Here is a 144,179-nt window from a genome sequence, read left to right as displayed (position 1 = left end):
TTTACCGCTGAGAAGCAGCATTTTTATCCTTTTATTTGTATTTATTTTTTTTATCATTTTATTGTTTTATTAGTATTTATTCACATTTGTAGATTATTTTTGGTGGTACCACCCTTGACTTTTTTATTGTAATAAATCTAGTTTTAATTGGATGTATCGTCTCTGTGTTGGCTTTTAACTCTGCTCCCCTGATTTTAAGAACCTGTGAGTCCTTTTTTATAGAGTCCTAGGGCTCTTTTAATCATCCCTAGGTGGCGTTGTCGGTTTTTAGTAATTGTTCTTATTTATTTATTAGTAATTTAAAGTGCGGCCTTTTGGGCCCGGCCACATTTTTGGTGCTGTCGGCAGGATCAGGGTTAACGAGCAGAGTTGAAACCCACAGGACTTTTTTTTTAGTTTGCAAAAATGATGATGCCTATTTATCCGGGTGCACCGTGGGTACCTAAGTTTGGGGGGCCAGACTCAGAGCTCAAATATGGGGAGTGGAAAGAACAACTCCAGGGACTGCTTGAATATGCTGGTCTAACAGAACCACGTAAAGTGAGCATTTTAATGGGGGCACTGACTGGGCTAGCTAAAAGGCAGGTTCAAGTGTTGGCTGAGGGTGACCGTGATACAACAGCTAAAATTTTCTCTGTGCTTGATGGACTTTACAGAGGGAGGGCTCCCATTGCACTAGTTAGGTCACAGTTTTTTAATTGCCAACAGAACCCAGAGGAACCTGTGCAGTCATATATTCTTAGGCTCAGGGAGCTTCACCGCAGGCTGCAGCAACATGACCCAGACGAGGCCCCTACAGACGATCATCTGAAGGAGCAGTTCCTGCTTGGTCTGGAAGAGGGCTCCCTACTACAAGCTCTGAGGAGGCATGCCCGCCAGAACCCAAATGGGACGTTCGACGCCCTGCAGCAGGCAGCCCGGCTTCTGGAGGAGGACCAACGAGGCCACAGGACAGAGGTAACCTGCATGGCGGTGGGGGGCACTAATAGCTATAGATCTCGTTCCCAGAATGTTGACTGGAAGCAGGGGCTGAAACAAGAAATCATGACTGAGCTGAAAGACCAGCTGAGGGATTGGACCCAGGAACTAATCAGGGAGCTGAAACCCAGGAGCCCCCCACGAGGAGCTGCCTACCAAGGTCAGCCAGAACGCGTGTATGTTCCTGCACCCACCTCTAATTCCTGGGACACAGATGGCAAGCCCATTTGCAGACGCTGTAAAAAATCAGGCCACATTGCTAGATTCTGCAAAAACCGCTCAGTCCCTACACCAGCTTTAAACTAGTTGCCCCTGCTGCTGAGGTCCAAGCAGTGGGGATAAGCCAGGAAACTGAATTGCAAGGGGCCACCTCAGCCTTGATTGGCGAATGCCCACATGTGGAAGTTGTAATCGGAGGGGTTAAGATGACTGGCCTGCTGGACACTGGCTCCCAAGCCACCCTGATGAGGCAGAGTGTGCTGGCCAGCCAATTCCCTGATTATGGTGTCAAAGAGCTTCCCTCCTTTGTAAGGCTGAGGGCAGCCAATGGCTTAAAGATCCCCTGCCTGGGCTATGCTATGATGGACTTTGAAATTGAGGGACATAAAATTGCAGAGCGGGGTGTTTTCATTGTGGAGGATGAATTTTCTTCAAACCCCCTCATCATAGGCATGAATGTGGTGCAAGCATGTTGGGATACTGTGTTTAAGGGCGCAGAGGGCCCAGTGTCTTTTTCTTGCCAGAACCCCAAATTTCAGCATGTCTGGAGAGAGGCCTTTGCAGTGTGCCGGAGGACAACAGTGACCGCTGAGGACGGGTTCTTGGGCTACATCTGGCCAGCACGACGACGAGGAGTTGTGGTCCCAGCCAGAAGTGAAGTTGTGGTCTGGGGGCGCGCACGGTCCGGCCCACAGGGACAGAACTACTGTGGTCTGGTGGAGGCTCTCCCTGAGCCCAGCTCTGTGGCAGTAGCAAGAACCCTGGTGACAGTTAGCCAAGGTAGGGTCCCTGTCCGACTACGTAACCTCAATGAATTCCCAGTCTCCATAGGGCGCTATCAGAAGCTGGGCAGGCTGTTCCAGGTGGAAGAAGCAGATGTCCATGGCACCAGAGATGTCAGCCTGACGCCCGGGGAGGATGGAGTGGTGGAGGTTGGTTTTGTAGAGGCCAGTGCAGGGGAGGAAAAGGACCCCGTGTTCGACCTGTTGGGGATGGCTGACCGACCAGACCTTACTGCAGAAGAACAGGGTAAGCTTGCAGCTCTCCTAAAAAAGTGGGAAAAGGTTTTCTCTGCCAACGAGGAAGATTTTGGGAGGACTAACATTGTTCAGCACCAGATTCCGACAGGGGATGCTAATCCAATAAGGGAGCGCTTCCGGCCTTTACCCCCACTCCTGTACAAAGAGATGAGAGCCCTGCTGTCAGGTATGTTACAGGGGGGTATTATAACCGAGAGCTCTAGCCCTTGGGCCGCCCCAATCGTCATGGTCAGGAAAAAGGATGGAAGTTGGCGATTTTGTGTAGATTACAGGAAGTTGAACTCTGTTACACACAAGGATGCCTTCCCCCTGCCCAGAATTGAAGAGACACTTACCTCAATGACCAAAGCAGAGTGGTTCTCGACCTTAGACCTTGCTAGCGGCTACTGGCAGGTACAGGTAGACCCACGAGATAGAGAGAAAACTGCCTTTACCACCCCATTAGGGTTATTTGAGTTCCAGCGCATGCCATTTGGCCTCTGCAATGCACCGGTGACCTTTCAACGCCTGATGCAGCAATGCCTCAGCGGCCAAATAACTGAATCCTTGTTGGTTTATCTTGATGATATTATTGTCTACTCCCCAGACTTTGCCACACACTTGAGACACCTGGATGAAGTTTTTGAACGACTTTGGAAGCACGGCCTGAAGCTGAGACCTGATAAATGCAAGCTACTCCACCGTGAGGTAAAGTTTTTAGGCCATGTAGTTAATCAGAAAGGAGTGCTGCCAGACCCAGAGAAAATGTCCGCTGTCACTGATTGGCCAGTCCCCACAACTGCAAAACAGCTGAAAGCATTCCTGGGGCTAGCTGGTTACTACAGACGCTTTGTTCCAGAATTTGCCAAGGTTGCACGCCCCTTGAACACATTGATGGTGGGTATCCCTAATGACAAGAAATTAGGCTCCCGGCTGATTACTTGGTCAGCAGAGTGTCAAGCAGCATTTGAGGCCTTGAAAAAAGCACTGACCCAGACTCCCATTCTGGCCTATGCAGACTTTAACCAGCCGTTTGTCCTGTACACAGATGCGAGCAACCAGGGGCTGGGAGCTGTATTGGCACAAGTTCAAGAGGGGAAGGAGCGTGTCATTGCATATGCGAGTCGGAGCCTGCACCCCACTGAACGCAATGATGCAAACTATAGCTCCTTTAAACTGGAACTTTTGGCTTTGAAGTGGGCCATTACAGAGAAGTTTAAAGACTATTTGACAGGAGCTAAGTTTGTAGTGTTTACTGACAATAACCCTGTAGCCCATCTACAGTCTGCCAGGCTGGGAGCAGTGGAGTAGCGGTGGGTGGCCCAGCTGGCCTCCTTTGACTTCGAAGTCAAGTACAGAGCAGGAAGGGAGAACACCAATGCAGATGCTCTCTCCAGGTTCCCCACAGCTTCAGAGCCCCCAGTGAGGACTGACAATGACGGGATTGGTGTCTCTGCAGTAGCCATTGCAGCAGCTGAACCAGACAACATGCCTGAGGACCTGTGTGAGGGGTGGGAAGTGGCACAGATAGCCGATCCAGACCTCCGGACTGTACGAAGGTATGTGGAACAGCGCATAATGCCAAGTGGGCATGAAAGGAAAACGCTGTCTGATGGAGTGACCAGGCTGCTTCGCCAGCACAAGCGATTGTATATCCAGGGAGGAGTCCTGTGCCGTAAGGTAATTGACCCTAATACACATGAGTTGAACTGTCAGATTGTCTGTCCAGCTGCTAGGCATCTGGAGGTGTGGAGACGGCATCACGAGGCCACTGCCCATGCGGGAGCAGAGAGGACACTTAGCAGCCTGAGACGACATTTCTTCTGGACTGACATGGACAAGGAGGTACGGGGGTTTCAGTCTGGGTGTACCACCTGTAGCATTCAGAAGGATCGAACTGAGCCCAGAGCCCCTCTGTGTCCCATCGAGGTTACATATCCTTTGGAGGTAGTGGCACTAGACTTCCTTTCTCTTAGTAGGCCAAGTGACACTTACCAGAACATCCTCGTTATGACAGACATGTTCACCCGCTATGCCTGGGCTGTGCCAACACGTGACCAAACTGCAAAGACTACTGTGCGCACAATTTGGTCCCACATTATTCAAACCTTTGGTTGTCCGGCCCGATTTCACTCAGACCAAGGTCCAAATTTTGAATCTGATTTGATGAAACAACTTTGTGACTTGTATGGCATCTCAAAAAGCCGCACTACCCCATACCACCCAGCAGGTAATGGCAGAGTAGAGCGCATGAATCAGACCCTGCTGAACATGTTGCGCACCTTGGAAGCAGAAAAACAGAATAAGTGGCCCGAACACCTCTCCGAGTTGTTACAAGCCTATAATAGCACTGTTCACAGCTCTACAGAATTTGCACCTTCCTACCTGATGTTTGGACGGCATTTGAGACTCCCTGTCGACATTGGACTGGGGGCAATGGACGCCAGGCAGACAGGTGATCTTGGTAGCTGGGTTCGCAACCACCATCAGAAACTAACCTATGCTTATGATCTTGCCCGTAGGAAGATGGGGAAAGCAGCGGAACGGACAAAACAGCGTTACGACCGCAGGGCTGATGCAGCACCATTGCTTGTGGGCGAAAGAGTGTGGGTGCGCAACAGGAACAGGCAAGGCCAAGGCAAGCTTGGCAAGATAATACTTGAGAAAGTTGGAGAAACAGGTCTTCTCTACAAGGTTAGGCCAGAACGGGGAGGCAAGGAGAAAGTTTTACACAGGAATGCCCTTAAACTTTGCACAGCCCCTCAGGTCCAGACCCCAGTAGCTAAGCCAAAGGAAGAGAATCGAACCTCAGTACCCACATTCTACTATATCCCTGACATAGAGCAGACAGCAGCAGACAGGGATGAGGGTGAGGTACAGCCAAGGCGGTCAGCTAGGCAAAATATAGGTCAACCCCCAGCTCGCTATAGAACTTGAATTGTCGCAGAGACTGCTAACCTTTAGCCATGGGAGGGGTGTGACAGGGTCAGAATTATGGCATGTTGTGTTTTATTGCATGTTTTATTTTATCTGAGTGCTGTGTTTTTTTATTATGCATGTTGTGTGTGTGTTATTTTACTTCATTTGCTGTGGTTTTATCGTATTTTAACTATTGGGTTGTTTTGAGTGTATTTATTTGTTAAGTATGCATGCTGCTTTTACTCTGACCCCTGGGAAGCCCCACCCCCAATCAAGAACTAATCAGCAAACAAGCGACAGGTGTGGGACGCTGGGAACAAAGGCACGGACACTCTTTTATTGAGGAGTGAGCTGCGGGAAGACAGCAACGACAGAGCGACGACGGAAGATCCACGGAGCGGTTCGGCCGAGAGAGGGAACACGCAGCGGCAGTCCACAACCTGACGGAGCGGTCCCCCAACGTGAGGACGACGGAGTAGTGCCGGGAAAGGCGTGCGGTAGCCCAAAGTCCGCCACCGCTAATCTACTCAGGCCTGGGCCGGCAGTTCACTAGCTGTTGCCCGGGACAACCGTGAGTATAGCCGACTTATTTTGTGGCGGACACGGGGGGCTATAAGAGGGTCGTCAGTGGAGTAGCTAAGTTGCAGTTGAGCACCACACTCGCCAGGTTTCCTGTGTTTCCGCAGGGACGGACGGAGTGAGGGAGACCGGCAGCTGGTGCGGAGAGGCTACAAGGACGTGGAGGAGCCGCAGGGATACGGGACAGGAGTCGTGGAGTGGACTGGCCGCGGACTGAGTTTTTTTACCGCTGAGAAGCAGCATTTTTATCCTTTTATTTGTATTTATTTTTTTATCATTTTATTGTTTTATTAGTATTTATTCACATATGTAGATTAGTTTTGGTGGTACCACCCTTGACTTTTTTATTGTAATAAATCTAGTTTTAATTGGATGTATCGTCTCTGTGTTGGCTTTTAACTCTAGGTCATCATCCCTAGGTGGCGTTGTCGGTTTTTAGTAATTGTTCTTATTTATTTATTAGTAATTTAAAGTGCGGCCTTTTGGGCCCGGCCACACATTCATTTATGATGGTTATTGTGATTCTGAGCGAGCGTCTCGCGCACCCACGTCATCACGTTTTCCGATGACGTCATGACGTGGCTCTGACTTGGCTCCACTTGGCTCTTGGCTGGTGGAAAAGCAAACCGGTTCTTCGTTGGCACCAGTTAAACACCGGCTCTAGCACCAGCTCCGAACTAGCACCAGGTTCTTTCTGGTGGAAAAGGGCAACAGAGAATGAACCCTTAACCCTACTAGTTTTAGTGCTGTGCTCTACCCATTGAGCTACATAGGAACGCATTCAAGAGTGTTGTTTTTTGTGCAGTGCCAAAGAAATTAAAACGATACAAACAATATTTAAGTATGTGTGACTGTGAAGATTAGAAGGTTGTGCAGTTATTCATTTTTAAAGGGATGGTAACCTAAAATATATATGTTTTCATTTATTTCATTATTTGCTGTGGAAAACATCATGAAACTATGGGAAACTACGGGAACTACGGGAAGCTTAAGTCCCTTCTATGTATTTATTTCTCAAATGAGCAGTTTGCTGAGCTTCTTTCACATGCAAGAGTGTAGGGCAATCCAATCAGAACACAACCTCATTTTTTTTCCTCCTGAACCCATTTGATTGACTCTACAACTGCACCTGTTATCATATATATATATATATATATATATATATATATATATATATATATATATATATATATACAGTACAGGCCAAAAGTTTGGACACACCTTCTCATTCAATGCGTTTTCTTTATTTTCATGACTATTTACATTGTAGATTCTCACTGAAGGCATCAAAACTATGAATGAACACATGTGGAGTTATGTACTTAACAAAAAAAGGTGAAATAACTGAAAACATGTTTTATATTCTAGTTTCTTCAAAATAGCCACCCTTTGCTCTGATTACTGCTTTGCACACTCTTGGCATTCTCTCGATGAGCTTCAAGAGGTAGTCACCTGAAATGGTTTTCCAACAGTCTTGAAGGAGTCCCCAGAGGTGTTTAGCACTTGTTGGCCCCTTTGCCTTCACTCTGCGGTCCAGCTCACCCCAAACCATCTTGATTGGGTTCAGGTCCAGTGACTGTGGAGGCCAGGTCATCTGCCGCAGCACTCCATCACTCTCCTTCTTGGTCAAACAACCCTTACACAGCCTGGAGGTGTGTTTGGGGTTGTTGTCCTGTTGAAAAATAAATGATCGTCCAACTAAACGCAAACCGGATGGGATGGCATGTCGCTGCAGGATGCTGTGGTAGCCATGCTGGTTCAGTGTGCCTTCAATTTTGAATAAATCCCCAACAGTGTCACCAGCAAAACACCCCCACACCATCACACCTCCTCCTCCATGCTTCACAGTGGGAACCAGGCATGTGGAATCCATCCGTTCACCTTTTCTGCGTCTCACAAAGACACGGCGGTTGGAACCAAAGATCTCAAATTTGGACTCATCAGACCAAAGCACAGATTTTCACTGGTCTAATGTCCATTCCTTGTGTTTCTTGGCCCAAACAAATCTCTTCTGCTTGTTGCCTCTCCTTAGCAGTGGTTTCCTAGCAGCTATTTGACCATGAAGGCCTGATTGGTGCAGTCTCCACTTAACAGTTGTTCTAGAGATGGGTCTGCTGCTAGAACTCTGTGTGGCATTTATCTGGTCTCTGATCTGAGCTGCTGTTAACTTGCGATTTCTGAGGCTGGTGACTCGGATGAACTTGTCCTCAGAAGCAGAGGTGACTCTTGGTCTTCCTTTCCTGGGTCGGTCCTCATGTGTGCCATTTTCGTTGTAGCGCTTGATGGTTTTTGCGACTCCACTTGGGGACACATTTAAAGTTTTTGCAATTTTCCAGACTGACTGACCTTGATTTCTTAAAGTAATGATGGCCACTCGTTTTTCTTTAGTTAGCTGATTGGTTCTTGCCATAATATGAATTTTAACAGTTGTCCAATAGGGCTGTCAGCTGTGTAGTAACCTGACTTCTGCACAACACAACTGATGGTCCCAACCCCATTGATAAAGCAAGAAATTCCACTAATTAACCCTGATAAGGCACACCTGTGAAGTGAAAACCATTTCAGGTGACTACCTCTTGAAGCTCATCGAGAGAATGCCAAGAGTGTGCAAAGCAGTAATCAGAGCAAAGGGTGGCTATTTTGAAGAAACTAGAATATAAAACATGTTTTCAGTTATTTCACCTTTTTTTGTTAAGTACATAACTCCACATGTGTTCATTCATAGTTTTGATGCCTTCAGTGAGAATCTATAATGTAAATAGTCATGAAAATAAAGAAAACGCATTGAATGAGAAGGTGTGTCCAAACTTTTGGCCTGTACTGTATATATATACACACTCCTGATCAAAATTTTAAGACCAGTTGAGAAATTGCAAGAATTTACATTTTGCACTGTTGGATCTTAAGAAGGTTCTAAGTAGAGTTACAAAATGCAAAAAGAAGAAATGGGAGTGAGACAAAAAAAAAAAAAAAAATTGAGTAAGCAATTTATTGCAAACAACCATTAAACTGAAATAGACTGTTCATCAGCTGATCAAAAGTTTAAGACCACAGCCTTTAAAAGCCCAAATCTTCGCAAAAATGTGGATTCAGTGTCATTTTCTGTCAGGTACATATATACGTGTGTGTGTGTATGTGTGTGTGTGTGTGTATCTATATGTATATATATGCATTAATTACATTGGTTCGGTGTGCTTTATTTTCCTTTTGTGTAAATTGCCCATATTTGGGAAGAAAAAAAAAACACGGTGCACGAAAGGACAAATTTTCAAAGCTGGCTTCCTCAATATGCCTCGTGCATACATCAACAGCATGTGGCAACTGGCACTGAAAGCAATATGCAGAAATAGGAGCGTAGCAATTAGAGGCGTAGAAGAGTGCTGAACCAATATAGACCGATAAAGAGCTCCTTTACCCACAGTTTTCAAGCTGTAATTATGTGTAATTGTGATTCCTTGTGTGGTTTCTGAGCTGGTCTCAGTACCACATTCTTCACAAATGAGTGCTGTGGGGCTCACCTTCAGTTTCCCTACTCAGCACTTTCATACACCCACTGATGGCTGGCTCCAGCTCATTATAGAGGGTCCATATATGCTGGGTCTTCACCCTATCCTGAATCCCACCCAAACCCACCACTGCTGCTGCCCTGATCAACTCTTCCTATTTATTTATATTAAACTCAGAATCAGCATCAAAATCTCTTTAACTAGTAAACACAATACATGTTAAGAAATACAGTGTGTCTCAGTGACAATGGTGCAGTGACATTCTGACAGCACACCCAACACTGAAACACATGAGGACAAGAAATCCTCCTGTGTAATTCAAAGTGACAGTGCTCAAAAAGCACCTTCTACATTACCCTGAAAATAAAAACAGGATCCTTCAATATGATACAGTTGTTAGCTCAATTTAAAAAATAATGAACATTTCAAGACAAATTAGTCATTTCTATTTTTGCTGTTTGCTGCCTGGTCATACATTTAGACACGGTAAATATTCCTGTGGACATTTATTCAAACAAATGTGCCTTTCTTTGTACATTTGTTTTGAATACAAATTATTAGTCACTCAATTTCAGACGTTAATTAAAGCTCTCTCTCTCCTTCTCTTTCTCTTTCTCTTCCCTATTCTGACGAGAATTTTGTTTAGAAGACTGCAGAGACTTGATATTCTCTGCTCAAAATGCAAGCTAGGCTAAGTCTCTCAGAAAAACTCATCCCTAGAGCAATGTTTTCCTCAAGAGGAATCATCTTCCTGTAGGATCAATATTGCCCTCATACACCAGTGCTCTGCTGCTAATTTGGGACATCACTACACGCTTCATGTGAGAGTTAATCAATTAGGTTGACTGGTTTGAACCTACATGCAAGTGATTTATTAAATGTAGTAAATCATGAAGCCTAGTTTGTATATATTGAGTGCAGTGCTAGGGTGACATATATCATCCTTCACCTACATTTTGTCAAAGTCTGATTGGTGTTGTTGAAGATATTGCACATGATGGATGAATGATTAAACAAACAAATGGAAGCAGACTAATCCACACCTCCCAAGTTTCACTATATATTAAAATACTGGACAGTAACTGTAAGCTTATAGGTATCACTATGCATATGTTTTGCTACTCACATAAACTTGTGTGGCAAAATTGACATTACATTTTCAGCTGTCAATAAAATCTGCCTTTATACTCTTAAATAAACCCCTGAATTAACATAAACCTGACTTACAAGTGATGCCTCCATTAGTGATGCAGATGGTTGCTCTCATGCAAATCTACATATATCTGCAAAAGTCTTGCAAATCTAGGTTTGAGTGCAGTTAGGGTTAAGGTTTGGATTATGTTAAGGTTGAATTAAGATTAAGATTAAGGTTAGTGCAGAGTCAAATGTTCCTGTGCTAAATCAAGGGTCTGTACGTGTGACGTATAATGGTGTATAATGTATGACCTGCAAACTGTGTGCTAAAGCATTTCTTAGCTAACTTTCGGTAAATCTACTGATCTGCTTGAAACTGAGGAGCTGCAATACTTTAAGATGCCAGAACATGGCTACTCCATATAGCTCCAGTTATCCAGGACCCATTGTTTAGAACTATCAGAGCCCTCCATAATCCACCGTTGCTGTGAAATATCTGGTCAATTAGAGTCAATTAGAGTTGTCTTCTTCTTAATAATAATGATAGAAGTAGTAGTGGTTAGTAGCATCATAAAAATATGAGCAATTTTGGAAGAGTCCAAAATGCACCATTGTGTTAGTTCAGGCAGAGATCTTAAATCTGCAAGACCCACAGCTTATCAGCTATCAGCTGTTTACACATTCAACTGACAGCATCAATGGCTTATTGACAAACAGCTGATCAGCATCAGCTATCTCATTTACTCTCTGCTAACTGCATCAGCAGTTTGTTGTCAACGAGCTGATCAGTCCTGCTGACTAGTTGTCCAGTTTCATTCTAACATGTGCTCAAAGCGGTATTCAAATGCTCTCAGTTTTTACATTTCCTCAACTCACTTCACCACCCTAACATCCTCACGCTACTTATCCATGCTATATCAGCTTAGCTAGCTATGGTTTCATCTGTGCCTATTGCTATATTGTGATTATTATGGATTACCATGAAGGAGAATTATTGCTTTAGCCGATTATTCATGCTGTGAGGAATCCCACAGCTCCCCCAAGCAGAGCCTGTCTGCCAAATATACAGTAACTGCATTACTGTTTTCGATAAATGGTAAATTCCTTGATGTAAGTGTGTCTGACTGAAATAAATGAATGGTACAGCCATGCATCAAACAGCCATATCAAACTATAGTGTGTGTGATATGCTCCTTTTGACTGGTGAGAGCTGTGCCCTTACATTAACAAATCAATGTGGTATGATAATTTTTTAGGGAAAAAAATACTATGGTAACTCCAGGAGCCTACCAAGATTAAGATGAGCTGAAGAAACACCCTTAGATCAACTCATCTAACACTGCTTTAACATTCATCTGAAATGTCAATTCTAAACAGTAAAACACTTTGACATGTTCCAAGGGCATTACAAGATGTCAGAGGAGCAGGACAAAGCTAAATTTAGCCCAGCTGGTTTGGAACCAGCCCTGACCATCTCCATACACAACTTTTTTTTTTCTTTCTTTCTTTCTTTTTTTTTTTTTTTTTTTATAGATTGCAGCAGATACTTTTATAGAGGGCAAGAAAGCCCTTACTACATACATCCTTGAAGGTCCATGACAGTTTTTCTTTGATTTCTTTGCTTTACTACACCATACTCATACTTACTACCCACCATTTTCCAAAGCATGTCATACTTGTTTAGCTTTTTCAAAGTGATTTTCCTACCTCCTAGGCAGCCATTCTTTTGCATTCATTTTTTTTTTTTTTTTTTTACATCTCTGCAAGTTCATCAACTTGCAGAGACTTGAAAGTTAGATAGATAATCTGTCACTTTTCAGATCAATTTCAGATCAGTGTGTGCAACAGCAGAATTACTTTGACAAAAATAAATCTGGCAGTATATTCACATTTATGAATTACCATCCTCAAGCAAGTCTAAAGTCACTACAAGTTGATCTTATACCACTACAAAATGAATGTTAACAAATGGCTGTCTGGGAGGTTGAAAAAGGCCTTCAAATTATCTAAAAAAGTGTGGTATATTTTGGAAAATGGCTGTTTTGAATGTCCACATTTCACATATTTTGCAATAAATTATTATATTGCTCCACTCTTGCATATGAATGGTGCAGTATTTGAGTTACTTCAGCCTCATTGTCAGCGTTTTGTGGCTGCTCAGGAAACCTCTTCACAATCAGACACTAGGGAGAAGCCTCCACCTAACGAGAGTGATATGCCACCTGAGACTTGTAGCAAGTTGCTGAGTAAATGCTTTGCAAAATTAACTGTTCTTTGCTCCTTTCTCCATTTTTCCTCCCTTTGGTGATTTCTCTCATGCAGAGAATTGGAATTTCAAATTTTCCCTTTTGATGACATTTGTGCTAAGGGCTCTGACATAATGTTCTCACAGTTGAATAAATATGTAAATATAGACCACCGTGTCATGTCTGATTAAACAAATGAATGACTTCATTAATTAAAACTTTTTTGCCAACTTTGTGTACTGTTTTCTTCATGGCTTTAAAAGAAAATATTCTGATCATTCTGAATGTCAGCCGACCATTCCTTCATTGTACCTGTGAGTGCTGTGGGGAGAAACTCAAATCGGCAGTAAGCAGTGAAATTATGGAATTTCACACATGCTGATTCATGCCCATCATGTCCTCTATGATCTTAAAATTTGCAGCAGTAGGAAAGGAAAATAAAGCATAGAGTATTATAAAGCAAGAACTCAAAAAGCCCCACAATAAGTTGTAGCAGTGCTGGGTGCTGGTGGTGTGAACATTGAGTTTGTTCCACCATGATGCCACCCAGTAGGCCTCCAGGTGGATGCCTTGGGTTTTTCTCCACAGTTCAGGGTTTCTTTCATGCCATCTGTGCTGAGCTCCGGGGCATGGCATTCAAGCAGGGCGCAGAACAGGCATGGCTCCTATAGCCTCTTTCCAATGAGGCTTAAAGCTCTCATGGCTTTGAGTGAAAAAAAAAAAAAAAAAAAAAAAAAACCTCAGGTCAGATGGCTACCACAGCGAGCAGACATGGCATTAATAGCACCAACAATGAGCACCTCATCCTCTACCCAGTCATGGCATATGCTGTTTATTTTCATGGCTGTGAGCAACACCATTGAAGCTATTTGTAAGGGCGCCTGTGTGAGCAGATTGCAAATACCAAGTATGCAGGCTAAGTGCCAGCACACTGGAGCTTTTTGTGAATATTGTGAACCTGTAAAACACAGTTGCTAACTGTGGAATTACTGTATAGAATGCACAGTGCGGCCTCTCTTTTGTCCTTATCTGCTGCTGTAAGCTGTAAATATCAGATGCCACTTCAACTGGATTTTAAAGTATTTATAGACATGGACATCAGCTATAAGGAAATACTGGTGATACAGCATGCTGTGAAAAAGTGAAAAAGAGCCAGATGCAGCATCAGGTTTCAGTTTTATGGGAAGCTTAGGAGACAAGACAAGGGTGGCCCCCAGCTTCTTGTGTTTCTGCTTCCCCAGCTTGAGCTCCACTAATCAGGCGGAAATCAAAGATTAGCATTTTTGAGAGGTTTGCATTTGCCTCCAACACTGCTGATTCAGATGTTCCCCAGCCCTCCACAGCACTTTAAAGACAAATCTGTCTACCATATTCCATATTCCTCACTACAAATAACTTACATTTTCTCATCCGATGTGGGCTCAATGCTGACATATGCCAAAGTTGAATTGATGGGGACGCCACCTATTTCATAACAGGGGTGTGACAGATGGAACGATTGGCTGTGCAGTGAAAATTTCAATGTAATGAAAATCATTCTCCACAACAGAACATTTCAGCAGTACTTCATCATGCGAAACAAATTGCCCAGTCTTCTATTTCTGAGGCAAAACAAGATTAATCACTGTGTACTCTAAACATGCAGAAAATCAAAAGACGAGTGAAATGTATTTGCCAGCACTGCCTTGATAGGTTCAGCTCACCGCTTTCTGTAGCTTTGCCGCTTAGATCAAGCTGACCTAGATTCCATTATTTCTCAATTCTGCTGATTTTCCAACAGCAGGTAATTAAATGTGGTTCCTCCACCTTGTTCAACGGGGCCCTAGATGTTTCAGAGCTGGTTGCTGAGTCAGATGGGGTGGCGCTGTGTGGCTAACTGAGATCTAGGGGCACATCTCAGCACCGTTGCCTTTAGTGTGTGTGCCAGCTGCCTGCCAGGGGCCCAGCCTCATTAGCTGAATTACAGAGATCAAACAGAGCGGCCGAGCAGCAGAAGAAAGAGAATCCGCTCTCCCTCTCCAAGAGGATTGGATGAAAGGCACACAGACAGTGAAGTGGGGGCAGGAGAAGACATTGTGTAACTGGCTTAGAGTTCGAAGGGAGGGTGCTTTGATTCCCTGTCTATTATAGATGAAAAACGTGTAGCACTTTGATGGGCCTGCAAAGGTCTGTTGACATTCCAGTCTGCTTACTGATGTAGTCAGGTGAAGGAATATGAGCCCTGAGGTGCAGGCCATGGATATGTCTTTCTTAAAGATCACAACCATGATCATTAACGTCTGATTTAAATCAGGAGTGTTAAAGGTACAATCAGTAATTTTTATGCTGCCCAGGGCACAAAATGACCATAATATATCAGCTTGGCTTTGCAAGTGGTATTGATCAGTGTTAGTCACTCAGCTCTTATCCAACTGGCTTTGAAAAAACAAATGTTCGGCCCTTACTTTTTGCTTTTGGTAGAAGTTCTCCATCCCCAGCAATTACGAACAAGCAGGTCATAAAGCAGTAATTCTGTTTTGTTTTTTTTTTGGTTTTTTTGAAGTGCTTTAGTTATTACAAATTATGTTTCTTTTTTTTTCTTTTTTTTTTTATGTCTGTGATTGTAAAAACAGGAAAGCTTACATCTTTTCTTCATGTAGTCTGTTAAATACTTGTCATAAGACAAGTGAGGCACACGAGATGTCCTAAGTGTACTATGCAAATCTATAGTCAGTGGCGGTTCTGCCCATGTTGCCGCCCTGGGCGAAATTACTGCCTTGCGCCCTACTGTTCTAGCGCGCGCGCAGCGAGAACTTCCAAGCGATAACTGCCGCTACCGGTGCCCCTCTGGCGGCTACACGCGCCCCTCCCAGAGCAGGGGCGCCAACACCTGCACAAATACCTTTTTTGGAAAAATACTTTTTATATGGACAAAATCTTGTTTGTATAAAAAAAAGCCACCGGTCGGCATCAGGCGGGCCGGCCGCGGCACCGGCTTGATGCTTACAGGTGCCGCGCCCACCCGGTCAGGTCTGCCGGATCTGACAGGTGAGCGGCGCACACATACTGCCATCCTCTCATTATAAATCAACTTTTGTTCATACGCGGCTGCAGCAGCACAACGGACAATGACACAGACAACATGGTTGATTATTGACTGCGCAATGCGGCCATTCGCCGGTAATTGCGGCATCAGGCGAGCCTACCTACTGGTTTATATGCAAGCACAATACATGTATATTTGCTTAGACCCCAATATTAGACGAGGGCGTTTTTTCAGGGCATTTTCAATGGAAAAAAATATTGTCTTATATTCAGATGAATACGGTAATAGAAAACTGCTTTGCAGCGAGGATGATTTTTTTTTTTTTTTTTTTTTTTTGCGCTCATGCCGCCCCCCACGTGACATGAAAATATGCCGCCCCGGGCGGCTGCCCGCTTCGCCCGTGCCTAAAACCGCTACTGTCTATAGTGACACAGGAATGTTAATGTTGGACTGTGATACTGATTTGAGCACTGTCTTTCAGCACCAATGGGCAATCCCACTGAAGTTTAGCAGTTAAATTTGATTTACTGTTATTCTAAGAGCATTTTTGCTGTCTTGCTGGACATTTCCTGCTGTCTTCAATCTAAACCTAAGATAACATAAATTATTGTCCCAACCTTAAATATTAAGTGTATCACCTCCTTAATTATTTTGAATATGTCTGTTTGCATGGGGTTCAAAATTGTTTTGTTTTATAGCTCATATCTGGTGCGATAGGTCTCAAAAATGTCACCTGAATGTGTTCAGTTTATTGCAGCTGTCTGCTAATAGCATACAGTATGTGCATAGTTACTTGTGTTAATCGAAGCATTGCAGGAAACGGTGGAATTTGCTGACTGTACATGACTATACTATACTGTATATGCCTCTGGCAAGTTTCTCTACCATTCGTGAGCTAATTACTTTAAAACTCTTTGCCCCCTCTATCATGTTCAGCACATTACAGAGTTCACAAACCCCTGAGATCCAACAACAGAAGCCTTGTGAAAATTGAAGTGATTTCCAGTGCTTTCCTAGTATTGGTAGTTGAGTCCCAGTGAGGCTTACTGGAGCAGCAGAGGGGACAGCAGTGGATTTAGAGAGAGAGATTTCATTAGGGGGAGAGAGAGGAGATGGTGGCCCAGGCCTCAGGGGATGGGGCAAAAAGCCCACTGGACTGCATCACCACTTGTGGGGTAGACAGCAGTGGGTCAGAACATCTCACTAACGCAGACACTTCCCTAATTAAGTCCTCACTTGCTTTTAGAAACTTAATTGATGAGATAATTGGGTAGTGGTGGGGTTTCTGGCTAATTACCTCTTTGGAGGGTTTTTTAGACGTGGGAGGTGAAATTGCTTTTATAAGAATAGTGATGTAGAGTCTCCAATGCAGTGAAACCATAAAATCAATTGATTGATTGTTGAAGAAAAAGTGCAAGCACATCAGAATAAAAAGTGAGCAACAAAAGTGGTGCATTCAAGATCTCACTTCAGTTAAGAGAAAGTGACTTTCTCAGAGGCTTTTTTGGGCCATATGCATAAATGGTCTCAGTGATTCTATAAAAACGGCTAACGTGCTTTGTGAACAGTGCATTTGAAGTACTTTTAAAAGAAGATATGTCATTGGTAAAAACTGCTTATTTACTGTGCTTCAAAGACTTCTTTTACTGCCTCATCTGAAATTTTGAAAAAAAAAAAAAAAAAAAAAACATTCAACTGCAACACTGAATAATTGATAAAAATTACACTATGTAAATGCAATAATTGCTGTGTGGCTGTTTAGGCCAAAGCACACAAAATGAACAAGTACTCAAAGTCTGTTCAGTAGTAGTACAAGCCAAGTGATCTTCCAAAGCTCAGCAGCGTGTGCAAGGCAGATGTAAGAAGTTTCTAGCCCATGTGATTCTGAGCACAGAAATACTTTAATGAAGAGCCTTTGAAATAAGCTTTTAATTGTGTTCAGTCCTTGAAACAGAAATGTTAATCGTTTACCTTTTCATGTATTTTTCAGACAAACAAGTTTTATCAAAAGAAGTCTAAATTAAAACGAAGATGAGAATATGTTAGATTCAGGCGAAGAATGGAGATGAAGCTATTCTGAACGCTTCAATTTTATTCAAAGGGAGCTCCAGACAAGTAGGCTCCACATGGATTTACTGTCCCTGGAGAAAAGGACAGACTCCATTGCAATCTCCTTTCTCATTTTCCCCCCGAAAGGTGTTGGTGGTACTTTGCATTTAAAGTGCCTGAAAAATTATCAGTGTTACAAGGCTTGACATGAAGTGACACAACTTAAAAACAAAGATTGCTTGAATGACTGCTGAAGACAAGAGAAAAAAAATCAAGAAAAATAAAGACAGAACTGAAACGGACATTTTGTGTAGAGCAAACATCAGGTTAGCCGTCTATAATATCTTACTGTGCTCCATTTTGTTGATGCATTAAACCACTGTAAAACCAGAAAAAAAATGTCCTTCATAACTAGGTCAAACCTAAGAGATCTGCAAACTAAGCATACTTTAGAAGCCTCTAAAAACCCTTGATACTCCCAAACCAATCACACTGTAGCCAGCCAAGGCAAAGCATGTGAGTATATTCTAACTTCCTCTACTTATAATACATCAAAGAAGCACAAAACCGTCCAGACCCACAGTGCACCTGTGCACGTTCTACTAAAACATCCCTGCTAATGTTGTTTTTTCCACTATGTGGTCCTTGCTCGGCTTGACTTTACTCAGCTTTATTTTTCTGGTTTTCATGTTCCACTGTAGATAGTACACTGTCATGGTGAGGTGCTTTACCATTACTTTTTGCAATCCCAAAATCAACAGGACAAACTTGATATGGCTGCTTCTTTTGAACAATATTAGTGTAATTGACAGCTGATCTTTTTTCTTTTTTTACATAGATTATCAATTACGATACGAGTCTGACAAGTGTCACTTTGGCATTTCCTGGTTGTACGCAGACAGCATCAACATTGACGGACTGCTGCCACAATAACAGCGCCACACCTTTGTTACAGGTACAGCACATGTATCCTACTAAATATCCCTCATTAAACACTCCTAACAGGTCGAGTGAATGTCTAAAATCAGTGCATCTGTGAGTGAGTGAATGAGTGAATGAGTCACCACAATTTGCCGTGCATAGCCCACGGTGCTGTGGGAAAAACAATTTGCTCTTCATGTTGGAAGCCCAGAACAGTATGCTGATTAGAGAAATATGTCACAGCATTATGATAAAACCAATGTGCTGCCTTATTTGCTGAGAGGAAATATGAAAGTATGCACCTGTGTTTTGTTTTCCTGAAGGGTGGGAGCATGTCATGAAACTCTTTTACTGATCAACCTTAAGGTGTTATGAAGTGGTGTCTCAACATTAAGAACAGGTACCAGACAATTGCCAACCCTCTTAACACATTTTCTCCTTCTCTGAATTTCTCCACTCCCTTAGAGCCCTCATTCGAACAAAATCTCCTTCAAGTGCTTTCCCAGCTCTCTAGTTATACTGTTCTTGAAAGGAAATGCTAATGCACCCGTATGGTTTGTTACCCAAGGCCATTCAGCCTGTTCTGGTTCAACACAGCAGCCAAAACGAAATCACTTGCTATCCAACCTGCTACCTCTGCAGTCCATAGAGGTCACATGGATCTGGCTCAAGAGTGAGCCCAATGGCAAATGGAGATATAGTGACTACAAAACTCTCAACAAAACCAATGTTCATTGCTCAGCAATGTCCAGAATGAGCTTAGCATGGATTCATCTGGTTAAAAACAAATTCTTATTACAAAAATGCGCACAGGCTCATTATTCCCAGTGTTAATAAATTAAAGATCGATATTCTTCTCCAAAAACATTACTCATGCTTTGAAAAGGAAGAAATTGTCACACTGGAAAATATAGTCTTGGCCAGTGGATTTATTTCCTCCATTTTCTTTCAATTATATTTTCTCTTCATTAAAGGGGCAACTTGGTATGCTAGCATTGGTGTCTTTTTTACCAAGTCGATCAGTTTCATCAGCCTCCACAGTGCCAGCCCACTGGGGTGCTGCAAGGAAGTGTCACTCATTAATACTTATTCTTAAGCCACACTGACAACAGCAGAGAGGTCACATGGCCCTATCACTGGGGCCATATTTTCCACAGCCATTCATGCATATTTGCATAACCTTCTTATTCACCATGGCATTACTTACATCAAAGGTCTCTAAGAACACTTTTGCTCCAACATCTCTGCATTTGTGAGAGTGTGAGGGAGGGTGGAAGAAAGAGAGTAAAGGAAAATAGGGCCAGTGATTGAGTCTGTACTCAATCACAGCAGCATTTCTATCTCTGTAGCCTAACAGTGCACATTTTCAATTCTTAGCAGCAACATGTAATTGGGGTGAAATTTTATCAGTTTTGTTGACATCATGTACTCAACTAAATTTTTTTACATCTTAGTTAAACATCAAACATCGTTTTCCTTTCATGCATTTGGTGTGTCGTCGATTAGTGACTGTAATTCTTTGATTATATAATCAGATCACACAAATAAAGGGTCATGAGCCCAAGATACTTCAGTAATAAAGTGTCATGTGGTTGCGATGCCTTTGTCACCATCTGACCACCCTAATCCCCCATCTATTTCCTCTGTTGCAACAGGCCCAGCAGGATTTAATGGAGACCTTTTAGTAGGTTGAGTTAGTGTGAAAAGTCTTCAAGCAGCTATAGTATGTTCGACAAAACTGAACATTTAACCTCTTAACTTCTTTGGTGTCATTACCTTTTCTTGAAGCTATAAAACAGCCATAATTAAAGGAAACATATTTCTATAAATAATCTAAAAAATAAACAACCAATGGCATGTTCATTTCAATTTTCTTTAACTAATATATGAGAATGCAATCAATAATTAGCGAAGAAACCATTTAATTTGACATAATACTGTGTACAATACACATATTTAAATGACAAGCTGTATACACTATTGAGATCTGATCAAAAGAAGAAATTAATTTGATCTCATGTTTGAAAGAGGCAAAAAGAAGGTTCTAATATGCAGCATTTTCATGCCACAATACAAGTGCGGTGCTGTCAAGCCCTCCCCGCTCTGTATAGCCTATCATAATGAATTGCTGTAGTTCCTGCTCCGCACCAACAAAAGACCCGATTTAAATATCAGCTGCTATTTAAAGCTTTTGCAGTCCAGCAAAAAGTCCAAACTCTCAGTTCAAACCTCCATCATTGAATCTTTAATCTACTGTACTCTGTCACAAGAAATTTCCCTTTTCCATGTCTGTCAAGCCCTTTGCTGAGCAGTCACTATTCACACAATCAGTCACTCTCATCACTGCACACAAATGTTGCCATTCACAGGCAAAATGAAGCGGTGTTTCAGACTAAAAAATGATAGAAAGCTGACTTTGCAAAGATTTCTATGAGGTTCCAATCACTGAAAATTTGCTCCTTTTTACATTTTAAATTACACTGAGATCACTGTAAGAGGCAGCAACTCACCAGCAGAAACAGCAATAATGAAGCATGTATCAAATAACATATGTAGATGAATTCACACACACACACACACACACACACACACACACACACAGACCTTCTTTCCTCAGATATAGGCAAAAGAGAGAGATGGGAACAAGAAGCAGGAAAGCAGTCTTGTACTGGACAATGCGTACTTGAATTGTGCATTAGCATTGTCTGCTATGTTAGTGCTTCTGTGGCCATTCAGTGGAGTAAACACAGCTGTGCAGGGAAATATGTGTCCAATTGAGCAGAGCATGTCACTCAGGTTGTTGCCTCGACACTCCCTCAAGCTTTGTGCACCACGGTAAGAGTATCATCAAGGCTGGTGTTGAACAGAGATCCCGGGCAAAGAACACTGGCAAATGAGTGCAATTCTACCTTGTGTTCGACAGCACATCCCCTGTTCCTCATGCCCGCCAAAAAAAAAAAAAAAAAAAAAAAAAAGAAAGAAAGAAAGAAAGAAAAAAGAAAAGCAAAAACAGAAAGGTTAAAATAAGGCCAAACAAATGCATCAAAACAAATGTTTGTCTCCTTGTTTGTCCAGAGACCATGCCTCACAAACTGATTTCCGCATCACAGTGCAGTCACAGTGCTGATTTGTGCTTGAAAAAAACAAATACTATCACATTTTGCTGTCTGTACTCACAAACCGTTACTTACAAGTCCCAAATGAGGCCAGCAGATTAATAATTCAGTATCTTCTGCTTGCTACGAGCAACTAGTTAAAGTCATGGCATTTTATATCAGCACAAAAACAGTGGAGGCTACAAACAGAGGGCTTGTTTTTGAAAAACAGGTTGAGGGGTCCTGTGCAAGGTCTTGGTAAATTGTACCATGCATGTCTTGATCCCGTTGCACAGTTAAAAACATGTACACAGTGGTTACTTTTCATCTGTGGCTGACAACATGCTGAGCCTCAGATCCTTAAGGATGTGCTGTCTCGCTTACATGGATGTGGAAGTTGAAGATTTGATTTACAGCATTTAATGAGACCTTTCTGTAATGTGCAACTACAGTTCCCTACTTGGTGAAGGTTTTTGACAGTCAGAACAGAAGCATGGTATGAAAATCATTCATGCTACAGTCCATCTCCAACAAAGGAAACTGGCTTATGGTAACACTTTATAGAGCGGTATTAAATGGGGAATTAGACACTATCAGATGGTTATCTAATGTAAGTTTGTGATTACAGTCAATAGTTGTTTAATAAGATAAATGCTAAAATTATGCAAATATTACAATATGTTGGACTTTTGGGTTGTTTTTGTGTTAATAGTCAAAACAATCACACATTTTTTAAAGAGGTATATGGTATATGGTAAGGAGTTTTTTTTTTTTTTTTTTTTTTTTCAAATTTGCATGTTAATATAAATTTTAAAAAAATTATAAGCAGAGCATCATGCTTTGTCACTCCACTGTGATTTGCTTGTAGCCAGTTTCCAGCCTTGCTGAAAAAGCCGAAAGGCTTAGACTGAGAGGACTCTCAGACTAGCTGAAAAGAGCATATCTCACTTACACTGACCAGTGAAGTGACCTTCATTCTCTGTGTAGTACTATTACTCACAACACAGCCTTTGATGATGCCTTCCTGTGTGTGTGTGTGTGTGTGTGTGTGTGTGTGTGTGTGTGTGTCTGTCCCACACCATATATAAGCCTGTACTCGACCTGTACCACAGCTACAAGTGACTCCTCACTGGCCAGTGTGTGAGTGGCAAGGAAACCCCATTAGAGGGCACTCCCTATCCTCATAGAACAAAGGTTACAATATCATAATCTTTGTTTGATGTCACACAGGCTCTCACCCTCTAACTAGGCTTCATGGATACAGTGGGCAGTCCCAGACTGTGGAGATATGGGATTGCCACTGGTTGCAGAATCTCATCTCGATATCTGTCTGCATTGAGATTGCCTCCAATGATGACAAGCCTCGTTTTTCCAGTGAGGGAGATGCTGCCCCACACCATCACACTGCCTCCACCAAGAGATGTTACTCTATCAGCGCAGCAATCAGCATAGTGTTCTCTGCGTCTTCTCCACACTTAGACCCTACGACCCAAATGCTGTAGGCAGAATCTGGAGTCATCGCTGAACATAACGTTCCTCCACATGTTCAGTTTCCAGTGCACGTGTTGCTGACACCAGCAGCCATGGCAGGCCTCCTGGCAGCCCTATGAGACCGGAGATTGGCTGCGTGCAGTCTGTTCCGGATTGTCTGGTCAGAGAGCCGTCAGCCATATCGTCCTGCAAACCTTGACTGTAAATCTGTAGAAGACAGCCTATGGTACCTAAGTGCTGACTGCGTGAGGAAACGGTCTTCTTGGGGTGTCGTCTTCTTGGGATGCGCACTTTGTGGCCTGTCTCTGACATCCCTCGTTATATGGAACTTGGCCTTCACTTTGGAGATGGTACTAGGGCTCACTCCAAATAATGCCGCAACTTGGTTTTGCGGAACACCAGCTTGAAGTTGCCCTATCGCACAGGCCCTATCCAGATCAGTCAAACATGGCATGCCGATTCTTGGAGCAGACACCTACTGACCACTGTAGCAGGGCCCATGCTCACAGGCGCTGCCAATCAGCACCTGAGGGTACCAGAAGCTCAAAACAAGAGTCAATAGCAACAGCAAAATAACCTGTTAGGCATTGGCAGAATAGATTTGGCAAATTTTTCATGGGCGCAGCCCACATACTCAGCTCTGCTCCTCATTCCACAAATGCATGTTCCTTACAAATGTGGCACCATTTAAAAGGGAAATAAACAGGCTTTCCAACTGTATAAGATTTAGGGCCCTATCTTGTGCCACCTGCTACCCGCTGCCACTACCCGCTACCCGCAAATTGCGGATTTAGGAACTTCCGCTATCCCTAAACGGTATCTTGCGCCCACGCTACCCGCTATCCGTTATGCCGACTCCGTCATTTGCGCCTGGAGGTGTGTCCGTGGGCGTGTTTCATGCGCTATCCCTAAAATTGCTATCTTGCGCACACATTTTAGCGGGTGGTCAGGACCACCCGCTATCCGCTTTCCCTAAAGTTTGGGCTGTTACGAGAGCGCGCCCAGGCGGCTTCAATGCGTGCCCCGACGGAGCTTCGCCATGCACACTGTCGGACTGATACCGGGACGCCGCCGGAATGGACTGAGTATATTACTCATATAGACTGTTTAGAGGAAAGACTGTTTTAATTGGAAACTTACGCCAGCACGTTTTATTGTTTTATCATAAGCCAGCAGCTGTGCTATATTTTTATTTTTAATATTTTATTTGCCCAATCTACCTTGTCAATAAATTAGTTTACACATAGTTCCACCTCTGCCTCTTGTGTGTGTGTGGTGTGGCCCGGGGATTTTACTCAATCAGTACAACCTTGTGACACGTCCACTTGGACACATGTGGCTCCACCTCCCGAATTAACTCGCCTATAATATAATATATAATATGTATATATATAAAGCCAACTTGCTTTAGCCTCAGTAGAACCCCTGAGAAAATCTACCTCCCTCTCTCCATCGCGGGTTTAGGATTTAGGATTTAGGATAGCGCAGCCTGCCCTTAAAGGCAATGGCACCTGGCACACTGATTGGTTTAACTGGCGTAATGCCCAAAACATGCCTATGCATAATATAGTGGGTAGCGCAGGTGTTTTGCGGATAGTGGGAGGTGCACAAGATAGCAACTTTTACGGGGGAACGCCTCTTGCGCAACCCTAAATCCGCAAATAATGGGTTTAGGGAGTCTGGCGCAAGATAGGGCCCATAGTGCCAAGAAGCATTGTTACAACAAAGAAATAATCTACCAAACACAAATTTCCTTACTTTTTGTGCGATGTTTAGAAGGAGATGGTGGATCCAGCTCTGCCCCCTGGGATAGTCTGGATGACCTCTGCAAACAAGCCAGCATGCATGAGTCTGTCCCTCTCAGGAGCCAAGGTTGGAGAAGTCTGCCTTGCGTGGTCATAGTTCTAATCACTCCTGCCTTCTAAGACAGAGCTCTAAAAATGATATGTACAGTTCAGTTCCCCAGCATATCAAGTGGCCCATCAGGCAGAAAGTGCAACGACTGATGTACACAGGTAGTCCAATTTTAGTTCAGTCCAGTGCATTCGGAGCATCCAGGTCATTATATGGGATCTTGTGGCAAGGGAGTGTAGCTAGGGGTGTTAAGTGTTCTGACTGCTGTAGGAAAAAAGGCATTTTTGAATTGAGTGGTTTTGATTGATATGAACCTGTAGTGCCTTCCAGAGGGGAGAAGCTGGAAGAGGTTTTGGGCTGTGTGGGAGTTCAATGGTTAATCTGGTCGTCTGGTTGAAGGCGCGCTTTTTATATAGTGAATTGACAGGGGGAAGGCCACAACCAATTATCTTGGAGGCTTTAGTGACAATCCACTGTAGTTTCCTTCTGATGTGACTATCTGAGTTCCCATACCAGACAGTGAGAGTTGATGTGAGGGTGCTGTCTGTGATGGCTGTATAGAAGTAGACCAACAGGTGTTTTTCTGACATGATACCTCTTTAGTTGCCAGAGGAAGTACAGTCCTTGTTGAGCCTTTTTGATGATGTAGTTGGTGTTGATGTTCCATTTTAGTGTTACTGATATAGGTGCCAAAGAATTTGAAGGAGTCTTTTAGGGTTTATGAACTGGGGCTTTAATATTTGTCCTCCTCCTGATGTCTCCATCTACTTCCGTTGTTTTTGAGGTATTGAGTAAGAGGTTGTTGTTGCTGCAACAATGTACAGCCCAATTTACCCTTTGGCAGTGCTTAATCTCATCATTGTTATTGGTAAGTCCAACGGTGGTGGTGTTGTCTGCGTACATGAATATTTTAACTGAGCTGTGGTGAAATGTAAGCTCATTGGTGTAAATGGAGAAAAGTAAAGGAGATAACACACAGCCTTGTGGTACACCACCACTGAGGGTCAAAGGGTGTTATTGTTAACCTTAAAGGCAGAATGAGTGGAATTGTCTTAAAAAACAATGTACAGACTCATACAAAAATAATCCCTCTCAATCATCCCTTATGACCCACTAGAAGTGTGCGTTGGTGTGTGTATGCACAGAGACCCTGTTGGACAGATAGGTATTTTACATGAATGATTTACATTCTGTCGCCATCCTAGGGAATGAAAAATTGCTGCTGGTGTTAAACTTAGCCAGGGAGGACGGACCAACTTTGAATGTTATGTTTACAAACTGCAACGACAAATCCTACTCATTCTGCCTTTAATAAACCTTGATAAAAATCATTGAGCCTGTCAGGGAGATTAGGGCCCTCGTTTGGTGGTGAGCCCCTTTTTGTACTTTGTCATCCCCTTCAGGCTTTTGCAGACTGCTCTGGGGTTATTGGTAGTGAGTTATTGTTCCAGGTTTTTTGTGTAATCCGACTTGGCTTTCCTGATTGCAAAGCACAGTTCATATTTGGCAGACTTATATTTCTCCCTGTCTCCCCTGTTAAAGGCAGAATTCTTTTTCCTTTTTCCGAATATAATAATGTGAAATACCAAACATAAGAAACAAAGTAGGGAGAAGCTTATTTATGTTCAATAGTCAAAACAAATGGAATAACATCCCAAATTAAGTTAAAGTTACAATTAGTCTGAGGTAAATTCATGTCAATCAAAGAGCAGGATCTAACCCACACTTCCACAATGAAGGTGACAGGCCCTGATGCAGGGATACAAAGGGGAGCCACAGCTTGAGAACATAATGGTAGACAGTGACCCTGGGAGATAAAACAGTCTGTGCAGGTGCTTATAAATATGCCATCCCTCAAAAAAGTACAAAATGCAGCCTGTGTGGCACCTGACACAAAAAGCTAATTGCTCATAGAATTAAACAAAACCTAATCTGAGCATGTGGGTCCCCTGTAACCACAGCTCTAAGTGTGACCAGTGAACAAAACTGAGAGCTGCTCTGTTGGGACAAAGAATTAACTTTTGGATACAGCACAAAAACTCTTAAGTATTATTAGGACAACAGTGAACTGCATTTTTTTTTTTAACAGAATAGCCATGGATTGCACTTCGAACTTAGTAGTACACTGGCAGTAGTACACTGAGATGTACTTTTTTTCACCACTTTTTAGCAAGTGGTTTTAAGAGCAGGAGACAGGTTTTATTTATTAATTAATTTATTTATTTACTTACTTACTTATTTTCCCAGATGGTCTTTATCCTTTGGAGCAACTGCATCTGTATTTGTATACACTCACTTTCCACCATCTGAATCATTCTAATGTTGTAACCCCTACCAATGTTTTCCTCAGTGCAGGTTAACATAAATGCTGAAAATTGTTTGCAAATATTTGTTTTACCTCAGGTCTGGACCACACTCTGCCACTTCTCTCCACCTCTATTCGTTATCAAGACATCGTCCATCTCCTTTCCCTCCTTTTCACACCTTGGATTGATGTATCTTTAATGGCCAATGTTCACTTCAGAAGGATTGATGCGAAGCCTGCCAGCTGTTGACTGTTTTGCAAGGTTCATTGCAGACCAGCTCATCCTGCTGTGTCAGGGCTAGACCACAATATCATTAATAATGCAAGAGTGGGGGGAAAAAAGTCAGTGACCATCTTAGGACCCTTGGCCCCTACCTCAGAAATCCAAATTATTGCACCTCCTTAAAGGATAGGTAGCTCCAGTCCTCATGATTATACTATCCTCACAGTGCCTGTGAATTTCAGTAAGGAGTAATCCACGAATAATCTATCAACAAATAATGACCTCTGTCTCTGTGTCAGTCATTATTTTTTGATAGAAGACTGCCTCAGAGTGGATTATCCTGCTTATTACATGGCTTGGTGGCACTCACCTGCTGTTGCCTGGAATGGCAGAAAATATCGTGCTCCACTTTTCCCTGTCAGCAGTGGTTGCACTCCACTAATATAGTTAATAGAGGTTAATGATTCATAACATCTTTTCAATTCACCAGTCAACTATCAAAATGACCTCTTTCTGTTTAGGTAGCTACACTACAATGCAGCAACAAGACTTTCTTTGGTGAAGCACATTCATTTGGAATCAACAGGTACAGTAATGAGATCGCAGCTTGAGAATAGATTTTGTTTTACAGAAATAACCACAGAATGCTGTAAACAACCAGACAGAATCACCATAACTGTGCAATAAGGAGGACTTTATCTCTGCTGCATATTGTACAATATGTGTGACTAATGTAATATTAAACTTGTGTTGTGTGATGAAGCATGGCACAGGGGAAAGGCTGAGGCAATGCATATTGCTCCAAGTTAATATTATTAACGTGTAGGTTTACCTGAGCTTATATTCCAGGATACTAATTGACAAAAGCCGTTGCCCCCAGCCAATGATTACTCGTGCAGCTGAATTAAATGTTTATCAGCATTTCATATTCTTATCACTGTTGGTGATGTCATATGCTGCATAAATGCTTTATTTATTTATTTATTTTTAGTTATTTGGAGTGATGGGGAGACATGCACCATGGTGGACTGAGACTCTATAGGTTTTCATTTCAACCAAACACAACACCAGGTGATTTTGCCGATTAGTTCCTCCTAGAATGCAGGTGCATTTAATCCACACCCTTATATTAATGGGATGGTCACACCAACGCTAAAGAAATATTTGTGTCTGATTCAAACACACTTTGAAATAAATAGTTAAATAGTTAATTGTCCTCTGTGTGTCTTTATTATATAGGTGCAGGTATAGCTTGTGTCCACCACTGACATACAAGTTTTCTGGGACATAAACTTGTCAACAGAACCAAATTTTTTGTTGGAAACGAAACAAGGATTAAAGATTGTGGAACATTTCAGTGGTTGAAAGGCTTGATACAACAAGTTGTTCAAGCAAGTATTTTAAGAGATGAATCAAGCTGGAATCCATAGAAGCACACATTTGAAGTTTATTATTCCTCTTTTGCTGTAAAGTTTCTCTTGCATCCAGTGACTGCGGGAGTAGTGTGTTCCACTTAGACTGCCTTGGAACTATAAAGAATAACAGAAAAGTGAATATTGTTCCCAGCACATGATGTGTGTCCATCTCTGAGAAGATTATTAGATGGCAAAAAAGCTTATATTCCACTTAACTGCTCTGGAGTATGGAAATGTACATCTGATTAGATCAATTTATTTAATGTCCATGTAAACAATTCAACTGAAATCTTCAACTGGAATAATTTCAGCTGGGTTGAAAAAAAATATTCTGCATTTAAATACACCTACTGATGTCCCTTTGATGGAATTAGAATGCATCATCACCACAGATTCGACAATTATACTGTAATTGCAAGATAATGAGACAGCACAAAAAGTAAGCACATTATGACTTCATGTTCAAAACATCTCAAAAGCTAAATATCTCTTGTACAGGCCTTGATTTACTAGACATTTGCACAAACAAAAAAACGCACTGCAAGATGCATCTAAATGGAGGCCATTCACATGGTCATTTTGCATTATATGCTAATAGTTTGTAGTCCTTTTAAATTAATAGATCCAGGCCACAGTAATCTCCTCTCTCCAATCAGTTCACGATTTCTGCACATATGATGCAACCTGTGGTGATCAATCATGGCTCCAACCACCATACCTCTCTGATGAGGGAACAAGTGAACACAGCCCGGGTGTTAGGCCCACTCAGGGAGTGAGACCGGAGGCCATGGCCTGATGAATACAAGCAAACTCTGATGTAGTTCAGCTTGGCCTCACTCTCTCACCTCTTCCCCCTTGCTGGGAGAGCTATTTCCTGTGGGTTTGAGATTACTTGCTATGACAGAATTGCTGCCCTTTCTCAATGATGGGTGGCACATCCCCCTCTGATTTCACAGTGATTCCATCTCTGAGACATTTCCTCTACTCAAGAATTTTTGTTTCTTTGTCTTCAAGGTCAATGTTGAACAAGAATATACAGTGGGAAAGGCTCAGCACACTCTGCATTCAAAGCACATTCCATATCAGTCAACACATTTCATATTATACATGATTTGTCACAGGGCCAAGGGAATTTAAAGGTCGGACGGAATAATAAACAAATAGTGTATGAATAGAGTATGGCAGTTTGGGCCATAAGCTTGAGACACGTCACATTTTCAATCTCCACCAGTGGGAGGACAAATCGCCTGAGAGGAGGGATTAGGGTTGTGAATCACTGATGGAATAAAAGCCTCTTGTTGTTGCTTTGTAATTGTCTCTGCCATATTTACATGTTAAAAAATGGAAATCTTTTGTTAGGTACTGGCATGAAAATCGTTCTCCTATGAGTCAGCAACGATGTTAAATATTCATGACTTTATGTGCAAAGCAGCATTTAGGTCCAGGATGCCAACAAGAGGTAAGCGAAGGCGCGGATTAGCAGAGGTGACAGGGTTGATGAATACAAACATTTAGGAGATTATGTTTTTGATTGGAATAATGCTTTGCGGGCAGATTTATTCAAAGCATTGGGGAGAACGATTAGATCCCTCCCCCCATCCATATGGAATTTTGACATGCAGTGTGTGCTGGTTCCCTGGGGGTGGGGTGGTTTTCTACTGTGGGGAGGGAATTGATCCACAAGGTGACACCCAGTATAAGAACTGTCAATAGAAGGTCAGGAGCTCTCTGCCGCCAAGCATACAGAGTGTGTACTAAGCCTCGAGTGCAGCCATGCAGTGTCGATCAATGTTATATGAGAAGGTTGTAAACATCCAACTGAGTCACCCCGCAGCTTTGCATTGGACTGCAGTATGGGCCAAGACTTAGAGTTTGGTGTGAAAGGGAAGTGGTTTTAAAACAGAATTTTTAATTTCTCCACAATCATATAAAACAACATACAGAAAGTAACTTTATATTTTTTGTGATTTATTGCAGAGGATGAATAGGTGTTGTGATTGCTTTCATGTGACATCTCACATGATTATATCTTCAAGCAGCACTTCTTTTTGACATGCCTTTGCTAGTGTTTTTTTTTAATAACAAAAGAAATGCACATGCACTAGTACAGACACATATAGCTACACAGAGACACTCACACAAACACATACACTTACAGTGGGAGAAAAACTTCAGAGAAGTGATTCATTTCTGTTCTTAATGTTTGACTTTGATCTACCCTATTTGATGTGCACTGCTGCAAGAATGAGCTCCTTTCTTTCCCTTTTAACCTGCTTGCTTGTTTTCATGATCACATACAAAAAGCAATGGTCTCTTAAGCATTGTGAGTTGTCTGAATCAAATAAAAATCCTCTGGTTGAAATCGGTTGCAATAAGCCAAGTCTGATTATTAGTTTTACTATGAATGACAAATTAATAGTCCAGTAATTAAGAAAAGAATAAAGTCAATCATATTACAGCCCAAAGCAAGACTGTGATGTGCTTTTGAATCATATATCTTTGGGAGGTATATAATGTGTGCATTTTTGCGCTTACATTAATGATAAACTGAAAAAATAATGGCCTTCTTAGCTCGGTAACATTTTGTCAGAACACACGTAGGGAATAAAATGAGAGTTAAAAAGATGCAATTCCAGTAGATTTTTCACAGGTCCACAGCCAAAAGTCAGCTTATCATGACAACAACAAAGTGAGCAAATAGACAAACTCATGAATAAATGCAACAGGGTCTAAATATGCACATATATAAGCCAGGCCATGCTCATCTGATGACAAGAGGTGGTCGGATACAGAGCTTTGCCCCTTGGCTGATGCACTGCTGGGAAGGGCACCCCTGCTGGCCCTCAGAAAGACTCTACTACAACCCCAGGTTCCCGTATGCAATAAAAATGCACTTAAGCCACAGTTCCATGCTCCTTCCTCTGTTTGCATTGCACTGGTAAAGGTGCCTCTGTATTCTGACAGTGGCAGGGTGCTGTGTTGAACCGTACACCATGTCTTCCAGACTGACAGGCTTGTTTATATGCAGAACACACACAGACATCACCTGGGGAGCCGCTGGGCCTCAGAGCAAAATGGGAAAGTTCAAACTTGTCCAACTATACCTAGATGAACAAACAGGGCTGTATTGAACTGAAACTCAGTGGGACCCAATTGTACACATGACCATGAACATGTAGACTTTGACACACTTATGGTTCTGACAGCATGTACGGGAAAGGAAGGCAGCCCCTGTCCCCTCCTATAGTTATGAGCTTTTAGAGAAGAAAATCTTTATTAAGAAGACAGAGGGCGGAAGCCTTTTAAAACACCTCAGGGGTAATGATGATACAACAGGCCAGATTGATGTGTGAGAGAAGACTGACAGCAAGGAAGGACACAGGACCTTGGCTTCATCTTCAGAGACAACAAGGACACTCATGGCAGTGAAAGTGGGAACCAACAGAATTATTTTGGAAAGTGGCTGCTAGGCTCCCGGCCAGCACCTCAGTGAGGAGGCAAAGGGAGGTGCCCGGTTGCATAACACTTTCAAAACTGGAGGAGTGCAGATCTCCATCAGGCATATCTCCGGATTATAGGCTACCTTACATGTGGAACAAAACTGATACAGCACAGTAAAGAAAGTATACCATAAAACCCCCAAACCTCTGGAGTTTAGCTGTTTTTTGTTCTCTCTTAATCTGTTTGGCTTGCAAACCAGAAGTCATATGGCTTTAGACAGAAACCATGTTTCAAAAAGAGCACAAATTAAAATAGCAAAATTCAAAATTACTTCCAAAGGTCTCACTTCTCTCTCTCTCTCTCTCTCTCTAACTCTCTTCACAGCTGTTGAGAAGTGTCGGGCTATGTAACCTATTTTAACCCACCTCTTGGGCACTTTTTATGGTGTTTTTTGTTTTTTTTTTTGGTCATTCAAAAAACAGAGGAACTGTCCTGGGTTTTTTCACAGACAGTTGGAGCAAACACGGCCACAACAGGATGAAATAAGTGACAGTGAATTAAGTGGTAGAGCGGCATGGGGACCAAGTAGGATGGGAAGAGTGCGGAGGAGAGCAGTGATGGTCGAGTGAGCTAGACAGTGAATGAAAAGCGAGAGCGGAAGTAGCAAACACAAAAGGTTTTTAATCAGCACATGTGTAACTGAGCAAAAAAAAAAAAAAAAAAATCTGCTGAAAGGCCCAGTAGTTTCTGAGATTAGCCGCAGACAAACACACAAACACACACACACACACACACACACACACACAAAGTGACAGGAGTAAATTTATTGGGTGACTGCTTAATATTCAGGTTAAGGAAATAGTTACTTCTTTTTACTTTCCATTGCCACATTTCACCGCAGCCCGCACATAATGTGTGACTTCTTTCTTCAAAGATTCCTGAAAAAAAAAAAAAAAAAAAAAAAAAAATCATTGTCTCTTTGCATGTATTTTGCAGGCAGTAAGTAGTGGATGTCAACAATGTTTAAATATAAACATTGTTATATTTAAACATATATTAACATAAGCATACATTCACCACACATTTCATCATCTGAGACAAAAACAAGATTCATTCAGTGTCCTATTACGCCAGTCAGACAGCTCAGGTCATTTAAGGTTAGAAGTCACACATTTAATCAGAAGCAATTATCCTTTCACTTTAACATCATCTCAAAAGTAATTAAATGTGCTTTGCATTCAAATGACATTGTAATAACAACTCATTTAGTGATGTTCGTTTAAATCCCTGGATGGAATGCAACCAGATTCTTTACTGTCATTGTGATCATAATGTTTAGAGACCAGTGGACATCCTGTGCTCTTTTTTGAGATGTCTCACCTAATAAAATTAATTAGACACTGTTTGCCCTGTGAGCAGGTTTTGATACAGTGCAAACGATTTTAATTTCACCAGACCAGCCAGCAAGACAGCTCTAGCCTTGCTTAGCTGCTTGGTGAAGTGCTGTTTAATTGGTTTAAACTTTGCTCTGGCTGCCCAGGGATCTACACGCTTAATTTCAGCAAAAGGTCAATATCAATAAATCTGATGCTGGAAAACGGGGGAACGCAGAGACAGGGAATGAGAAGGGAGCACAGTGCTGCACACTCTTCTGCCTCTAACTGACCACTGTGAGAGGGAAGTGAGATGACCCTGCTAACACCAAGCACCAACTAGGTGCTAAGAGAAGATTAGAATTTCAAGCTCTGTTGGTCCATCGTCTTGTCAGGTGTTTATTACCCATGACCTCAGCGAGATGAGGTCATTTTTTATATATATTATCGCAAACCAACTCTTTTGGCACAATTGGTAGCAATATATTCAACAAGGTTGTAATGAAATGGCCAGAAAGGAGGAAGCACAGCTGTATCAGCGGATGAGTAGAGTCAAGATGGGAATGGTAGCCAGTCTTGAGGGGCAAAGCAAAAGAGACTGCACAAGATTGTTTGCAGTGCAGAGTGGATGGAGAAGGAAGGAGAGTGATATGATAAGTAATCTACTCTGGAGGGGCCTTTCTCATTGCATCAACTCCTCTCATATTTGAGCAATACAAGGCTCTACAGAGGCAGGCATGAGAAGAGGGGAGAGAGCCTGCGGTGCTCCAGGCCTTCGGGAGGTGGGGGTGATGGGGCTAGCCACGCTACACGCTTGCCCCTCAGGATTTCACTCACCCAAATGGAGATATGAACAGCCTCACTGATTACATGTCTAATACTTTCTATGGCTCATCACTCTCAGATGACCAAGTGGCGCTCTTGCTCACACACATCCATTCATACATGCACATCCACACACAGGAACAGGAATAGGCACGTGTGTGCAAACATCCTACTCCACACAGACACTCACAGTCTCTCTCTCTCTCTCACACACACACACACAGAAAACTAACCATAATAATCAACACACTGGCTCGCCACTGCCCTATCCATCAAGAGATTATGTCAGCTGTCAATCAGCATGAAGCTAAAGCCTTTCAATTGTCACACAGGGATCAGAGCTCTCCAGGTAAGATTAAGATCAATTACCACAGTTTGCTTACCTAGAGCTTTTCCCAGTCTGTTGATTGGACCATATTGTGGCGGTCATAGCTTCTATAAAGTAATGTTTGCTGCTTCATGATGGAGAGGTAATTGTGCAATTATTCTGTCTGGTCACCAAGCATTGCTGCTCACATGACCTCACAGAAAAAAAAAAAAAATAATAATAATACATTACCAGATAGTGTGAATAGATACACAAGGGGAAAACGCAAGCTTAAGTGTTATAAAGGAAGAAATAACACACTGGCAGGATAATAGTTGTGTGTGTCTTTCCAAACCTCAACCTTAAACTGAACCTAAACCTTTTTGCCACCAGCAAACCAAACTTGTATCTTTTTAAAATGTTGTTTATCTGTCTCAACAGCCATTATATCTGCCTTTGTGTATTGTCAGCATGCTCTAAAATGTTAGGGGAACCCATACGCAAATCTGATATACGGCCATATATGTAAACTACATATTAAGTATATATGTCCATGTATGTCTCATACATATATGATAATTATATAGGCATATATGACAAATATATTTTAAAATATAGCAAAAATGGCCACTTTCAAATATGTTCCACATTTTTTTCCAGATATACACATATATGGCAAATATATTTCTATTGCATAAATGTTAATATATGATTTAGTCATATACTGTTAATCATATTAAGGATCCAAATCATACTTGCCAACATTGGGTTGTGAAAAATAGGGAGATTTTTTTTTCTTTGAATGTGCTTGCCACCCTTGCGACTGTGTGGACATGTAGTAACCCGCCAGCCCTATGCTGTTTGTGTAGTGTTGTTGCTCTTGCCCAAGTTGGGAGTTGAACCCTGGTCTCCTGCATGGCAGGCAGAGACACTATCCACTGTGCCACTGGGGCTTGTGTGGGCAGAGCCAGAAATGAGGCTCTATAAAGCACACAGCATGAGTGACAGTGGTGCTTGGGAAAGAGTCGCCTAAAAGTAGTGGTCAAACAAATGCTTTTATCTCAATGACAGTAAGTCCAAGCGTTAAATATAAGATATCATGAGAAAGGTAAGGCTTTGGGCTTTCAAACTGTGTCAATATTATTATTTTCAAACTCCCAAAAATCCCTGAGATTCGGCGAGTTGAAAAAGTGTGTGTTTCTCCTTCTCTCCCCAGATTCTGGGTTCCAAATATAATGGGAGTCTATGAGGGAGAGAGCTGGCACTCCTGCCTCGTTAAGTGTCACCGTTTAAAAAGTTGAAGCTACTTTGCTTTTTTATTTACATTTTTCAAAGCAAAACTAGTTTTCCTACTACTTTATCCTGAATTTATGCATGTGGAGTGAAAACTGTCTCTCTTTCTCTATCCATCTCGTCTGTCTGAACGCTGAACTGAGCGGAAGACAGAAACTACGCCGACAGTATCAACGCCACTTAGTGAGTGACTGAGTCACGTCACCGTGACAGGCCAGGGTCGCCAGATACTGCGACAAATACCCCGCACAATCTGACTTGTTTCCTTCACTGTAAAATCGGGAGATTAGCAGGAGAAATTACTGACTGGGAGCGTTGTGGGAGATAGGGTTAAAAATCGGGAGTCTCCCGCGTGAATCAGGAGAGTTGGCAAGTATGATCCAAATATACAATGCATGTATGTATACATAATTGCATCATATATGTGCAAAACATATACATCTGCCACATATTCACACTTAAAGTTCTTAATATATGTGGAAAATAAATAATCCAATCCAGTATATGCACATATATGTTACCTTATGTCAGAGACCAAATATTTACGCCACATATTTGCACACATATCCTGAAATATATGTCCAAATATGTGAACTTTTATGTCCCATTATTTAAAATATATGTTCATATATGGCCATATATCAGATTTGCGTATGGGAAAATGCATTTATCAGAATTTTAACAAGACTGGTAACATAATAAAGATTTTTTGGTATTTCTGCTTTTTTTGGTAGTTACAGTGGAGAGAGACTTGAAGCACAGGAGATGACATGCAGCAAATGGCCTGGACTCAGATTTGAGTCAGGCTGCTGCAGTAAGGGCTCAGCCTTGATATGTGGTATGTGCTCTATCAGGTGAGCGACCCCTACATTTGTAACATGATAAGTATTTTGTCCTCAGTCATGGTTTCAACTGTATAAACTTGGTTTTAGTTGCTAAGCAACCCCAGTTATCTTATCTTGTTGAGGATCATGTGCAATGTTAGGCAGTATAATGTACATACATCCTGTTATCACACATAATATATTTATTTGTATAAGTTTTATCCTAGCAATCCTTTCCATAAGAAGCAGCTGCTTTTGCTAATTTGCCCAAGTAACCAAGCTAAGCTGTCATACACATAGCAGCTAGTGTTACAGACCAACTTCCTGCTGTGCCTGACTGGTTAAGTGTGATTTTACTCAAACACTTTGCCAAACCTTCCAAGACTAGCTGGGAGATTTTCAGAATCTGCCTTGAAGCTGAAAGACATCCAGTCTGGGAGGTTTTTGAGAAAATCAGTATCAATTTGTACTGTGCAGTCTATTATGCCTAAATTCCTGACATAAAAAGCTATCTACAGTATGAGTGTAAATCAGTCATGCGCATGCCATGCTGTATGCTTGTGTCATGCTTTTAGGCTGGGATCTCATAAGGCTGAGTGGTCCAACTCTCCAGTGGAAACTCATGTTTCAAATGAGAGAATCTATTCCTGCTGCTTAATTTCCATTGCAGATGCAATGCATTGCAGGTATTTCAAACTTTTTTTTTTTGTCTCCGCTTGCTCTCTGTGAAATTTTTGCAAAGAAAGCATTTTGCAAGTAAATCAGAGTTCAAACAAAAAAATCATGTTATCATACCGCAACTGAGAAACACTTTAATCAGTTTTATTTCAGTATGTTTGAGCGAATGGATCCTTAGAAGTCTACATAGCTGGCAGCAACATAAATGGATTACAGAGTGTGATCCCACTGTTAGTGTCTGCACTCAGATAGTTTCATCTACAGCTGCAGTCCATGTCTCACTATGGATATGTGCATGTGGTGTGACTAAATGCTGCTGTGCATCATTAACTGGGCAGCCAATATCAACTCTGTTACTGATACATCAGACACATTTTGAAGAGAAAAAAAAGACTATCATTGGGAAATAGTCACAGACTAGCATTCTCATAATGAAGTATACAGTGCATACCTTTTGGGTGTCCTTCAAAGTATGTTGCAGGTGAGTTCAGGCTTGGTGTGTTGTGTCAGTCTTTATATTGCCAGACAGTAATAGTCTTATTTCAGGAGCACAAAGTTATTTTTCACGGTTGAGCCTGGCTACACATGATGGACTGTCAGGGCCAAGGCTGCATTTTTGTCAGGGTATTTGTAGCAATTGTTTAAGTATAATTTGTGGGTGATGTTTTAGTAAATCTTCAGAGGATTTATTCTTTGCAACACACAGCCTGCAGCATCGTCTTCCTCACCATTAAGGCTTGAAATCAATCATCAATATTTATTTGTCTGTCTGACTAGTGTAGAAGGGTTGAAAAAGACAACAACAACAAATAATGATAACATCACCCGAAAGCAAAATGAATTGAATGAATAGCATGCAGAGGCAGAAAGCTATATCCATAACCAAGCCTCAGACTTACAAAGGCCTTCCACAGTGGCATTGTGGGTAATCATCCACAGCTACCTGTGTCTGATCTGGGTTATGTTGTGGACAGAGAATATAATGACGAATACACAAAATGATAATAATATACATAGTGCACATTCAAAATACATTCATCACAATCATACAGTGTTTGTGTGTGTGTGTGTGTGTGTGTGTGTGTGTGTGTGTGTGTGTGTGTGTTATGTCACCACCTGGGCTCCTGGAACACTGCACAGATAATGAATCTATATGCATAGAGCCTTTTTCAATTACGTCCCAGAGCTATGAAACACAATACCTATCGATGTTAGGGAAGACAGCTCACAAAATGTTTTTACAAGAAAGCTAAAATCCTATCTCTTTTCTTTAGCATTTTACTAGCTATTTTTTTTTTTACTTTGCTTTATGCTTATCCACTGCTGCACTTCTTTTAAAAATATTGTATTTTAACTTTATTTTTATCAAGTGAATTTAGTTTTCCATCTAATTTATTTGGTTTTATTTCTATCCCTGCTTTAACTTTTTTATGCATTCCTTGTATTCTCCTTGATTTGAAAAAAAAAAAAAAAAAAAAGACCATGGAATGTTTTTTCTCTGAAACCCAACAGCACCACAACAGGGTGGTTTTTCCGGGGCAGCATTATAGGGCTGTGCCCGACACAGATAAGACCCACAGTGAGGTTAAACCCGTGGGAAGACGCTCTGGGCTAAGCTGAAAGAGGCTTATTTTGGTTAATCAATACCGGTGGTGAATCTGTGTCCGTCGGGAACACAGGGTTCTGTTATGCTTCCAGAGATCTACGCGCCGAGTCAGAGTTTCAGAGTTTTCACTTAAAACTATGGAGACTTTTGCTGACTTAACTTTTACTGACTCTGCACATTTTGCTTATTTGTTTGTTTGTTTTTTTATGTTTTCATTTTATGTATTCTGTGTATTCTATCTTTTAACTTTATTTAAAAAATGTGACAATACTGTAAGAGGTCATTTTTCATTGTTGTTAAATCAAGGACACAATGTTGAAGAAAAGCATGCTGATTTTCCATCTGTTACATTCCTTCCTTCCTTCCTTATTTCTTTCTATCCCTGTTTTTGACATTCATTCTGTGTCTATTAACATGTGAAGCACATGGATAATGCACTATCAAATTATTATTATTATTATTATTGTTGTTGTTGTTATCATTGTTATATTATTATTATTATTATTGTTGTTGTTGTTGTTGTTGTTGTTGTTCTAAACTGTAGTATTTTGGGAGGCTGTAATAGAGACTACAGTATGTTCACAAATGCATTCATTACAACCATCAACAATATGTGAACACACGTAATGTTTTTTTTGGAGAACCTATGAATGCAGTTTTTGTGCAGTATCCTTACTTATTTGATCCTCAAGTCAGATCTGTCTCAGGTGGTGACATAATGCATGCTAGAGTTCTCATATTCTGCCCGAACCCGACCCGACCCAACCCGAAAATGTCGGATCGGGTCAGGCCTAAAATTTACGTGAATTGGGCGGGTCGGGTCGGGCTTCGGGTTCTGTGGGGGATTTTTTTTTTTTTTTTAAATAAAAAAATAGAATTATGTGTTGTGTTATTGATTATGACGTTTCATTTTTATGTGACTGGTGGAGAGAGTGAGAGACTGGATTGGATTTGGAGGCTAAACTTTCAGTGACAGACAGACAACCAGCTGTGCGAGCGCAGCGCAAACAAGTGAGAGAGAGTTGCAGCAGTATCCCACTGTGCTGGCAGACTCGGCAGCAGGGACGGTTTTTGCTATGGGCAGTGCAACTGCCCAGGACGCAATCTACTTGGGGGCGCACGAGAAAAAAAAAATCGCCAGTTTTCTAGACTACCGTATTGACCCGCACATGCCGCGGCACCATCAGTCGGCATCAGGCGGGCCAGCCGCGGCACCATCAGTCGGCATCAGGCGGGCCAGCCGCGGCACCGTCCGATACTGCGCCCACCCGGTCAGGTCTGCCGGATCTGACAGGTGAGCTGCCTGATGCTGGCCGGTGCCACGGCCAGCTCGCCTGATGCCGACTGATGGTGCCGCCTGATACCGACTGATGGTGCCCCGGTGCCGCGGCCGACCAGCGCTGCTAAATAATGGCGAATTTGGCGATTTTTTTTTTTTTTTGGGGCTTTATCGGGCTGTCGGGCCTAAAGTTCAGCTAATTAGTCGGGTCGGGTCGGGCCTCGGGCTGGCCCAGTTGGGCCCGGGTCGGGTCTTAATTTTCAGGCCCGATGAGAACTCTAATGCATGCACAATTACTGTCATATGGTTGTAATGAATGTATTTTGATTAGCTCAGTGTGCTTTCATGAATACAATCAGAAGTCTGTGACATTATAGATTCATGAGATAAGTAAAGCATATTATAAAGCATTCATAATGCCCTATGTAATTTTAATCTCATGGTTTTGTAATGCTCATGAATAGATAGTGAATACTTTATGAAGACAGAGTTAATGTAAATCGTTACCATTCAATAAGAAGAGAATCAAGAATGTACAAGTTTGCAAAACTAGCATCATGAAAACTTAACATCAGATGGATATGATTCACCAACAATATAAAAAATATGGACTGAATGTGAATCCAGAAGCATAGGAAGAGTTTGTAGTGTATCCCATTAATCTGTGTTTACCCCTGTGCCCTGCTTCAGTTATGGGTGAATTGCTTCAGTGCTGCACTGTTAAGACCTTTTCATGAATGGCACTGTCAGCTACCAGTAAGAGGGACCTGGGTTCAATCCCTGTCCCTCTACTTCACAGCTGTGGAGCCGCATTTCTTGCAACATATTGAATGCACACAGGTCAGGTGGATGTGGGCCTTCAGCCCAGTGCAAGGGCTAAGATCCAGCACCCTAAAATGACCCTAAAGTGCTTAAGTGCGTAAAGAAAAGGAATGAATGAATGAACGAATGAATGAATGCGGTGCAGAGGACAGGTTTCTGTTTGTCCTCACTGTGGCCTCCCAAAATATGTCATCCAAAAAACCAAGACCTTTCAAAGTGAGCAGGGCACATCTCTGTTGTCATGCCATTGTCTCTGGGAATTTAATGTACAGCTCAAGCAATCAATCCCCCTGTAGGTCCCAGAGACAGCTGTGTTATGTTTGCTACAGCTGACTGGACCTAGCCTTTAAAGCCATCTGTATCAGTTCTTCCATGGCGATGATTGCCAAAGTAATGACCTCATCACCCAAAGTGATTTCTCATGTCTTTTGGTACCTTGCTTGATGAGGTCTTCATGAGGGCATGAAGGAGACTCGGGGTGAGTTGTGTGTCGAGTCTAGAAGCAAGCATGGTTAATCCTTGCCGTTCCTCATACATCACCACAGAGGGTCACAGGGTGCATAGGGAAAGGTGAACAGATTTCAGCTGTCAGAAACAGGGGCGCTGAATCATCTCAGTCACTGATTATGGTCCATGATCACCTATACCCAATTAGGACATGATAATCTGTAGTGTCAGGCCTCAGTCAACTTGAATTTCAGTAACTTGTGGGCTAATAACATTTCATGTCAGATTATTTTAGTTGATGTTGGTGCCTCTATTCAAGACAGCTTCTCTCCTGTGATAGGCAGACTCTGGCAGGGAGGGAGGAGGGCTACCTGGGCCTGGGTTGACAGAGTGGGTCAAAATCATCTCTCCAGCGGGTTAAGTAATTCTGACTCTGTGTCTGCCTTCCTGTGTAACCTCACCTAGCCACAATATACAGTGCAAGGACTCATAAAAAATTGAAAATGATATTTCGATTTTGAAACAAAATAGACGAGGCATTGCTTTCACCATTGGAGTCCGCCTTTCAGCTTAGATGCCGAGCTGCATTTCAGACCAGGCTAGTCAGCTGGGGTGATGCCTCTGAAAATGCTTTGATAAAATGGGAGACTTGACCAGTGAGGCATGTGATGCAAATTAAATTCTTCTAACAGAGAATCTGATTGAAGTCAGACAGGAATTGGCCAAGCTGAACACAGACCTCACAAGCTCATCATCCCAGCCTCCAGCTCCTTGGCTTGTGGCAAGATCTACCCCCTGCAGCCCAGAAAACACAGATGTGGCATCCTAATTTAAATACCTTGCTCAGGGGGCTGCATTTTCATCCATGTTCCTCCCTGACGGCAACTAAAATCTGTGGAAGACAAATTTTAGTTGTTGAAGAAATCGCTTGTTGTTTCAAGTCACTGATTTGCATAGTTGTTCACCAACATGTTTGAACAACTATGCATATGGTTTTGATTTGTCCATTGAGAACACTTTGGACAAGCATTATCCATCAGGCTAAGCTCAGGCACTCCTTTCTTGAGAGAGGAACCCCTGTGAAATTCAGTAGAGCAACAGTATGGCTGCTATTTTTGTCTATAAAACAAACCTGATTGAAAACAGTGGAGAGTAGCAATCAGTGTGGATCTGCCAAATCGAGCCAAGGGCCCTGTTTGGTAGATGATACCCATTGCCAAGCCCCTGAGGTATATTAGCAATGCTTATTTAAACAGCTGGGCTGAGTATTGCCCTTTTATATGGAATGAAATTGTCTAATCAGCAGGCCACACACTCTACTCCTTCCAGTTTTTGTCTCTAGTTGTTGAAAAGCTCCCTCCACACACAAGGAAACTTGATTAACAGTAAGTGAAGCTGACTGTGTGGCATGACAGCAGCATAATACAGTGTCAGTGGAAGCTGGGTTGGGTAAGACAAAAAGGGACATCTGCATAACGTTCATTTTATGCAGATGCTCACTAACGTTAACTTTCGCTTCTATTTAACAAAACTGGCCTCTCAAAACCAAAACTGTCAGCCTACTTTACATTCTGCTCAGTGGTTCCACTCTGCGCTATATTGAAGTAAAGATTATAGTAGCTCCTCAGTTTACTGTTTCTGTGTTTTCAATGATTTTCCAGTGATTTAGGCTGAAGAGATATTTGATGCAATAAGGCATACACCCAAGCAAATCTACATAAATGTATGAAATGCAAAAAAAACAAATTGATCTGTAAAGGTAAAGGATAAGGATAACTAAAGGATATGCCTTAATAATTTTATTATAATATGAACGCAAAGACACTTAAATGATCCATATCCATATTTCCTAAATATTATATGGGTTGCAGTATGGCTTTCAGCAAAGCAGTGGTAGTTTGACATCAGCACCTCTCCTAGACTATGGCTGTCAGTCTGTCAAGTGAACTTTGCTTTTCTCAGGTCTGATTAGTTTGACAGTTGTCTCCTTATGGACTTGTCATTTCCTGGAACAATTGGCAGTGTGTGTGGCTCCTTGCAGTGAACACCTTTATAGGCTGTCTTCTTATATTTGAAATGAATGTTGTGTTATTGGACAGGTTATATGTAGCTGGGGGATATTTTGGATTATATAGGTCAGGTTAGAACAAATATTGCTCCCTTGCAATTACCTGTCTGATGTGTATTCTTCCAGTGAGAAAACTCAAACATTGCTATTCCCTTGATTTCTTCTCGTGTGCTATAGTATATCAGCATGATGTGTGTGTGCGATGTCATATGTGTATATATATATATATATATATATATATATATATATATATATATATATATATATATATATATATATATATATATACATATATTTGGATTTAAGAGAGAGAAAACATGCTATACTTTGGAGACTACGTGCCCAGGAGTGAGGAAAAGATAAAGTGAGCTAAAGTGCCGGGTTGCACATTTTCATTTTTGTTTCGATTTGAGAAACGATCATCACAGGCCTGATTGGAGTGTTAACAAAGCTGATTGATTTGCTTTTCCTCTCAACTCTCAAAGCAACACGAGACGGAAAAAAGACAAGGGTACTGTTTCAGTCTTTAGAATTCCACAAGATGCTTCCAGATAGATACACAGATTGGTAGGCAGACAGAGAGATAGATAGATTGATAGATAGATAGATAGATAGATAGATAGATAGATAGATAGATAGATAGATAGATAGATAGACAGACGGAGCGTAGGAAGTTAGAAGGACATTTTCATTTTTGCTCCTATTTGCAGATCAGCGTGGATATATCCTCTGAGTGACAAGAAAGTGGCGGTGTCAGTGAAAAATGAGCTCTCGACTTTCAAATATAAAACTTGGCTATTACCTCAATAGCGATCCACCCTGATTGTACACATTTGTCATTCTTTTTGACAGAACTTAAATAACATATAACTGGCTTTCAGACACGTTTTACTCAAAACTGAAACAGCCTGCATCTGTGTTGAGATCTTTTTTTTTTTTTTTTTTTTTTTTTTATGTCAACACATAGACTGATTGATTGAGGCAATAAGCAGGCCCGCCTTCAAGGTTTACCATTCTGTGTCAGTGCAAAGTTTGCTTAACTGCACTACGTTCTGTGTGATTTTACCCGCATCCCTCTGAGCTCTGTCAGTTTGTGTCTAAGGTTTGGCTAAGCAAAAGCTGTCTCCAGACGGACAGGGGTGATATAGTCACTTCTCGTAGGCCCCCAGTGCTATAATCAGCTTTGAAAAGAGAGACAGAGAGGGGACATCATTGTCTGCTGCTTGGTGTTGCAGCCCTCCAGGGCTCGGATCCTGTGTACCAAGGCCAAGCATCTCTCTGGCCTCACTCAATCCGGCTTGTGTAAGGCACGATCTGTTTTGTGCCCTAGGGAGCGAGCCACTGCTGGAGCTCACCAAAGTTTGTGAAGTTCCTCCAAACTCAGTACTTTCATGTCTCGATGTGTCAGTGTCCCTGAAAGATCTTGGAGTGGCCATCTATGGAGAAGAACACCATTCCACTCATCTTTTACTTCTGAAAAAATGGGCTGTTTATCTGTATATACAGTGCTGTTTTTCGTTAGAGTAAGAAGCTTGCTTTTCACTCTGTTGAGGTAGCCTGAGTCTGAATTTATTGCATTTGCTCTATACTACCTGTCACAACTCCTTAAAGTGTCTCATAAAGCTTCCAGTTAAATTGCCCTCTACAATGTATGCTAAAGTACAGCAGATCTCACCATTAAAATCACTATCAACATTTTGCCTGGCTTTAAATTTTGTAATGGCTTTTAGAAATCCACTTATCCCATCATAATAAGAAAAAAATACAGAGTAGTAAGTCCCTACCACATACTAGAAAAGTCCGTATTCATTAATAATTTGTGTTTTCTACTGCATTTTACTGCATGCGCACTGTCTAATCTGTTATCTCACTTGTATTTAACACTGCTGGCACTACATTGCACCAGTTTGAGGTTTGCTTTTTACTTCACTTGCCTAAATGTGGTTGTTGTTTTAATAATGCACGCATTACCTATTTAGGAATGCATCATGCCACATTGTAAAAGAGGCTTTTTTTTTGTCTGATAAAGCTGTTTCACACCAAGCATGAATTTCTGTGTGAATAATTTGCACATACTTTTATAAAAAAGAGATTTCATGAGTTGTAATGAAAGCTTTCACACCAGAAAGAAACTTTCATGCATTAAGGGGGAAAAAAATCAGAGCTGCTTTACCTTTTGTGGAATTCTGTCCATGAAACCAGTGGCCTATCCATGCACCACTGAAGAGATGTGTCAACTATGACAACCCAACAATACCCAGAGCCTTCAGCCTTCCATGCGTTCTCCACAGAGGGCATGTCTGTCAGGTTTAGGAGCTCCTAAAAGTGTTCCTTCCACCATTTGACTACATCCCCAGTTGAGGTCAGCACCTCCCCATCCCTGCTAAGAACAACCTGGATGAGGCCCTGCCTGTCATTCCTGAGTCACCTGACAGTTTGCTAGAACCTGTTTGAGGCTAACAGAAAGTCTTTCTCCATGGCCTCCCCAAACTCCACCCATACCTGATATTTTGCCTTGACCACCTCCTAAGCTGCAGCTCTTCTGGCCTCCTGGTACGTCTCTGCTGGAGTCCCTCAGGCTCACTATACCTGGAAAGCCTCCTTCTTCAGCTTGACCACATCTGAAAGCTGCTGCTTCAACAATGGAGGCTTTCCTGACTCTAGGAGGGGAGCTCCTAGAGTCAGACTTAGGAGGTTTATTTCAGTGCAATGAACTTGTAACTATTTTAGAGTACTAGTCATATTAGTGTTTGAAATTGTGACCATGCATCTTGTACATGGACATGTCAGGGCTACATTCAAAATAACAGCAACATTCCACAAAGAACCCTGCTGCCTGGTGAGAGTAGCTCAGCAAAATGTGCATGAAGAGGTTCTTGTCCAGTCCTCAGTGTCAGTTATGACTGATTTAATGTGTCTGACCCAGTGTCCAGTGTGTGTATGTATGTGTGTGTATGCGTCTGTGTGTGTGTGTGCGCGCACGTGTGTGTATTTGTAAATGTTATCCAAGACAGTGTATGTCCCCACATGCATAGAAAGATAAGACTTTGTGTGTGTGTGTGTGTGTGTGTGTGTGTGCGCGCGCGCGTGTGTAATACAGGCAAAATGCTAAGTTTACTGACAATGAGGCAGCAATATGTATCAGTTTACTTTGCATTTAATTTGAATCTGGAGATACATGATTTATTGCGTCTGAGACATATGACTAAGTAAATATAAAATACTGATTTACTGCTCTTAGAATGCAGATTTTTGCTGAAATATTTCAGACGGATTTAACATTCATTATACAGCATGCATATGTGTGTGCGTGTGTCTGAATGTGTGCAATGTGTGCACATGCTTGTGTCTACAAACATGGTCCTGCTTGCCTGTGTGTATCTGTATATCTGTGTGTGCATTTGTGTGTATGTGTGTGTGTGTGTGTGTGTGTGTTCTCCTTGCTATTTTGCATGGTGACTCAATTCCAAGGCTGTGGCTGAGCACAGGGCTGTCCTTGGCTGTCACTTCTCATCATTTGTTGGTCAGTGAGACAGCTGAGCAGAGGGCAGCATGTGAGCAGTGAGGAGATGGAGGGAGTCCTAGTGTTGAGTGACAGACACTGGTGTTTAGTGACTGAGTGACTGCCCTCTGTTACAATCCTGCTGGCTTCATGGGGAGCCTGGCCTTCCACTGGCTTGGAGAACGCAAGGAGAATACTGCTGTTCACCTGTTGTACACATGCAATTACAAATGCTTCTATGCAGACAGACATACACAAGCACACACTCACACACACACACACACACACACACACACACACACACAAAAACACACAGAGAGAGAGAGAGAGAGAGACAATCATACTGCTGTCTCCCTGCTATTGATATTCCTCACAGCTGCAGCCTTCACACATTTACAAGTAGGCTGCTTTCAGCCACCGTGTATAATGGAACTCTGTAGCACTCTGTTTCTCTCTTTGTTTTCCATAAACCTTGCTCAGATGGAAGGGAATATGGATGAATACAAAAGTGTATATAGATATGCATGTGCACATGCATACATATGTGCACACAGACACAAACATACATTCACATACACCTACATAGATCCTCACACACTCATACAAACACATAGTTAATGTGCAGCACAATGAACACTCTTCTCTAAGCCAAAACCGAGGAGACCTTGTGCCAGAAAACTCTGATAAATGCAAATCATATATAAGTTCTGAGGGTTATATAATAAATGGTCCCTCTTTGGCATTATTAGACATAAGAAAAACTGATTTCACTCTCTGTGTCAGCAAGATTCCTCATAGCCTAATCTCTCACTGTAGAAAAACCATCAGCATCATCACTGAGCAAGCTGTAATACACAAAGGACTGTGAACACGAAAGACTGCAGTGCCTGTCAGAGATTCAGCTGTTAGTTTAGAAGACTGACGACAAAGTAGATGCAAGAACACTCAGGCTTTTGCATTCACCACATGATCTAGTTTCAGATAACCCTATAGTGCTGCTCTTAAAATTTAACGATTCTCGACTGGTAAGCAGTTATGTAGGGGAGATGCAGTGAGAGGTATTTGTGATATGGGAAAAAGGGGGTCATTGAATATAGTTGCACAAAAAAGGATATTCACATTTTGCTCCTGTCTTGCAGTAATCCATAATACTGGAAACCAGGGAATGAAAAGTTCACCCAGCCTTGAGCCATATTACTTACGTAACTATCAAAGGAAATGACAAAATGAATACATCTACAGTAACAATGACGAAGCCTTCTGAAAGGCAAGGTAATGCTGCAATGCTTCTCTGGGGTTTTGCATGTGTGTGTGACTGTGTCTCTGTGTGTGTTCATCTACACGCCTGTGTGTTTACGACTCCTCTTTGTATTGCAGATGGAATTATTATTTATTTTTATTTTTTTCTGCCTTGAAGAAATATATCATTATACCCAGAGTGGAATCTGAGACAGCAGTATGGGGTAAACACCCAAAAAGTGTCCATCTCAGCAAGTCATATAGAGTGCTATTTTTATGAATCAAGCTACAGACACAGGTGAGGTGCAAGTGCACAGCACAAGCTCACTTGTACATGACCAAGAGATTTTTAGTAATTTTGTGGCCAGAGGCACAGCAGAGATGCGCCAGTTACGTACTTTATAAAAGGGGCTGGATGAGGAGGAATACATTATTAGCAGGTGTAGTAAGACCTGGCATCAGCCCTGACCAATCAAATCTGCTGTTCCTCTCCCCTTTAAAAGCATTGCACTCCTTTCCATGATGTACTGACATTTTTGTAATGGGGAGGTTGGTCCAGTATGGATTCTCCCAAGAGAAACTAATGCTCTTGTCCATGCAGAATATATGGCTGCCCAAATATGAATATACTGCACCCTAAATATGTCACCAAGAGCAGGTGATGTTTCTTTTTAAAGTAAATTCACCTTTCTGGAGATTTGACACAATCATGCTGAGGTCACATTTTTGAAGACAATAATTAACCTAGTAACAATAACAAACTGTGGCACAATAAAACTTGTATCCATTTTTTTGGTGGTTGCCTGTAGTTTGTGTTCCTTAAGTGATTTTCCCCAAGTGAAAAGACTGCATTTGGTTATTTTTGTCATATGTGGCTAAATGTGCACAATAATACCATGATTTTTCAATACTGTGAATAAAGCAATAGGCTGTATAAGCTGTTTATGCGATTCTATAAACTTAAATCTCCACAGAATAATCCTGACTGAAATAACCCACTTATTCGGATTTCCAATTTCCAGAGAGAGCTTCGGAAATGGGAGTTTCAACTTGTTCATTATTATTATTATTTGTGGTGGTAGTAGTAGTAGAAGTAGTAGTAGTAGTAGTATCATTGTTATGTTAAAGAAAGTTCATTTCAGAGAAAAGCCCTTTGACTCTGTCTGTCCTGTTAACCCAAATATTTCCAGCCATGCCTTTGCTCCTTGCAGCCATAGACCTCGCTTTACTGCAATTAAAAAAGGCATGCTTCAGGCACTACCTCTGGGAGACCTGCTGGAAAGGAGATGATGCTTGCAGTAACAGTCCTGGACTGGTGACCATTTGCACTGCATAAACATGGAAGCTGTGCAGAATAGCTTATAGCTAACCAGTTTGTGGTGCGAGGACAGCATTTTGTTTGCTTTTGCAAGAGCCTGGTGCTGGATGCACAAGATTTAACATATGTGTTCTTGTGCAGCTCTTTAATGATGTGCGTCACATGCCTAAAATTAGACATTACAGATGGAATGACATATCAATTGCCAAAAGTTGTGGATGACAGAATCTTTAGCGTGTAATCTGGCATAATACAGACTCAGCTTTACTGGCATAATTGCCTTAAAGGCCCCATGACCTGAAAAATACAATTTTCATTGTTTTTTCGTGATAGGGGAGGTCTCGGGGCTGCATAAATAATGTTGCATGCATTAAACCTGTGATAAATGGAGGAATGCACACAGCCCGTGCTTTGGAACTCTCCCTTTAAGACAAGCGGACAGCACTTCCTCCTTTCTGTGATGTCACACATGAGGCTACGCTGCCCACTTAAACTAGCCAGCCCGCCTCCGCTCCCCAGGTAACAAGCTAACAAGTTAGCGACATAGACGGATGCAAGGAGACTAATGTTTCATTGCGCAGTCTTATAAGATGATAAGAAGATAATTCCTGTTTACCGGTGAGTATCGCTGAGCACCGTTGAGCAGCGCAGCGTTTCAGTTACTTGCTTGTGATTGGCCTGACTGTATGTCACTTAGAAAACTAGCCACTCAGTGGAGATGCTGATTCTCTCTTCTGATTGGCTAAACGAACCATGCTGCCAGAACTCCGGGAGAAAGGCAAGAGAGAGGAGCTTTGAGGCTTTATTTAGCGGACCACAGGTACTCAAAACCACAAATACATCTTGCTAGGGATATCAACAGTTAAAATAAAACCCTGGAAAAGTGTACAGCATGGGCCTTTAATAAAATTGAAATCATGTTTTTGGTATACAAGTACAAATTGTCTACTGGTTGAAGAATTTATGTCAGAGTGAAACAAGGAAATATGACATACACAAAAAGGTTTTTGTGATTTTGGTATGGTCTATGTGATCACAAAAACAGCACTGAACACCTGCATCTGTGTGAAGAGGTGGTTTGAGAGGGTGGAGGTGCAAACATAGTTTTGGATACCAAAATTGCACTGTGCCAAAAAAAAAAAAAAAAAAAAAAAAAGTACTCCGCTAGCACTGCACACGCCCTGCCTGTTCTGGTGCAAATGAGCCACATAACTTACAAATGAATTTACCACTTCACAATTGGAAACTCACTGCACTGATTGCAACAGCAAAGAGGGCCTGTAACCTTGGGTTCTGCTTTGGCATTTTTCACTGGTTTAAAAAAAAAAAAAAAAATCTAATGTGGTGTGATAAATTCACTTTTCCACTTTTTTCCTAATGCAATTTCAGTTGTCTCAAGAATTTTAAAGTGAAATTAAGCTATTAAAAATTAGCGTTAGGCAAAAAAAGGTTAAAAGATTCATTCAGCATATAAGACTGTTTTTGTTTTTGAGGTTTTTATAGCACTGTCAGTGTGCAAGGGGCATTGGCTTTTTGTATTTGTCCAGTCAAAAAGTAAGCCTTAACTGCTATCTTTCCCTCATTTTATCATCCTCCATCACTGTTTCGCCGAACAATCTCGGCTGTAACCGGAAGTGAACACAACCATGAAATGTTTTACTCAAGCTGAGACAGTGCCACTTCTGTTTGAAAGTTTACAGCGGTCAAAGCAGAAGTACATGTCAATAAAAATATTACAATTACAGTTACAATTCATATTTGGCAGATGCTTTTATCCAAAGCAACGCACATCTGAGATTTTTATACGCCACAAGCAAAGATTACATTACATTACATTCAAGTAAAAATAATTTGTACATATTCTAAAATCTGTTAATACTAAAGCCTGATGATTTGCTGTTCTGGCGTTGTCACTGCAAGTGATTTGATATGTTATTATCAGCCGCAGGTTTAGGCATGGTTCCCTGTCACTGTAGTTCTCATCAACAAGCTACAATACTGTTTCAATTTCGGGAGCTAAAGCCATAATTACTGGTTTACTATACAAGCCAGCTCTATTTATACTCATTGCTCTTGGGTGTAAAATTAAATAAAATAAAATAAAATAAAATAAAATGAACAAACACTTTTAGATCACACTCATGTGGAAGAAAAGTTCTGTTACTGTAAAAATCTGTGTCCACCACTATAACTAGTACCATCCTCTAGTCTCAGCAGTGGCATTCAGCAGGCTTACCAGAGACAAATGCTCCAATGTCCTATGCTCCTTATCACGGTCCCTGTTATTCACGCTCCCATTAGCACCATGGATGCAGGCATTAATGTCTGATTTCATGCATTTAGATATTTTACATCTCGGATCCCTAAGCTTTAATGCAACAGGATAACTCACAGAGGGTGCTAATCTGTTTGTCGTTTTTAGCTCTGTTTACCTGCTGAGATGCTGTCTGTGACAATGTGTGTGAGCACTGTAATTTGTGTGTGTGCAAGAGAGAAAGAGAGAGAGAGAGAGAGTGTGAGAGAGAGAGAGAAATAGTGAGGTAGAGAAAGAGAAAGGGAGAAAAATTCTGTATTGTGTATCACTGCACAATACGCATTGTGTGTGAGAGGAAAAAAGCGATATTGCATGTTGTATATGAATCTACAAAGTGTGTGTGTGTGTGTCTATGTGTGCAAAACTGGAAATGTGTGGACACAGGACACATACCTGTGTATGTAAGTGCATGTGCCTGTGTTCTGTGTGTGTCCTTGTGTATTTCCTTGAGCCTGTGTGTGTGTGTGTGTGTGTGTGTGTGTGTGTGTGTGTGTGTGTGTGTGTGTGTACTTGAATATTAAAGAAGCCCAACATCATGTCAGCGTGTGCCTTAGGATGACAAATCTCCCCTCTCTATCTATAGCCATGCAGCTCTCCACTGCATGGCCAGGGCCATGTTTCCCTACCTCGCTGACACACAGGCAGCTAGCCTGCCTGCTAAACTACGCCGCTCCCCAAATGGAGTTCTCATTTTCAAGGGGAACGACTGCATGGCATAGTGTACTTTGTCTTGGGAATGACTTTCTCTCTGCCTCCATGGCTCTCTGGGATGGACATGGCTGACTGGCTGTGGGGAGACAGATGGAGGCCGCTGGCTAGCCTGACACATGTTGAGAGGCTGTGATGAGTCAATGACGATGGTGGGATGGGAATGGAGGTGGGGGAGTGGGGTGCCTGCACTCAGTCTATGCGATGTGTGAATGAGAGTGGGGAGAATCCAGTGGAGAAGGCCCTGTTTAGCCTAACATCGTATGCCAATACAGATTAGCATTGTAATAATCTGGATAGTGAACACAACTGCTATGGGAATGAGACCACGCCTGGTTAAGTACCTAGTCATGTGGAGATCAACTGATACATATCTGTCAGCTCTCCCGTTTCAACCCTTTCTCCCGAGCTCCTCCAGTTTTATAGGAATAAATTTTGTTGTGCTACCTGGCAACCAACTTCGTTTGTCTGCTTCAACAATCAGCATGAACTGGCTGGTTCATACTGAAAATGGATGCGATAGATTTTTTATTTGAGATGCTGGGTGTGTTTGTTTCACATTTTTATGCACATGTTGGCATTGGCTGCCTTGCTACCACTTTGACAAAAGGTAATTATGTGAGACAAATCATGCTGATTCACTCACACACGCACGGACGCACGCACGCAGTTTCTAACAATGTTTGTACATGAGTTGAAGAGCATGCTATGCTTTGCAATGCAAACTGACACACTGATTTTTTTGTTGTTGTTGTTTTATTAGTTTACCGTGCAGTACCATATGAGTTTAAAAGTGATGAAAATTATTTTACTTTTACATTTTTTTCTGTCCCCCCTGATCAACTATAATGCAGGATTATTTGGGGCAAGGGGATGCAGGGTAGGATAGGCAATTTCAGCTTGCAAAAAACTGAACTGGGTGTTGCCCACAAGAGGGGCTAAGCCTAAAAGCACCAGAGATAGACTGAGCCCATAGAGTCCCTCAGAGACACGCTGTGACACCTGATTGCAAAGATACTTCATTGTCACATTTATATGATATTATACAGAAAGCGACGTCCATCAAGGATCTAACATTCAAGGGTCAGCGGATCTAAATATTCAGGGATCTTCCAACTGATGCTACACGACAAACCCAGGGTGATATTTGGACTTTTGTACCCTGCCAAGCAATGAGTGTAACACAACGGGTAAGAGATGTTCTTCACACATCCGGAGGAGGCTCATCAGTGTGTGGAGCGCCATTTCAGTTAAATACTGAGAATAAAGGCGTGTTCACACCGGACGCGATAACGCAAATTCGCGCGTCAAGTTTACATTAAAAGTCAATGCAAAGACGCGATCACATCCGATTTCGGGCCGGGCGGCGCGTTTGGTGCGATACACGCGACGTGATGACGCTTCATCGCATCGCGTTGGACGCTTCATCGCGTCGCGTTGGCCGCTTTATCGCGTCCAACGCCTCATCGCGCAAGTTGAAAAATTTCAACTTTTGACGCGACATCGCGTGATGCTTTGACGCGATAGCCAATCAGTGTTGATATTCTCCCTATGTCACCTATGTCAAGAACTGCCAAAGGAAATCGAAAAATGGAGGACAATATTATTGTTGCCGTGTGCGGGCTACCGGGCTGCCGTGTGCCGGCTGCCGGGCTGCCGTGTGCGGGCTACCGGGCTGCCGTGTGCCGGCTACCGGGCTGAGTGTGCCGGCTACCGGGCTGCCGTGTGCGGGCTGCCGTGTGCGGGCTGCGAGGCTGCCGTGTGCCGGCTACCGGGCTGCAGCTATTGGATGTAATTTACTATTAACCATGCTAGCGGTAACGTTAACCCAGCATATCTGTCTCGCTATGTGTGTGCGTCTTGTCAGTGGATGTGTGTCGCCACAGATGGAAAAGTCTGCGGGACACCTACATCAGGGAGAGGAAGGAGGGAGAGAGGAGGGCGGGTTCGCATCAACGCGTCCATCGCGCGATAGAGGAAATAAATGATTCCATGGTCACGCGACGCGTTTTGGGCGTTACGCGCGATTTCATCGCGTTCATCGTGTCCGGTGTGAACACGGCTTAACGGAAGCCTCATACAGGTGACCATAAAGGGTGGCTCTTGCCGAAGGTTATTGTTTGCATCGAAGGTTACATTGCACATTCTGTCACTGTTAGATTTCATAACAAAATGATGCAGCTTATTCTGTTCAAGGACTTGAGTTTAAGTTTACTGTTGTATCTGTGCTACTGAATCGACTGATATAGTTGGGCTTGCATTAAGAAGACAGCTGTTTGATAACTCTTATTGTTTATCTTCCTTGACTCTTTATTGTGTGTCATTGGATAAGTACACAATTATACACTCTTACCCAGGTGGGTTACATAACAAAGACAAGAACAAATTGGGAGGAATTAAATCAAAATAACTTGTCTCTAAAATCTTTATTTATATTTTTTTGAGCAAGACTTATTCCCTTGAATGGTGTAATTAATTTTTTGTTTTGTGTTCACTATACAACTGTGAAGCTACACCTGAAGGTCAGTATGGTAATGATTAAGAGCATGTTGCTAGGTAATAACTGGAGAGTTTGGACCCTTGGCAAGGAGGGTTGGTACCACTTCCATAAGTTTAACTGTGGGTGGAGAAGATGAGTGTTCATGTTTTTTATTGTTTTCTTTCAGGAGAGGAAGGGAGGTAAGGAGGGGTTTAATGACATTTAATGACAGTGCATCAGAAAACACAGGAGAGTGATCTGTCCCTATGGCTACAACGACAGATAAGGTGGGAGGAGACATAGGAGTGGGTGGAAATCTAACATTTTGTACATGGAATGTGAATTGAATTAATGAGCCAGTAAATGTCCGCTCTATAATGTCTCTCTTCAATCCTCGATTGCAGAGGAACAAATATGAAAATTAGATGCAGAAAACAGTACTGACCCATCCTTTGAGATACATAATAAAATCTCAGCCCTAACATACCAGCTCAAGCGAATGCTTTTCAGATTTACTAAACAGAGCTATTTCGAGTTTTAATTTTGGTTAAAAAAAACTCAAATTGCTAACAAGACCGCTGTGGAAAGTTGAAAATGATAGCATTTATACAATAATCAGATTGTGGCACTCATGTTACCTCACATAATAATGTTAACAATGCATTTTGGCAGTTTTATGAAAAATTGTTCACTTCTAAAGCCCAAGCACCATCTGAAGCTATGAAAAAGGTTTTACATCCATGTAAACTGCCCACATTAGCACAGAGGGATTGGAGCTCTTGTTGAGATGGAAATTGCATATGAGGAAATACGAAGCACAATGAGTTCCCTAAAAAAATGTCCAAGGCCAGATGGGATATGCAATGAGTTTTATAAAAACTTCAAAAACATAATAGCCCCATATCTGCAGAGGATATACAAGAAGGCTTTCAAGGTCAGTACTGAAGCTACTATAGGAAGTCGTAGCCAAGCCCTTAGCTACAAGACTCTATCCTTATTTGGATAAATTGATACATCATGATCATCCAGGGTTCATCCTGGACACTCGCTTCATAATTTCACATGCCTGAGTTTGTGTGGAATGGTTCTATCTATGTACAAAGCAAAAAAAAAAAAAGTTACTGCACAACAATCCTAATGCTAGAATCCAAGGGCTTCTGGCAGGGATGCACTCAGTGTCCCTTCCTGTTTACACTTGCATTGGAGCCCCTTTCTCAAACAATTTTGGCACGCAAGAAATTCATGGTTACAAAGATGAATACATTTTTTTTTTTTTTTTAATATCGCTATATGCAGACAATGTTCTGATGTACATAACAAAGTCACAAACTTCTATTCATAATTTAAAGGAGACAGTCGAATTATCTAGTTCTTTTTCAGGATATGCCATAGCAAAATATTTGGAGCATATTGGCAGCAGAGATCACAAAGAATTACAACTCTCTGTGAAGCTAACTTTTAACTTCTAAAGTTAAGTTCTTAACTTTAAAAGTATGTAACTTTAACTTTAAACATGTTAAACACAAATATGCTTAATGGCATATTTTATTTCTACCGTATGATTTATTTACCTTGGTTTTAGCAATTTCTTTTTTTTTTAATCTTGGATTTATTTATGGATTAACCTTTTGGTATTGAGCACTGTCATCACTTTCTGTCATGTTGGTTCTTTGAGCTGTTGCTTGTGTGTAGAAAAAGAGGCCGACTCACTCACTGTAAACCAAATCTACCTATGGGTACAAATAAAGTAACCTTGAAGAAAATTTTATGGCTATATGAGCCTTAAAAAATAATTTAAAAAAAAGGGGGGAAAAAATCTATAATTTTTTCATTTATCTGGAACAATATCCTACTCACTCCTACTGGCTGAACGAGATGACTGTGTTCGCCAACTGGCTGGACAGGAGAGGACTGTCTACCCATTTGTCTCAAAAAATCATTTTGTAAATACAATCTGATTATTCATAGCACTGTTCAGATCTGGAGACAAGTGGCAAAACAATTTAAGCTTAGAGCCCTGTCCTTTACACTGTTGATATCGGCAAATCTGTCGTTTACTCCTTCAACTTTGGATGGAGCCTTTGATTAATGGAAGGAATCAAGACTATGGGGGATTTATACATTCAGGGTACGTCTGCAGCATTTCAGCAGCTTCAGGAGAAATATGGGCTGTTAAAGACAGATTTTGTAAGACACCTCCACATTAGACACTTTGTGAAGACCCATATTCACAATTTTGACAGCACATCACCCAGCAAACAGGACATTGCAAGATCATGGGCAAGTAAGGTGAATTGTACAAGGAAAGGACTGGGAAAAAAAACTGGGGATAGAGATAACAGATCAAGTGTTAAGCCTAAGCTCAAAGAACTGAACCCACAATGCAGATACGGTGAAAAAAGTAACAATTTTTAATGAACAGAAGAAACAATCCAAGATGACACGGAGAGGCTCGGAGATATCCGGGGATGGCTGGGCGCAGCAGGCAGGACACGGGGAGGCAGGCAGGAGACAAGGGCAGGCAGGACAGGGTCTGGGAGCAGGGCAAAAACAATCCGAAGATCAGGAAGCAGGTTTTCAATAAACAGAGCAAAGTCGAAATATGGAGCCGAGACGTTACCACGCCAGCGTGTAGGACGAACTGGCGATGAGTGGAAGTCTGAGCCGGGGTTATAAAGGCAGTTGATTGGTGAGGTAATGACTGAATGGAAACCAGGTGCGTGAGCTGGAACAGGTGAGTGGATGAGACCAATGAGCCTGCCACGCCCAGCCTAGGGGAAGAAACAGACACACACAACACAGGGGGAGGGGAAACAGGAAAACAGAAAAAACACACACACAGATGCGACTCCTAACAGTACCCCCCCCCCTCAACGGGCGCCTCCTGGCGACCCAGGCTTGTCAGGATTGGCCCGATGGAAATCCTCGATGAGAGCAGGGCTGAGGATGAATGAGCGGGGCACCCAGGAGCGTGCCTCAGGTCCATACCCCTCCCAGTCGACCAAGTACTGCAGACCACGCCCCCGACGCCGGACGTCCACCAGCCGGGGGACGTCAAAAGCTGGGTGGTTATCAATGACCCGGGGGGGTGGAGGGGGTTCGGAAGGTGGGCACAGTGGGCTAGTGGAGACGGGCTTGAGATGAGAGACGTGGAAAGTAGGATGGATCTTGAGATTGTTAGGGAGCGTGAGCTTTACTGCAGAGGGGTTGATGATTTCCTTGACAGGGAAGGGACCAATGTACCGGGGTGAGAGTTTACGTGATTCAGTCAGTAATGGAATATTTTTGGTACATAACCAGACTAACTGACCTGGCTGGTAGGGAGGGGCTGGGTTCCTGTGGCGGTTGGCTGATCTCTGGGTTGACTCCTGGGTGCGCTCCAATGCGGTGCGAGTGTCTTGCCACACTTTCTTGCAGCGACGGATATGTTCCTGCACAGAGGGCACAGATAAGTCAGCCTCCTGGCTAGGGAACAAGGGAGGCTGATATCCCAGAGATGCCTCGAAGGGCGAGAGTCCGGTGGCAGAGCTGGAGAGAGTATTGTGGGCGTATTCCACCCACGCCAACTGGGAGCTCCATGTAGTGGGGTTGGTCTCCGTCATGCAGCGGAGTGCGGACTCCAGAGCCTGGTTGGTCCTTTCGGTCTGACCGTTCGTCTGGGGATGGTAGCCGGAGGAGAGGCTCACGGAGGTCCCCATAGCCCTGCAAAATGCCTTCCAGACCTTAGAAACAAACTGAGGGCCACGATCAGACACGATGTCTACGGGGATCCCATGGAGACGGACAACATGTTCGACAAGCAGTTCAGCAGTAGTAAGTGCAGAGGGCAGCTTGGCGAGAGCCACGAAATGAGCAGCCTTAGAAAAGCGATCAACAATGGTAAGAATCACTGTTTTACCTCTGGAGGCCGGAAGGCCGGTGACAAAATCTAAGGCCACGTGAGACCAGGGTCTGCCGGGAATAGGCAGTGGGCGGAGTAATCCAGCAGGTGACTGGTGCGAAGCCTTACTACGGGCACAAGTGGTGCAGGCTGCCACAAACTCCCGGGTGTCTGCGTCCATGCTGGGCCACCAAAAATGCCGCCGAAGGTGGTCCAGCGTGCGCCTGGCTCCCGGATGACAGGCAAAAGGGGACGTGTGAGCCCACAGCAGGACCTGTGAGCGTACAGAGTCAGGCACAAACAGACGGTTAGCAGGGCCATTACCTGGGTCAGGGTGCTGGCGCTGGGCATCCCTCACAGCTTTCTCTATCCCCCACGAGAGCTGAGCGACCACCATACTGGGGGGAATGATGGGTTCAGGAGCAGGATTGGTCTCCTGCACAGAATACTGGCGGGACAGGGCATCAGGCTTGATGTTACGAGAGCCGGGGCGGTATGTGAGGTTGAAATTGAAACGACTGAAGAACAGTGCCCATCTGGCCTGGCGGGAGTTCAGCCTCTTGGCAGACTGAATGTAAGCCAGGTTCTTGTGGTCGGTCCAAACCAAGAACGGTATCTCGGCCCCCTCCAGCCAGTGCCGCCACTCCTCCAAAGCCATCTTGACGGCTAGCAGCTCTCTGTTGCCAACGTCGTAGTTGCGCTCTGTGGGGGACAGACGACGGGAAAAGAAAGCACAGGGATGCAAGCGGTTACCAGGACCTGCACACTGTGACAACACAGCCCCGACCCCAGTGTCAGAAGCGTCGACCTCCACAACGAACTGCTTACTGGGGTCAGGCTGGATGAGCACAGGTGCAGAAGAGAACAAACCCTTGAGCTTAGCAAAGGCTTTGTCTGCCTCCGGGGACCAACAGAACACCACATTGGAGGAAGTGAGTCTGGTGAGAAGAGAGGCAACCTTACTGTAGTCCCGGATGAACCGCCGATAAAAGTTGGCAAACCCCAGGAAGCGCTGCAGCTCCTTGCGGGTCCCAGGCACTGGCCACTCCTCCACTGCCCGGATCTTGCTTGGGTCCGCCTGGATCCTTCCACTCTGGATGATGTAACCCAGGAATGAGACTGAGTCTGAGTGGAACTCGCACTTTTCGGCCTTGACATAAAGGCGATTCTCCAACAGTCTGGAGAGGACCTGGGAAACATGAGAGATGTGCTCGTCCAGGGAACTGGAAAAAATCAAAATGTCATCTAGATACACAATGACAAAACGGTTCAGAAAGTCACGAAGAACATCGTTAATGAGTGCTTGGAAGACAGCAGGGGCGTTGGTGAGGCCAAATGGCATGACCAAGTATTCGAAGTGGCCCAGTGGTGTATTGAACGCTGTCTTCCACTCATCTCCTTCTCTGATTCTCACCAGATGATAAGCGTTCCTTAGGTCCAGCTTGGAAAAAATCTTGGCCCTTTCAAGGGAACAAAGAGCAGAGTTAATCAATGGGAGAGGGTATTTATTTTTCACAGTTATGTTGTTTAACCCCCGAAAATCAATACAAGGGCGTAAAGTAGTGTCTTTCTTCTCCACAAAAAAGAAGCCTGCACCGAGAGGGGAGGACGATGGGCGGAAGATCCCAGCCGCCAGAGACTCCGAGATGTATTTCTCCATAGCCACCCTCTCGGGTTTCGACAGATTATACAGCCGGCTCGAAGGGAGCGCGGCACCAGGCAATAAGTCTATAGCACAATCATAAGGGCGATGGGGAGGTAAGGACATGGCTCGATCTTTACTAAATACCTCCTGTAAGTCATGATATTCAGTAGGTACATTGGACAGGTCTGGGGGTTTACTCTCTTCAGGAGGTGATATAATAGCTCCACCTGGTGGGGGTAATGCAGATTGGAGACAGAGAGAATGACAGTGGGTGCTCCAGCCCCGAATCTTTCCAGTGGACCAGTCAATCTGAGGGTTATGTGAGTTTAGCCATGGAAAGCCTAGGACCAGAGGAGTTTGAGGTGCAGAAATCAGGTTGAAGGTGAGTTGTTCACAGTGATTGCCTGAGATGATAAGCGTTATGGGTGGTGTCTTGTGAGTTACCTCTGCAAAGGCATTCCCATCCAGAGCAACAGCAGGAATGGGCTTATCCAGTGGCAGAGCAGTGCACCCCAGCTGCTTAGCCAGCTCTTGGTCCAGCAAGTTATCTTCAGCGCCGGAATCAATCAGGGCCTGGAGAGGAAAAGACACATTCCCGGCACACAAAGTAGCAGGTACTTGCAAATGAGTTAAAGGAGGGGAATTAGCGGGAGAGAGTGGGCTCGCCAGTACCCCCACACCTACTGACGAGCCATCCCTTTTGGCCGCACAGGACAAGTAGTGACGTAATGACCGGGCTTACCGCAGTACAGGCACTCACCAGCTCGAATCCTGCGGAGACGCTCCTCGGCTCCTCCTCCGCAGGTCGAGCTGGCGGATGTTCGGGGGTGCCTGACTGGGTAGCAACACCGGTCGGGGGCGGACGAGAGGGTCTCGGCTGGAGCGGAGTGCCGGCACCGGGAAGACGGACGGCCCTCTCTTGACGTCTCTCCCGGAGCCGGTTATCCAACCTGATGGCAAGGGAAACCAGAGAGGTTAAGTCTTTTGGCTCGTCACGAGCCGCTAGCTCGTCCTTGATTTGTTCATTCAGCCCCTTAACAAACACTGCCTGTAAAGCTGCGTCATTCCACGCAGCATCGACAGCAAGGGTCCAAAAATCCACGGAGTAATCTGCCACGGAGCGGTTTCCTTGACGAAGGCTGAGGAGACGGCTGGAAGCGCTGCCTCCGTGGCTCGGGTGGTCAAAAACAAGTTTAAGATGGTCCTCGAAGTCCTTGAAACGGAGAGACGGCATATCGGTGCTGGAGCTGTATGCCTCTGCCCACGACAGCGCTCTGCCCCTCAACAGTCCAATCACATAATTAATTTTAGCCCCGTCAGTGGCAAAAGATAGAGGCCGCTGACGGAAAACCAAGGCACATTGTAGCAAAAAACCACGACATTTCTCCAAATCTCCATGAAACGGTTCAGGGTCACTCACGTGATTGTCTCTGAGTGGCGATGTAGCCGGAGCCTGTGGAGTTGCCACCGCTTTCATGGAAGTGGCGAGCTCAGCGACCTGCTGAGTGAGCTGGGTGACGGTGGCCATCAGCGTCTGGTTACTGTCCGCCAACCCCAAAAGCACTTGCTCGTGCGAGTTCAGCAGGACGCCTTGTTTACCCAAAGCCTGAGCTACCGGATCCGCGGGGTTCATGTCGTGGCCAGTTCGTTCTGTTAAGCCTAAGCTCAAAGAACTGAACCCACAATGCAGATACGGTGAAAAAAGTAACAATTTTTAATGAACAGAAGAAACAATCCAAGATGACACGGAGAGGCTCGGAGATATCCGGGGATGGCTGGGCGCAGCAGGCAGGACACGGGGAGGCAGGCAGGAGACAAGGGCAGGCAGGACAGGGTCTGGGAGCAGGGCAAAAACAATCCGAAGATCAGGAAGCAGGTTTTCAATAAACAGAGCAAAGTCGAAATATGGAGCCGAGACGTTACCACGCCAGCGTGTAGGACGAACTGGCGATGAGTGGAAGTCTGAGCCGGGGTTATAAAGGCAGTTGATTGGTGAGGTAATGACTGAATGGAAACCAGGTGCGTGAGCGGGAACAGGTGAGTGGATGAGACCAATGAGCCTGCCACGCCCAGCCTAGGGGAAGAAACAGACACACACAACACAGGGGGAGGGAAAACAGGAAAACAGAAAAAACACACACACAGATGCGACTCCTAACATCAAGGACATCTAGGATAAGGGTATCAAATTCAGGAATATCTGTTCCCTTAATTACAGGCACTGATTGATCAAGTTAAAATTTCACACAGGTTGCATTACTCGTAAGTAAATTTAAACAAAATCTTGAAGTGAGGAAGTGAGAAATGTGATCAAGCAGAGGTGGATTTACTGCATAGCTCTGCGATATGCTCTAATTCTGGGTTGCAATATTTACATTCTTTCCAGTGATTTTTAGAGTCACAATGAGACCAGATGCACTTTTGGTTATACTGGGTGCATCTGACAACTCTAAAACCTGCAGAGTGCCCAGCATCATCTCCCATGGTCTTTGTTGAGCAAAGAAACTTATTCTCTTGTTCTGGAAAAAGAAAGATGTGCTGACTTTTAAATCCTGGATAACAACACTGACTGATACCATCCACCTGGATAGACTCCAGCATATCCTTGATGATAGACTGGAGGAATTTGAAAGGATTTGGAGGCCAATGATCTCCTCTTTGGAAGGGACAGACAATTAAGATGCACTGCATGCACAGTAGTCTTTATCACCGCTAGGAGGCACTGCTAAGGGATGAGAGGGAGGAAGGGGTTGGGGGTTGGTTATTAAACAAAAGAAACTGAGGCATGATAACCACTCCACAGAAGTCTGCTTTACTTCTGTAGGCATGCTTCACAATAAAAAATATTTGAAAGAAATAGTAAATGTATTTAGTTTCCATGGTCAAATGTAGTTGATGTCGGGCAGATGGTGGTACTCAAAGACTTTGGTCAAGGTTGGCAAGTCTGTTAACTGTAAGCATTATTTATGCAACTAAGAAAAGGAGGAGGAGCGCCACCTGAGGACATGACATCAGCTGATGAGCTGTGCTCTGCTCCAAAAAGGCAACCATCCTGCTGAGCAGAGAATCTTGTTCACGGCCTATATCCTGCACAAAAAATTAGTTGGGATAATTGGCTTCACTTGAACATGAGCATAAAGGAGTTTCAGTACAGCCTACATCTGTCCAAAACTACAAACACTGTTTCGTCCTGTTTTTATCTGAATATTTTCATAAAAGTTTGGACCCATTCTTGGCAGTTCTATGAATAATTAAGCATGGCGCCACATTTGCTCAGTAATTTGAATCTATCAGGTAGTGTGCTGATGAATCAATATGGATTCATAAATGACTGTCATAAGTCTACATTATCCTGTATTGGCGGCAATTATTTTGATATGAATAAATTAAAAGATGATTGCTTAAGAACAACAACAAAAAAAAAAAAAGAAATATTGCATGACAGTGAGAGAAACAAAGCTTTAACACAAGTATTTGATGTGTGTGCAATGTTAATGTTTATGGCAGCACAGCAAAGTTGGCATTTAGCCCAAGTTTGAGCCTGCCCTGGATCAGGTTTGCTCAGAGGGATTGGTTACCATGGCAGTTGCACATGGCTCATCATGAGCTTGCTTTGTATTATGGACTTGAAGCTCAGTAAATCAGACTAACTGATGATAAGCCTTTTCCAGTTAGCTGGTTTTGAACAAAAGGGGCCCCAGGACAAACCTTTTTGTGGAGTTATGCTAATCCACTGGGAAGTCATATGACTTTTTGCAGTATGCCACGCCCACAGCTTTGGCTTGAAAAGTAAGTCTTACTTGAAAGCAAAGATTGTACCTCTATGATTACTCCGGACCACTGGTAGATTGCTACGTGTGTCTTAAGACTTAGGGCCCTATCTTGCGCCAGACTTTCTAAACCCGCTATTTGCGGATTTAGGATTTAGGAAGAGGCGTGCCCCCGTAAAAGTTGCTATCTTGTGCACCTCCCGCTATCCGCAAAACACCTGCGCTACCCACTATATTATGCATAGGCGTGTTTTGGGCGTTATGCCAGTTAAACCAATCAGTGTGCCAGGTGCCATTGCCTTTAAGGGCAGGATGCGCTATCCTAAATCCTAAATCCTAAACCCGCGATGGAGAGAGGGAGGTAGATTTTCTCAGGGGTTCTACTGAGGCTAAAGCAAGTTGGCTTTATATATATATACATATTATATATTATATTATAGGCGAGTTAATTCGGGAGGTGGAGCCACATGTGTCCAAGTGGACGTGTCACAAGGTTGTACTGATTGAGTAAAATCCCCGGGCCACACCACACACACACAAGAGGCAGAGGTGGAACTATGTGTAAACTAATTTATTGACAAGGTAGATTGGGCAAATAAAATATTAAAAATAAAAATATAGCACAGCTGCTGGCTTATGATAAAACAATAAAACGTGCTGGCGTAAGTGTCCAATTAAAACAGTCTTTCCTCTAAACAGTGTATATGAGTAATATACTCGCTATCCGCTTTCCCTAAAGTGTGTGCGCAAGATAGCAATTTTAGGGATAGCGCATGAAACACGCCCACGGACACACCTCCAGGCGCAAATGACGGAGTCGGCATAACGGGTAGCGGGTGGCGCAAGATACCGTTTAGGGATAGCGGAAGTTCCTAAATCCGCAATTTGCGGGTAGCGGGTAGTGGCAGCGGATAGCGGGTGGCACAAGATAGGGCCCCTAGACTTAGACTTAGACTTAGACTTTCTTTCTTGTCATTGCACAAAAAAAAATCACAGCAGTGAGTTTTTTGCAACGAAATGTCATTGCTTGGCTTCCGGATTACAACAACAGAGATGGAATTGTGCGGCAGTTTAAATAATTGAAATATAATCTATATAACTAGTGCATTACCCTAACACATGCAGGCATCATTGCAAGCTGCAAGTTTTATTTGAAGTGTCTGTTCATTTACTTTTGCTACCATGACCACTGTGAATAAAAGTGATTTTGCTTTAATGTCATCCCATACTCAAAGAATTCAAGTTTATCTATTTTTGTGAGTGTGTCTTCATGTAGTTGATGTCTATGAAATCCAGTTGATGAAATTTACTCACAGGGTTCACTGCTGACTGTTACATGGCTGTTGTTACCAGTTAATCCGAGGGTATTGACCAGCTTTTAAATTACCAAGCCAATTCTGTCTCTATGGGAATAATTCCCCCTCCAAACACATGCATGTCAAGCTCTTAACTGGCCAACTTATTTATTTAGTTTAGCATTACATCAAAGGAACTAACAGACATATTTATATGTGTTGTTCAGGTAAGCAAATATATGTGAGTGGCCATACACTTCCACTACTTTCTCGTTTGTTCTCATGGAAATCTGTCCAGAAATGCAGAGTCTATGTGCTCAGCTACTTTAAAGCTGCAATCAGCAATTAAGCATTATGCCTACCACTTGCTTACTTGCATTGTTTCCTATGGCTGTTGATGCGATGTTACTCACAGCTCCTTTATATCCTTTATATCTCATGTGTAACTATAACCTGTGTAAATAAACCTATCCTATTTAATATGAATGTGTGTGTATATTTTAAGAATTTTATTTATTTATTTATTTTGTTTGTTTGTTTAGTGGTATATGTATTTATAATATTTAGCGTGGCTTGCAGACATTCATTTTCAGCATAAGGTCAATTAATTAACCCTTTCAGAAACACAAATAGTGGCATTAAGAGTGAGGTTAAGATGATTTTTGGTTGATGGTGTACTAAGTGCTGCTTTGGGATATGTGTGTAGAAATTTAAAAATGTTCGTCAAATCACTCTTAAAAAAATGCAGTTAAGTTCTGTGGTCGATCACTATTGAGAAACACAAATTTAGTTGAACACAGACCACATAAAGAAAAAAAAAAAAAACACGCACCCTTAACCTCTGTGCCTAAATATTGTCAATCTCAGGTATGTTTGCCAGATGATTCTGTTGTCATCTGACCATTAGCAATATTTTAACTAGACATATGTTGTCAATGAATAACAAAAGGCTATATTTCTGAAACAACCTGGATCCTCACTGACACCTTGTGACTTTGTCCCGAATCTTGTTAAACAGTTTGGCCAACTAATGAAAGACTGCACTGAATATGGCTGGCCCCAGCAATAACATCATTCAGTCCTAATCAACCCCATAACGCAAAGTGCCTAACATGTCCTTATGTTCTGTTTGCTAACATAAGTGCTAACATTGTTGCTTTCACAAATTGAAAATTGAAAAATTGACCATTCCAAATTGAAAATTTGGAATGGTCAGGGGATCACCAAAACCACTCGGGTCATGAATGTCAAATTTGAAAAGACTGAAATATAAAAAAAAAAAATAATAATAAAAAAATTCAATTATTGTGTTCGAAGCCAGGATTTGTGGCAGCACTGATGATCATGGTGAATCTATATTATCCTCAACCTGTCATTATGGGGATATAATCAGTTTTTTTTTTCAGTTACACCTTGTAAATCAGTCATTGGCTAAACTGACACTGGTCTATCGGAAGGACATGCACACGTGTATTCACAGATGCACACCACTTTGTTTATCCCCATCTTTAATGTACTGTATATATAACACATCCAACTTTGGGTTCCAGCATCTTTGCCAGGTCCTATTGTCCCTATAATAGCACATTTTTTCAGTTTTTTCTTTTTTTTTTTTTTTTTTTTTTTTTTTAGGCATTTCTACTTTAATGGACAGTGACAGTAGAGAGAGACAGGAAGGCCAGGGCAATGAGAGGGGTGATGACATACAGCAAAGGGCACAGGACAGAATTGAACTTGGGTCACTGCAATAACAATATGTGGTAATGAGGTGAGCTTCCCTGCAGTATAGTATGTTTCCCACTATACTACACTATACGATACTATAATGTATCCAGCAGACTTATGCAGGTTTTAATTTACCTTATACAGTAAACAATTAGGTTAGACCAGCTGCATTGTCTTAATTTTTCAAAATCAGCTAAAAATCTAGTCCCAGGGAATGCAGTCTGATCAAAATTCAGGGGTGGAGAGATAGCAGACTACATGAATATATAACAAGAGCAGGCCTACGGGCTGGTTGAAGACATATAGCTAAAGTGTATACAGCCCATGAATTGTGATTAACACAATGGCTCTTGTCACAAAAAAGGCCTTCCTCAAATCGTAATGAATCCTAAGGTGAGTCATCTACATTTTCAGTGGCCTACAGTGTGTTCTACTATCAGATACTGCAAAAACTGCAAACTAAAGGATAACAGTCTTCCCCTTGTGTTTCCATCTAGATTCCAAGACCATGCCTCTGTGAGTGCAGCTTTGGCTTAAGGCATTGAAACAAGAGTGGTAGTAGACATCAGGGTCGAGCTGAATAATTTAGCCCCAGTCCATATTCATATTCATCTTTTCACAGGGACATTTATCTGAGCAATCCTCCCCTCCTCTGAATGCACCTTCCTCTTCAGACCCTATAAATATCTGAATCAACTAATGACTCCTCTTGAGGAATTAAAAAGGCATCATTAGCTAGCACCTGAAGGTTTGGATCTGATGTACTGTGGGGACTTTGTCAACACGGATGAGGAAAACAGCCACAAAAGCTGATCCATAATGAGGAAGCACTCGTGGTTGTCTCTGCTCATTGCTATCAAGGCCTCTGATAGCATTAGAGGTGAATTATACTATGCTAAATGGGAAGGGGGTAAGAAATATATAGAGGTATACTGTTTACAGCCCTGCACATAAATGTTTTGACACTCTAAAGAATGACACAGTGTACCCTAGTTACTGTCAGTACATCCAATGCACAGCACAGAGATACAGTATCGATACACCTTATTGATTGACAGCTTTTACAATGGTACCTCACCACAGAATGACTACTACAGCCATCATGGGACAGACATTTACATTAAGGGTCTCTGTATAAAAGCTCATATTGCAAGACCTCATCTTGAAGTCCATTAAGCAAGCAGTATGGGTCCACTCAGCAGAAGGCACTGAGTTGATATACAGTATACAGTCATATTTTTGTTTGTTTGTTCATCCCTTTGTGATTTAATTTCAGCCTGTCTGCTGTCAGAATGGAGGCAGCATAGGTTTTCTGTCTCAGCATCAGTACATTGCCAATCTGGGGTTAATGTCTTGAAGCACTGGGGACACAGAAGACTCTGTATGTTGCACAACAAATCTAATAAATAGATCTTGTACACTCAAACTCAGGCCAAGTCTCAAATACTATAAATAGGATCCCCAAAAGCTTTGTTTTAAATCATTCCCCCTAAAGCTCACCTCAGGGATCTCTCTTTAATTAAGTTGTTACTTGTACAGGTAGCACGACATATCAATGAGAACTGAACCCTCTCTTTGTGTGAGACAGACCTGCATAACAATGAATATAATCTACTGCACTGAAATCTCCAGCACAGCTGAGGAGATAATACCAGTCAAATAGGCAAATAGGTGTGCACAAAAAAAAAAAAAAAAAAATACAGAGAGGATGGAAAGAGGGAAAGGGAGGGGCGAGAAGGAAGATGTAGAAGCAACAGAGATGACCCACATTGGTGCAACTCGTTATGAATTCTCAATGAGGCCGCTGGGCTTGTTAGCACACAGCTAGGGAGCCAAGGGTGATGGGAGATGCACACTCGGCTATCTCAGCTAACCCCTCTGCAATTCTATTACACTTGTTTATAGCTCTTGGCAAACAGCACACCAAAGATACTTTAGCTTCTGAGAGGGGTGGGGTTACGGGGGGCTGGCTACTTAGCATTTCACAAGGAGACAGAGAGGGCATGCTGAGCAAAGCGAACAAGCAGGGGAAATAAGAGAAAAATATTTAGTAGATTGAAGGATACAGATAAAACAGGACTGACTCTGCTGTAAAAGCAGTGATGCATGGTAATGTCCAAACAGTACACAGACACTATGGGATTATAATATTGTTATGGATAATGTTTTCTTTTTTTTTTTTTTAATCTTTCATGTTATTTGTGCCTTTATATCCTGTCCCTTTCAAAAACTGAGAGGATTTGTGAGAATCTGCTAACACCACACTCTCGAGACGAGCTGTTCTACAGTCTGGAAAGGCTCTTTTGATCTTGTTGGTTTATTATACAGATAATGAGGGGCTGTGCCGATGGGGTCCGCTGCTGGTTACTTGTTATGTCCAGTGCTGGTTGGACATCACCATGCAGAGGTGGGGGACACAAGTACCATGGCTTGACTCTAGTCAGACTTGAGTCACTAATTGGAGGACCTGAGACTTGACTTGTGACTTGGTATTCATGACTTGAAAATTGACTAAGACTTGAGACAGATGACTTGAAAGGACTTGACTTCTTCATTAAATATTTGCATTTTTCTGGAAATTGAGAAGTTATGTTTTGATCTCTACTGCAATGTGCGCAAACCTGGCAACTTACTAGACGAGCAGAGGCCATGTTAGCATAGTAAGTGCTGCTATCTGTACATGACAGTGGATATCTACAGAGCCCCCTGGGGTCAGATGAGAAAAAAATATAAATATAAATGTGAAAGTAAATTTGTACTCTCAGTTTCAAAATTTATGTGCACGGTTTACAAACTGTGCTCTCAGATTCATAGTCCATGCCCGAGACTTCCAAATCCATGCCCACATATTTGCCCTCGAAATGGCACTATGGTTTAACCCATGCTTCCTCCATGGCCTTTGTGTTTTTGTTGAATAGCTTGCTTTCTACTTCATCTATAGTTTATGGTTTCAGATTGTTGATTGTTTGCCAGAGCTTTGTAATGGTGCCAGAATTGTTGTTCTTGTAGCTGACAACCAATCATTCCACTAGGGACAAATAAAACTATTGATTGATTGACTTTGCAACTTTCAGCTGGAATGCAGCTTTTCACTTTTTCTATTGATGGAAAGCAAATTCTGAGTTTGAATCTTTAGGCAGGGCTGCCCCTCCCTATATGCAGACCACATGCTGTGCGTAGGGCCAAATGTTGCACTGTGGGCCTCATGTGCAAATGTGGTGCATGTGTGCTGCAGTGTCCCTGGGGTGAACAGTTCATGAGGCCCCCAAGCCATTGCTTGTGAGGCCCGCACGTACCAAGTCAAGTCAGTTGAGGTCTGTCATATACCGCACACATCACTGTAATGATTGACAAAACAGTCCTCCAACCCAGACGACCACACAGGTGATTTGTTCCAACCCTCTGATATGAGCCTGAGGATCATCTCTAATATGACCAACAGGAGTGTTTCCTCATCAAACTAACCCACTAGTTAGCCAGATAGCCAGTTAACCACTGAAAATGATTGCTTAAGGTTAGGAAAAGGTTAGGGTTAGCACTGGGGCTAGTGTTAAGAAAAAAGCAATATTGTTAGGTAGCTTAAAACACACAATGTTGAGCCTGGATTCATACTCAGGTCTCCCTCATGCAAGCCATGCTGTTTTGCTGATTTGCCACCCTACTGGCCTTATATGTACATGGGCTTTTGCTCCCTCAATACAGCACCACATTGTTGTTCTTGACACAACCACTAGAGGTGGCTTAATTGTAAAATGTAACTACAGCTCGTAATAACCTGCTGTACAAACAAAATAATAGGTCGTTTTTACAGGACTGTCTCTGTTGTCTATATTATACACTTGCATTAACATCTGTTCTTGAAATATTTTTTTGTTGTTATTAATTGATGACCTAATATATTATATATATTTTTTATTTCAGTTGCTGCTTGTTCTTATTAACAAAGATTGTGATGTTAAGTGTCATTTTGTTATGCACTGATTGTGTACAGTACAGGCCAAAAGTTTGGACACACCTTCTCATTCAATGCGTTTTATTTATTTCCATGACTATTTACATTGTAGATTCTCACTGAAGGAATCAAAACTATGAATGAACACATGTGGAGTTATGTACTTAACAAAAAAAGGTGAAATAACTGAAAACATGTTTTATATTCTAGTTTCTTCAAAATAGCCACCCTTTGCTCTGATTACTGCTTTGCACACTCTTGGCATTCTCTCGATGAGCTTCAAGAGGTAGTCACCTGAAATGGTTTTCACTTCACAGGTGTTCCTTATCAGGGTTAATTAGTGGAATTTCTTGCTTTATCAGTGGGGTTGGGACCATCAGTTGTGTTGTGCAGAAGTCAGGTTACTACACAGCCGACAGCCCAATTGGACAACTGTTAAAATTCATATTATGGCAAGAACCAATCAGCTAACTAAAGAAAAATGAGTGGCCATCATTACTTTAAGAAATGAAGGTCAGTCAGTCCGGAAAATTGCAAAAACTTTAAATGTCCCCAAGTGGAGTCGCAAAAACCATCAAGCGCTACAACGAAACTGGCACACATGAGGACCAACCCAGGAAAGGAAGACCAAGAGTCACCTCTGCTTCTGAGGACAAGTTCATCCGAGTCACCAGCCTCAGAAATCGCAAGTTAACAGCAGCTCAGATCAGAGACCAGATAAATGCCACACAGAGTTCTAGCAGCAGACCCATCTCTAGAACAACTGTTAAGAGGAGACTGCGCCAATCAGGCCTTCATGGTCAAATAGCTGCTAGGAAACCACTGCTAAGGAGAGGCAACAAGCAGAAGAGATTTGTTTGGGCCAAGAAACACAAGGAATGGACATTAGACCAGTGGAAATCTGTGCTTTGGTCTGATGAGTCCAAATTTGAGATCTTTGGTTCCAACCGCCGTGTCTTTGTGAGACGCAGAAAAGGTGAACGGATGGATTCCACATGCATGGTCCCCACTGTGAAGCATGGAGGAGGAGGTGTGATGGTGTGGGGGTGTTTTGCTGGTGACACTGTTGGGGGATTTATTCAAAATTGAAGGCACACTGAACCAGCATGGCTACCACAGCATCCTGCAGCGACATGCCATCCCATCCGGTTTGCGTTTAGTTGGACCATCATTTATTTTTCAACAGGACAATGAGCCCAAACACACCTCCAGGCTGTGTAAGGGCTATTTGACCAAGAAGGAGAGTGATGGAGTGCTGCGGCAGATGACCTGGCCTCCACAGTCACCGGACCTGAACCCAATCCAGATGGTTGGGGTGAGCTGGACTGCAGAGTGAAGGCAAAGGGGCCAACAAGTGCTAAACACCTCTGGGAACTCCTTCAAGACTGTTGGAAAACCATTTCAGGTGACCACCTCTTGAAGCTCATCGAGAGAATGCCAAGAGTGTGCAAAGCAGTAATCAGAGCAAAGGGTGGCTATTTTGAAGAAACTAGAATATAAAACATGTTTTCAGTCATTTCACCTTTTTTTGTTAAGTACATAACTCCACATGTGTTCATTCATAGTTTTGATGCCTTCAGTTAGACTCTACAATGTAAATAGTCATGAAAATAAAGAAAATGCATTGAATGAGAAGGTGTGTCCAACTTTTGGCCTGTACTGTACATATTGTACATGTTTGTGCCTTTTTACTAAGGTGCTGCACATGCATGCCTTTCACTGCCCGCTTGTTAGTGGTCCTGCAATATTGACTTGTTCTATCACTATTGAAAACCCCTGCTTTTTGTGATCTACGCTGTTCCACATATTATTGGCCTCTTTTGTGTTTTGTGTTGCATTTCCTTTGCATTTTATTGACAAGAAAGCTGTCTATACTGCTGCATTCAGGAGAGAAAAGCTTCACAAAACTTAATAAAGTGATGTTAAAGTTTGTCATTTAATGTCACAAAATGTAAAATAATGATGTCAAATATCATTAAGATAACATTTTGTCTTCGACTTGACTTGCTAGACTTACAGCAGGGACTTGACTTGACTTGCTTGATTCTCACCACAGTAACTTGGGATCTTCTTGAGACTTGAAGGTTAAGAGTCGAGACTTGCTTGTGATTTACATGTGTGTCTTACTCCCACCTCTGTACATTTGAAACTAACAAATCACGATCCCCTGCCTGTCAGATTCATGGCCTGTTGTTTGCATGTGTTTATAAGCATTGTGACCTACAGCTGTTTTCAAGCAACTAGCATTAACAAATATGACAGATAAGACCTTGCTTTTCTATTTGACACCTGATTCAGCTGTAACGCTTAGGCCAGACTGGTTACTTCTACTTCAGTGTGATGGCTGCTTCACTGAACTGCTGTGGCTTGCATGCATGTGGTTTCCACACAGACTGCAGCTGCGGCGCTGCTACTGCCAGTCCTATCTTTTTACATTGAGTTTGCCTTTTATAATGGCCAGTGTAATTTTGGCAGCAGCCCTGTAAACCCATGCAGGTGTATTCCACAGATACTGCTATTAGTGGGAGGTGTCAGTAATGTAATGTTGCTGGTGTGCTGTCAATATGGCTATCAGTAGATCAGTTTCCATCTACTTTTGTTGAGGACGATGGAACTCCTGTAGAAAAAATAGCTCCATACTGAAACTCTAGCTGACGGGCCACTGCACTGAGGCTTGGCGCACTGCTCACGCATGCTGTGTGGCTGCTCTGATCAGATAATATGGATGGCGAAATGAAAATCGAGAGGCTCCGTGGCGCACGCGCATTGCTCAGGTGGACAGTGTGCCCCAGGCAGAAGTACTGGGAACATACCTATATTGTGAAACTCTATTGCTTAGTGTATCATGATACCCAACAAATGCCATCAGTATTTTAAGTTCCTGCTCTCTGTATACTGTCCAAACCGGTAAGGACAGCTCCTTGTTGTCCACAAGGTCTGTGTCAGCTAGACTAAGAATCTCTGTGTCTCCATACATAATGAGAATATTTTCATTTGATTGACATTCCCTCATCCAGTTTCAAGTGCTGTGCCAGGTTGCAGACAGCCAAGTGTCACAGCTACTGTAAATTTAGAGTTGCTATATATGTGTACACACACACACACACACACACACACACACACACACATATGTGTGTGTGTGTGTGTGTGTGTGTGTGCAACAGAGTGACACAGACACACAGAGCAGGAAATGGAGAAAATGTTCAGAGATTATGTAATATGGGCAGCTCACAGCACTTTGACATGATTGGTTTAGGTGTTTTAAACTGACAGGACCCATTTTGCAATACACTAATGGGATCCAAACAACTACTGTCCCGCTGGTCTTATCAGTTAATGTTTGTGTGTATGGCATATTATGTTGTGGCAATTTGTTGTATTTTACTGTGCTTTTATGTTTTATATAGACAAAACCGAGCTTTTGAAAAAAAAAAAAAAAAGGCTTAAATTGAATTGAATTGAATTGAATTGAATTGAACTGGCCTGAATTTGAGTTACAGCTAATCACTTTCCCCAGTAAACACTTTGGTGACTTTTTAAACTGGGCCACTATCAAGGTCTTGCACGGCATCTGTGAATTCCTATACAGTATATACATATTGGATGCATTAATCAGAGATATCACTTGAAAATTATTAACTGAAGCTATCCCATCTGTGTCTTCCTGATGAGAGGTTTATTTTTTTATCTTTGACAACAATAACATATACTGTATGTTCCACCTCCCTACTTGGTCAATTAAGACTCAGCCATTTGACTGACCACCAACCACTATTGTGTGTCTCTCATTTCTTAACAGAGGCCATAACTCTGAGAGGGACTGGAATCAAGTCAAATGACAGTCAGTAAAACCTACATTAAAAATCTGACATCCTTATTAAATCTCAACATCTGGGATTATTACATGCTATATAGCAGTCTTTGGACCAACTATTTCATTATCATTCCACTTAAAATGGTCAAAAATCCAGTAATTGTGACACTTGACCTGCAGTGCTAGTGCCAGGATACATTTCCATCATTAACTTTCCTTGATAAATAATCATAGCAGGTCCACTCCCTTCTTTACATTTATTAAACAATTAGTGGGAACTAATCAAAGGAAGGTAAGAGTAAAATCACTTACTTTAGGCATTAGATTGGTTGTTTGGAACAAATTAATTCTGATGATGATGAGAGTCTAATGCATTGTGGAGGTAATTCATCTTAACCTGTGTCACCTACACTAATAGGATTCAATGTTCATTTATATCAATTAAACTTCTTTTTACAGAAAACTGTTATATTACAGGTAGAGATTTCCATTCTGGGAAGAGAAGGAATTTGATACCTTTTTTATTTATTTATTTATTCATAATGAATAGAAGCCAGAATGGAATACAAAATCAATCTACTGCACAGATGCAGACTATAACAGGTATAAATGGACATGTATGGGTAAATTTAACAACAACAAGTATTTTTGATATGTTAATTAATGACAGTTGGAATGGGTCTTCAGACTTTTAAACTGGTGGAAATCAAATGGTATGTTTTTTGTGGATTTCATCCAGATAATCCATTTTGCCAGTTGCTGTGGCATCCTCTTGTCATTTTGCATTTTAATACGATGCTGTTGGCACGAATAACTACGTATTTCCACTTACATCAGTGAAGTATGAGTACATGTATATGTTGCTAAAAGAATCTGGCCATATGTGGCCCAGACCACCTCCAAAAGTAGTCTGAGAGGTTGGTTCTCAGTGCGTCTGCAGTGCATGTTGGGTACATTCATACCTGTACTTAAAGCTGTCCACTTGTGATTAGATCACCCAAGACCTATAAGCTATTTGAGGGAGGATAATGGAGGATGCCAACCCTTTGTTAGCAAAATGACCAAAATGCATCCTCCTTGTTAACCTGCCATCACCTTCACATCACTTCTCCATAGCAGAGAAATTACAAGGGTCGTTTAGTTCAATATGTTAGTCTCGTCTGCTTGACCCATTCAACCTTTATCTTACCTATTTCATTTATTGATTTATTAATGTTAACTTGCTTTAAGGTTTTATATAAATTTCTTCCTCGATGTTAACTACATTCCCCCTGTGCTGTTGTGTCAATTTGAATTTCCTTCACAGGGGATCAACAATGGTACATCTTATCTTATCTTATCTTAACTGAGCTTTGTGCAAGTTAGAATCTATGGCCCTGACTATCCCATACGCAAATCTGATATATGGTCATATATGAACATATATATTAAATAATGGGACATATAAGTTCACATATTTGGACATATATTTCAGGATATGTGTGCAAATATGTGGTGTAAATATTTGGTCTCTGACATAAGGTAACATATATGTACATATACTGGATTGCATTATTTATCTTCCACATATATTAAGAACTTTAAGTGTGAATATGTGGCAGATATATTTGTTTAGCACATATATTACAGGATATGTGTGCAAATATGTGGCGTAAATATTTGGTTTCTGACATAAGGTAACATATATGTGCATATACTGGATTACATTATTTATCACATATATATATTAAGAACTTTAAGTGTGAATATGCGGCAGATATATTTGTTTTGCACATATATAATGAAATTATATATACATACATGCGTTGTATATTTGGATCATACACCAACTCTCCTGATTCACGTGGGAGACTCCCGATTTTTAACCCTATCTCCCGCAATGCTCCCAGTCAGTAATTTCTCCCGCTAATCTCCCGATTTTACAGTGAAGGAAACAAGTCAGAATGTGCGGGGTATTTGTCGCAGTATCTGGCGACCCTGCCCTGTCACGGTGACGTGACTCAGTCACTCACTAAGTGGCGTTGATACTGCCGGCGGGTTTTCTGTTTTCCACTCAGTTCAGCGTTCAGACAGATGAGATGGATAGAGAAAGAGAGACAATTTTCACTCCACATGTATAAATTCAGGATAAAATAGTAGGAAAACTAGTTTTGCTTTGAAAAATGTAAATACAAAAGCAAAGTAGCTTCAACTTTTTAAACAGTGACACTTTACAAGGCAGGAGTGCCAGCTCTCTCCCCCATAGACTCCCATTATATCTGGAACCCAGAATCTGGGGAGAGAGGGAGAATACACACTTTTTCAACTCGCCGAATCTCAGGGATTTTTGGAAGTTTGAAAATAATTTGACACAGTTTGAAAGCCCAAAGCCTTTCCTTTCTCGTGATATCTTATATTTTCCGCTTGGACTTACTGTCATTGAGATAAAAACATTTGTTTGACCACTACTTTTAGGCGACTCTTTCCCAAGCACCACTGTCACTCATGTTGTGTGCTTTATAGAGCCTCATTTCTGACATGGGCTACACAAGTCCTAATGGCACAGTGGTTGGTGTCTCTGCCTGCTATGCAGGAGACCAGGGTTCAACTCCCCACCTAGGCAGGAGCAACAACACTACACAACCTACAAACAGCATAGGGCTGCTGGTTTAACACATGTCCACGCGGTCACAAGGGTGGCAAGCACATTCAAAGAAAAAAAAATCTCCCTATTTTTCACAACCCAATGTTGGCAAGTATGATTTGGATCCTTAATATGATTAACAGTATATGACTAAATCATATATTAACATTTATGCAATAGAAACATATTTGCCATATATGTGTATATCTGGAAAATTATATGGAATATATTTGAAAGTGGCCATTTTTGCTATATTTTAAAATGTATTTGTCATATATGCCTATATAATTATCATATATGTATGAGACATAAATGGACATATATACTTAATATGTAGTTTACATATATGGCCATATATCAGATTTGCGTATGGGATGACTCTGAGTATCAGTAGCCTAACTGTGCTGTGTATTGCTAAATCCATGGTGCTGTCCATGGTGCTGAATTAGGAGACAGATTTGTAATTGCGTCTTTTTCTCATCCCGTCCTTCTGTCAGTTTTGCCTCGGATATTCTCTAAAGATAGCATTTACATTATACATATATACATATATTACAGTGTATACTATAAATACTTGATTCTAGAGACACACTGCTGCCTGAAATATGTATGTGTGTGTGTGTGTGTGTGTGTGTGTGAGAGAGAGAGAGAGAGAGAGAGAGAGTGTGTGTGTGTGTGTGTGTGTGTGTGTGTTGGTAGGTGGTGTTGGACCCTTTGGGCTATCCCCCATTAACAAACCATCAAACCAGCTACTGTCCAATATGCATATTAATGGAAGGTGTGAACAGGGCCTCAGTAGATGAACCAACAAACATATTCATGTGCTGCAAAATCAAAATGTGTTCCCATTCCATAAAAGTGCTGTGTGGATTAGCTACTGGATCAGGGAGAGACAGTAAGAGGAACTGACATGACGGTTAGATGGCATGACAGTCATCTTAGCACCAAAAGTAAGGTTTTCATGAGCAGTAAATAGCCTTGTGTGTGCAAATCCTGATTGAGGATTTTTTATGAGCTTTGATAAATCACAATAGGTTGTTCACTACCATAATATGCCCCACGCACACACACCCCACACCACCATTGCACAAGCAATTCCAGGCACTGGTGGGGCCTAAGGCAGAAAAAAAAAAAAAAAAAAAAAAAAAAAAAAATCGGGGCCCTCCTGAGTACCATAGATTGCCATAATGTTGCCCTCATATAACTCATATTTAATTAATCACAGATCAAATAACTTTTTCAAACGGCACATATATTTTTATTTTCCCACATTAATATTTACAGAAATATCAATTAAATTGTGTTACCGTGGAATAAAGAACTTCAGTAATGCTCATGTGAAGAGAAAGGAGATTATATGATTTATGATGTGAGTTCTAGCATATTAAGAGATTCTTTCGTTTCAAATACACAATTTATAGAAAAAAATAGTAAAATACAGTTTTAATCATTACTCAATCATTCTTCAAAATAGTGTTACAGCTGATTACATTCAGACAGGTGTGGCTTGTGAGTAGTCTTTGGTAGAGAGTATACAAATTGTATAATATTTACCAAAGAGTCATCATTTGATGTTAGAGAAAGAATTCTTATAGGCAACAGGCCCTTTCCAAAATTCAACATTTCGTATTCATCTTGTAATGGAATAAGCTTCAATAAATACAAAGCCAAAAGTCTGCAAAAAGCCTATATTTTATCTAGCAAGCTGGGTTAGACTAGTTTGCTAAATAGTGATAATCAATAGGGGGCCTCCATGTCACCAGCTCAAATATACTGTTAATGTGGCAGAGATACTAGCATGTAATATAACAATCGTCCTTAATTGTTATTTCATGCTTCAGTTACTGCTGTCTAGCTTTCTCCTCTCATCTTCCTAATTTTTCTTTTTCTTTTCACATTGCCAGAGGGATAACTTTTGTTCATTAAAAGGCTGGGCATCTTTCAAAACAAACTCCTGCAAGTTACAGTCTGAAAGACATGTCATTGAGCAAGATGGGGCCTTTGGCAGGCCTTCCAACATTGAGACTGTTCAAATGACAGAAGCGAGATAGAGCCCCTCAGCTTTTTCAGACAACAGAGTGGACCTAAAAGTGTGAGCCATCGGGGGCTCCCAGGAGTTGCTGGGCTTGTCTGTCCAGTAAAATCTCAGTATTTTGTGCTTTGAGAAGGAAGCTCCCATAAACATATGTTATCAGGCAAAAACATAGGAAAGGTCCAACTATAGTGCTAAAGGCCTGTTGCTTCACTAAAGTAAAATCGCAACAGTTACATTGCTAAAAGAGGGTTTGCGATGGTGCCTAATGTTGGCAGTTCTGGCCCTTTGTGTAAGGGCATTGATCCATCACAGGGTGTTTTGTTCTGTGACAGCGTGCTGCTCTGTGTGCTGCACAAATGCTGAAAACAAACATACAGACAAACACACACACACACACACACACACACACACACATGCACATACACATACACAGATTTAAATATCAAAAGGTCAGAAAATGAGCAAGGGAGAGAACAGTGTCATCGTAGGACAGGCTGAGCCTCTAAGCCTTCTGTCCCTTAGGGACTGTTCGAATATTATAAAGGTAAAAAAAAAAGAAGAAAGAAACCCCCACCAACCCCCCGCATTATCTCAAAATAAAATATCCACAGTCAGACATGGAGCTGATGGCTCATTATTGAGGGGGTGGGGACCTGCGGTGGACCCTCATACAGCCTGTGGGCTATATGGAGGATGCAAGACACATCCATTACTAACAGGGACAGAAGGGTGGAGCAGAGGAAGAAAACATGCAATTACAAATACAGACAGCGACCTATAGACCTACTGATATTTTAGAATCATGGTTGGCGCCATGGCTTTTCCAGGGGTTGGTAGAGTACAAAATAATTCTACTTGAGTGCAGTTACTCATCCAAAAATGTGCTTGAATATGAGTAAAAGTTACCCTGTAAGAAAAATACTCAAGTTTAAAATAAATAAATGAATAAGTAAAATACTTTGAGTAGTGAGTACTAGTTACATTTTAGTTTGGTCTAATTTCACGTCATATGATAAAATAAAGAACTGATTCAAAAAGAAGCTCACTGTATGAAAATCATCTGCTTTCTCTGAAGAGGAGCCTCCAACAAAAATTCACGATGAGGCGAGCTGAAACTTGTAACTACTTACAAAAGAATGTCATCTGCAGCGTTCTAACACCTGCCTTTTTACACCAATATAGACAGACTGTATTGTTTCTATAACAACACTCTCTTTACTTCAGTGTTTCTGTCAGCTTTCTGTCGCTGGATAGTTTGTAGCGTAGCTCCATTCTGCCTTGCTGCCCTGCTATGACAAATGAACGTGAAAAAACTTACTGATGGCGCCTTAATCCAGCGGCTGCCACGGATTGAACCGTAATCCAATCCAGCAAAAAGGTAATGACATCCACGTAGTCGCTGGCTATGTCCAAATGTAACATCATAATGCCCACTTCCCAAAAACTCAATAGTCAAACTAGCCAAGCTTGAACTTAACAAGACAAACACCATGTCAACCAGCTATTACAATGACGTCATAGATGACACTTTTTGATTTAAAATTGCTGCTGACACTGTAATGCTCAGGTCAATGTTTTTTACACTTTTATTTATTGAAAAACAGTAAGGGACAAGCCAAAAAAACAGTAAGGACTCACTAGCCAAAGCTGCTCAGATTCAGCCTGGCAGGGGTCCTACTTGGTCCTACTACCTGGTGCTAAAGAATCCAGGACATTGCTAATAGGTTGCATCTGGCTTTTTACTTTTTGCCACTATCGAGACAAACAGGTTATCCATCATATTGAACTAAACAACAACAATGCATTTACTATCTGGTAGATTGGGTCCAAAGTGGGGCCCTTTACAATTGTAAGGAGATAGAGGGCCAAGGACAGCTGCCCTCTCTGCTCCCTGCTCCCTCTGCTACAGACCACAGACATGAAAAACGTGCTATACTTCTACACCTCTATACTGGGTAATGATACCAATGAACCTATTGTTATGACAAAGTAGGCCTATTTCATACAGGTGCACTGCACAGTATGATGCTGTGTGATGATGTGGAGAGTTGATCTTGCTACAGCTTGCATCATCAGCTACACCTCTATCTTCACAAAACTGAAAATCAATCCTCTGGTCGCACACCATACTCATTCAGTTAGCAAACCTGGAATTCTTCTCCGAGGACACCTCAATCTGCAAAATATTCCACTTGTCTAGAGGTGTTTCCAGTTTATGAACAACTAAGAATGTGCGGGCGGCCTAGGGGAAAAAAAAAAAAAAAAAAAAACAACAACTCTGTTGTTCTCCAATTTACTACAGTACTTGGACGCCTCATTGGCTGTTGGTGAAGACCAGCTAAAATCTGAAAAAATGGGTTATAATAAATTCAATATTATATTAGAGACTATTCAAAAATTATTTCATTTTTCAAAGGAAGCAGGAAGTGTAACACACATAAAAAACATCTTATTTTTTCTGATTGAGGTAATGCACCAGTACCAAAAATTTTGATATGAGAGATACATAAAAAAAATAATAATAAATAACGCTTAAGTGTTGAAATAAGACAGTGTTGCAACTTTAAATGGAATATAAACCAAGAATAGAAACCAGACTAACCTGCCAGAAGGAGAAAAAAAAAATGAAATGAAATTTTGAAGAGGCACTTTAGCATTTTGGGAGGTCTTTGTGAAATCAAGGGTACAACAGGACAGATGAAGCAGGTCACGAAGACTTGGCCATGCATACTGTAGCTGCCAGATGTGCCATCCGGTCCTCTCGTTCCACAAAAAACTTTGGGTCAAAGCAAGAGAGGCAGACAGGGCCAGCTGCAGTGGAGGAGCTCAACTGAGAGTCAGAACAAAGCCAACACCAAACTACAATATTATAACGATAAAAATACCTTCACCCTGATCCATAATAACTGGATTGCGGGACACCAGTGATGAGCCTCCTAGAGTCAGTTTATTTAGACTATATCAATGCAACTCTTTTGCCTGAGTGTACTCCACAGTAGATGTTAACAGCCATTAAAATGCCATCAAAATGGTGACTTATGCTCCTGTGATTCAGATGCATCCCCCATTTGCACAAGTGTAATGTCATGTAACAGTAAACATTTCTGTGCAATAGTCAATATCAAGAGGATGCAAAAAAAAAAAAAAAAAAAAAAAAAAAAAAAAAAAAAAAAAGGTGACACTGTGTCCCATTTTAGTGCTGATTGTGTCAGAGCAGGGGGGAAAAAGCATCACAACTACACCACAGTGCCCCACAATGGCCAGGAGAGGAACAGCATAATGCCAATTAATTACAGGGAGAATCCCCCCAGATTCTAAATAATCTGCCTTTAGCTTTGTCAAGAAAGTTGGAGGGTCAGTTTATGTTTGATGTTGCACTGTTAGTGAGATATCATAACAGTTGCATTTGGCTCACATTTAGTCAAACAGCTGATGAGATTATGGTGGGGATGTGGAATCCACACCATTTGATTTGACTTTTTAGCCAAAACTATTCATTGTAGTGCTAGTTGGAAAGTCCTACATGTATGGCCTCCAAGTTGGCTGCTAAACAATATTCCATTCTCGTGCTATGTAAAAAAAAAAAAAAAAAAAATCAAACCAAGAGGACAAAATGATTAATAATGACACACTTTTACAGCAGTTACAGTTTGCTAGAGGGAGAAGTGTTAAATGTTGGCAGGGTTTGTGCTCTTCTGAGCACCATCTTGTTTAAAATTAAATCTCACTGATTTAAAAGAAAAAAAAAAAAAAAAAAAAAACCTTTGGAAACATGAAGCAATTGCATCTGATTTTTTTTTTTTTTTTTAATTAATGTATTATCCTTCTCAAATCCCAAGAGTCACTCACCTCTCTTTTGTATGTAATGATATTAATACAGTTCAGGAAAAGCTAGGTATATCCAGAGGGTGAGGGTGTCTGTCAGGCATTTATGTGAATGAATTCCCAATTCTCAAGTCAAAGGTGGCTCTGTGAGAGTGGGGTTGGGGATAGCTATGATATTAAATAAGATTATGACTGTGGGAGGAAGGGAAAGGAGGTGGGCATTTCAAATTGTTGGTCTACAACTCGCCTTTGTGGTGAAAGGGTGCTCGTTATGAGAACAGAAGAGCAAAATTTCCTTGTAGAGGGAAAGAGCTTCTGTGTGCTATGCAGCTTTCTGAAGCAACAGTCAGGGGAATGGGGTATTGAGGAGTGAATGAGAGCTGATTAGTTGTAAAGAATGCGCAATGGATTGCTGGAGGGGGAGGGGATCTAAGCCTTAGGAGCAGAGGTAAAACTGTTCCTCCAGATCCTTCCATGAGATTTAGAAGAGCTAGAGTCAATGATTTTAGCAGGTGCTTTTTGGCAGCTCCTACAGATATAGATATATTTTGTTGTTGGGGGGTTGATGATTCACCCAACCCAACATTTCGAAATATCAATTTATTTTATTAATTGTTAATTATTATTCTAATACTTGTTACATTAAATGTTTTATGTACATGTATTGCATATTTGCAATCAAAATTACCTAGCCAAGCCAGACAAGTATTCATTTAAATTTGGCATATCTATACGGGACAGTAAAGAATTGCATCCACTGATACCAAATATTAAAGTGACACTGACACCTTTCAGAATAATCCCATCAAAATAATTACACTGTGCACAAGACTTGTCTCTAATAATTATTCTACTTTTGTCTTGTTAAGGTCACACAGTTTTAGGCACTGTTATAATGGCTGCAGATATGGCAACAGCTGATATTATTGGATATTGGCCCAAGCCAAATGCATACTAAAGGGCCTTTCAAGGGTTTGTTTATTTATTTATTTACCCTTTTTCAACATTTATTCAGGCACTTTGTTGTACACTCAGATTTTATGATTAACAAGGGACAAATATGGCAGATTTTGACGATATTTGCATAGGTTTTCTTCTTTTGAGTGAGGTGTGGTGTATTTCATTTAGTGGTTTACAGTCCCTGCTTTTCTCATACACATCAAATTGCTGCATAAGCATGTTTACTATCCCAAATAATCTAAATCTAAACCTAAGAAGTTCATCCTACTCTGACATGTACTTATATGTGTGGATGCTGTGTGGGAGACAGGCAGGATAGAGTACTGATCCTTGATTCTCATCTCTCACCATTTATTAGAGAAATAAATAATCCTTTACACATCCTGTGTTTGGGGCTGTGAAGCTGTAGGGAAGGCAGCCAAAAAAAAGAACAGTAGTAAAAAAGATCCTTGATCCTTCCAGTATCAAATAAGAGTATGATAATTTAGTGGCAGGTAAACAATGTCCATAAAATCTCTCCTGTCTCTCTGCTTTTTATGAAGCCAAAATACCAGTGTTGTTTTCTCGGGATAGGATTGGCAGTCTGTTGCTGTTAAGTATGTGTCTGTGTGTGCACTTGATAGGTGTTTGGAGACAGTGCATGTGTGTGCACCTGTGTGTGCATATGAGAACATTTGTACATGTGTGTTTGTCTCTGTATGAGTGTGCATGTCTGTTTGTGCCCAACCAGGAATATATTACTTTCTATAAAATTTCTCTATAAACGGCATGGCACAATAAATCCAAGGCAGACATATTAAGTGGAACCAATATTTTCCTGGACCCACTCCAGATTCCTAGTAAAACCCACTAGTCGGGATGACCTTACCATTAAATAAAAATATTTTACACTGAGAAATAATACAATTCCATTCCAGTGAAGGCATTGCTGACATAGAGCTATCTGTACTGTATACTTTGGGCTTCCCAGAATGAGGTTGTTTAGTATACATACTTTCTTTTAAGGAACTGCTCTATTAAATATAAACCACAAATATCCAAATAAAAGGGATTTTGCAACATCAAAAAGAAAAAAATCATGCAAGACTGTGGTACTAACTGTTGCTAGGCTCTGAGAAAGGAGCCTCTCATATGTGCAGAGAGACTAAGCAGAAAGCTGAAAAGGAAACACATGTTCAAGGACACCTGTTTCTTGCAGAGAGCATTTTACAATAGGCATCTTCTCTATGCAATGCTATACCAGCCATGTGTGAGTGCAAAAACAAGGAACCCACTGAACTTCCCCAGGTCAGCATCCACAGTCACTAATGAATTCAACACTGTAACACATAACAGCATATTAAAAATGTGACATAAGATGAAAAAATTTAACACACACACACACACACACACACACACACACACACACACACACACACACACACACACAAAAAAAACTTGACCATTTTTTAATCAAGGAAAACATGCAAAGGAGACTGTACTGCACTGCAGAATATTATTCCCCCAATTAGCCTTAAAGTGTCAGCGTAACATCTGTGATCCAGGTAGAAACCACAGAGGACCCCCCGAACAAATTCATCTGTATGGAAGATCCACCTAACCTGAATCCACTCTGCATTTCTCTGTACAATTATGCTAAAGAATGCACCATGCCCCTGGCTGTTAAGCACAGTTATCTACCAAAAGCGCCTTGAAACCTGCATGCATAGCCTAGCAAGGACTTCTTGTTGTGAATTTGCTTGAGTGTTGCATTATCTACTTTAGAAAACTGATTTCATATTTGGGTAACTGCCTCTGGTGGGCTTATGCGGGGCTGCGTCTTGTATTGAAAAAACATCCTGATGAAGAGGACGGGGAGGAAAAGTCATGTGGGCCCTCCCTCCCTATTTCCGTCTCTCAGTCAGATGAGGTCATCAAACACCAACCTGCTTTGTATATTAATGATGCAACAGCCAGGGATTTTTGGACACCCTGTCCCCTGAGACTGGTTGGCTGGCAGCACAGGAAGGCTACATCTTGATTTAAGAGAGAGATAACACTGTAGATAGACCTGTGAGGGAGGACAGATAGGCAGAGTGAGAGGAGATAGTGAGGGAGTAGACGACAGGAGAGGAAAAGAGAGGAGAGGAGAGACGAGGAAAGGAGGAGAGGTATAAGACACAAGAGGGACTATACAGTGTAGCTGCAGCACTGTGCCTTTAAAACACCTAGCCCCTCCTCCATAGAGTGGAGCAGAGGAGCCGAGTGGTGCTGGCAGGAGCCTGAGCCCCACGAAACTCTGGCATCAGCTTCCCTTCATCCGGCAGTCAGCGAGGACACAGTGAGGGCGCAGGGGCAGAGGACGGGGACGGAGAAAGAGAGAGAACCAGAGTGACAGGAAGAGAGAGACGGGAAGGGGGTGGGAGAAAACAGGCAGATAGGCAGAGAGGGGAAGCTGTCATAGGAATCACACAGCTCCTGTTCACAAGTCTGCACACAGCCGCTGAGCAGCTCAGCCATTCTGTCTGCTGCCTCCTGATGCGGGCAATGCTGATGGGGATGACGGGTGGCTTATTTTCAGCAGCACAGTCATCTGAGCGATGGTAGCAGCCACAGCAACAGCATCCGAATCCGAAGCAGGAGCTCTCCTGTCTGCTCTGACTCCTGTTCATCCACAGCCTCAGGGCCATTCATCGTTCCCATCTCATGCCTCCTGCCTCCTCATCCTCCTCCTCCTCCTCCAGCTCCATCCTCCACTTCTACACCTCTGATGAGCTACAGCTTCGGAGTAAAATAACCCTGCTGATAGAAGCTCCTCTCTCTGTCAAGACAGTAAGTAGGGGAGGGTGTGAGAGAAGTAGAGAGAGGTGTGTGTGTGTGCATGTGTGTGTGAGAGAGAGAAAGAGAGGGAGAGAGAGAGAGAGAGAGAGAGAGAGAGAGAGAGCAAGGTGGTGAGAAGATGTCAGTGTGTGCGACAGAGAGACTGGGACTGCTGAAGAACCAGCAGGTTGTGTGCAGCTTGTATGATCCTGCTGTGCATGGACAGTGAGGACTGGGCATAGCAACAGCAATTGATGTCCAGAGAAGGTGAGTCTGTATGTGTCAATGTGTATATTTGTATGTGTGTGCTGTGCATGGAGGTGGAGCAAGTGCTTTAGCAAGTGATGCATTTTGCATTCAAAGAGCAGCTAAAAATCATCAAGTTCCATCACTGCAGTTTAGTCCTGTGCATCTTCCTCCCTCTCATTCGTCCTCATTTTGTTGTTATTCTTTATTCAGAGTGCTGTCGACATGACACAGATAGAAAGACAGAGAGAGAGAGGGAGAGAGAGAGAGAGAGAGAGAGAGAGAGAGAGAGAAATAGAGAAATAGAGAAAGAGGATGAGACAGGAAGAGCGCAAGAGAATAAGCGATTGTTTTCCTTCCCGTCTGTCCAGGTGCCATGTGTGATTGGTCAGCATACCCTGTGGCAGTAGCATCACCCTGGATTTGGCGAGCAGCTCTCTCCCTTGATTGTTCTCTGGTGCTCCACTGTGAAGCTTTCATGGGATTTATCTCGTCCTGCTGGATGGCACAGAGCTTTCTGCCCCTCTGAAAAGAGTCCACAGAGGAAACATACAGTATACAGCTAAGAAGTGAGATAATTAACCAATCACAGCACAAGGAGGCAGACTGGGTTCCCTTAGCAACAACTGAAAGAGAGAAGAGAATCCTTTTCTCTTTCTGCTCCCTTGGTTTTTGGGCACACCCCTGCGGACTGGTGTGGGTCAGCAGTTGCGAGAGGACTGGAAGAATGGTGTTGCATGGGGATAAAAGACAAGCTAGCAACCCAAATTCCTGTGGAAGGTGCTTATAAGCCTAGACCCTCACACTCTGTGTCATCATCACCATGATTATTTGTTATTCAACAAATTTGCATCACAAGTCATGGTCCTCTTGCTGAGAAATCAATTGATTCTGGTCCCTGCCACCTGGAATAAGCGTAGCTGTGGACATTCTGAGAAACACAAGATCCACACCCTGCCGCCTACCTTCCTCATTTTCATGGACAAGAGATGAAGGACACATTTCAGTCACCATCTGCAGATAAAATGGATTTGTGGAGAAGTTAGTTCTGATGTGAGCTGGTTCTATTGAGAGTCCACTGTGTTTTTCTTTTCCTCCTGAGGAGGAGACGCAACACTGTACAAAGGAATATCCCGTCTTTTCAAAGGAATCTGTCCTTTTTCCCTTAAAAGACAGTATCCCTCACTGAGGGAATATTTAGAAGGCAAAGCGTGTCCCTGCTGGCCACCAATAATGTAGAAGAAATCATTTTGAAAATTGAGCTACTGCTGGAAGTTCTATTTTTCTATCTACATTGGCTATCTCGCTCTACAGGAGAGGTCAAAATGAATCTCTGCTCGTTAGGACTGACAGTTTTGTTGCTTTTACCTTTGTACAGTAGCCTGCCGTTATGTCACTGTGTTTCACAACTAAAAAAGATTGTATAGGACAAGTGGAAGAAGCAAAAAGTCTCTCTCCCATATAGAGAAGCGTTTTAAATAGCATCTCCTCGGGAACAAACTCAAACGTGCATACTGACACATGAGATGAGTTGGCTCAACACGATTATGTAAGAGTTTCATACTAGCTTTAGTCCATGTATTTTGCCTCTTTGTTTTCTGTGGATTTACTGTGTGCGACTTCACCCATGCTCATTTTCTCTTCATTTTTGGAACCATCAACTAGAAAGAATGGATGTCAGAGTGTGACCGTGTGGCAAACGTGTGGGCGAGGCAAGGTCTTTTGGCTGCCCAGGTGCTTTTAAGATGTTGAGGTCTCCCTGCGTGGCCGGGGCCCCTGTTCGGATCAGTAGCACTGAGGCTCCTTGTAGCCAAAGACATGGACCCCGACTCGGCTCCCCCACGCCCTCAGCCCATTGGCCATTGGCCCCACATCGCCCTGTAAAGGATGTCCCTCAGCAGAGCTCCGGCCCGGGACACCTCTGAGACCCCCAGCCCGAGAGAACGCATCCGCAGCCACATGAAGATGGTTATCGACCAGCTGGAAGGAATTCTCAAAGAGCTCAAGGATGTGGCCAAGGAGCTTCGGGAGGTAAGGTTGACAATCAGCTTACACGTATCAGGCTTTGAGGTTTAAAGAGAAATAGGAGGAGAAGAAGGGAGAGGGAGACGCAGGCAGTAAGCAAATGTGGATGTAAAATGGGTGTACTCCCCATGTGGGTTGCCTTGAATAAGTGTAAAATTAATTTCACAGCACAGAGAAGATTTTGATTACAATTTGAACAAAATGAGATCTCCTTAACTTTTATAGCAGGAGGTTATTGCTGCATTAACAGCTAAGCTCTTTCTTTTCCAATCAAAGGGTTGCTTATCACCAACCACGTGAGTGTCCTTCATGTCCTTAGTCGTGTCTGGTGAAAGGATTAGTTGATAGAAAGAGATCTTGAAAAGACAAACCCACTCTGGAAAAAACACATAGGTGGGCATAAGTAACACACAGGACTTAGCACTGCAATAGTTATAACCATTTTGTTAACATCAGCTTGATTTCTACTGTATTTTTGCAACTGCCATGGTAACCGGAGGAAGAGATTTTAGAGAGTACGTGTATGTACACACTTCAGAGACGGATTGACAAAGGGATATTCTGTATGTGTGTGTGTGTGTGTGTGTGTGTGTGGTGGTGGTGGTGGGAGGGGGGGGGCATTAGTGTGTGTTTGCATGCATTAAGTGTCAAGTAAAAGTCTGTAGGCTACAAAATGTGCTTGTTCCAAAAAAAAAAAAAAAAAAAAATCTTTCTGTAATGGTTGACGAGATCAGAATACATTTGCGCTTCCAGTTGCTTGTGTGTGTGTGCATGTGCATAAGTGTACAAAATGGCCCATATCATCTCTTTGGGATAATCTTTGGGATCTTCCCTTGCAGTGTTTTTAATGCCGTGAGCTCCTCTTGCAAAGCCCCTCCAAAAAAGAGAGAAAAAACAGACAGAGAGAAAGATTAAGCCTCTCCTTTCTCCTAGTGAATATTTGTGCTCTGTGTGCTCTGACACATCCCACATCACCCAACCCCCTAACTCCATCACATTATTGGCCCTCTGATCAGGGGTGTGGAGGGTGTGTGTGTGGCGGGGGGGTGTGTGTGCATGTGCATGCATGTGTGTGCGTGTGTGTGCAGAGAAAGTAAAATGGAGAGTGGGGATGCCTCTGATGACCTGAAAAGCTGAGGAAGGAGGGTTTTGAACAGACTCTGGGGTGGTGAAGGTGCCATAATTCACTCACAGCACAACCCTTCCCCCCTTTTTCCCTGATTCCCAGCTCTGTCCCACTCACCACTCTCTACTTTATGTACTTGTACGGGTAGAGGTGCAAGGGCACAGCTCACAACACACCTTCTCTCTGGTGAGCACGAGAAGTCGAATAGCATGCAGGAGTGATTGATGATTATGGGACGACTGCAAGTGGAATAATGCTGGCTGGAGCTATTTATAAACAAAAACATGGCCTGCGCCACTGCCAACACTAACACATTACCATTCTTATCCCAGACCCCATTAGAAAGGACTCTGCACAGCAGCACAGAAGTCATTCTTTACAGGGGGAGCACAATTCCACATATTGAAATGCTTAGGAATTATATTAGCTATAGTAGCAGTAACAGTGGTAGTATCAATATGTTGCAATTAACTGATCTGTGAGATTACAGACTCTATCAAAGCAAGATGCAAAACCAAAATCAGATGCACTGAAGCCTACTGTTCAATAAAATATCTCATTGTTGGAGACATTTCATAAGCCACGTTAAATATAACCACCGGCACCTAAAAAAATTATGAATCCTTGTGTGAATGGATTGAAATAAATAACTCAGTGAAGGAAATGTAACGAGTGATTATCACCCAGATGGTCCTCAGGGAGCTGGACTTATCTCAGTGCTAGCTCTCCAAACTATGTAGCTACCCATCAGTGAAGAGGTATACTGTGAGACAGACTTTGGCCTGGACCCATGTAGACCTAAGTGTTACAAGTGTTCTCGTTTACTCATGAATGGATGAATGGAGGAGGCTTCACAAAGAAGATTAACAACAATTATAATTTTATTTTATTTTATTTTATTTTTTTGCCAGAATTCATCATCATTATCATTTACCTTCACCCCAGTTCCTGGAGTTCTTGTGCCGTGCCCAACTCAATATCTACTGTAACATTAGTCTTGTGAAATTTTGCTGATTGCTATGGATTTTTTCCCCTCATGTGGACCCTGGATTAAACTCATAAATTTATAATGTTAAACAAAATGAAACAATTGTCGTGGCAACACTTCAGCTTTCCAAGTCTCATATTTTGTTTTATCAAACACTCTCTGTCAGCCATGTTAAGAATACTTGTAAAATCACCATTCATGAATGCTGACCTAAATAGCAATAACAAGGGAATTCCATTCCATTTCAAAATGTGAGACCTTTTCATCCCACCCTTCACAGCATACAGCTGTGTTTTTCAGTCTTGATCTCCAGGACCCAGATTATTGTTTTTGCCCCGCTGGGGCACAGGGGCCCATATGTCACCATGTTGGTCTATCGGTCAGTCAGCGGTTAGGCCCAGAGGGGCATATCCCCAGATCTAAGTGGCCATTAATTTTGGTGACATCATTCATGTTGCCTAGAGGATGAAACCTCTCAATTTTGGAGACCCCGTGATCTTCCCTCTAGCGCAACCAGCAGGCCAATTTTTTTTTTTTTTTTGTATCATGTACACTAATGCTCCTGAAACTACTGAAGCATTGCCGTGAAATTTGGTTACAGCATTCATGTTGGTTCGATGATACAAGTCAACTTTGGTGCCTCCATGACCTCTAGCGCCACCAACAGGCCAAAATGTTGTAACAGTGGTAGTGGTGGTTATAAGCAATTAAATTTTGTGAGAACATTCATGTTGCCTAGAGGACAAAACCTGCCAATTTGGGTGAGTCCATGACTCAGTCTAGCACCACCAACAGACTCTAACTGTAGTTTTTTAAACTACAGTTAGGACTACAGTTAATTGCACTTTGCATGTAAAATATTGTAGTTGTATATTGAATATATATAATATTGTATATTGTGTAAAATATTCCATCAGATTGAAAGCCAGCAGGGCTATGGGTCCCATGGACCAGGACTGAACATCACTGGCATCCAGTAAAAGTTGCCCGCACATATATAAGCCATGGAATGCCAGCACTATGCAGGTTTGCATTCCAACCAGCCACACCAGATATATTCATCTATTGGAACAGAAGAGAGAAACTAATCAGTGAAATTGCTTAATGCTATCTTTAGCTGGGTCTGCAGACACTTGACATACAGTATGACACATGGTAACCTACCCTTGAGCTAGGAGATAGGCACATATAGAGAACAGTGAATCATCAGCTGCCTCAAGCAATAGACCCTCAGTGTCTCAGTTTGGACAAAGAAAACTTTGATTGTCTTGACTATATATCACGGTAATACATGCCATTGGATCTGTGTAAAGTTAAATCAAATTAAAAGATATAAGTCATCACACCTGCCTGTCCAGGCTGTGGCATAGTCAGTGTATCTTATTTACATATCAAAGGGAAATGTAACACAGCGCATTCACTCTTTTAAGAACGCTCCCATCCCATCACCATGCACATGCAGGCTATCATATTTGTGAATCCTATTACAAGTTTATGACAGGTAAAATGAAAAGGATGTAAGGGAATGACTCCAAAAGGAAATACACTGATAAACTGCTCCATTTATAATAATAGTGCTGCCAGTAGTGGCAGCTGGAGAGGAAGTAATTCATTCGGGTATCATGTCAAAGTTGGCTTTAGAATTCTGGAACAAGACAGGGAAAAAATGGCATCAAATGCAAAGCAGCGTCTGCTATTTGCGGCGTTGAGGTATTCTGTTAGTTAAAACTAAATTCCAATTAATACAAACTTTGAAAAGCTGAGCAAAAGCAAACGTAAGAGAACACCCATATTGGTTATTAGGGACGTATAGACTGGTAAATTGAAGGAATTAAATGAGCGGGAAGGACAGAAAAAATAGATTGGTGAGAAAAGGCAATGGCATGGATTGTGGGGTGGGTGGTGGTGGTGGGGCACGTCTTTATAAAGAACCAAAAAGGAATAAGAGACTGCTATTATGTCAGTGTCACCATTATGTGGAATCATAACATAAGTGGAGGGCACTACACATCTGCTTGGCTCAAAGAAACGAACACAGGAAAGCTATCAAGACCAGGAGGGAGAGAATTAAAGCTCCAAATGAGAGGAGTGAATAGAAACTGTACAAAGAGCAATTATCGGTAGCAGAGTACAGCATGTTCAGGACACTGGCCTCTTTCAGTCAGCTAGAGGAGAGCTTGTGGTTGTTGCCTCCACATTCTCATCATCATCCTTGAGTCTGGCATCATATTTCACCTCATCCTCACACCTCAAGCCAGAGCAGAATGGCAGCAGCCACACATTGCAGCAAAGTATAAACCCTGTATCTCCCAAATGCCTTCAGGAATGAAGAAGGGCAGTCTTATTTTTTAGACTGACCACCATACATCTTTCGAGGTATGTGTTGGGTTTAAAAAGTAAATGGTCATAAAATGTTCTTGACCCACAGAGGATGGCGCTATAATTGAAGAAAAATGAGAGTCACTTCAGCCTAAGTTGAAAGATTTTCACCTGACTATCAGGCTCTGCTTGTGTTTGAACAGTTGTGTTCTACTACCAGCTTAGCCCACAACCAGATAGGCAGGAGCACGTCTCGCTTAAAGTTACAGCCATCTACAATCACCATGGCAGATGGCGTGGCAGAAATAGGGTGGTCTATTCAGTTTCTATTCATCACTGGATACCAGCCGCATGATCCCATTGGCCTAGCTGTCAAATCAAGGCATTTGTGCTAAAATTGAGTCTGTCAAAAAAAACTGGTATGTAAATGATCTGATCAGAAAGGCTACCCCATGGTGCTCTTTCATGTCAGAGGCATGCTTAAATGCTGCATTGTTGAAGCTCAGTGTGCAGGGTGAGGCATCCAAACAGCTGGCCCAAGATCAATCAGCCTGTCAGCCAGCCAGCCAGCAACCCTGCCAGCATGTCTCCTAATCTAGTCTGAAACCAGTCATGACACAGCCAGGCAGAGAGGGAACCACGGCCCCCTCTGTGCTGCTGCTACCAGGCTTAGTATTGCGCCGAATCTGTCCCCAACCCAGAGGCAGCCGCAGGGAGCTCAAAACCAAAATCAAAGGCCATTTTTTTCCACATGGACCATATCTTCTCCTCACTCCTCACTGTTTTCCCTCTGCTGATGGTGCCGCTGAGCAGGCAAAGGAACAAGCAACCTGCCAGGAACACTTCAAAATTTGACCAAAAGGGGGTAATCACAAGCAGCTCCCCTAAATAAAAAAAAAAATAAAGGACACTTCTAACCCCCAAAATAAAATAAACCACTCCCCAAAATGCTTGATCCTATTACCAGAGAGTATTTCTGAGGCAAGCTTTAAGGGCATGGCAAAGACAAGAAGAAACTTAAACGATCCCTGTGGGGAAATGAAGTTGAGTAGTAGTAAATAGTAATAGAATATAGTAGGGACATTTTTGAATAATTGTTAGAATATTTTCATAGTTAACAAAATATCAGTTGGCTCTCTCTTGATAACTATTGATAGTAATTTGCTGAACTGCTGAAGTAACTACACTGTAAATACAAATCCAGTTCACTATAAATAAAGACTGAGTATGGCTGAGGATCACAGAAGCTCAGTAGGTGGTTGTGCCACTTTCTGTTTGTCCAATTGAGAGCCTACAATCAGAAATTACAATCAGTTACAACACTGTGTCCTAGTGGACCATTTCCCAGAAAGCAACCATTTTGACTTGGCTGTCAGTTTCCTGGGTTGACTGCCCAGTCAACCACAGCCCAGTGATCTCCAGCGAGGATGCCCCAGCCAGTCCTCCACTCGAGAATCTATTTACTTCTGATTAAGGCAGGGTTTGGCCCAGCCTCAGACCTGTGAACATGCTGACCAGCTGTCCTGCGGGCCAGCAACACTCAATGGGCAATACTAAAAGCTTAACACAGCCAATCACATAGGGAAGTACCCTTCAACCTGACACACCTGGGCCAAAAGGGTTTCTTCTCTTTAAAAGCCATTTGGAAGAAATGACAAGTGCCTGCCTGCTGTGTCTGTCAATTTGTTCCTCCTTGCCTGACCTCTTTTGTGTGCGGAAATTAAATTCCTAAATTAAACTTGATGTGCCTCCAGCAGAGTTCTCTTTGCTCATGAAAACACAGAACAGGTACCTCAAGCCTTATCTATTCTTCACTGAATACAAAACATCCTGCCATATCCACACCTGCATTGCCGCCTTGAGCTCAATTCCACATAAAGTGTCCATTCCAGAAATGAATCAGATGTTCAATTATTCTCAGGACAGATGAAAATACTGCTTTAGTTTTGAAGTTGCAGATCATCTCTTGGATGGACTCATTGTAAGTGGAATAGACTCCCAACCCAGCTGAATTCTCACCCATGTTCATGTTTTGAGCCTGATGATCAAGTTTATGCATCCATAGGCATTCATCTACAGCCCAATGCAGTTCTCCTGAAAAGGGAGGATATTTGCATTGTGTGTTGTCTGAATGCTTTTACCCATGACTTACAGTGATTGCAACATAATGACATGTTTCAGTCCCTCAATTACTCAGTTTAGAAGCTACCAATGGTGAGGAGTGCAATGACTGAAAATGAGGATAAAAAGAGGTGTAAGGAGGGAGGGAGTGGCAGTAAACAACAAAGGTTAAGACTTTAGCAGCATGTAACCTTGAGAGCTGTGGAGAGAATAAAACTGCTCCCAGGCAAAGCATTTCCCTTGAGCCTCTTTTGCCAAGCTCTGCTGTGGAGCTCCAGCTTCTTTAGGATTAGCTGGCTCTTTGAGCTCACCTCCCTCCACGAATCTCACACTCATAGACTGTAATGAGGGCTTTAGGTTAGAGTCTGCTGAGGTAAACACCTGACAATTGAGCTCATTGATTTTTATCTTCTAATGCACCTATTATGGAATAGTTACAGATAAAGGGGCGAAAACTGCACAATGCATGCATATGATTACATGATATTGAGCGTCTAACCCTTCCCCTGCCCCTAGGGGAAGGATAAAGCTGGATGAGGGCAGTAAGAAAGAGAGAGGGACCTAGACAGGTAGAGAGAGAGACAGAGAGACAAATAGAGACATAGTGCATAAAGAATGTGTGCAAGAGAGAGGAAGATGGAGAGAGCATGCACGAGAGACGATGAGAGAGGAAAAGACAGGGAGAGAGAGATGAAGGGTGGATGGAGATAATGGTTCCTCCTGCTGCACAGGATTGCGACAGACTGGGTGGAACAGCTTAGATCAATTGTTTGCAATTGTGCTCGTGGGCGTGTTTAGGATTGTTTTGGCCTATCTCTGTGCTGTGAATAAAACCAGTAGGCTGTAGTTAATGGTGTGAAAAATGGCATCCATCGAAGTGCACAAGCAGCCTCCAAGAATAGCTACATCATTTCATTGTGTCAGAGCGTACTGTACATAGAGGGACAGCACGCTTTCCATTAGGTCATCAGCGAAATGTGTTTCGAGGCTGAATGTCAGGACTTTTATGAGGTATAGATGCTACACTTCATTGAGAGCATGGATACTTGCAAAGTGTGACAAGAAACTCAAACGAACAGTGCGATCAAATTTTGTCCCACACTGTCCATGTCAGTGAAAGTGCTCAAGGCAGCATGGACCCCTCCACTTGACACTTGACTCCACAGCCAAAATCCTCTCAAACTGTTCCGCTGAGGGATCGTCATAAACCACTTTGTCCAAATTTTTTATTTTTATTCATGTTCTATGATGTGTTATGATGCAGCCCAGTTTGAAAGGTAATCTCGTAATGACATTGTTCAGTTTAACCCAGCACTAATACCTGAAGGCAAGGCAGCGCACAGCTGCCCATCTGTAGCCTGTAAAACTGGAAACCTTTACAAAAAGCTTCTCTGGTTCAAGTTTTCATGGATCATGGTTCTATGGATAAATCTAGGATATTTGAACTGCACAGATACTTGATAGTTAAAAAAAAAAATCTCTGAAAAGGGTGTAAAAAGCTATTCCATGAACAGCTCTGTGCCTCCAGTTTGAACATGTAATTAATAACACCACAGCCTGTGGAAAAATTAGGAATCAAAGGCACAGAAAAAGTAGGAAAACTGAAATCTCCAAGCCATGAACAAATTATGCATTCATAGCAATTGTGCATATTATACTTTATTCTATCTATCTTCTTTGTTTCTCTCTTTCCTCTAAAGGGAATTAGTCTGACAGTGGCACATTTGTCAGAATTGAAAAATGTGCCACTGAAAATTGAAAAGTGTGTATGTCCTCTGTGATATGGCACTTGGTTTGTGTGTGTTTTTATCTATCTATCTATCTATCTATCTATCTATCTATCTATCTATCTATCTAGATCTGTCTGGCTTTACCTGGCTTGGTAACATATAATACTGGCAACTGATTTAGGGTCTAAAATCAAACTTCAGTGTATTTTGACAGTTCTACAATTCCACAGTTCTATTGTGTTAGAAGCAGTACTATTCAGCATTTACAATGTTTGCCACTGTGCTAACATGATGCCAGATTATTGTATTTTAGAAACTTGCCTGGCTTGTAATTCTGTCTTGAAGGGATGTTTCACTGAATTTTTTAAAGTAGAAATTCAGATTTCCAACTTACCAACATCCCCATAATACATAAATTCTCCTGTCATGTGATATTGTTAAACTCATTTCCATACGATTAGGATTATGGAAGCTTAAAACTGCAGCTATGGTGTGAAGATTAATCCATAGTATTCATATGATGTCATAACAACCACCTCGGCCGTATTGTTCACTTCAGTAAGACCCGAGTGACAGTGCAGAAGCTAGAGACTGCAGCATTAACACATTTTTGTTGTCTCAAAATTAGGACTGCCTAAAAAATGTGTCACCCTGGTAATGAGTAGTGAGTCCTTGTTTTGTCCTCTGTGTGTGTTGTTGTCTTACCACTGCACAAGGAAATTATCATGGGAGAAAGGCTCTTATAATTAGTAGACTTTGGTTCATTAGGCATCCATGTCGATTATTTTCGGTAGGCTACTTTCATTCTTGTATTTCAGTGCAAGGTTTTAAAACATTGTTCTACTGTGAGATACTGTGCCAAAATGTGTTTCCCATGAAATGTGCTTCTCTTGGCGGTGACTTTGCATCAATTTCTCACCAACAAGGAAAATAACACCATTTCAATTTTGGGGATGGTTTTCCTATACTTGCTTTTCAACATTAAAAAAAAAAAAAAAAAAAAAAAAAAAAAAATGCAGGGATTAAAAAACAATGACAGCAACCTTCCTAGTTGCCCCATAATGAACAGAGGTTGTGCTTAGTTTTGATCTTATTATCTCAAACCACAAAACGTCCATTGATTCTACAGGGAATTTGTCAGGCCACACATTAGTCCTCTTGTCATTTATTAAACACATTTCCTCCAATATTATTTCCTTGTGCAGTGGCAAACCAACATACACAGAGGACAAAATGAGGACAAACCAACAGGAAACATTTTTAAGGGAGTATAAATTTGGTTTAACACCTGCTATGTTGGCCCGTCTTGACTAGCTTCATCAATCATGTAGGGATCTAGACATCCAATAAAACCAATCTTCATATTTCCCCTTCAATGGAGCAAATCTTTAATGATCTACGGCACAGAATGTCTGCACTTTTGTATTTCCGGGTTTTGTGAAAACTATGGATATTTAGGTTAGATTTTCACAGAGATGCAACTTAGACTTTGTACCAGCACTGATTTATAGAGGACTGAAGCGTCTCACTGTCTGACTTTTGTGTACCCTGGCTAAATGTGACTCTTGAAATCCATACCGCAAGAAAACAACATGTAAAAAAAAATGAATCCTGAGGGAAAATCACATCCCTGCACTAACAGGAATGACTGCTTAAATGATAAGACTGATTTGCCATTTAAGTCACTTCCCTGCTGTTTTGGCCAGTATGAATGAGCAAGGTTTATTTCACTGGCACAATCATTATGTTTAACAAAGGCAGTAGAGTAATACTGTAACAATAGCTGAGTGGGTGGATATAAGTAGGCCTACTGCTGAGGAGGTAGACATGCTTTGATCTCGCGTTCCTGCATCTCAGTGTGACAAGCCAGCTAGTTGGGTAAAACTATAACTGTAAATAAAATAAAATTAAAAAAAAAAAAAAAAACTCTGTGTCTCAACTATATCTCTACAACAGATCAATACAGAGGCCATGCACTTGCCATATACGAAAAAAAAATGCCCTAGAAATGCCGAACTGTAAGACTCCCCAAAAAACAGCTGGATTACTGGGATTCACTTCTAATCCACCTAATTAATGCCAACTAGACAGCCATTTAACATTTAAATGTCATTAATTACCCCATTTTGTGAGGAGCCTGTCTGTCTGGGTATCTAAGAAGGATTTTAGTTTGGTGTAGGATGTCATAGTTAATGTATACCTGGCACCTAAGGTGGACCTGTCCTGCTTGGATCCAGACAAATGAACTGCTTGTTTATGTTTTTATTTGTATTTACTTGTTAATCATGGGCCATTTGAGTTCCATAATGTGTGGCTCTGCTGGAAAAGGCAACAGGAAGGAAATGCAAGTCCATAGACATTACTTAAGCCATGGACACCATTATCCGCTATTAACATGTGCCTACCTGGGTAATGCAACTTTTAATGATCCTAATTAGGATCATAAAACAGGGGTATTGAGATATCATTGATCTAGAACACAACAAAATCCAGTAAATCAGCCTCTAGACAGCTGTGCCAACTGCATTACTCCCAAATTGTAATGGTCATGTGGAAAACAAGTAACAATACAAGTGAAAGAGAATGATTGACACCACTGGAGCCAGGCTGAGACCTGTCTACTGACAAGACCCAAGATCCCTCCTCCCTCTCTCCCTCTCTCTCTCCTTCTCTCTCCCTCTCTCCTACTTTCTCTTCTCTCTCTCTCTCCCTGTGCCTCTGTTGCTCTAACCTTGCGCTGGCAGTTCACACTCTACCACCTGGCACGGCATGGATGGCTGCCACCGCTGTCATTGTCAATAGCACAACGACGCACCATCTAATGCAGGACGGGGCAAGATGAAAGAGGCACAGGAGAGAGGACAGGGTAATATTCAGACACACAGCTAAGAGCAGACGGGGACAGAACATGTCAACAAATTGTTTGAGTGATTCATATTTTTGGTCACCAGTGCAGTCACCTGTGCAGGTGGTTTATGCCTATACACTGTGAAGACTGAGATGATGAGGGGCAAGACTTCTAACTTTAAGGTGCTAACTGGATCACAGAGCTAGGTTTGCTCTTTTATAATATATTGAATTATAATATACTGAAATTAACTTGAGGTGGGATTTAGGTTGACATGGGCTGTGGCTGGCTGATTGAAGTGGGCTATGATTTGAGCAAAAACACTCCCATTATGACTGTGCAAAAAAGCAGGAATCCCCACTGAATACATAGTGGCTCCTCACATGCACAGCCATGCACTTCTGAACTACAAGCAGAACTATTAAATGAGCACACTCCCAAAGCTTGTGATCCTACTCACTTTCTTCTCTGTTTGTATACTCTGTGTATTCTCATTGGTGTGACCTACCTATCACTACCAAAGACTGAGCAGAAATGACAGAACAAAAATGGTGCTGTTTCAGCCAGGAGAAACATGCTGCCGTCCTGGCACTTGCTACCTGTGAATGATTTTGAATTATAAAAATGTTATTAAAGGAAATAAATGTGATGTGATTGGGAGACTATTTTAAGTAGTATTTCCAACACATTCAATGACTTACACATGGAAAATAAATAAATAAATCGAAATAAAAATTGGACTGCATAGTTATTTAGTCATTTCATAATCAAATGCATTATGCAAGACATGCCCGTGTCCACACACACACTGACTCATGTGCAGGCACAAGTTATGCACACGCATACATACACACTTTGACTTTGCTACAGTGCAATCCGTATTTGCATGTGTATGTGTGTGCATGTGTGTGTGTGTGTGCGTGTGTTTGTGTATGTGTGTGTGTGTGTGTGTGTGTGTGTGTGTGTGTGTGTGTGTGTGTGTGTGTGCGTGTGCGTGTGTGTGGTGAGGAAAGTAAGAAAGAGAAAGCTGAAGAGTCTGACAAGTAAAGCAGCTCCAGTGTCCTCAGTTCAACTATGACTCACAGTTTTGTGGCTCCCAGTGAGCGGGCACAGATTATTCAGTGGAAATGAGATTGTTGATAGAGATACTAAGAATGACTTTTTGGAAGGGATAAGATATGGAGTGATTTTTTTTTTTTTTTTTTTTTTTGGTGAAACAAGTCCAGTGATAAGTTACAATAAGTCACTTTTTTGCTGTGTTAGCAAATACAGATGGACAGATTTCATTCCATAATCTAAAATATATCTCTTCTCCGTCCCCTTTTTTCAACATGCCACCTAATATACACCACTGTACAACACTGCATTGCATTCAGTGGCAAAGATGTCAATGAATGTAAGATAGATAGATAGATAGATAGATACTTTATTCATCCTGAAGGAAATTCACAATGTCAACGTAATGTCAAGATCAATACAGTGTGTGATACAGTGGGGAGGGATATGGGTAGGGTGCTGCTACCTTGTGAACACTAATGGACTAAAGGTATATCATGACTATAGCTAAATCGTATGTCACTGACATTAAATCATAGCACCTGATTTGCAATTTTTTGTCTATTATGAATTCTATATGCTCTTGTCACTTGCACAAAAAGGCAAACTATAAGATTAGGCAGCCTAATGTTTAGAGGCTTCAAGAGGAGCTGCAATTGGCATGGATTAGATGAAAGAGAGAAAAGTCGGGGTGATGGAGGCACGGAGAGACAGGGGGCAGAGTTTAGCTACAACGGTGACCTCCACCATCACTATCAAGGTCACAGCCTGAATTATAACCCCCAGAATCAGCTGTTTGTGTTTGCTCACTGTCAGGACTTTGAGAGCAGGTGAGGGTGAAGACATACGGGTCATCCACTGTTGGGTTAGGGTGAGGAGGCTTTTGTCAGCACAAAACAAATAGGACAAGGGGACAGCACAGCATGGCATGCAATGTCCCATATAGGCATCTGTGTATGTGTGTGTGTGTGTGTGTGTGTGTGTGTGTGTGGTGTGTGTGTGTGTGTGTGTGTGTGGTGTGTGTGTGTGTGTGTGTGTGTGTGTGTGTGTACTGTACACAGGGAAAATATTAAGAGACAGAAAAGCAGGAGATGAGATTGAGAGGGAGGACTGGATGGAGCCAGGGAGGCAGAGAGGGGGAGTGCACGGGAGGGAGAAAGAGAGAGGGACAGAGAAATAGAAAGACGGACAGAGGGAGAGAAAGCTTATCTCATTGCCTGCAGACAGCAGTTCTTTTCCCAGAGCTGGAGCCCTGTGCACAGGGCCAGGGGGAGAGTGTGTTCCTCTTCTGGGTGCATGAGCCAGGGGGTCAGCAGTTCAGCACATAATTCTATGGCTGCAAGTCAGTCGCAGATGCATAACAATAAAAACTGGGTCTAGCTATTTAACACCTGTCATTCCTGCATCCACACTGGGAATTGACAAGAACGGCTGTCAGCCTGAACATATTTACAAAGGTTTACAAAGGGGGATGAATGATTTTTGTGTATCCATCTGTGCCTAATATTTTTGAGAAATCCTTTACTTTAACATGCTGCTGAAAGTTCACGAATCCTGTGCCCCTAAGAAGCATACAATCCATCTGTCTTGTGTCACTATTGCTTTGTACCGTAATTCATAACAGCCAAAAATAGCTTTGGTCTACATTTAGTCTATGACGTTTGCTGTGACCTAAATTGAGGGAATGTTAATTGGGTGAGTAGCTAAATTTGCAGTTGCATACACTCTCAAAAATGATGTGTAATTTTTAACACATCTCTGTATCTAAATCCTGAAGAAGGAAAAAAAAAAAAAGCAAGGCACTCTTTCTGTATCAAAAAAATGAAAATGCCTTTATAAGCTTGGCATAACCAACGAGGGAATGTAAAAACATATCAGCCACATTGAGGTAAAACACAGTGATAATATATGAAATAATATATGTTGCACTGAAATGTAACACAAAGCAATAGAATATTATTTATTTTGGGGCTGTGTTTTTTAATCCTGTAACCATGACAGGAAAGCAAGAACATTAACGACATTTTGAGTTGATAATACGCACACAATCAGTCTCAACAGATACATTATGTATTCTGTGACACAATAACATTCCTCAATCAATTAAGGCAAATTTTTAACAAGGCTGAGTGATATCCATCCTTTCTCCCATTTTCTATGTAAATTACAGCCTCATTTAGCAACTTATATCATACCACGCTCCTCAGATCAGTGTACTCTATCTTCCTGCTTGGGAGTAAGTCCCACAGTGCTTTGTATAAACAGCTAAGCTGCCATTTTGGTGCCCCACTTTGATTCTTCCAAAAAAAGGGATCTCCGACTTACAGTGCGTCATGTCTAAGCTAACACTGTTCCCACTAATTGAGTCTGAACTTCAGACAAAGGGTTGAATAGGAACTTAATAACTGAAGGTAGACCTTATTTTCGGCTGCAAAGCAACCCATTACTGCTACTGTTGTTGATAGTAATTTTTTTTTTTTTTTTTTTTTTGCCATTGAAGTCCAGGAAAAATGGTGTGCTCATCATGGGAGTGGTGTCTCTAGAGGGGTAAAATAAAAAAAGTGAGAGACATGCAAAGGGTTCTGGTTTAAAAGCTTTTTGACAGTGCTCTACTTTGACACAAGCGGGAGACAGTGTGACCTTTGCACATAACATAGCTGTGAATGCGAATCTCACACAAAGCTTTCCAGCTCCACTAATTGATGCTTGCAGCAAAAAAAAAAAAAAAAAAAGAAAAAAAAAGAAAGAAAAAAAAAATCTGCAGCTCTGACACATCCATGTGAAGATTTAGTGGCACTCCCAGACATGTGCACCTGCGGGAATTTGCACGCTGAATGCCCTTCTGCTTGACAAGATGCAGCCCAACCAGACACCTGCAGGAGGTGACGCCATCACCTCTTCCCTCATCTAATTGCAAGGACAGAACTTTGGTGGTTTGAAAACTGTTCCGAAGCCAGGGGAGGCAGCAAGGGCTTGATGCTCTAAAATTCAGTCTGACAGTCCCTGTGTGATTGACAGCTTGATAAAGAGGGGTGATTGTGGCCTCTCATCACCATAGGTAGAGCATCCATGTGCCCTATCTCCACAGGGTTCCATGGAGGTTGCCATAGGGTTGGGAAGCGGGGAACAGCTCAAGAAACATTTTGTATTGGATTTGAATCTGCCTATAACTGTTGGTGGTCAGGCAATTAGATAGACACTGTGCAAAACACAGCCTCATGCTGTTCTCAAACCTCTGCTGCCTGCCTGCCTCAGTTCAATACATATGTATGAGTCTAGGCTGAGATAGAGAGAATTCTGCAAGCCATCCAAATGTCTAAACTGTCTTCATTTGGATTGTAGAATACAGGTTATTTGAATGCATCAGTGCACATGTGGAGCCGGTGACAAGTAAAATAGCCTAGCTTTTAACCTATGCAGATGATCATTAATTGTTAATGTTTATTTGTTTATGCTGATTAAACATAATTGTCACCTTTGCCCCATTCTACTTCTTTGTTTGTTATGAAAAGTTATGAATCGATTAACATGAAACTTGGTGGAAAGGTTGATCATGGGGCAAGGAAGACCTTATTCATTTTTTACACCAGTTGGCCAAAGGTGGGTGTGGCAGTGGGAATAATTAACATGGTGAACCGGTGAATATCCAGCATGTGGAGTAGTGTTGAATAGTGTTGGTGGAGGTATACACTCTACCGGGTGCTTTCAAGATGAAACTGTACTGGCTTTAGGGCTTAATCTCTTGCTTCTTGCTCAGTTCATACACACACTTAATACACACTCATGACACTAAATTCATTAATCTGCCCCATTGTCTGCCCTTTTCCATGGTTGCAGCATTATGACTGATGAAATAACCCTGCTTTCATTCACTTTAACACAGAAAAGGAGTAACCAAGATCAATAAATGCTACTTTTCGATTCACAAAGACGTTCTTTTTTTATCCGAGAGGCTAGTGGAGGCACAAGATACATTATTGATCTTTGACTCTAGGACACCAGTGAATATCCTTGAGGAATAACAAACTTTGCTGCACAGCCAGAAGTTAAAACCTTAACTTTGCGCAACATCTAGCATATTGAAAACAGTGTTGTATATTGCCATCATATATTGCTGCTACAAACCATGATCTGAGCATCTGGAATTTTCAAGCCTGTACATACTAAAGCAGAATAAATAGAAAATGAATATATAAATAAATAAAACCTGGTCAAGCAGTACAGTGTTACTAATTATGCAGTTTAATAAGGTGTTCAGTACCTGGCACTTTTCAGCTAGATTTGATTTGCATGTTTCCTGGTTTAGTGATGGCATAACGGCTCAAACCAAGTGTTAATGTAGCAGCAAGCAAATTTGCATGCCAAAGTAGCCATATCAACCAGTAGAATGATGAATTGTATTTTCTGTTATTTCTCTTTTGTTGGACTGACATATAAACAAGGGGCAGATATAATCTCAGCCTGATCGTCGTCATCATCAAAAAGAAAAAATAAATTTAAAAAAATAAGACAAAGAAAAGAAGATTGCCTCGGGGATTGTCTCTTTAAGGGGCATTAATCCATTACAGGAGAAAATGAGTTTTGTGAAAGGAAGGGAAAGGCAGTGCTGGCACTCCTCGCCACTTCGTCACTCAGCTCTCCCATCCCCTTCTTACGCTCCCCCACCAAAGATTGTCAAAATAACTGTAAAAAGTGTTTCATGTTTCAGAAATGCTGCTAATACGTTTTGGGTAGCCGCCGTTTGCTTACTAACAGTGACAGCAGCAAAGGATCAAACAATCTGGTATATGCAATCCAACTTAGAAATATCATTCATCTGATGAGAGGTGCCATGGACTACTATCTCTTTACAGGGAGACTTCTTTTGGAGCAGTGAAGAATTATTCTGATGTCAAACTTGTGACAGCCAGTGGCTATATTTTCCAGCCATCTTATAGCTTATTGAATTTCCTTCTTTTATCTGCAGTTGCTGTATTTAGGGTTGATGATTTCCGGTGAGAGTGGGAAAATAGGCCATTGGACTCTCTTAATTCACCACACACGCTCTGTCCATGTCATTTCATTGATAGACTTGTGCTGTTTTTGTTCCCACCATTATCCACAAAGCTACCCCATTTCTCTCCACTTTCATTACAGAGGGCTGAGTGATGATTTTCTGAGACCAGTGCTAGGTATCTTGAGGCAAATGTTCTGGCCAGACTGCAGTGAGTGTTAGAGCATCGGCCTGTGCTAGCTTTTGACTTTGATCAGCATGTTCACAGTGAGAATGGGACAATGAGGGGTTGAGCTACCGTTCCATCAATATGCTACATACTATATATCCGATTCCTACAGTCTTGCCTGCCATCCTCTTCTGGCTGCACACAACTTCACTGCTAGAAAGGAATTGTTTCTTTTTTCCCCTTGTCGTTATCCTCCTTCAGTTCCAACTTGCCTTTAAATTTATCAGTGGCCAAATGTTCATCCTAGCCACAAATATTACCAGATTTCAGTATCAAAAACCAAAATTTGCATGTAAGCACTCTTGAGATATGTGTTTGCTGGCATGTTTATTTGTGTCACTGATTAAAGTGTCCCTCTTTTGCCATGGAACTTAAGTTGAGAGTTAACTGTCATGGACACACCCCCTCCTGAGCTGGATCCCAACAGTACAGTAGCAGGCTGTGAGTAAGTGTGGGCCTATAGCATCCTGCCAGCACCACTGAGGCATGTCATTAGAAGCACCCAATCAGGCCCAGACACAGCACTGCTGCTAAAGTGCCAGAATTGTGGCCAGAGGCAAAAACACAAACATGATCCCTCAGCAGGTACGAGCAGTTCAGGTCTGGTCAGCCCTTTTCTATCTATCTGTCTATCTATCTATAGAGTTGGAAGGATGAGCCAAGCTCCTTGTTTTTATTGGTTAAATTTAGACCAGTCTCCTATGCCACAGAAAGAATACTAATCAGGCCAATGCAAAGCCAAAGAGAGAGATAGAAAACAATGGATGAAGAGATTCTCTGTGTATAACACACTCTGCTCCAATGTTGACCTCAGACACTCCTAATGCCCACTGCATTAAATCTTTCAGGTTGTCATACTCTTGAGCTCCACGGCATAGCAATGTAGAAAAGCAGCATGAAGCTTCATTATAAAATTGTTTTATTTTGAACAGTGGCCAGGACCTCTCTTGTTCAACCTTTATATGTTTCCATTAGCTCAGATTATGCAAAACAGTGACATCTCCTACCATAAGTATGCAGATGATACTCATGTTTATTATTGTTGTATCTCCATGTAACTATAGTCTGACAGATTTACTAGTCAAGTGTGTACAACAAATAGATAACTGGATATGCCACAATTTCCTCTGGCTGAATAGTGATAAAAACTGAAATAATTGTGTTCTGTCCCAAAGAGGAAAGACTTAAAGGTAGTGCCCACGAGGCAGCTGCAACTCAGAATGCCTCATCTAGAGTCCTGGAAGCAGATCACATTACTCCAGTATTAAAATCCTTGAGTTGAGACAGAGACAGGGAGATAGGGACAAACTGGGACAGCAGACAACAACAGAAACAGCAGGGTATCCTGAACAGGTAATCTAGATGGAAGTGACACGCAGCATCCAGCCTTCTAATCTGCAGCTGGATGACCTTCCAGGATGAGCAGGACAGTATGACCTAGACAAGACACAAAAGGCACAACGAAAGCCAAGGGGCAGAAGACTCTGGAACAATAGCATGCACTGAGTAAAAAGGAGGGGGGTATAGAGGAAGACAGGAAGAAGAAGAAAGGAAAAGGGAAGAGGAAGATTAGAAAAGAGGAAGTGCTCAGAGCATGATATGAAGTCCCCCGGCATGACATGAACTCCTCCGATTTATTACTTATTTTAACCTTAGGGACATTAACTTTTTTGTGACTTCTAAGAAACTGATTGGCACAACTAGAAATTGTTGATTCTACATTTTTGGGTCTTGTCATTTTAGCACTTGTTCTTTTTATGAATTTGTATGTCTTGTGTTTATTTTAAATAGTTTTTCCATTCAAAGCACTTCGAATTATCTGTCAGAATTGTGCTATACAAATATATTTGCCTTGCCTTGCCTTGGCCATGAAAAGGTTGGATCCATATTTTCTGATGAACTACTGGACATTCCTCTACATACATTTCCTATTATTTATAATCCTGCTCACATCATTTCCATTCATTATGCATTAGAGTGAGTAAATACTTTAATAACAAGCAATATTACATGGATAATTCATGGTATCTTGACAGCCTGAGTGGAAACTTTCATATGGAGGAATAGGTCCATGGGAGATTTGTGCTGGTTTGTGAATTACAGTTTTGCTCAGCATCAATAACACAACTTTATTCTAAAGATTACAAGAAAAGCTATAGTAACATCCATGGCTGACCGAGCATACCAACCCCCCATCTTGCTCTCTCTATCTCCCTCTTTTGCTCTGGAAATGAGAGCAGATGCCAAATGAAACCACTAAGCAGAGCAGTACTGAAATAAGAACTAGGCTGCAACCGGGACACACCGGGTGAATATTAGAGCGATGTACATATTTTAGCATGCCATTTCATGTCATTCCAGGTCAAAGCAGATCACGTCTGTGCCTGAACTGATTTGTCTCCAGGTTTGAGGAAATATGAATGCAGAAGTCCAATAGGGAGGCACAACAGACCTTCTTTTCTGAGTGGAGAGATTTACCACTGGTTATCAAAGGGCAAGTCTCTGGCTCCTGCTCTCTCTTTCTCAGCCCTTGAATTACCCTGACTCAATAGAGACACTCCCCTCTGGGGTCTAAAGTCAGAGGCAGAGAGCCTGAGATGCTCCCCACGTGTCACCGCTACACTTTCTGCAGCCGTAGGGAAAAAAAGGCGTAGACATAGGGTTAGAATAAGGGCGAGTGAGGGAGAGCTAAAGACAGAGAAGTAGGGAGTTTCAGGGTGCTTCATCATCCTCAGTGACAACAGCGCAGTGAGAGGGAAGCGAGGCACATGTCCACGTACAATCTGCAACCTCATCCAGCAGGCTGCCAGCTAGCGGTCACCTCGCAGACGTCTGGCCAAGCCCATCTATTAACCCAGAACAGCTGGCCACTTTCCAGCTTTTGCAATTCTGCTTTTAATTGTGCTTGGATTCTGGGGGGAGGGGAAAAAGGTGTTTGCTTCGAAGGCATTTACATTTTGATCATGAGCAAAAAGCCTCATCTCACAGGACAACTGCTCAAGACACTGTTTATATACATACAGAAGCAACCTTGAACAGAGCATTTGCAAACATTAAAATGTAATAATTACATCTGAAAGCATCCACTTGACGCATAAAATGATTGGTTTTGGAGAGCATGATGAAAAAAAGTGAGTAAATATAAATGTGATAGGATTTTTTTTTTTTTTTTTTTACTTTAACAACCTTTACACCCAACACTCCAACTGCTGAATATTGACGACCCTGCAGAATGCACTAACATCTGCATAATACGACAAAACTAATTTTCTTGTCTCCTCCTGTTCTTGAGTCCTGAGAAGATGAAAATGTTCATTGCTGTCCTCCTGAACACAACATAATCATCCAGGATTTATGCTCCTAGCTTGTATCAAATTAATTGTGCATGGAGCGAGGAGGGTTGAGAGAATATCTCATAGAAATGGATTTCACCTTGTCATTACACAATTACATGAACTAAAAATATATACTTGTTTTCTTCCCTTTCATCCCGGCAAAGTCCACATTACTGCTAGCTAAACTGTAATGTGGAAAACACTACACAAATAATACAATGCAGCATTGCACATCAGGTTATGTCCAGGTTCCAGATCCAGCCTGATAAACTGGTGGTGGCTAATCAACCAGATATGGTGGTGGTTGACAAACAGCAGAACAAGGCAGCAATGATAGATGTAGCAAGAGAGGAGATAGAGAAGACGTGGGGAGTGAAGGCAACAGTGGTGCCAGTAATGATCGGAGCTCTGACCCCCAAACTGGGAGAGTGACTCCAGTGTGGAGTGCATTGACCAAACATACACTGTCCAGATGAATGAATGTGGTGACACATACGAACAGTTCTTCAATCGATGCATTGATTGCATTGATACAAGGAATAGATCATGAGGTGAAACCTGTCAGGAACATGACATTGGGGATTACTGCTGAAGTGATGGTGTGTTCAGTGGCATATAATCGTATCCAATCTTTTCTTGGATATCAAAGTGAACATTCTCCAGACTGATAAATAAAACACAATCCCGTTAGACAACCACAGCTGTCTCTGGGAATTTGATCAATATCCAACCATGATTTATGTATCTTTTTAGCTGTGTTCATTGTTGAATAGTTGTGGGAACCCTGCATCTCCAGAAGAAGGTTTGGGTTCAACATGATGGGGCCAATCGTCAAACAATACATCTCTGGAGTACCTGACTGTGAAATATATGTCAACACAGTTGCTCTGTTTGACTTTGTGAGGTTGAGCAAACATTTTTGTTGGCAAATAAATAACTGTCGGCTTTGACATTACAACAGTTTTTTAACCTTTACTCATCCAGGGAGGATTTGCTGAGCACGGATGCTGTTTTTCAGTGCAGCATTGCTCTACCTTCACAGTGTTTTCACATTCACAACTTCTACCACCAGCCATGGAACAGCTCCGCTGGAGCAGTCGGGGTCTCATTGACTTACTCAATAGCACCTCAGTGCTATTTGCTCTAATAAGGGAACACACATTATTTCTCATTCACTTTCCTCTTCTAGATTTTCTCAGCAGGTAAGGAATTTGAATCGGCAAACTTTCAGCCAAAATTACACTATAATCTCCATTTATAACTTCCACTATGCTGTCCCTACATAGAGCTGCTTAAAATTTAACTTCACCCCTGTCATGGGTAATATCAGGCACAGGATATTTCATAACAGCCATTTACACTGCAGTAACCTGCTCCAGATAGGAAGTGTCAGTCAGAAGACTCCACCCACTCTACCTCTCTCTCAAGCTTACTGGAAGAGAAATGAGGGCTTAGTATATTCAGCCTTGCTCTCTATCTTCGAAAACTATTGTATAGAGGGAGAGATACAGGATAAAGCATGCCTGTATGTTCATGTGACATGTGAAAGACAAGTTTAAAAAAAAAAAAAAAAAAAAAAAAAACTGAAAAACTGAAAAATGAAAATAGTGACCATGCCACTGTGAAGGGATGGATGGTGTGGACAGCACAATTTGGAAATAGAAGAGTGCACCACAGTCATGAGGCCAGCAAAAGGGAATGGTTGACAGTAAACCCTGTAAATCCATTTGGTTTTCAGACATGGAAGGAGAATGGAACTGACAATAGCTTGAGGGGCCAGTGCTCCATGGAGTGAATACCAGAGTGGAGGAGAGGAAAAATAAATAAAGAATGTGTCACCTAGTGGGAGGAGGCACCGAGGCAGGATCTGTCAGAACTCTGCTGCTGTCTGCAGATTAGATCTGGGGCTATTTAAAGAGGGACAGCATGCCAAAGCCCCGATGCCACTGTCCACACTGCACCCATTGCCGCTGTGACATCATTGGCGGCCGTAACCTTCTGCCTGAGAAACGTGAGGCAAAAATGATGGCTTCAAAGTGTTTCTCTCTCTCTCTCTCTCTCTCTCTCTGTGTGTGTGTGTGTGTGTGTGTGTGTGTGTTGGAGAGGGTTAGGTAGGTTTGGTAGAGGAGTGGTATTCTCCACTGGCACCACTGACCCGATCACGTTGATTATTCACTGCATCCAAGATGGTTGTGTGTAGTCGCTGCATAAAGGCCAAGGTCAGACAACAGAGGGTTTGTCTGATGATGTCAGAGCAAGATGCAGTCAGAGCTGCACAGCACAGTGCAGTACAGTTACATTTTTGGTTTGCCTAAAAATAAAACTGCATAGCCCTTAGGTTAGACATACAAGCTGCCATCAAAATAATCATTGTTTTCCATATGGATTAGAGTAGCATGAGCCAGCCTGGCAGTCAGTCTTTTGGGCAGTACTGGGGATATATCTGTGGTATGTATATGGCAGTGTGTGTTTTTATGTGAGAGAAAAGAGCTAATGATTGATGCTTGTGTTTGCGTGGGTATATGAGTATCTGTCAGAAAGTATGAGATTGGTTCTGTGTGTGTATGTGTGTGAGAGAGTGTATGTGTGTGCTTATACGTGTGTACACACTGTAGGTGCATATTGTAGGTGCATATTGTTGTGGGTGTGAACATGCGCATGTATGCTTGTATAAGTGAATATATTTGTGGGTGTGTGCTTGTGTGACGTGTGTGTGCGTGTGTGTGTGTGTGTGTGTGTGTGGTTTCTTACTGTCCTCCCACAGTAGATTGATTAGATAGAATGCTATAAGTGAGGCCTTGCTGTGTGTTTGGACACATCACTCTGAATGTTGACTGTTTCTCTTCTTGATTACAGTAACATTAGTGCTTGCCACCCAAAGATGAACTTACGATCGTGAAACAGACACTGCACGGTGCATCTCAAACTGCAAGGCCTCATTTACCCTGGAATGCCTCCTCCCTTCCTCTCTCTCTCTCTCTCTCTCTCTCTCTCTCTCTCTCTCTCTCCCTTCCCTCTCTTCCTCCAGGCTGCAGCAGACTGGATCTCTGAAAGTGACTGACTCATTCTCAGCCAGTCAGTTATCTCTCCATCCAGCCCTCAGATTTCACCACTCCTTTTGTTGTCATCAATCAAAGCTAGACTGCCAGAGAGAGAGAGAAACACTGAAAGGTGTCAAAACAGTGGTCAGCTAAGGACTTGCACTTGTAGGTCAACTCTACATTTACACATGGACATAAATTCCATAGATTATTAATGCAACCCCTTTCAAATGTTTCCACTAACATTGTAGAAAGGGGTGTGAAAAGCAAGGACCTTGCATCAGTGGGTGCCTAGAGAACACCAGTTATTGCATCATCCATACAGAAAAATCTTGCAGGCGCTACTGTAGGTTTAGAAGAGGCGTTTTGCTGGCAGGCGCAGAATAGGGGAAAGGGTCACGGAAAAATGCAAAGACAAAGAAATGAGGGAAGCTCAAGTGACGAGCACCCTGCAAATGTTTCCCACAGATGGCTTGATGACACTTCCGTATTTTACCTCTACCTGCTAATTAAATGCCGATCTGACTTTACACTTTCTAATTCCTGCCAATGCCAATTTTATTGAAAAGAGAAATATGCTTTGCATGGAACAATACATCTCCATTCTTCACTCCATCCAATTTATGTCAACAACACAGCACAATAGGTCCACTGTTTATGTACTAGCAATTTAAAGCGTGAAAGCCAGAAATGGAGTGAAAGAAGAAACGGAGAGAAAATTGCCTCTCCCGTCCTTCAACCCCCTCTACATTGCTTATTTTTCAGTGGTAATTGGCCCCTTTAATGTTCCTACAGAATGTAGGTAGCTTGAGGGTAGGAGAACTCCATGTACTGTGTTATGTCTTTATTTCTAATGAGGCTGCAGAACAGACAGTGAGGCAGAGCAGAGACATTCTGATGATGATCCACACATTATATGTTGCTATGCTCCTGGCTGGCCACTATGTACATTCCATTCATGTCTGTGTGAGCCTGACCATTCAGCTGTCTAGAACTAACACCATTCTGTTGGCTTGCATGGGTCCACAAGGAAGCTGCAACCATGGCACCATATATTAGTTAAGCAGAACCTACTGTGTTCCAGGAATATTCAGAAGGATGAAAATCATTGTAGTTATGATGAAAATAGGTACATGTTTTTTTTTTTTTTTTTTTTTTTTTAAGATGATATTTTTGGACATTTCTGCTTTATTACACTGGCACAGTTGAAACAGACAGGAAAGACAGGGTAGGCAGAGGGGATGACATGCAGCGTGGATTTGAACACAGGCCACTGCAACTAAATAAGTCCCAGAAGTTTATGGTGCGTGCTCTGTGCAATGAGCTACTCAGGCACCTGTATATGTTTCTATACCTTTCAAATTTTAAAGAATATAACGTTTTCAAGCTATACTTTGTGTGTTTGGATCGCAGTGGATGAATGGGAAATAATCTGTACCAGTAGACTGTCCCAGTAGACAGAACAAAGCCACAGATGGTTTCCCTCGAGGAGCTACTTCTTTGGCCAGCAGAGTGAAGCAATTGTATCCCCTATGACTGACTGACCTGTGTCAAAGTGACACATCATATTGGGTGCTCATGAATTAAACCCCAGAGGAGTACAAAAAAAATAAATGTGTTAACCATGACATTGACATGATCAATGACCCTATTTTCAGTCTTTGGTGCTCACTGATGAGGAAGTCCATCAACCCAGCATTAGGGATGAAAACTGTGGAGAAAGGCCATGAAGCAGCAAAACATTTTAGCAAGTACTTATGGCCCCAGTGACATCCATTTGGCCAGCGCACACACTGGCTACACCCTCACATTGTGTGTTTACTTGCCTCCAACAGTGCACCAGAAATACTGCCCCAGACGAATAGCACTTTTTTCTCACATGTTTTTGCCTTGCTTTGGTAAGGTCTGTTTACCAAGTTCTTGTTGCCAGAAGGGCCTGTGTAAGCGAGACAGCTCTTCCCAACATACCACCATGTGTCCCTGCCAAGTCTGCAACCTCAACAGAAGCAAGTCACCAGAACTGTTGGGAGGAAGGGTTACACACACATCTATCTATCTATCTATCTATCTATCTATCTATCTATCTATCTATCTATCTATCTATCTATCTATCTATCAAGTCATACACATTGACTTATTGTTCCTACAGTTGAAGGCCTGGTGAAATGATGAAATAAGCCCAAAAAGGGAGAGAAGGGGTGTAAAAAGCCTCTCAGCAGAGAGCTGTTCCAACACATCTGGGCTTTTTGATGACTAATTACACAACCATAGGCAGTATTTTACTCTGAAACTTCTTGTTCTGAAAGGGTTAAATTAGGATAGAGCAGAGAGGGAAAGAGAATGCATCTTTGCAGGTGTAAATATGGGAACGTTTTAGTTTAGATGCCAGAATATTTCAGCAGCAAGACACTTATTTTGCTGTCCTCACCTACTTAACTACTTTGTAACTGAATAATTGAACTGAATAGAAGTAACTGAAGTAAGAGCATTATGCAGCTGTTCATGGGATTCAAAGTATACTCACCATAGCCACATTCAACTGTTCAAAACACAGGAAATGTCTGACTAACTTGCAAGCGCGTGTCTGTGTTGTTCTTTGTTCAGTGCCATCATGGACGGCTCGCAGTATTGTTCCCTAGTAGTTGCGTGCTTGCTCAGTAACATCATTACAATGGTCAGAAATCACTTTACTACCCTTTGAGATAAGACACTGATTGCTTTATGGATAACTCTGACACCCATGTGTTATTGATGCCTGACAGCACAAACAGCCCATCCACTGTCTGTCCGGAATACACAGAGTGACCTACAAGAATAGCCACGCTCAATGTGAATGTATATGTTCTATATGTGTTTGATCAAACACAGCACACACAGCCCACTATCCACCCCAGTAAGTTTCTCTCACACTTGAGTACTTCACTGTATTTACTTCAGTGCTCATATCGCTATTTACTCTAGCTGCACCAAGCTAAAAATAGAAGACTGGATAATGACAAAGAAGGTCATTGCAGGCCTCACTATCTCTCCTAGGTCTGGCAAGAATCTGACTAAGGACTTATTGTTCTTTTTCGCTGTTAGCAGTGACACAGAGTGTTGCAAATAAGTTATCTACACATTATGGGGAGAAGTGTTGGCATCTGTTACACTGGTGATGGATTGTCTGAGGTCCTTCAGTATGTAAGAATTTGGTTGCTATTTTACAAGATGCAGTGTGTGGGTGGGTGGACGGGAGAGTGTCTATAAATAGCGGAGCTGGTGATTGTGAGGGGGTGATGGAAGCAGGTATGTGTGGAAGCCAGATGGTGCCTTGTGGGGAACGTCTCCCAGTGATTTTGTTTGCAAATAGGTCTCTGTAAAGTCGACGACTTCTCCCCTCCAACTTCCCTGCTGTTATAGGCAGAGCTTTAGGAACTGCCATATCTGATAAAGGTGTCGCTGACTCAAAGATGTCCTGCCGCCTGCCAGAGAGAGAGTGAAAGTGACGCACTGTGACAGGTTTTGTCACTCTCTGAGGCAACCGCCCTACAGATTGTCACAGATAGAATTGGCAGACCCTGGAAGCAATGACAAATTGTTTTGAGAAAAAGAAGTAGGAGAGCGAGTCATGCCAATATCGATGGCCTACTTCAGCACAGAGGTGGGGAAAGAGGGGAATGTGCCATCACTCAGGATCTGAGTTTTTAGTTCCCATTGTGCACAGGTGTCATGACCCTGACAGGGGTTTCTCTCCACATGGTACCTGAAGACCAAGAAGAATAGACACATACAAAGACACAAAGATAGATTTTTGCATACAAAGCCCTGTCTAGAAAGGCCAAACTTGTCGTGTTTACACTAAGCAATGTAACATTAAGAAAAAAAATAAATAATAAAAAATACAAAAATATATTTTTGTAATAACTGGCATGTGCCCTACAGTAGGCATAGGATACATAGATAGCTGACTGTGCTCATTAATATAAAAACTAAATGACTTGAAAATGTCTTCTAATAACTCCTCTAACTTCAATGTAACAAATGTTTTCTAAAACATGCTATTAAACATCATAGTTCTGTCCTCAAAATGACCAACATATCTGCTTTGTCTGTAACAATTTGAGGTTGCAGAAAGTCAATAGTGAGTAATTATATGCATTGGGTGTAAACAAGCAAAAATATTTTTTTAAGTCATTTTCATTTGCAGGACCTCAGAATGTAGACAGTTCATGTTTTCTTTAATACTAAATTTGCATGTATTAAGAACAAAATAAATGTAGTAATATCGTAAAAATAAATAAAGTATTCAGCTCCAGTGATTCTTTCTTGACACTGTACATTTGTGCAAGTGAGATTTGTGAACATGACCAATTCTCTCCAAAATATAAAAACAAAAGCAAGTCAAGACTCTCTCGCCATCGAGAGACCAATCCTTGTTGTGCCTCACTGGGTGAAAGCGAGAACAGCACTGTTAACACAGTGACAGAAGCCAGGGTGATTTCACGCAGATATGGGCAGATTTTCTAGTTCATAACTGCTACCACCACACCAAATAAAGCTTTTTTGGGTATTAAAGCTCAAACAAACATTTTATGAGTGCACAAATTCAGTCTCCAGTTATTATTATTATTATTATTAGTAGTAGTAGTATATTATTATTTATTTATTTATTTATTTATGTAAATGGAGCAGCTAGGTTATCTCTTGAAGTCATCACAGTTTGATCTTACTCTTTCTAGCTAAGGATAGAATTATTCATGATCAAATACTGTCTGAACTGTCTAAAATCATAGAATTAATGATATGTTAATTATGTTTTAGGATGAAAGATTTGCTTCGAGTGTTCATATAGGTCTAAGTATCGGAGCTAAAATATGTGCTGAATTAAGTGTCTATATGCAGCAGTCCGTTTTTGTGTCTACAGAACATTTTTTATTATTTATTTATTTTGCAATTATTCTGAAGTCATCAAAGGTAGAAATATATTCGGTTTATTAGGTCAATGGCACAAAAAATCATTTTGGTGGGAAGGTTTTAAATGTGAACAAAACAAAGGATGCTTATCATGAAAATTGGGTACCTAACAGTGGCATGCAAAAAGATCTCAGAGTGCATATCTCATCAAACCTTCAAGTGAATGGCCTACAACAGTACAACATGCCAGGTTCCACTGAAAGTATCTGTTTCTGTTGTAACATGGAGATGGCAGATTCAGAATGTGCTATACTGTTTCATGTGAAAGGTATGCTGATATTAATGTAATGGTGTTTTGGTGGCACATAGTCACCTTAGCATCAAGTGAAAATTGTTTTAATGCCACTGTATATAACACACAGTCTTCCCGTGGTCAAGATTAATGTCATGTCAAAAAGATAACATAAAGAATGAATGTTTTCCTTATATATCTATCTATCTATATAGGTCCATCTTGGTATTTTCTACGTGTATTTGCCATAATTAAGACTCAGTTAGTGATCCATAGTGATAGATAAAACATTTATTAAAAAGGTCAATACAGGCACAACATTTGCCTGTATTGACCTTTTTAATAAATGAAGCATATCCACCCATATCAACCTGAAATCTTTCATAAAGAACTATACTGCAAATATTGGGTGAATACAACCACAGAAGGATCTTTGCCTGCAGAAATGAATTGGCTATAGATACACTCCTCACCACCACCAAACCAGAAGATAGAAACCTAAAAAAAAAAATAAATGGCATAAATTGTTTTTCACTGGGCTTCAGTGTTTTTACTTTGGCATGGTAGATCAGGCTATATTTGTTGGGTAATGATATATGGGGTTCACACAATAAAAGAAAATGGGAACACACTTCCATTAAGATAAGAGCTGCAGGCCAAGGAAACCTAGAAATGCCAGCAGCATATTGATTGCATGCCTTGTATTAACACCAGGGTTACCTGCTCCTCTCTCAGCCAGGACTTTTCATCCAAACTCATGGCCCAACAACAATGAGCAGGAAGAAGTATTACTCCAATGGAAATGATAGGAGTGCTAAAAAGTTGAAAAGACAGTTGCAAGTCATTTGAAATGCTCAGGACAGGGAAATAGACATTGTGCAATATTTTACATTTTCAGCTTTTTCCCATGCTATGATCTCATTACACAATTCTAATTTTTAATTTTAGGCCTGATATACCTAACTGTATTTCAAAATTGGACTGAGTCTATGTTCGCTCAGCAGATTCTGGAGAGCTGGGATCTAAGGTCAGCAAGAGATGCTTTTGTAGTGTGACAGGGTTTAGAACTCAGTGTCTTAACTTTCAATCCCTGCTGTGAATGAGAAAATGATTCAGTCTTTTTTTACATAGAGCACTTGCCCTATGTAAAACCACAGCAATTTTCTAACTACTGGAGTATCAAGTGCATGCATGTAAATTGTCGATTTTCTTTGCTGAATTTTCCAGTGTTTAATTTGAATTTACTCCTTTTTTGTTTTTGTTTTTGTTTTTACCAGAAATCATGTCTTAGCACAAGTCAGGGCTAGATTGCAGGGGTGGGAAATATCACTAATTCTATCAATGCTATCAATCACAAAAAAGATAATTTCATGTTTAACTGCCATGAGTAGGGAAATCTGCTCAGGCTCCTGTTGTGTGAGACGGGCAATAACATTAATCGACAGGCAGAAGCCAAAGAGAGTTAAGCTCATGAAAAACAAATGCATGACAAATTGATGAATGGTGACAGGTGTTGTGTATTTCAGCTTACCTCCACCAGTCCACTTTGCCTTGTCTGTGTAGATGGACAAGGATACACACGTTAAATATTTGCATCATTTTTATCTCTATGAAAAATCTCTATAGCTGAGTTGGATGGGGTAAAGTTATCACCTCATTGTCTGTTTGTCTGTTAGGAGGAAATCTCAAGAGGTTATTAATAGATTTGCATGCAACCTTGTGGAAAGGTTGGTAATTTGGTAAGGAAATAGTGATTAAGTGTTCCTACCAACTCACCAGCAAGGGGGCAGTGGTGTTGGCCATGGCTTCTCACAGAAATGCTCTCCACAGAAAGGGCTCTGGATGGTTACACATGACACCGCAAAAAATTGTGGAAAGCTTTATCATTTGCAAGGCATTGGAGGAGGTATGCACTTTGCTGAGTGCCATCTAGCTTTTTTTTTTTTTTTTTTTTTTTTTTTTTTTGCCTTGATGGAATTCTTAATGTATAGAGGCTGTACTGAGGATCCCAGTGGAACTGTTTTTAAGCCTGTTACATGAGTGAGAGCTTCCACATAATGGTTTACATGGAAAGAGGAATTTATGGAGAACATGTGCATAGACCTCCTTTCATTTTGGATGCTCATTCAGCTTCATTCACTTATTTCAGTGGCTGCACTTCCACCAGTTCATAGATGATGCCATTTCTGCAACATTCACAGACTACATACAGTAGCATATTATATTGTAACAATTTCCAAATTCTCAAAATGAACCTGGCATTAGTGGTTGAGACTGGATGTTGTCAGTGTTGTGGGTAGCTTAACCATCATACTTCTCATACATTGTTAGCTGTAATGTTGGATTATACATGTAAAAACTGACTTGACTAGATTTGATTTGACTTGTAATAGCTATGTCAGTTTGGAGGGGGAGAAATGTAATTGTTTTGCACCATGTAAACCTTTACATGCTGCAAAACAATTACATTTCTCTGATCTAGGTAGCCACTGATCTCATTAGAGATCAGTGGCTATCAAGCAGCAAGCAGCAAGCATTTCAACATATTAACTTTCACTGTGGATCCAAATGCAAACATATGTATTAATCAGGTAATGATATTTAGTGTTGAGGTGTGAACTGATCCACCACAGTAAGAATAGTGGTCTTACCATCAGATATTGGTAACCCAGTGAAAAAAATACAGTGCTATATAAAAGTGCGGAGGATACAGGGGAGAATGAAGGAATCCAGTAGCAGGACTCCTTCTGCTGGGCACAGACCTAACAGGTAGAGACAAAGGGACTTAGGTCAGGGTCAATGTTTAGCCACCAGAATCACTGCTGCAGGAAGCTATAGTGTGCTTGATGCCTGGATGACACATCAGGTGAGAGGACTGGCCCCACTCTTAGACTTGTGAGCATCAAGTGCTGTGAAACAAACAAATGCTTAGTAGGACAGGTAGGTGGAGAAGGTCGTTGCTGCTGGGTCAACATTCCACACAATGGCCCCTGCCATCATGGTAGCGGGCAGGATGTTGACAGGACCATTCGTCTTCAGTAGGAGAAAATCAGTGGGAGGGGACATCAGATTTGGTATTTTTAGTTAGGCCTGTGTGAAATTAAAAAAGCAAACCCATCACGGCCTGTCTGATTTTGAGGCATGTAGCAGTGCAAATATATCCTACTATAGGCCTACTGGTCCTCAGTAAACCACCGGAAAAGAAGAGCACCTTCTCCCCAATCAGATGCATCTACTTCCACAATAAGCCAAGGAGTAGGGTCGGTATTTTTCATTAGGGGAGCCAAAGTCAATTAATGTTTGCACTTGTGGATTGTCTGGTTGGCATCAGAGGTCCATCTGAACAAGGAAGTCTCAGGGGTTAAGACAATGAGTCTGAGTATGGGGTTGCTTAATGCATAAATCATCTATGAAATCCCAATTCCCAGGAATCTCTGAAAGTGTTTGTGTGTAGTAGGTGTAGGCCACTCGGTCACTACCTGCACCCTGCCTGGATCCCTCTAGATCAGGGGTCTCCAATGAGAAGCTCATGAGCTACCTTTAGTTCACTGCCTATTTGTCAGTATCTCATCAAATGGATTTAAAATCATGGGGAAAAAACAATAAGTCAATAAGTATAATAAGGCAGTTTGGAAATCCCTTCCCATTTCAGTCCAATCAAATACACAAGATGTCCCACCCCCTCCAACTACAAAACTATAAGAGTATCCAACAAGCAGCCCTGAAAGTATCTGCCTTGCTTGGCTCCACATACCTTTGTGAAACAGCTTTTTCCTGTGTGAATGTCAAAAAATCTAAATTCAGAACAAGGCTGAGAGATTAACATTTAAATGACTGTGTAAGAGTGAACATAATTGGAAAAAGCCTACTCCAACTCTCTTGTGGACTCCATGCAGTGACAGTCATCTGACTGTGAGAATGAGTGAATGCACTTGTTACACACATGTGAACTGTAAAATGATGATGAGCTTTTGATATGTGAAGTGAAGCAATTTGTTATTCTTTGATAAGAGGGCTAAGTCCTCTTTGGGTTTTTTGTCAATTGAAGATGTTTTGATGATATGTGAATTTAATACATTGAAATTTAAACTTATAATTCAGAAAATACATATCACATGCCTTTTGATGTGAGTTTTTTTTTATGCAAATGTGGATTTTAGATCACATTTGATACATGCAGAAATTTGCTTCATTTAGCTGGTATGGCTTTAAGGTTCATTGATGAGGAGGCACCCAGGTAGCTCACCTGGTAAGAGTGTGTGCCACTTGTTGGGGTTTGAATCTGACCTCAGGCCATTTGTTGCATGTCATCCCCTCTCTCTCCACTGCCTCTTCTGTCCCTCTTTACTGTGACTGTCAAATAAAAGCAGAAATGCCCTAAGAAAAGCTCACTGATGAGTGGTTTGATACAATATGTGAGTAAATGTAAGTAATATAACACATGAGCAGCTCTTGGCCACCATCATTTTTTTCAGCATGGAAAGTGAGGCCTCACTTAGTGTACAGTATACCAACATTTGTACTCTAGATACCAGCCAATTTCCAACCATATCTTACTCAACTGTATTTTACTATTCAGACCAATTCAGATCAAAAATGCCAAGTAGGACTAATGGAATCTACATCTGTAATATGATCTGATATGCACTATCAGATCACAATTTCACAGGTTGTGTATCCGCACAACTTGAATATTTTCGACAGATCCAACAGACAACAATACTGCAGCCCACACAGGACTGGCTGACACCGCAAAATTAATGAAGTTAAAATGTAACTGCAATCCAACAATCTCTTGCTGAGCTATGTGATTTATTTGAGTGTTTACAGATAAAATAGTAATGACACAGGCTACCCGCAAAGCAGAATGGTATAATGTTGCACCGAGAGCACAAGCTCCTTTTGTAACTCTAACTATCTCAAGCCATTATGTAACAACCACAACATTTTGGAGGCAAAGGCGATCAGCGCACAAAGACAAAAAAGTTTGCTCGGAACACAGTTTTAGGCTGTAGGCAATGTTGGTGGCCATGCTGAGATTAACGTGAGCACATAAGCAGCAGTAAGGCATCGGTGGTGAGCTGGAATGCGGCATCACATACCTTGTCACTGTCAGTGCCTGTTAGTGCCCATCATGAGTGCAAATGTGTGAGTGTTTTTTGAACAGAACCACAGCAACACCATATTGGTTTACCATTTGTATTTATTATTATAAAACAAAAAAATTACAGTGGATTGTTAATTGTGATTGCATTTTTGGCTAAGGTCACCTGAGGATTCGGTGAAAGCCTTTGACCAACCCAAAATACACCCATGCCACAGCATTAATAGCCTCTTTCTGACCAAAACGGCTCTGGTTCTTGAACCAGTTCCATTGGGTATTCTTGGAACCAAGGTGCTAACTTGCAAACCGGCCTATGTTTGCACCAGTTTAGAGTGTAACAATTGTGTCATGGTCACTAGCCACTGACTCCAGGGTGGGTTTGCTGGTTTAGGATAAAGCACACACGAAGAATAGAGTCTATTTTCATTCAGATATCTTGCGGTGATGACACCTTTGGAAATGGCCATGCAAGTTATTCCGTCGCCAAAATTTAGCCTAACTTTGAAGCAATTTTTGGCCCACTTGCTGTCAGTCTAGCATGATATACTACTACATCAATTGATTCCCCAGCTCCTGAGCTCCCTACAGCTCGCTACAGCCTCCATTGCCGTGCCAAGGGGCTAAATAATACTAATATGATAATATTGTGTAAATAATCCAGCACCCGTTAAATCATTTGTTTCTTTCTGTTTTCACTTTGTTTCCCTCACCGAATGCACACACACACACACACACACACACACACACACACACACACACACACACACACACACACAGTGCACACCTGACACTATGGTGACACAGTAGGTTAACTAGTTAGCTAGATACTGACACATGGTGTGGCTACTGCTGTGGATCTTTGTTTATCAGTTTTATTGGTTTCCTTGTCATTATCCAATAAGAGTAATTGTTCTTCTTGTGCACTTTCATACAGATATGTTTACAGACTCCACCTCCACCTGCCTACAATTGTATTTTGAGTGTAATTAATTTGCCAAAAAAAGAGACAAAACACCGTTAAGTTAAAGATGAATTTGACTGATGGCATTGTTATTGTTATTTTATTTATTTATTTTCCCAAAACTTCTATTGATACTGTGATAATATCATTATTGTAAATTATTTTGGCCACAATAACTGTTTAGCGAAAATCTTAGATCATGACAGGCCTACTCTGGACGTAATGCATTGGTGGATGGTTCATTCAGAGAACTATAAATAGTTCTCTGGTTATCATTACATTTCAGTCTTGTTGGCTGAGCAGACTGTGGCAAAGTGAGATATTTTGCTGAACATCTGACTTGCAGTTTGTAGCCCACTCAACATAAAGATATTGACACAGTGTAGGCTGTGCAAGTGATATGAGATCAGATTTAAACATGCAAACAAATTAATAGAGGGCTTCATTGTCCACAACACAAAATACTGTGTAGGTGAGTTAATTTTACTTTTTTAATTTGTGACTTGTATGCATGCTTTTCAAACATACTGTAGAAAAGTGGAGCACAGCAGAGTTCATTATGAAAACAGGTCAAAATGAAAGATGATAATCTCTCTCTCTCTTTCTCTCACCTGCTCTCTGGCTGTCTTTTGCTCACTTTGTCTCCCACTTGTCTGCCTTTCTTTCTTTCTTTATTTCTCTCTTTCCTCTAAAGGGAATTAGTCTGACAGTGGCACATTTGTCAGAATTGACAAGTGTGTATGTCCTCTGTGATATGGCACTTGGTTTGTGTGTGTTTTTATCTATCTATCTATCTATCTATCTATCTATCTATCTATCTGTCTGTCTGTCTGTCTGTCTAGTGGGGGAGGAGTAGGGGGTAATCTTGTTTTTGTTTTTTGTGATGTCATAACTTTAGCCTCAATGTGAGGAATTACTAGAAATAGTCACTGTGATATATTTAGATATCATACTGTTACACTGAACAAGTTCACAGACAGATATTGATCATGAATAAAGCACTACCCTTGCTTTCAAGTGATTGATGTGTGTGTATCATGGTCTTTGCCTTATCACATGTTGCACACTCCTTTTCAATAGCATGACAACAAATTATGTAATGGCAAGTTTGGCCTGAAATGCTCCCCATTTCAGCCTGCTATTATTTTACAGGTCCTCTAGAGGTGGCAGCTTCAGTTGCTGAGACTCGATGTGCCTGTAGTGATATGCATGAGTGGACAGTGGGGTTAGGCGAAATTGCTTCCATCCTTTTCGTAAGACTGCAGAAACCTTACCTGAAATGGATGTCCAGGCATCTGAAGCAAAAGCCAAAAGGTACAAGGAGCAATCAAATAGTCTGAAGGGCACCTATATACTTAACATGATTTAGACGTTTGGTAAAACATTAACCTGTGAGTTCTTGAGCTCAATATCAGGCTATGTTCTGACACTGTGGAGCACTCATCTTCCATTTTTTACCTCCTCATTCATGTGCACTGTGTTCACAAAACCACTTACAAAAAACACAGTTCTGGCTAAAACAAGTGTTAGTGGTCTTTTTTTTTTTTTTTTTTTTTAACACTGACTGCCTAATTTTCATAATATAACTGTTTCAATGACAATGGTTTCCTGGATTCTCTCTCTGGGTGTTCCAGTTAACCAGATTTGCTTTCTGATTCAAATTATTATATTATCAGAATTTGGCTGTAAGTTAGAATGATGTTTTTGAGACTTGTTTTGTGAACATCATACACATGAATGGCAAGGCAAAAAACGGAAGAGCTGCATTCTACAGATGAGCTCCCAGTGAACCTGAATGGCAGTATATAGACTTGTTGTTAAATTAAAAAAAAAAAAAAAAACTTTCCTAGCTATCTCTTATAGAAAAGTGGGGAAAAAAACCCTGCTGCACTGCTTTTGTTGTTAAAGCCATCTATGACATCACAACTTTCACCTCTCATTTTGTCATATTTTACACAGCAGCACATGCAGACAGGCAGTTACAGCTGACCAGGAAAAAGTAAACAAGGAAGTGCTAGAGCAATAGCCAAGGTTGCATCACAACTGTATGAAAAAGGCATTACTTCTGGTACTGTGCTGCACCAAGAATAAGATTTTCTTACACACTCTGGAGCTGTGATATTGACAGGGGCTTTGAACAAAGCAATAATGTCTACAAATCATTTCTCTGCAAATCATGTCTGCCCTTTACTGGGTGGTAATTATGCATGACCACAAATGGAATAACCGTGGGATATAATCTGTACTTGTTTTTCTAGGTATGGTGGATGTTTGGCAGTTGGAACTGTCAGGATGGAGGATTTACCGCTGGATTGGGCTGAGCCCCTTCCTGTGGTGGTTTGCTCTTCCCTGACAGAGAGATTCTCCCCTTTTCCAATACAGGCCAACCACTCTAACCCACCACACACACAGTCTCACACACACACACACACACACACACACACACACACACACGCATACAAATGCAAATCATTTTTAGACCCTCGTTGGCCTTCTACAAAAAGACACAGAATATTGTTAATGAAAACACCATTGTGGCAAAGTCATTAAAAGTAGTCAGTTTGGCCTGGCTGCACTCACATGCACACCTATTTCCTTGCATGCGCCCAGCGTGACCTGCCAGTGCCCGTGCCTAATCCGAGCGCTATCTCAGGAAAGCAGACAGAGTGAGGAGCCCCATAGCGTGGAGCTTCCATCTATTTCTGGTCATTACCAATGCTAGGCCTCTCGACACATGGACCCAATGAAGGAGAACCTCAATAAATGACCAGTGTACACTGCCAGAGCCTCCTCCCTGTTGCTGGAAGACAGAGTTCTCATCTTGCTTGCTCATTGTGTGTACAACCCACAACCTCCCCAGTATTATAGAGAAAGTCTTCCAATAAACATGGCATTTGCCAAACAGCAGGTGGAAAGAGTCTGTCCACACTAACGACCCAAATTAGCCAGCATATACTGAGAACATTAGACTAAGGAAGTGGTTGATTTCCCAAGCCTCGAGGATTGCAGAAGCCCACCCCTTCGAAAGCCCCAAAGGGATAAATGATGCCCATTATGCAGTGAAGTTTGTAATGATGCTTTTGATTAGCGAGTTGTCAGGAGATATTGGCCCTGCTCTCATCACAGTGTTGTTTAGCACTTTAAGGCCTCCATAAAGATGAGTGTTTTTTGAGGAAAGATGAAAAAGCAGGAGGCATGTGCCTAATGAAGTCTCAGGCTTATGGCCCCTCTCATGACAGGATAATTACACCAAATGCTTCCAGCGAGCACTTCAAAGGACACTTCATCCCTGCGCCAATACCACGCAACACATCTCACCCATCAAGATGGCCTGACCTAAATCAGGTCCTCCTGGCTTGCCTGCAATGTCTCCCTCCATCAGACACAGTGAAACTCTGCAGAGTCAAGTATCACAATGACATTCAATATAATCAGCTCATACAATGAGTGCACAGGAATTAGTCCTGGCGACATTGCTGCAGAAACATATTGACAACTTATAGTCCTGCAGTATTCGCTGAAGAACAACAAGCTGTCACATGCAGTGCAAGGAGTGAGTGAAAAATAGACATCAGGGCAGTACATCTACATAAACATCCAGCCAACAGCATCCAACTGAGCAACATGACAGACAGTGCAGAATGGCTACAGCTGATGAGGGCTGTGTAGCAAGTGACCATCAATGCTTAGATCCAGTTGATGACAATAACGTTACTCTGAAAAGAATAAGATACATAAGAGAAACTTAACAAATAAGTGTGCTTTAAACGATTTTAAGGCAAGGCGACCTAACATGAAGTGGAGGGTGGTTTGCCCTGGCAAAGTGCCTAACATACTCCTAAAATAAGCTTTTGCAATTTTTTGGTGAAAGTTTTGCACTCAGAATGGGAAGATTATGAAGAAAGAACTTACTCTTGTCATGAAAAGGAATAATTCTAGTCCCTTTTACAGCCAAGCCAGTTAGTCATGGTATAAATTACAACTGGATGAGTTAAGCGAAAAGTATGGCTCTGTCACCATAACTCATTACAAAGTAAAAAAAAAAAAAAAAAAATCTCTTTTTTTCTTCTCCATTTCTTTTTCCTCTGCTGCGTCCCATTCTTCAAAATTGTTGTATTCTCCAAATTGATTGAAAGAAATGTTAAAATCAGCCATTAGTGTGTCTTCCTTCCCGGTCAATAGTTTATCAAGTCTATAACATGGCTGTGCTTGCTGCAGTTGATAACAAGAAAGCTTTTTTAATGTTGCTATGGTTACAAGTTGGATAGCGGATGAATTAAAGCGTGAGCCGTCCTACGTGAGCTGTACATGGTTTTAATCCACACCTACCAGCTAATCAGAAACGACTATTCACCCAGACCAGATTGGGTTTAAATTAAATTAACCATAAATATTCCAAAACATAGACTCATTGTGTCCAAAGTCAGTAGGGTTATGTAATCATAGTCAGGTTATAAGATGAAAGTCAAAATGTTCTCACCGTGTTACATCATCTAGTCAATAAAAAGAAACTGCAGTTTGTGTCATGAGTAAGACATGCAGCAAGAGTCATGAAATTTTCACCGGACTATTTTTCAGGTGAATCCAGCAACTATGTCCTTTCAGAGTGGTTCGGGGATGATAAATTAGGTTCTGGTGGATGAGATAAACAGTATTACCACAACGTGAGTGTCTGGGATGCTATGTCTTGAGGAGAGGTAAATTGAGTGGAAATGAGGATAGGGTACAGAGTAAGGAGGAGCTGGGAAGCTGCAGGAGCTAAATACATTAAAACAATATTTGCAAACATTTTGCTTCAGAGCCAGCATGCAAGGCCATTTTGATAATTGCTGAGACTTCCTAACTGGCAGAAATTGCTTTCAGTGCTGGAAGTGCGGCATAGGGGCAGGGTAGAAATCTATTGTGACATGTTGAGAAAGAAATAACACTTAGATGTGTTTGAATGGCTCCGCTGAACACATTTCAAATTTCCTCATGAAAAAAGCAAGTCAATGCCAGACGCTGGATGCTGCATAATTAACAAACAAGCACTGCAAACTTTCTCCATATACTCTGAAAATGACTCTTGGAAGAATGGGCGGCACAGGAACAGATGGAGAGAGGCCACTTGAACACAGCGTAATGATGCGCCACAGAATATTCACTCATACAGTGTGCATTTCAGACAAACCCAGCGAGGGTGTTATGTCTCATTTATTTCTGTAAATCACACCTGATGTATTTTTCACATAAGTACAAACTGCATTGCGACACTTCTCATTATATTTTTAGAGCTGCATTCGCTTGCTGTGAGATGTAACGATAATTAGTACAACATAAGCCTATATGTCTCTTGAAATACTACTCTGTCCGTTGGGATCATTAGAAAAATGTTACACATTGCTTATCAGACCATTTATGTACCTAAGACTTGCAAATGATGGTAATCTCCATCCGCTTACAAGGCAGCTAACAAAATATTTTCACACACAAAGGCGTCAATGCATATCAAAACAAGCTATTCCAATCAAACATCTGTTTAAAATATCAACAGAGTGATAAGAACATTTGGTAAATCCCCCCCCCCCCCCCCCCCCCCCCCCCCCCCCCCACCCCCCGCCCCCCCACCCCCACCCCACACACACACACACACACACACACACACACACGCCCTTATCAATTTTCATGCACAAATTTTCACATTTGCTTATTTTGACCTCAGCACTCATTTATCAACAGCACTTGCACCTTTAGTACTGGCATAATGCTGGAATGAGCGAAGCATTTTTTACCTAGCACTGATGGAGAACGGTGTTCACCTGAAGGTGAAACGGAAGAGATAACCACTTATGATAAATAAATCATGATTCCAGGTGGAGGAAAATATTACAGAGACGGACTCTTGAAATCATAGTGGACTGTGCTGAATCTATTTCCAAGATCACCACTCGTCATCGGGGAATAGTTTCTACATTACTGACCATCACTCTGGGTTAGATTAGCTTTACCTGTCCTTCCCATCACTGTACTTTTCTGTCACAAACGAGATCCTCTGCCCTCCTTCACTCTGACCCTCAATTACCGAGCCTGATCATCTCAAACAGGTGTTGAGGCACTGTAATAAACCTTGGCCTCATGCTACCTCGGCGGCCTCTCTTTTAAAGCATCACTGACAGCTGTGAAATGACTGGACTCAGTGTTGATCAGGTGTTGTGACCGCATTTGAGGTATTGCTGCCAGCTGATACTGGTGCACACACAACAGCGTACAATTTACAATACCACTTAGTATAAAGTATAAAGTACTTAGTATAAACAGGGCTAGATTTTGCTTCAGTTGCAACCTTGTTTTTTTTTTTTTTTTTTTTTTTTTAAACATTATTGTTTGAATTGTTGTGCCGCACACACACGCACACACACACACACACACACACACACACACACACACAGCAAAAGTACTTGTTTGTTTATTTACCTCCAGTTTGCATGTACTTCATTCATTTAGCATTAATTTAATTGTGTATATGTCCCACAGACAACTTTAATGGTATATATACAGTTATTTATGAATTAATCTTAAACCCCACAAATACATCAGTCAATTTGAGCTCTGTGGGACAAAAATTCTTATTTGCCCCTTTAAGGCCCTTGCAAGTGGAACATGTACCCCAATATACAATACCATGTTCAAATTAACTGTGATTGTATTGTTTTGGCTTGGAAAAAAAAAAAAAAATAGACCATCACAGTGACACCTGCTTTATTGTTTGTGTTTGCTCTATGTATCCTCGGGCCAGGTATAGCAGAAAATACACTGAGAAGACACTAAAACATACTATACAGATGTTGTACAGTTGCACAGTACCTACCTAAGTGTGCAGCCTCAACAGCTGAGTTACTACAGGCCTGGGATAATTAGAATTACCACATCATGCTTCAATGTCTTTGCACCAAGAAATGATCCAGTCTAGATCCATCCAGTCTTCCAGTATCATTGTAGCAGCCAAAATTTTGTTAGCATTGCCCACACTCCATAAATTCCCCATCTGCTGAGCAAAAAGTACTCTGCTTGCTCTATCTACTTGTAAATAAAGTATTTGCCAGAAAAAAAGTATCTTTTGTCAAACACTGATCAGCTAGGCCACTGCAGTTACAAACATACGTTGTATTAAAACACTGAACAAGAGTGAGCATTACTTAACACAAGGTGAGACCATTCTGTAAGCACTGGAAAAACTTCATAAATTTGACACCTGCTTTGCTATCTTACTCTTGTCCTGTTGTTGTTTTCTTTCCATTATGCATAGATTATACACTGCATTTGAAAAGCTATACCAAGGGGAGTTGCAGCACTTGGGTGGGTATGAAAGAAGTGGGTATACCTGCTATATAGTTCAATATACTGTGTTAGGCTGCCAGCTGGGTATAATCTGAAGTACCAAAAAAGCTGTGTATCCTTCATGTACCTGTGTGTACTCTCCATTCCACCACTAGCTATACCTAATACCTGGCAAGTGAGGATGCACAGTGTAAAATGAGAAAGTGCCAAGTGTCACTGTGTTGCATGGATAAAATAATTCTGCTTATACAGGTTTATTAAACTTCTATTATTAAATTAAATTATGGCAATTTTATGCCACCTCTACCTATATGGCTTCTCTCTGCAGTCTGCAGGCACACCAGCTGATTTATAATACTACCACTGAGGGACTCAAGAGGTGACCAAAGTTGTCCTACTGGCTGTAACTGTAAATAAATACCTACTGTATTTTTACATGTTATTTTATCAATGCACACTTTAACCAAACACTGGCCAAAATTGACATGGATAATAACATATCACACCTATCACATACAAGCTGGCTATTTATGTTATACAATATAAGCATTATTGGCAATATCCATTTAATATTAAGACTATGAACAGAACAAACAGCTGTGTTTAAACTAGGGATGCACCGATCCGATATTTGTATCGGTATCGGTCCCGATATTAAAGAAAATTCTAGATCGGGTATCGGTGACAATGGGCCCAATCCATAGGGGCCAATCTATTCACTCTAATTCTATGCTGTGCGCTGTGAGTGACGTCACGCGCTAGCAACTCGCCGTGCGGAGACTCGCATTGTTTTGAAAATGGTAAAATGCTATAACACAACTAACTTAATCAAGCACCTCCAGAAATTTCACTGCGACACGACGGGGGGGTGGGGGGCGGTGTCAGTCGGGGTGTACGGCCCAGTATGGAATGTCTCGCGGAATTTCTCGCAGAGCGGTACCAGGTTGCGGACCGGGTCGCGGACCGGGGGTTGGGGACCGCTGCTATAGAGCACGCTGAGTTCGTTGAACTGAATAAACAAAAAGGAAGGCAGTATGAAGCAGCTAACTTGGAAGGAGATGAAGGAAAGAGGAGAAAATTTTCCACCTAATAGTGTGCAGGCAACAAAAATCACTGAGGATACTAAACTTCATTGTTATGGATGGGCAACCGCTGTTGGTTGTTGGGGACAAGGGATTCCAGCTGCTAATTAACCACAGACTAACAGCCGAGAGAGCAGAAATGCTTGCTTTCCTAAGCAAGAACCTGCTAGTGATGCTTGAGCCTGAGCTTGAGAAGCTTGAGAAATCTGCTGGAGCAGGTCCCTGACACTGAGTGGTATGCTATGTGTGTGAAAAAACTTGAGTTGAGTTGACTACCAATCAAGCTAGCGAAGCTGTTGTTGTTGTTGTTTTCTCAATTTCAGCTCCTTTATTATTTATTTTACATTGGGTCTTACATTCCTAATTGCACTGACTGAATCAGGAGAGGTTTTGTTATATTTTTTACATGTTTGACCAGGCTTGTGAAGCTATTGGATTATTTAAGATTGCTGTACTGGTGCATAGTTATTAAATAAATAAGTAATTCAGTACTTTTATATCTGTTTATTTGTTTAGAAAAAAAAAAAAAAGAAAAGAAAAAAATGTTTAAGTCAGTTTGATGATGCCTTGCACAAAAGAATGATCCCAGTCTTTTCTACACATTGAGACATACCGTTTGTTAGGTAATTCAGCGTTGTTTTTCTGTATCGGTATCGGATCGGTATCGACCGATACTAAACCTCAGATATCGGTATTGGAAGCAAAAAAAGCGGATCGGTGCATCCCTAGTTTAAACCAGAAGAAGCTCTCCCTATTTCAGGAAAAAGCCCAAGACAGAACAATATCTCACACCTCTGCTCCATGATCCACACCTTGAGGCAAACACATGTATGTGAATCTTGAAATAAATCAACTTCTTTGGTTAAAACCAGCTCCCTCACACTTATATCTGTACTTACTGAATATAACTCCTTCGAAAAGTGTGCTGCAACTGGATGCTTTTCTGTCACAAAGATTTGCCATCACTGCATCATAAACTTTGTAGAGCAATAGTGCTATAACTCAAGAGAGGAAGAGGCCACACAATCTGACGCTAGAGGTTTATTACAGCTTAAAGAAATTTAAACCTCCACACATAAGATTTAACATGTTGAGTAAAGTTAAATATGCATGCCACATGCATGAAGACATACAGTATGTTAACACAAGAGCTGCACAGCAGTCAGTTTTTAGCATATTAGTTCTCCAAAGGTCAGCCAATATTTCTTAAAGGACAAGTTTGCCATTTTGAAACCTAGGCCCTATTTACAGATGATCTGTCCTCATCCTCAGACGTAGGGAGCATAATTTCACCAGTTGAATCATTATTGAGCCTGATAGCAATGTTTTGCAGGTTCCTGCTCAGCTACAACAGTTGACAAAACCCTTATCAAAATGGTCTGCATCCCTTTTTGCATATTTTGTGCATCTTTTATTAAATAAGCAAATCAAATGCCAGCATCAAAAGACATTTATTTAGTATATTGTCAACAAACACTCCCTCCATTCCTTCTTCCCCCCTGTCCCTACATTCCAAAGTCTTGAAGGTCAAGTACATTTGTCTCAAAATGGGCAATCGATATTGCAGCATGGCACTAAAACAATAATACAGTAAGAACAGCAATCCTCTGTCCTTCTGTCTCTTTTACCACAGAGAGAACCTAAGACCAATCAAAAAACAACAACTGCTATTTTTCAAATCACTCAGACCTTGTAGCACTCCAGTGTCAAGCTGCAGAGACCAAAGCAGGGATGTGAGTGGGTATCCCTCAGTCTTTCCTCTTCCCATCACTTCCTGTCTCTACATTTCCTTCTCCCTCTGTCCCTACATTCCTTTCTCCCTCTATCCACGGGGCTGCATCGCGGTTCGAAGGGATGGCTGCCACCGCTATCTCACTATCCTGGATCAATTGCTATTGACAGCTTCTCAGCAACACTGTTGTGTAATATCAAGAGACGTTGACAAGACCCTTCAGCCGCCCGAACAGCTGCCTGATTACAATGCTGCATGTTTACCAAAATGCATCAATGGGCCTCTCATCTACAAGATTTTGGTGTGTAGTGAAACAAAGGTATTCAGGGAAAATGTACACATTTAATCTGAAAATATAGTGAGGTAAAAGTGAGAAATTGCCCCGGTCATCACATCACCTTTGTTGCCTGTTCCATGTCATGCCATCATCATGACCAATGAACTCTGACAAGGTCAATGCAATTTCACCATAAAGCTTGTGATTACTCTGCATTCTCATTTTGACTGTTGCACATTCTCATTGTTCTTTTTCTATTTCAAACACATTGTGCCTCTTGCTAATGACTTGTTCCTTATGTGTTCATTCATCCTTTGTACTATGGCAGTCTGTTTACTCAATAACTCACTCCATAGCTTGCTCATCACACATTCTCTTCCTGGAAGAAAAAGAAGAGATTACTGTTCATTGTTGCTGCATTGGGCACATCTGTGACCTAGAAAGATTCAGCAGACCCTTCGAGCTGCGACAGTTATCAAGCTGAATTAGCCTGTATAGTGGAGGCAGAGGCCAGGCTAACCAGGAGTGGAAGCTGGCACAGCTTGCTAGCACTGGGAGAAGCATTTCAAAATGGAAAATAAGCAGGGTCATAATCATGATCCACTGCAGAGGAGGATTAGCATTCAAGTGATGTGTAACAACTAGAAACTTTCTTACTGTAATTCCCTCCACCTGTCCTATTACGTATCACAAGAATATTCTTACATGCAGTGTTTTCTGTGTGCATTCAAACTATTTAAAACACACACACAAAAAATTAAAAGATAGGGTTAAAATGAGTCATTGCAACTGGCTAATGTATAATGTTATTAACCAATATAAACAGACAAATTAGGTCTGTATTGGTGCCATGGCAGGCTTGTAAAATACATTCGACAGATCATTTTTGTAACACATTGATTAAATTAGATCCCTTTCTCAGGATGAGTAATTAAATAAACAAAGCTATTCAGTCTCCTACGGGTCTGAGAAACATTTTGCATTAACACCTTCATGAGTAAAAGTCAGCAAATCACACGGCAAACAGGTTCAGTAATTCAAGGATTAGTGGATTCATACAGCCCAGTTCCCACTGGGCTGTCTGCCAGCACAGACAGCCATAGCCCAGGTACTCACGAGGCCTACCACGCCACAACTGGCAGATCCGCAGAGAAGCTCCTTGACAAATGAGCCAATGCCATGCATGCAAATGTACACAGCCAGATTCAAATGCAGATGCTTTAATTCAACAGCACAGAATATCTTTGTTAAGAACCAAGGGCTTGAAGAGCTATATAAATTGTGGCAGTTTAGTAGAAACACAGTAACACTGTCTACTTATCCTCTATGGTGTGTTCTGGAGAGACTCCCTAAAAAGAAAATTTGTATCTACAAGTAGTAGGGAGTAGGGTAAGCTAATTGCCTTTCCTCTTTTAATTCAATTTTCTTGTGCAAATTTATCTTAGATTCAAATCATCATGTTGGAATATTTGCATGAGATCACCAGGCTCAGAGATGCCAGTTGCCATGCGATCACCTGAGCTATCAGCGAGCACATCAGCAGAGCATTACTTTTTGTTAATCAATGTGTTTGTATAATCAGGTCTCTGAGAATCATAATTACTCCTTTAAAGTTGCTGTGCCGAAAGGATGAATTAGGATTTTAATTCCACATGCAAGGATAAGACTTTGTGTTGTTGTTGTTGTTGTTGTTGTTTTTGTTGATACAACCATACTCATTTGATGTCACAACAAGAGCCAGAAAGCAAACACTGAAAAAATTATACAGGCAGAAAAAAAGGATCATGTTCCACAAATCTCAGGGTAGTAGTACTCTTTCTCTGGCATTCAGCTGCAATTACATTGCAATTCCACATGCACATGTTCCAAAAAACTTTTTTTGAGTTGAAAACACCACACTTAATTGCCAAATGGTTTGGGGAAATGTATCATTTACAAGCTACATAATGCTGAATGTTTTCATTTTACAATGGATTGTTGTTGAGAGCAGAGCATGCTGATTAAAGGTGCTAAAACATCAAGTATTGGGGGCTTGAATTTTATGTGCTGTCAGCAAATCAGTAGTGTTTTGAGCTGAAGTGCTTTCTATTCATGAAACACTCAACACTCTTGGCTGTTGATGACTGAAATATTGAGGTTAATTTTGTGTTAGCAAAAAATGAAATGCTTTTACAATATAATTTTCCATGCAGTGTAGGTGAAAGTAAGAAGCTTCACTGGCTTTGTGCATAAGAATAAATGTATGAGGAAACATGGATCATTTAGCAGTTGTGAATGATTCATGGCTTTTCTTTTAATCTGTTCAGTGGGTTTACAGTATCAGAATAACTCATGCAGTGTCAGGTAAAGTGTCAATCATACCGAAGTATGTTAAATTAAAGACACTCAATGTAGTTTCTTGTGAAAACACACTTGGTTTTCACAATTTCTTACCAAAGCACAGTGTGCTTGCTTGAGGACTAATTAACATGTAAAATGCATTTAATACCTCAGAAAACATTTGCAAAACCTAATTCTGGAATGTTTTGGAAGTTGTGTTGTTAACATTGGCATATGTAATAAGTATCATCCACATGCTCATGGCAGACTTGAGCAATATGTTAACCAAAATGGGGAACTGGTTTTTCTGATGTGCACTACAGTGCCAGTAGTGGCTACAAACGACATTAGGTTCCTTTAATGTAAAAATGCTTCCCTGTGCTTGTTTACACATGCTAGCATTCATTTAATGTTCCACTGTGGGTAACCTGTTACATCTGACACCTAGGGGTGACTAAAACAACTGTAATGAAGTGTTTAGACATAATTATTCACTTGTTTGTGGCATGAAGACTCTTTTTATCTGTATCGTCTCATTACCTCCTCTCTCTGCTCTCCCCTCTCTACGGCAGGTGGTGGGTCAGATCGACAAACTCACGTCAGACTTTGACTTTGACCTGGAGCCGGATGACTGGACAGTGGCCACAGCCAGCAGCACATCCAGCAGTGAACGGGGCTTGGGAGAGGCCTTCAGGCTGGACTTCCTCAATCCAGATGTTCTCTCAGATAGCTGGGAGTTCTGCAGCTACCTGGAGGCCTCTGGTGCCTCTGCCCGCAGACCAGGTGAACAGCCAGGGGATTCACGGCCGGAACTGGGCCGTGGGACCATCCCGACACAGACCCAGACCCCCACACCACCTCCTTCCACTGCCTCGGTCTACTCCCAGATGAATGGTGGGCTGCCGATTCCCAATGGGCCCCGCATAATTACTCCAGACTCGTCAAGTGAGGAGGCCAGCAGCTCCACACACAGCCACAAGACTTCCCGTACATCCGGCACAAGAGAAAGGGTCCGCTTCAGTGACAAAATTCTGTACCACGCGTTGTGCTGTGATGATGATGAAGAGGAGGAGGAGCAAGGGGAGTTGCAAGACGAAAAGAGTGGCTGTGCTACACCAGATAGTGATAGTGAGCCCAGTCTCTTGGCCAGCTCAGTCGCCCCCAAACGCTCTTCCTCAGAGCACTCACTCCTCCATAACTGTCTGGACCCTTCCTATGTTTCTTCACCAGTGAAGGGGACAACGGGGGCTCACACACTACCCAGGAAAGGTCTGTTAAACCCCGGCTGCCGTAAAAAACTGCTACGAAACAGCAGCACACAAACTGTCTCTGACAAGAGCACCCAAACTGTACTGCCCTATATTCCAACCAAACAGAAAACAAAGGACCACTGAGAAAGCCCTAACTTTACCATAGAACTCATGAAGAGGACTGTGTACTATTTAATATTAAATACATAGCTCATAGATTAATACACAAATAAATTAATTACTAAATAAATAAATGATATATGGGAAATCACTTGACTACCTAAAGTCATTCTGAGGCTCAGGGAAAACAAGATGAAGTTAAGCAGTTCTTTATGTCACTGAAAGACAAGAGATAGTGGTGGACCAAAAGGCTAGTGCCTGTTATGATGTTACAAGATACACTGAATGGATTCCCTGTGTATAATCATTTGCATTGATTAGAGATTACAAAAGCAATCTTTTTTTTTTTTTTAGACAGTTTTAAGTGTTCAGAAATTGGAAAGTGAGTATGAAGAGGTCCTTCCTTCTCGTACAATAGTATAAATCACACACACGCACGCACACACGCACGCACGCAGCACGCACGCACGCACGCACACACACATACACACACACACACACACACAGACACACACACACACACAAATAGAATGCCTGTTCCTATAATGTGGATACAAAAACACTTTACATTCTGTACTCTGAATCTGTATAAACATTGTCTTTTTCATGTTCCAGTTATTTCAAATGTCAAGGGGATTGCTACTTTGAGTGGGGAAATGTATCTAGATGCACATGTCAAGCTTCTTCCTCTCTTTGATGTCAACAAACAAGTTTGAGTGAAGAGCCAGAAAACAGCTCTGTTTACCTGCCCTTGATTTTATAAATCATTTCAACTTGATCTCTTCTTGGTCTACTGCGGAGACTGCTGTAACAGACCGGTGTTAGGGAGAAACACACACACACACACACACACACACACACACACACACACACACACACACACACACATATAGACATAGCATTTTGAGAATCTGCAGTCAACATTCTGACATTTCCAGTCTTTCTGTTCCTCTCTACCAGGGGTGACACCATTAGACCTGGGATTTGAACCGAACAGTAGTACACAAAAAAGAATGCGAAAGGTTTAGTCTCTCCATTCAGTTGCACAGTGGGGAATTGGACTCAATAGAGCAGCATTTTATTCACAGGGCTAACGCCAATAGCCATATTGATCAATATGGTAGAGGGAGGTTGCAGTGAGAGGTCTCTCTGCTGAGCATGCACACCATTCTCCTGGGGTCTGTGAACAAAAACTCACAGTCAGACCTATTTACTTACACTGAGTGGGAAAAAAATGAGAATTGTGGTCCTCAAGAACTGACATTTCAAAAATATGTGTCCAAGAGTGAAAGTTGATGGCAGAGACAGAGAATATTCCTGTTCAAAGGCTTTTACTCAGCAATAATTTACCCTGGGGGTATGGCTTTATGAAGCTGTCCCCATAACCCTTACTTTCCATATGTTGAAAAGAAGCAAAACGCTGCTGTCTCAGAGACAAACACCCCGTGGTAAGTTGTTGACTCCTGTGAACTTGATCATTGTCTCTCTTATCACCTGATGTGGACCCCCCCCACACCACCACCACCACCACCACCACCACCCCAGAGATGGCCCAACACCTTATTCACTTGTCACAGCAACGCTAGAGAGGTGGTTATTTTAAAGGACTTCTGTGAAATGTACATAGGACTAGTAGTCACAGTGATGCCAGTAGTTGCGCACATTGTGAAATGCTGATTCTTTATATACACTGAAACATATAGAGGTAAACTATGTATCCTGTTTTAATTTGTAAATCACACTTCCATTGTTGTAAGTAATACTTATGTGGAATATGTTTCCAGCTATATATTTTTTGTGAAAAAACTAAAACAAATCAATTATTTGTTTTATTATTAAAATATTTTGCTAAATTAATTTATACATAATACTTTCAGTTAGCATACTTGCTCTCAGAGGATTTAGTGTTTGTCAAAGCATCATGCTGCCTTCAGTACTGTGAATGAACATAAGTTCAACTTCACTTTGCCATCCCCAACTGACTGGACAGTAAAGAATCATAATTATCAAAGGTAACTGAAACTTTCAGCCTACTTAAGACTGGCACCGACTTTAATAATGTTGCTGGTAGCAGTCTTGTAGCACAATTTAACATAATTTTGTATCATTTCATTGTACTGCACACAAACACCACCTCTGCATTTGGAAAGTCATGGCACTGTGTTCTGCGGCTGACTGGATATAAAGGTTTGAAATTCTCAAATACAGAAGCGAAAAAGACAATGATGCTCCAAATCTGTGGAGTGTTTTTCAGCAATTGTAAGAATTTGTTGAGAATGTCATTACCATCCTCAACTGGACCTGGGATCTGCCCAGTGTACTATCATTGGTCACGGAGCAGCCCTGCCACACATTAGTTGCTTGGGACAGGTACCCTCAAAAGAGATGGTCTCTGTATGTTTATTCATTGCAGTGCATACTGTTTGAGAGAAATAGCAATTCACTGTTTCAGCTGTGCCAAGGCCCTTGAAAGTGAGGCAACTCATAGCTACTGTGCTGTATATCCACATGTCCACGTTAAAAAAAAAAAAAAAAAAAAACTTCAAAGGGTGTAAAACTAAAATAGTTCACGTTAAGACTTGCACTAGCAAACTGTTTTGTCATGACTACAAACAGGTAAATTACAGTAAGAAATCTCTTGGCTAATACCCTCATTTTTTTTTTTTTTTTAATTGTTGTTGTAGTGCCCCCTGATGACCAGTTCTATGTCCATACATTCCCATCAGACTGAGTGCAATTGGGCCATTACTGATTTTGTCCAGTTGATGGTGAGAGCTGATTGGCTCATGACTGCCATTTCTTTGGCATATGATGACATCCTGTTAGGTAGCCTTGGGCCTTTGTGCAGTAATGAACAATGCACAATTTCAAGTAAATGACCTATAGCCAATGATTTATGGTCATTTGAAATGATGATGTTGCTATAGTGCAAAACAAAACCAATTTTTCCAAGTTCACTCAGAGTTTATCAGTGTGTGAATGTGTATGTGAATGGGTGAATGTGAGGCAAAACATTGTAAAGCGCTTTGAGTGGTCAGTAGACTAGAAAAGCGCTATAAAAATGCAGTCCATTTACCATTTATCTGTCCACCAAATATTGTAATTGTAATTGTAATATAATTGCAATAGTACAATGCCTTCAGGATGTACTGCGCTCCGGTCACTCATGGCATGTGTATAAAATGTGCCCATAGAATTGGAGTCAATTTTAGCAGCCAATTACAGCAAAACAATATCAGATATTGAAAATCCGAAATCAAAGTTATATGCAGATCAGTCCCGACATGCTCTATCACAAATTTGGGGAAGACTGTGTAAAATTTATAGGAAGATCAGCTGAAAAAAAATATTTGGCCAAATTTCAAATGACATACAATATAATCAGGTGGATATAGTCCAGTCATTTTATGAAAAAACCTAGGACAAATTGCAAGAGAAGCAAACTCAACTGATTTTGTATCCTCAGTTTGTCCTGAGTGAGGGGAAAAAAGTCCCAGGAAATCCCATTGGTGGAAAGTTTTGAAAATCACCTATTTATGACCACATATTACCAAAAAACACTGTTTTTAACACACAGGGAAAGGGGTTCAAAATTTTACTTTCAGATATCACTATAAAAATTCACAAGATGATTACACACACAAAGACAAGAAAAAAAGTCAATTACAAGTTCTTTGAATTATTCTGTTTACACATGCATATCACACATTATCTGATTTGATATGCGCTAATAAGGAATATAAGGAATAAATGCCAGAACAGATATTTATTTATTTGCATAGTAACCTTTTAATGCAAGGTAACTATATATATAGCAACCTTTTAATTCATTGTTAAAATGTCTCTTCTGGGATGTATTCCTTATATTCCTTATTAGCCCATATCAAATCAGATAATGAGTGATATGCATGTGTAAACAGAATAATTCAAAGAATTTGTAATTGACTTTTTTTCTTGTCTTTGTGTGTGTAATCATCTTGTGAATTTTTATAGTGATATCTGAAAATAAATTTTGAACCCCTTTCCCCTGTGTGTTAAAAACAGTGTTTTTTGGTAATATGTGGTCATAAATAGGTGATTTTCAAAACTTTCCACCAATGGGATTTCTTGGGACTTTTTTTCCCTCACTCAGGACAAACTGAGGATACAAAATCAGTTGAGTTTGCTTCTCTTGCAATTTGTCCTAGGTTGACCCCAATTTTGGCCTAAAATTACTGGACTAATAATATAATGGCCAGAACTGCATGGGTCTTGAACTCAAGGGGAATAATAACCTTCAGCTAAAAATGATAGCATTTTTAACTGAATTGTTAGAGCATAGTGGCACAAACCTGTCATGCATGTGACCTTTAGTTGTTACCAGATCCAGACATTTTTTTTAGCATTAGTGGGCGATTTCTTGAGTTGAAAGTCTTCTGCCGGAGTAAGCGGTGAGATTTGCGACCTATCTGGAAAGTTTAGCTTTTTTTGCTCTTACTATCTCTGCAGTCAGAACAACAACAACAACAATATTAATAATAAAAAGTGTAATTAACAGGGTCCAAGCACTTTAATAAATATGAAACTAAAATATTATAGGAGGGAAGGAAAAAGAAAAAATGTAGCAGACATAGAACAGAACTCTCTCAGGACTGTATGCATGTTACAAGTCATTTACTATGCATGTCATCAGATTGATGTTTTTAATACACTGATCAGTGTGCCATACTGAGCATTTTGATCTTGAAAAGGAGTTTGTAGTGTGTGCGATGGCTAAATTATAAATGTAATGGCTGTCAACGGCCCTTTGAAGTTATCAGCTCTACCGTCATGTATGGGCCAAATGTCATGAAATTTGGTGCCTCTGTGTACTAAATTTAACTAAACTAAAACAACATGGAGCATAAACAAATGGATTACTTTTTTTTTTCAGGAGGATCCAAATATTCTTTGTGTCAAATTGAGTAAAGAC

At 41.6% G+C, this 144,179-nt stretch overlaps 1 protein-coding gene across 3 annotated transcripts; it reads left to right on the top strand.

The window, feature by feature from the left end:
- The first annotated feature begins 87,358 nt into the window (after nt 1-87,358).
- Nucleotides 87,359-139,973, top strand: insyn1 (inhibitory synaptic factor 1). 3 transcript variants are annotated; one of them, XM_030048722.1, is made up of 4 exons: nt 87,359-88,091; nt 88,442-89,619; nt 89,736-90,101; nt 138,431-139,973. In XM_030048722.1, exons 3-4 carry the CDS (start codon nt 89,958-89,960, stop codon nt 139,250-139,252), a joined length of 966 nt encoding a protein of 321 aa, XP_029904582.1. In that variant the 5' UTR covers nt 87,359-88,091; nt 88,442-89,619; nt 89,736-89,957; the 3' UTR covers nt 139,253-139,973. The 3 variants fall into 3 exon arrangements, with proteins under 3 accessions (XP_029904582.1, XP_029904581.1, XP_029904580.1); XM_030048721.1 differs by having other exon boundaries at nt 87,359-87,836; nt 88,442-90,101; XM_030048720.1 differs by having other exon boundaries at nt 88,442-90,101.
- The last annotated feature ends 4,206 nt before the right edge of the window (nt 139,974-144,179 follow it).

This window comes from Myripristis murdjan, chromosome 3 (assembly GCF_902150065.1).
Source record: "Myripristis murdjan chromosome 3, fMyrMur1.1, whole genome shotgun sequence".
Taxonomy (NCBI): domain Eukaryota; kingdom Metazoa; phylum Chordata; class Actinopteri; order Holocentriformes; family Holocentridae; genus Myripristis; species Myripristis murdjan.
Note: the sequence above shows the minus strand (reverse complement) of the source record. Positions and strands in the feature narration are given on the sequence as shown.

Coding starts and splice junctions, on each gene's coding strand:
- insyn1 (XM_030048721.1), top strand. CDS start 89,958: ATGTCCCTCAGCAGAGCTCCGGCCCGGGACACCTCTGAGACCCCCAGC. Junction 90,102..138,430: donor TGGCCAAGGAGCTTCGGGAG/GTAAGGTTGACA, acceptor TCTCTACGGCAG/GTGGTGGGTCAGATCGACAA.